We start from the raw sequence: 144,179 nt of genomic DNA on the forward strand, positions 1-144,179 counted from the left end.
TTGATAAAGCATGATCGGTGCTCTTTCATCTTGATGTCGAAGTTTCTTCCCATTTTGCCTACAAGGACGCCATTTCAATCACGACACACAAGTTGATATACTCCACTCCGCTTCATGTCACTGATTTTATCTTTGGTGCTGCACGAAAAGCTGCCTAAGGTTCTCAAGCTGTAGAACGCTGGCCTTATCTCAGTCTTCGGGAATAATTTTGACAGTTTGGATTATGTTTCCCCGAGATAGGGGATTCTGCACCACTTCACTCTGTCTTCTTTCGATTTGGACTTGTACATTTCATTTACGGCGAGGCGTTTCACTTTTTTCCGGTACATTCTCTCCATCAGTTTTCCGAGTACCCTTTGGAATTGGAAATTATTTTGATTGCGTTCAACTCCTACTTCACGTTTGTGCTCGAAATTGGGATCATGAATAGTTTCTGAAGCATGGAGGGAATAGCAGACGTTTTGTGGGAGAAATGATGCCTTGACGTTGCCGGAATTATGAGGTCGGTGTGACACTCCTTCCTATAGATTGAGAAATCCAGTTTCCCGTTACACCTTTTAATCACTAAATCTAAGTATTTCAAAGTTCCTTTTATCTCTGTTTCACAAGTGAATTTGATATTCTGGTCTATTTTATTTATAAATATAACAAAAGTGTCTAATTGCCTTCTTGAGCCAGTCCACACACAGAATTCATCATCTATGTACCGGTACCAACAGAATACGTTCGTCACAAGTGGATTCTTAGTAGAGAAGACGATCCATTCAAAATTGTCCATGTACATATGCGCTAATAGAGGTGACAAGGGAGAACCCATGGCTAACCCTTGGGATTGTTCGTACACTTTTCCATAGAGCTGAAAAATGTTTTGATTTACGCATACTTTTGGTAACTGGCATTATTTGAAAATCACAGGCACTGATTTTTCACAAGCGCAATCTCGGTTAGCTCAAGAGCCTTCTTTTTAGGTACATTGGTGAAGAGGTTCACAACGTCGAAGGACACTAATGTGCACTTTTGGGGTGAGATTTTACGTGAGAGGGCGTTAGTGAGTTTTAATTCATGAGGTGACTAATTTAGGTTCTCATAAAACCTTAAACTGTAGTTTCTTGATTAAAGATTTCGCGGCTCATGGTGATCAAAGACGCCGCAGTGCCCAGCTACAGTAAAAAAACACAATAATCTTAAAGCAAAGGCCACACAAGGGTGAAGGTCGGTCGACAATGAGTTTTTATGTTTGGTGTCTCTTCGGGTGCACAGCCTTCACAATGCAGTCGAACAAAGGTCATTTCTGTGCGAGAGAAGAAAGGTACCAGGAAGGTATCATGCACTCTATTTTCGAAGGAGTGCACTTCAGCATCCTCATACTTTCTACAAATAAGTTGGCTCAAATTCAGTGTTATCTCATTGATTGCTACTTCCCCATTACTTTAAGGCTACTAATACTTTCAAGATATCTTGTGGGATATTGCGCACACTTACAGTTAAAGGGTTTATGAGTACCTAAATTATTTACCACCACTGTTCTTTAAACATTGATACAGGGGAAGAAAGTGACTGTGACATTCATGGGCTAGTTTCTTCGGTTTGTCCATTGACTTTAAGGCAGAACTGTTAGATTATGACTTCCTAGATGGACCAATATGATGTCAAGGCTCGTTTTCGTTGGAATGTGTTCACCGAATAAACAAAAATTTAGTCATTACTTGGGACTCTCACCCCAAACTTTTGCGTTATAATCATGAAATATAGTTTGATAATTGTAAAATAAACGGAATATTGACGCAAACTGGAATAAAAGACCGTTTTTTGTTCTTTAAAAATCCCGAATGTAATTTCCGAACTACCCACTTTAGAGAATTGACGCTTGTGAATTTAAGTTCTCTCAAAGTGTATATTAATTATTTGAGTTCTCGCATGGGTTCCAAAGTTTTTATATATGATCTCTAAATTCCAAGGTGGTGCCAATGGCAAGATGGACGCCTCGCGCTCATGTTATTCACGGAATCATTCAAGCAAAATAGAATATGATCTAAATTTCGTTGAATGATCATTCGGGTTTCCCTCTTGACTGATGGAGGATAGGCAATATTGTGATTCGTTCACCGAATAAACAGAGATTTTACCACTCATTGGGACTCTCACCCCTTTTTACTTTTTATGAAATTGCATTGATAACTGAATCATATGGCCCCCGGCTCACTCTAGATCCACTCCGCCACCATGTAAGAGGAAGGAGGGAGTATCATTGGGGCTTCGTTGTGTCCGCGAGCCGAGAAACGCGCGGCGCGCCTGACGGCGGGGGGGCGGACACCTTAGAGTATAGAGTAGATCGCAAAAATCGATATTTTTCAAATCCATCTGGCCCAATGAAAAAAAGTTGTGGGACCGATCAAAAATAAGGCCTGAAAAATTTGAGACCTGTACGTGAACCCCTGACCCTTGCTCAAATGCAATTTAGGGGGGGAGGGTCAAAATTCGAAAAATATAATATTTTATGGTCATTCCCTATAGATTTTGCCGAGTTACTGCCCTTCCATGACAAATATTTCGTGCATTTTGACGTATCTGCCACCGTTTAGCCACAAAATGCCTAATTTGAGTCCGCGTCCGCGAAGAAAACATTCCAACGCCCACGCAGCGTCGCGGATACCAGAGCCGCAGGCCCCTCCACGCTCGCTTCTCCCCCTCCCTCGCCTCTAACACAGCAAAATTCATCCCGCGCATGGTGCTAGGAGGTCGTTTATCTTTGATAATATAAATCAGAAGATGGCAGAAGGTAAAGAACGATGCGTAGTGAGACGACTTGTCCCTTATTTGGTGCCTCGTCGGCGTTAAACAAAACGATGCTATCAACTTTTAGAGAAGTGATGAAATAATTTTAGACCTGCGCACGCAGGAAAGGAGACTACGGTCTATGAAGACGCCTCTCGAGTGGCTATGAAGGTGTGCGAACTATGGTGACGCGCTTCTCTTCCATTATGAATGTGACTAAATGGATTTAGCGGTACCACAGGAAGTACTAAAACTTACGAAAAATCGTAATAGGCCAAAAGTAGGGTTTTATTGAAGTATAAGACTCAAACATTTTAAAGGAACATTTTAAATTATGGGATATTTTTGGGGGTAAGTGCATGGAGGAGCATAAGGTTCCCCCAATGAGAAGTATTTTGAGAGACAATCTGACGAAAAGAAAGATGATGGCTGCTGGATTGAACCCTAAAGAAACTCGACAACTGAGGAAAAAAGGGAATCTTAGGAGAGCGTTGAGTTATCATCGTCAATTCTTGCACAGGAAAATAGTATCAAAAATTTTCTTCATCAATTTATCCGAAGAAAATTGTAATGGCGAGAAATTATCCAATTTGTATCTCTACTTTCCTCATGAAATAAACACTAAGGACTATAACCTCAAATTGTAACTTCTTCGGGGAAAATGCGTCTGCCAACTGTGATAGAGGTATATGCAAGAACCAAGCAACAGCAATGATCGTTCCCGCAACTTTAGCTGACGCAAAAGTCATAACTTCGTAAGATATGTCAAAGCTAGTGTACCAGAATTACTTACGTAGACAGAAAAAGATGCTAATTACTGTGAATAAGAAAAGAGAGGTGTCATCAAAGGGCCTCATTTTATTGGAATGAAAGACTCTTGCCTGATGAAAAAAGGGAAGAGGACTTATCAATACAAGTTTATAGGGGAATGTGTGGTGTTAGTTGAAGAAACAGGGTCCCACTTTTGGAGGTTTGCCTCCCCCGTCGGAGGATTAGCAAAAGTTATAAAATCTGCGATTATCGATTCCTTTCCGAGTGAAAATTAGATACACAGAATTTATAAGGATTTGATTATGATAGTACCAAGCGAATACCGCCCAAAAATGAGGCATCATCCCTTTGCTATAAGCATAATTCCAACATCCCTTGCAGTGTGGGTAAACTCTTCTCGGGATTCCCACCGGGTTAATTTTTCCATACTGGCCAACATTTCAAGCTCCGACTGGGGGCTCATCCTAAGGGATAAATTTTGTTGAACCCCGAAAAGAGTTTACCCACATCATTCGCCGGGAAAGCATCAAATCGTATTTCATCCCTTACAGTGGTCTATTTGCTAATTGCACTATGTTGACTTGGATTTGCGACACAAACGTTGGGAGGGTAATCTAGGGACCGAATATGCGTTTCTGCAAGGATACGTTTGGCGACCAATCCGAGATTTTTTTTAATTGCTGGATTTTAATATCGACGTAAAGTACTACCCACTGACTATATATTAGAGAGAGACTCCGGTTCCTTCGGCTATATCTGAGCTTAGCGCTGTGGAATTTAAAAATCTATTGATGAAAGTTCAAATTTAAATTTAAATATTCCTTTTATTATACGTACGGACGAGAGATTCGCGAAAGAATTTACCAAAACTTTGTTGACAGCAGCAAACTAACATAAGAAATATATACTGGAAAGCAGGTAATTGAATAATTCCTTCGTGATTGTTCCTCACTGGACGATGCTGTTACATCAAATATTAGTAAGACTAACGAAGAAAGACGCACTTGGTGTGAATTTTGCTGCATCTGGGGCGTTCGAGAGGGGAGCGGGGAGGGTACGCCGGCGGCCATCACCCTTATTCATCCATTTAGTCACAGCTATCGGACAATACCGGAATAGAAGTGCATAACCCAAGTTCTCAAACCTTCATAGCCACTCGAGAGGCGTCTTCATAGACCGAAGTCTCCTTTCCTGCGTGCGCAGGTCTAAAATTATTTCATCACTTCTCTAAAAGTTGGTAGCATCGTTTTGTTTAACGCCGACGAGGCACCAAATAAGGGACAAGTCGTCTCACTACGCATCGTTCTTTACCTTCTGCCATCTTCTGATTTATATTATCAAAGATAAACGACCTCCTAGCACCATGCGCGGGATGAATTTTGCTGAGTTAGAGGCGAGGGAGGGGGAGAAGCGAGCGTGGAGGGGCCTGCGGCTCTGGTATCCGCGACGCTGCGTGGGCGTTGGAATGTTTTCTTCGCGGACGCGGACTCAAATTAGGCATTTTGTGGCTAAACGGTGGCAGATACGTCAAAATGCACGAAATATTTGTCATGGAAGGGCAGTAACTCGGCAAAATCTATAGGGAATGACCATAAAATATTATATTTTTCGAATTTTGACCCTCCCCCCCTAAATTGCATTTGAGCAAGGGTCAGGGGTTCACGTACAGGTCTCAAATTTTTCAGGCCTTATTTTTGATCGGTCCCACAACTTTTTTTCATTGGGCCAGATGGATTTGAAAAATATCGATTTTTATCGATAAAATATCGAAAATATCGAATTGCGATCCGACCTTAGAGGCAGCGAGCGCTTCGGCATGAAGAGTCGAGATACGACTGAGCGGTCGAAATTTTTGCCACAGGTCTCTTAAATATCAAGTTTACCCAAGCAAATGTTTTACCCGGGTCGAAAAACTATATTCAAAATAACTGCATTAAGCCCCTATAGGCGCCTTTAGTACATGCATATTTTATTTTTGTTTTATTTTATTCTCAAACCACCGAATACAGCTCATATTGGCCATTTTCCATCGGGGTATTCAACAAATTTAACAAGTAAACATACATGAACAACCATGCCCTGGACAGAGTAAACAAACCCAGGCGGGATTCGAACCCGCGACCTCTTATTTGGTAGGCGAGGACGTTACCCTGCCGCCACCGAGGCCGGCAAATGTATATGTATAGAGAGTGAAGTTCAGGTATTTATTTACTGTTGAATGGAATACATATGTAAAGATAATGGTCTTGATTACCAGAACAAAGTCAACAAATTGTAAGTATCCAACTGACAAGTAAATATGTCTGATTTACTCGAGTGTTTTCTTTTCTGTTGGCTGTGTTGCGGTCGAATGAGCCATCTTGAGTTTAATATTAATGTTTTAAGTATAAGGTGTCACTTTATGGATCCAATTTACGCGGAAATTCAACTCGTACGTTTCATATTTAACGCTAATGACACCAAGTTTTCACACCTTGATAACGATACAGCATTATCCATGGAATTGATTGATTTTTTAAATAAGTTTTTGGCATGGGATGCATGCAGTGAACTTTGTAGACCTTCATTGCACTGATTTTTATTAGTGTTCTATGCATTAAAACCAACCAGTGTGGGTTTGGAGTTGTCATTGACATTCATTAAGTCAACCATTCTTCTTAGGATCAGGTCTGGTGGAAAGCAGGTTGCTGTGCGAAGCGTGGATGCGCTCGGAGCCAGAGTCAGACATCAAAATGAAGAGCAGGAAAGGAGAAACACGTTCTAGCTGATTCTTGCAATCATAAAAACTTACTTCCATTGCGTTAAACCCACAAATTATATCGTGGCAAGGCAACATATTACGACAATATATCGTCTAATATTGGGATTCAATATGCAGAAATTTATCGAAGATTGAGTTTAGTTTTCAACACTGGACATGCATTGCATTTTCTCCATTTTCGTCTTACATGATGGTGTATTAATCTAAATCAATGCGATGGTTACAATTGTGCCGCATGTACTATAATTATATTACCAACATTTCAACACACTAAAATTGTGCCAATATGCCCGCGAGATGTCGGCCAGCTCCTGGTCGTCCACTGCATGTCAGTCCCAGATGAATTGCTAGGTGAGACGAAGACGAGTGGCCGTCGACATGAGGATGTAGTCCATTTCTTTGACTCCGTAGGGGCACTTGGCATATTTTCGGAGGCAGGAATCTTCTTGGGCATGCGCTTGGCGGCCATATTCGACGGCTCCTTGAAATGCCTCTTCTCCTCTCGTTTTTGGCGCACCTTGTCCGTTCCTTCAGAAAAAGAGAAGAAAGTCGATTTATGTAAACTTACATTACATGGTGTAATGTGTCGTATACAATGTTGTCAAATGCTGCTCAAGCAATTCATGCTTGTAATAGAAATAATACCATCATGTTTTCTCGTCGGCATTTTTACTTCGGATTGAAAATTAATGGATATCATTGTAATGTATTAGAAAATACTGGGATGTTATAAGATCGCCATTCCACTCAGCAAAGTGGGTACAATGGGAAAATATTTTCTTCAAAATATTTGACGAGGGCTGCACTAAATTTACCAAACGGTCTAAAATGATATTGGAAACGTTTCAACGCATGATACTAATATATCAGGTAGGTCGTTCCCGAGGACGAAAATGAGACCGTTCTACGCATGACGTCACGTGGAGAGCAGTTAGTGGCGGAGCATTTGAAAGTAACTCAAGATTACGAAGACTACTTTCGCTCCGCATTCGAGATTTGCTTGGCAAACCTTTCTCTCTCGCGAGCAAAGTTAACTTGAGAGATTCTTGAAAAGCCATTTACACGGGGCAAGTAATCGCATTTTCTGACGTGTGTACGAAGTCGCAGTCAAAATTGTGTTGTTTAAAGCGGTGAATTTTCAAGGCCTGGTTACACGGTACATTAACACGTACAAGTTAATGTACGTTTGCGTGAATGATTTTGGTGGACCGGAACGGAACATGCACGAATGAATGAACCAAATTAGAACAGGTTCTACTTTCTGTGCATGCGTTCGCACAAGCTGGGTGGTTACACGGTACATTTTCGTGTCCATTCACGCGTTCATACATTTAGACATTAACCCGAACGAGTTAATGTATCGTGTAACCAGGCCTTTAAAACTAATGCGAGAATGCTTAGTGCATTCAAGCAATTGCATGCCATGGTGAGAAATTACAGTTCCAACCTGAGCAATAGGGTAGTTTCCTTCATCAAAGAAAACGAAAGGCATTGATTGCGATTCGTTACCCACCATTAGTGTATTCATAATACACAAATTATTTGGTTTTTGAAATACCGGTTTAGACGAATGGCAAGGGTCAAATTTTATCCTCATTTGAAAAAGGCCAGATTGGCGCCCATGCGATTCCACTCCACGTGACGTCACAGGGACCTAGTTTCTACACGAGAGGATAGGAGTTATACATCGTCTGAGGTTACCAATGCATGCATGAGGCACAGAGCTCAGGGAAACATGTCTTAATAATCACCTACTAAAACTGGCTAAGGTCGGAAAGTTTTCTTCGTTTGATAAGGTATTAACAAACCTTTTTTAAGCCAAGCGCTACCATTCAGCAAGGTACTCAGCTACCCGCTGGCAGCCTGCGACGTATCAGCGCTAAGCCTCGCCTCAAGGTCACCTCACCGGGCGGGAGGGGGAACCAGAAATACGACGTATGGAGATATTTCCCGGCATTCATACTTGAGCGTCGCGTTTTCGCGCGCTTGAAATTTTTCACTTTTCATTTAATCGTGAAAAATAGATATTGTCATTTAAAAATCTAAAAGCGCGAAATACGTACTCCAGGAGTAATAATCTTTCGATTAAGGCAATAAAAAAATAATAGGAAACCACCCTATTACGTCCCCCGTTCAATACGACCTTAAGTCATGACGTTTCGCATAAATACTATAAACCCTATGGCGGTTTGGGTGAAATGAAGCTGGAAAGAACAAAAGATATACCAACTCGTACGGAATCGACTCAGAGAAACTTCCTATTTCGAGACATGGGCGTACCCAGCGAGCCCCCTCCCCCCCGTAAAAGCAAAAATCGCAAATTTCTTTGAGGAAAATAATATTTTTTCAAGCAAATAATTTGAAAAACCAATAAGGAGCTGTTACAGTTTCCGCAAATGTTGATTTCATTCACCTGTTTCATGCTTAAATCTTACCTAAAACTTGAGCAACCATGGCTTTTATCATATAGTAAGTATATATAGAGAGCTCACCACACGTACAAAAATCGTATACGTTTTTGGTGTAGTTCTAGAGCGATTAACCAGATGTCACTAGAAGAATTTTGGTAATTTTTTTAATTTGCTCGTTCCACAAGTCTAAAAATATATTCTGAAGCAGAAAGGGTTGCTACATTAAGTGGAGACATTAATTATTCGATTTTGTTTATAACAATTGTTATAAAAAATATTTTCTCGAATTTCGGCTAGTTACTTGATTTTTCCGAGTTTATATTCCTAATCCATTTTCCGGCAGACTGTTCTTAGTATAAAGTTGAAACTTGCAGGAAATGTTCATATCACATTTGTTTCCATACTAGTAAACTTTAATTTGTTCATAACTCGGTTTCAACGTTGTTATGTGTGTTTACATATCTTTCGGACGAAAAATTTGGAATTTTGCAGGGTAAAAATCAATCGCCTGCTAACTTTCGTATCTTACGATATAGGTCCATATATGCTGCGTATGAAATTTGGACAAAACTATAAATTTATTTTTGGTGAAAGAATTGTAACTTTATCTCAATTACAAAGGGAGTTATGCATTTTTAATGACCGCACCTCGTCTGGCTTTCCTTACTGGCCTGGGTCTACGCAGAAAGCTCCCGCCTCCTAAGGAGTTCGTTTTGCCATCAGATAGGTTGGCGAGGCGAGGGTTTTGTTTTGACGAGGAAGAGATTTTCTGTGAGGGAAGATCTTTTCGCTTCAAGAGACAATATAAATCTTATTGATGGTCATCGCATCGTTGAACGATCAACATATCGAATGAAATACATTTCGCGTAGTGTGCTTCAGAACTTCAGATAGGAATACCTCACTTTGGTGAAGTGTAAATGCTATTTACAGCACCAAATGCCGGAATATTACAATAAAAAGGGAATGCGAGATTGGATCTCTACACTGAACAACAATGCACTGTTTGCCTTTCGCTAACGGTCATAGCCTCTTCACCACAGTTGGTAACTAAAGCTTAAAAGTATTTGGTAATGAATTCTTAAGCGCGCAGCTTCAAACGAACACAAAGAGGTATGGATCAGCAGTAGCATTTTTGGGAATAGGGGTGGTCGGTGACCTTGATTTGTTTGCTCGATAGCGGGATGAGTAATGGCCCATTCTGTTACCACGTCGAAAATGGAAAGGTTTCTTTCGGCTGTACCAGTTTTCTACTTCAGGTCTTACGCATGGGGCCGGGGATCATCTAATGCATGTTTTTGTCTTTCCTTGAGACCTTATTCCGATCATAGTTGTGATAATCGTCGTCTCGTCAATAACAAGACGCATTGTCGTTTGAGGAAAGTTTTGTTTTAAGCGTTAGCATTTAGTTGAGGTTCTTAAAAGTAAAACAAATAGCGGCTGCAATCGGGCCCGGGTTCACTCATTGCTTAAATTCTTGCCTCATTATATGAATGAATCCCTTCTCTCAGGGGCCGAAAAACTAAATATCCAAAGATACATTTTACGCGGTGAGCAATTTATATAGCAATATCGAATGGAGTATTTTTGGCATACCTATTCTAATTGTAAGTTGCTGCGGCACTAGAAAAATAAGGCGATTCAAAACTATCCGCCCTCCCCTTTTTCGGAATTAAACCTCCTATTATGCAGTTTTGCGTATCGAAACTGCAAGCAAAATTTGCTTCGTGGGCCTCATGGGGAATCCTAATTCGCAGGCTAAAATATGTTATCGCGTTAGAATCTTGAGTTATCCATTCATTAATAAAAACATTTGATTCTATGTATATTAGATATTGATTGCTTTTCGTACACATTTTAACAGTCCAAAACCTATTTTTTGTCTTTGATACCAAGTTATTCATTTAAATACAGATTTTCAACACTAATACAGGATTTGTTATAATCATGCAACATAAAGTAGGTTCGAAGATTTTTGCGGCGTTGATCAGATTATCTCTGCATTCTCTTCGGGTTTCCACCGCGTCCGTTGGCTTTTGTCGAAACTGTTCTCGCCAAAAGGCAACGGACGCGGTGGAAACCCGAAGAGAAGGCAGAGATCATGCAACATAAAGTTTTAAGTCAAAACTTCGAACTGCAACCGACCTGTTGACGAGCCTTTCCGGAGGTACTTCCTCTGAGTGGCTGAAATGTCATCTATCAATGATTTTCCCGAGGTGTAACCCTCATTTTCCTCCATTCTTGGGGACTTATGTCCCGACGAGTAAAAACTAGTGATGTGTTTATAGAAGGTTAAAAAACTTCCATCTGATGTAAAAACATTTCGACGGAGTTGACGTACAAGTAGCTCTCCGGCGCGAGAATGTAGAAAAATAAAATTGTGCAATTTATATAATTATATTACCTTTGCTAATCCAAGTACATCTCACCGTATGAAAGTTAATCACAACCAAGTTGATTTTGATCAATCAATTAGAAGGTAAACGAAGAAGATTTTATTATTTCCAAAGCAGAAAAAAGGAACAGTGTGCTAATCCGTAATAAGGTCTCATGCATCGCCAAATGTGATGAAGTGTTGGAGGACACCTCATTCGTGATTCTCCCCCGTGATCCAACGGATAGATTCCAAAAAAGTGTTAAAAAAGCTTTATCTTCCTGCTGTAATTTTATAAATTAGCCCCTAAATTAAATATCATCTTTAGGCAATTGCCTGGTTTTTCACCAAAATATAATATTAATAGCCCCATCATTTTGCCACAGAAACTTCAACACCTCAGACGTCACCATCCAACTCCAAGCTAGTTTCATTTGACCTAAAAAGTCTATTTACTTCTGTACCTGTACAAACAACTTTGTTACTTATTGAGAGACCACAATATTAAAATCAGTGTGTCTTGTGAACTTCATTGTCTAATGGAACAGAGTGCCAGCCAAAATTATTTTTTGTACAATAAGAATATTTATCACCAAACAGACGGCCTTGCGATGTGGTATTCCCTTTCACCTGTAATAGCCGAAATATTTACGGACAATTCAAAACGCCAATTATTTGATTCGGGCATTCTATCTCATCTAACATCTTCTGGTACCGCTAAGTATGTTGACTACATCATTTGCCGCTGGACCGGAATTGTCAGACAATTAGATAATTTTCTGAATCTTTTAAATCCTCGACATCCTAATATTACCTTCGTAGCAGAAATAGAATCCAAAAAGCACATTAACTTTCTCGATCTCTCCATATCCATAGTTGATTACAAACATGAATTTGGTTTATACAGAAACCCTTGTTATGGTGATACAATCATTCCGAGTTACTGATGCCATCCGACCTCCCAAAAGTTATCCTCCTTCCATTCTATGTTACATAGATTGGTCAATATATCTTTAAATGCAGTCAACTTCAATTGTGAACTTTCCACAATGAAATCAACTGCAATTTCAAATGGCTACAGCTTTAATACTTAAACTAAAATCCTTCATAGAAAGTTGAAAACGCGAGCTATTTCACAGCTTTGCTCCCTTCCCCCATCACAGAGAATTCTAAAACTTGGTGCCGGTCATTTTTTGTGGGAGACCTTTCCAACAGGCTTGCAAACAAATTCCCCAAAAATAAATTCAATGTTTCATTTTACAACCCTTGCACTCTCGGTGAAGTTCTGCGTCGTAACAAAGACAAAATAGAACCCATCCATCAATCCGGCATTTACAAAGTTAATTGTGAATCATGCCACTTGAGTTTCATTGGTCGAACAGGCAGAAGTTTTATTATGAGAATGAAAGAACATAGAAGGTGCAGAAAACTGGGATGAAACGTCACTTATCGCCAAACATTTGGTACAGACTTTTCATTCTTGTCATTTTCAACCAGAATTTTCTCCACCCCTTCAGTAACGGCACAAGGCTTGATGTTTTAGAGCAGTTTGAAATAGTACAAATTTATACAAATATTCTTATTAGATATTAGATGTTCCCGTGGACATACCCCGTTAAGACGGTCAAAAAAACATTTTGGTACCCTTCAGTTTCTCCTTTTCTGTCGATTTGAACGCATACCCATTACTAATTGAGAAGTCCTACTTTGGCCACAGTTTTTGTGTTTAACAGTGATCTCACAAAGAAGTTATAGTGCTGTGATAACTAAAAAAATGTGATTCAGTAATTTATTAGTTCCTGACAACCACATAAATAAGGATTATTGAGCAGGTATACAATGTTTCATTTATTTCCGTTTCTAGTTTCCGTTTTTTTAAATTGGTCTGAGACGAGGCACGCACCATTTTTCATATTTTCCCTTCAATTTTATATTTAAAAAATGTAGAAAGAGGACTGTTGAATAGCTTTTTACAAACCTGTGTAATTATTGTTGACTGTCAAAAATTTCATGGACATTTACGCGGCGAGAACTGCACGGAAAAATGCTGGAGAAAAAAGAGAAAACCATAGTTGCTCGAAAAAGGAATTTGAATGCATATCTAGGGGGTTGTTTCAGATTACACGGAGATGAAAGACAAAACTTGAGCTTATTAATTTTTTGAACATGAAATTTTTTTATTCCGACGAGAGAAGATGGCGAGCTAGTTCACGATCAATCTCTTTTTTTAGAGGAATGGCAACTGGTTGGACAAAATAGTTGATTTCCCTGATGTATTTCGCAACCTTCCAAGCACCTCGGGTTCGTATTTTCTTAGTATTTTAATGGTGACATGGGGTCCCCTGGGATATTGTTCTAGTAGTCTCATTTTTTAACAGGGTACATCCGATATACAAAGGGGTAGGCCAGGTAAACAATTCACTGACGTTACTACGCGCTCCAAAATTAGGAAAACGAAGCTGCTTGAAGTCAAGTAATTTGCAGGAGTTGAAGAAAAGTTAATATTTCAATTCTCAACAATTTTGAGATCTCTGTCTTGCGGATTTTTGATTGATCCGGTAAAATTTAAGAAGTTCTGCTTAGATACAGCGTAAAATTTTGTGAGACATTATGGATGGTTTTACATGCCACCCACGGAGAACAAAGTGCATAAATGGTGCAGATTTAATCGAGTCGGCTCTTCTTCCTATTGAAGAACTATCGGAGGAGGCCCAGGAATCTCGCAATAAAGATATTAGAAAATACCGCGAGCATAACGCGAGAAAAATATCTCGAATTCATACGAATGAGGATATTTTCCGGTGACTGATCCTGACATCGAACCCTTTTATTAACACATTAGGAACTGACTGAACAAATTTCGGAGCCTTAAAGATCTTTCGCAGGAGGTTCGTGATCTCTTGGTCTTGCTAGAGTCTCAAAATTCTGCGAGCGAATGTGAAGAAAGGGATGGGTGGGATTGGGAAGAATCTGATGATGAATAATTATAATACATAATCAGTAAAGTTATAAATCATTAACCATGCTTAAATGAGAATAGAAGAGTCACTTAAATACTATTTTGACATTTATTTAAAAATTACTTTTAGTCCATACAGAAGAACCTCACGAAATCTGGAAATCGCACCTCTTTAACGTAAGTCAATGAACCCAACAACCCTCTTTTTAGCCTTTTTTGTTTATTGACTAATTTCAAAGATCATAACTCATACTTCATAACTAATTATCATTTATTTTCATGTTTTATCATGATTTGCGTTCGTCTATGCAGTCAGCGTTACAATTAGCCATATAATAAGTTAAAGTTCCACGTATCGCCTAAAATAATATTTTTTCGCAAAAATAACTGCAGAAATGAAAGCATGCCAAAAAAACGTGTAGAGAGCAATTTTCAAAGACATCCAAAGAAAATCTGATTTTGGTCAAACATTTTCGCGATCCGGGCGCTCTCTCAGGCCGATGTAAACATCGTCGTCTTCCCTTCCTTCGATGCTTGGGGGACTGACAGAATTTGGAAGACTGGGAGCGGGAAGGAAAGGGGATAGGCGAGGTGACCTTGAAGAAAAAGACCCTCTCGCCTCTGGCTAGCTACTATCGTGCCATCTTCCTGCTTTTTGAGAATTAAAACTGTCGATACGATTTCTTCCTATGCCGTGAGCCCTCTAGAATATACTTACTCTATGCTTTTATGCATCTGCAGGGGGACGTACCCCCATACCTCCCTGAATCCACCTATGATCGAAGCAGCATCTTCCTTATCAAACCCACCTAAGTATTTGCTATATTCATTCACTGTTTGGGGCACTTACCTTAATTTTCACAATCCTGTACTCTGCTCATCTGAAATATCTCATTATCATGATATATGGGGAGGAAATAATGTTTTAAATTTCTATACTTAAGTCACTTGGGAAAGTCAGCCTATTTAGACACCTTACACCTGATATAATAATTAGAGGTAATAATATAGGTTACACTCAGGCAGTGGCGTAACTATGGGGGGGGGGATGAGGGGATATATCCCCCCACAAAACCTCAGAGAAATTAAAAAATTATTTGAGAATCTTGTCTGGATTTGATATATTATAACTGCATCTGCTAAAAGTTAAAATTTAAGTGCCAAAATGATGTAAAATGCATTTTCAGGCATGTAATTTTTCAAAAAGTTTCCTGAAATCACCGTTTCCTTGGGGGTATCCCCCAGTAACCCCCCCCCCCTAAAGCTCCCTCATCCCTATTGAGCATATTACACTCAAAAAAAGGATTGGATGTGGCATCCAATTTTTATTGGGTAAGTGAAAGTTGGATGCCATATCCACTGCAAAAGACACGGCAGCCAACGCGATTGGGTGTACTATCCAACTAAATTGGCCGCTCGCAACTTGGTTGTAGCGTCCACGTGTTGGTCCCCACACCAATCTTGAAGAGATCGCTCATCCAACAGTTGGATCCCACAGCCAACTCGGTGGTGAATATTGCTTCTACGCCAGAGCCATCTAGCGATAAAATCCCATACAGTTCTTAAGTGCACATGTTTAGCGTGCTTTGAGGTGAGTAAATGATTTTTCTGTTTGCTCTAGCATTTGTGAAAATATAGCCATCCATAGGCATAATACTTTTTTTTATTTTCTTAAAACACTTGAAGACGAGAAGATATGGATAACCAAACTAGGGCTTTTCTTGATACTTTGGACCTGATCAGTCTCGTGGGAAAATTTACTGGTAAGCTTGCTAATTGTACTTCCGTTACTATGCGCAACTCTTATTATATTTCGCCGTTAAAGGTTTTATCTTGTTATTTGATGTTATCCTAAGGTTGGATATTGTGTTTTTAATCCATGTTTTCTCGAAAATAATTCCGGTCAATTTTCAATGGCTGCCATGTAAATGATGGTTTTGTTACTAAATTAATTAATACATTTTAGCTTGCATTTAGTACATGTGTAGCATAATATCACTACTACTAAATGGAATTGGAATTCTCAATAAATCCATTAACGAAAAATTTCAAACAGTTTTCCACAAATTAAATATCCACTAAATGTGTGTCAACTCGAGGATCATCACCGGAAGCCAGACTCATGAAAGATGTGACATCATGTGACTCAAAAAAGGCTATAATGAGATAAAAATTTGTGGAAAAGTACTTCATAGTTATCATTTATGGATTTCATTATCAATGATAATTTCATGCAAACTATAGCCTGATATCACTATGCAAGGTGAAATGCAGACACTTGTACACTAATTATTCAAGGCCTGTACCCTAAATGCATACAATATCATGCGTATGAAATGCAATTCTGAACTGTGTATCACGAAATTTAGAATTCAAGTCGATATAGACCTTTTCTGCCCATATTCGAAGCTGTGTAACATATCACAGAATTTTATCTATAATTTTTCTCCTGATATTATTACTCTTGATGTTTACACGTGCAAAAAATAGATGCTGATTTATGTAATGCACTAATGGCTTATGCTAAGAGTAGGAAGTTGCTGTCTTTTCATGTCTAACCTAGCCAACTAACTGTAAAAGAGGAACCAATAAACGAAACACGTATTTAATGGCGTAGAGATTTTAAGTATGGTCAATAAGACAATTTAGCAAGAGTATTACCTTTCTTTGATCATCAATCATTCATTCAACAGCATTCTTTCTTTGATCTAAGAAATAATTAAAACTGGAATCTTAAATAAGCTCTTATTCCAGCATGAGTATTTTCAATGGCATAGTTATTTCTTTTTGCAGATGAATACATTGACTATACAAACCTAATGATGTTGACGAGAGAGGACGTTGAATGTCAAGTGCCTCCCATTAGGCCTTCAGAAAAAGTAAATGAAAGGTGATAAAATACTTCATGTTCGGAAGCACGAAGGTAGTATCATTTTAAAAGGATATAGACTATCATTTATTATTTGAATTGACCTTAATGTATATATGAATTTTGTGACTATTGAAAATCTTTTTCGTGAAGATCATTTCGATACCTCCACTGCAGAAACGCTCACCAATCGCCCACCGAATCAAATCCGCTCATCTAGTAGCCCAACGATACGAATCCGCTCAGCTGGCAGTGTCCGGAGCATAAACGCTCACCTCCGAAGCTCTCCACCAAATCCGCTGAGCTGCGTGGCCTGTTTTGAAACCCGCTCAATTGCCAATTGCCTACACAGTGTATCACTCTCAAACGCTCTCAACACGGCCACTTTGCTCTCCACACTACGTCACACAATCGAAACTCACGAGTATCGATATGTGACGAGATGCGCAACGACCTACCTGATATATTAGTACCATGGTTTCAACGCAGCACGGTGTTGTAGATCCGTGCCTCTTGAGGAAGGTACGGTTAATATATGAATCATTGCATCATGAAGGTTGCTTCATATGCCAACCTTCCAAATTTACACCGACCCGGCCCAATCAATTAAGCGGGTCTCGTGAGTGTCTAAATATTATTAAAAACGATAGAATATTCGGGTAATACGAAAAAGGACTTGATGCAGCAGTTTACCTGACTGAAATATTTTCCATATTATTGGTGCATTGATATTTCGGTAAAAACTAATTATGATATCCGCTGAAAGCAAAAAGATAATTTCCTCCATTCAAAATTTCATTACGACAGCAGTGTTTAATGAGGTAAATATGCGTTAAAGTGGATAAAAATTGTTACAGCCATGCTATGAAACTGAAAAAAGTAGTCCGGAGAAGTTCGAATTACCGACTTCGGATTGCTGCCGTTGTAAGTCTTCTCCTTAACCATTAGTCCATTTCACTCGTTGACTCCGAAGGATTCATTACGAGCTTTCTCAGGCAAGAGAATGAACCAGTATTCTAGTGTCATTAAATCAAACTGAATTTTAACACCCAGTGGCATTATTTGCTTTGATATTGGGGCGGATATTTTATATGCATGCTAAGTTCGCTATCGCTGATCGAAGAGCTTCAGCGTTAATTGTAAGATTATCTTATCGGCACGAGAGGATCGAGCACTGATCCGCAAACTTAAGAGAGAAAATAAATTGGCGTTCTGGAAGTAGATTTATTATCTAGCATGAGCTGCATAAATTATTTGGTATTAAACATTGCAGATATCCCGCATATCCCTTTAATGATGTTGTTATAAAAATATTGCGGGAAGTGGGAATGTTGTTCAAATTTCCCTCCCACTGGTACAATAGAAAATACCGAAACTCGATTTCCAAACTGCGGCGAAAGTGGCGCCGCTCCATTTGTTGCAATACTTTTTAATCCGACTGTACAATTCTTTCGCGCCGTTGAAATCTTGAAACTATTATTCGCGATTCCAGTGCAGAAGGCGTCAACTACTATCGCACAATGTAAGCAGAGCGATGGGGATATTGAGATAAGGGCCGAGGTACGATTTTCGAGTAATTCATACCACCGGCTGCGTTGCGCCTTATCGTAATCCCTGACGCTTGTTGGTTCCTTGAACTTCCCTCTTTAATAAATCTTTCGCTTGTCTCGAATTTTTGTGATTCCTCACAAAATTGTACATTTTATGTAGGTAACTCTTAACTGTAACGTAACTGAATTTTCTTTTCTGGCAGCTCAGCCTCTCGCGTATTCAAACTTCACCATTTCACAGCAGTCATTTCCATTATCTATTGCGTCTCGGGAATTGACTTAAATGACCTCTTAATAAGTCTCGAGCATAAAGTTTAATTTCCTTCATGCCTTCGTCTTTCGTCGTAAACTTTCCTTTCAATCCTATACTTCATTCCAGAGAGACATGAGCAGTAAGGCAACTCTTTCGGCAAATTGGGCGCGTTTTTAAGTGAAAATTCTTCCTCAAGAAATACTGTTCAGGGAGAATGTGTCCTCAAAGCTAGGCTCACAGTTCCTATCGGCGCTAAGGTGAAGAGAGAGGATGGCCATCCAAAACACATTCTTTGTAAAAATAAAAATACACAACCTCAGTAACTTTTCACTGGAAAATTATTTATTGGTAGGACGCGTTTCGTTGCTGAGGCGTCATTCTCAAGTACACTGTTTATTATTTAGACAATCCAATAAATACCCAAATTCTAGCGGAGGGGGGGGGAGGACTGTGCTTAGTCACGCAACCCAACCATTCCCAAACAAGCCCTCTCCGCCACCCCGAATTCCTACCCCCCCCCACATAACCCTTCTCCCTCCCCCCCTGCATAACCCTTCTCCCTCCCCCCCTGCATAACCCTTCTCCCTCCCCCCCTGCATAACCCTTCTCCCTCCCCCCCTGCATAACCCTTCTCCCTAAGATTCCCTAGTTTTCAGCACTTCATCAATGTCCCCATCCGGTATACGAAACATACAGATATGACAAAAACATATTAAAAAATCAACTTTAGAATAAAAAAATTAAAACGTTTGTGCATGTGGATCACATTTTTAAGGTTAATTGGTTGAAAAAATACAGCATTTCTAACTAATGCAAACGTTACTCCATTTTCAAACTCAGTTCTGCAGAATTAGGGTCACAGGGAAAAACCAAGTGATATTACTAGTGGACCCTCCTTTCGGGCATTCATAATTATATTCTCTAGAACTCCTCAGAGTGTGTATGATATTTGAAGTAGAAATCATTTCTAAGTTAAAATATTTTCTATTGATCACTCTCCCCACTGCGTGAGCAAAATAATAAACCACTACCTTTGATGATAATAATGTATCATTATCATAACCATACGTCATGTACCATTTGGTAAACTATCCTTTTTATATGAAAAACTGTAATTAGTACTATATGCTTTTTATATAAACGGCCTTAAGCCCGTCCGATATTCCGTCCGCCGCTCGTCCGTCGGCCACCTGAGCAGCCAACGCCATTGTCGGGTGGTCGTGGGTGGGGTGGGGAGGCTCTCATTGACGGTGGGATGGGTGTGGTCAGCTGTTCCGCGCTGAATGCGACATCTATGTTGCACACGCGGAGGTACCCTTTTTTATGTCGGTGCTTTCACTTCGTTTCTCGGCGTTGGCGGCGGCCATTAGTATCTCCCTTCTGTCTTCCGTCTGCGCATTACAATTTTTTACGATATGCCCCTCTTTGTGCCAGCGAAAACATCTGATATCATCTTGATTAAAATAGATCCTGTGTCTGTCAGTTTCATAGTCGAGTAGTAGGGACTCGGGCACGATCAGACCTTCACTTTTAATTATGTAAAGTTGTTTGCGCCAGGACTCTGCATGATGGAAGAATTCACGTTTTATGCCCGTATTCATGGTTGTTATAGGACTGACTATCCTGCCAATTTGTGGCAAAATTTCGATAGCATGAGGCAAGAGGAGGTGTGGAGGAACGTTAAAGATCACCAGTCTATCCGCCTGTTGAACCAGTCTCTCTGCTAAGATGAAACTATCCATGACTTTTATTCCCCCTTCCGTGACAAAAATTCACTGAGCATATTCATTTTTAGGTCCATGAATATTCTTATCTCCCGAGAGCTTAGTGGCGTGAGTAGTGTTTTTTCCGCCTACTTCATCCGCCATCACTTTTACATATTCAGCTACACACTCCTTCGGTAGCGCTTTGAATTTTGCTCCCGTCTTTTATTGAGCCCCGTCTCGAGTGAAATTATTTTCTTCGTTCTGCATTGAAATACCCTAAACGCGGACAAACTAAATACTCATCTAAAACTGATTCACAAATGGACACAAACATGGAAAATTAACATTAACGCCTCAAAAAGTACACACATTCATTTTTCAAGGAGACAAAAATTCCACCCACAAATATATGCACACATTAACAAATTACGAATACCAAGAGCCAACTCGCATAAATTTCTCGGAGTAAATTTAGACAAAAAATTAACTTTCCTACCACACTTGCAATATTGCTTACAAAGAGCCACTATTGCAAGACAGGCAATATATTCCCTAGGTTCCGATTCGTCGCCGTTACCACATAAATCAAGGGCCAGATTATATGTCTCAATTGTCCGCCCTTCCCTTCTCTATAGTTGTGAAATTTTTGCACGAAATAAAACCATCAGAAGCAAACTAGAATTTTTTCAAAATAAATCGCTTTGCCTCCTACTGAACCTTTCAAAATTGACCAATATGAAAGACGTTCGCTATGCTCTAAGAATACCATCGATCAACGATTTCATTAATTATTTAGTTAAAAATTTTAAATCCAGGCTCGGGAGACTAATAATACACTGCTTACAGACATTTGGAACTACAATCCAAACGTTCCCACCACATATACACTGCCTTTGCAAATTACTCTTCTATGAGTCTATCCTACGTCTTTCCTTCTTCTAGATTAGCTATGTTTATTATTACTTTGAAATAAATTGTAACAATCAATGTGTTTTTGGAGGAAAAAAAAGATAAAATGTTTAAAAAAAAGAGAGAAAATTAAAACAATTGAAAAGATCCACAAAAAATATATAATAATTACAAAACGATTAAAAAAGTAAAAATAAGTAATTATAAATTACCAAAAAAATCTCCAAAAATAATAAAATAAAATGTATACTTTACAAGTCCTATTTCATTTGTGTATAATCAACTGTTTAGTATGTAAGCTTCTGTTAACGCTAACCCACACTACCCCAAACAACATAAACATATGCGCAAAAATCTCATTGCATTGTAAAGTGGCTGGTTGTGGTAAACGTGGTTTACCGGTACAGCGTAGAACGCGCCTTCGGCGCGACAGATAATGTGCAAGTTACTTGAGCCCTGTGGTCTAACTTGAGCCCAAAAACTAAAAAATGAAGTTTGGTTCTCTGCGTACTCTCAACATCAGTATAGCGATGTAGTTCAGAGCTTTGCTGGTAGGAATAGGGAGTAGGTAGACGAGACATCGTTTCTAAGAGATTTTGGAAGTCACCACTGAGAACAGTACTTGTTATACAACTTGCCAACGTGCTTGTTATTTATTTCACCAGGTAAACTTTTGTCTGTATAGACATCAAGAACAGACTAAAACTGGAAATAAGTGCGTATATTTCATACTAGGTTTATTATCAAAGCGAATCGAGGCCTTTTCATGTCCAAAATAACTCATTAACTGTACAGTATATTGTTAAGTACAACTAGTACACGTTATTTTAAAACTAGTAAACATTATTTAAAAACTAGTACACATTATCTCAAAGCTACTACCAATTTTCTTGCTGTTAAGAGTATAAAGAGTTTGGGCAACAGTTCCCTACAAAAATACTGTCATAGTTTAAATTTTTAAGGACTGGGTCACGACTTACCTGCTGATAATTCTTAAGAAACAAGAAGGGAAGAAGGTGGCAATTGGAGACATTTTTACATCATATCTCAGGATCAATGTTATTCAATTCTGTTATGCACCTTCGTTTATATTCCTGCCACTTCCTTCCTCATTCAACCACTGCATGTGGTGCTACGCTGAAATTTCGCGAACTTTGATTGTAGCTCAAGTTTCCAGCTAGTTTAGCTGTCTTCTGAGAAGTTCTGAACTTTTGATGGTTTTTAGCGTTTTATTTTCGCGGTGTGATCATGGCATAGCGTCGTAGGCTAGATTAAGTGGGGTGGGAATGTGGGAGGGGATAAGGGCTGTCTTGGGGACTTTGTGCTTGGCGTATGGTGGTTGGGTATAATCCCAAAGAGTTGTTTGGAGTTCATTTTGCGTAGCAGCGAAGGATTTTTCGAACTGGGGAAGGTATATTTCAAAACGGAAAGGGGAGGAGTTAGTTTCCGGTCTTTCCTAATGTTTTTGTTCGACATGAACCAAGGTGCTCCGACAATTCTTCTTACGATTACGTTTTCTGCTGACTGGATGCGTTTGAGGCGCGTCGCAGCTGCGTGGAGCCAGGCGAGGGAAGCATGTGACAGAAGAGGCTTGATGCAGCTGTTATACAGGAGCACTTTGGATTTGAGACTTTGTGGCGAAGTAGATTTCAATAGAGGTCGTAGTGCTGCATGAATTCATTTTTTTATTGAGGAGTTGATGTGTTCGTGCGAGGTTAGCCGCTTGCCTATGTGCACGCCAAGGAATTTTGTTGATTGTTGCTGGGGAATTCTCTGGTTTCCGAAGCACTCGATTTGTTGTGTTTTCGGCCACTCGAAATGAAGTGGAAGGCGTCATTGACCGACGAAAACAATAATAAGATGCAGGTAAAAAGGATCGGTGCTTCCGAAGGATCAGTTTCCAACGCCGGTGCGAACTTTGTCAGTAGAAATTGGTCCAAACATACAAAGCAGCCTATAGTCAGGCTTAGTGGAAGCTAAAGTAGTGCCTTTAGACAAAATTCATATTACAAGCCATTTGCCAAATCATGGCTTCAGCCTATAAAACAGTGATGAGGAGCATATATCTCTTCTCTCAAAGCGAAATCATCATTATCACCGGAGTTCGTAACGAAAGATGACCTAGAAATAGGCAATTTTGTTCTGGAAAAATGGAACGAGGAAGAATATCCTAGAATCATCCTTGCTATAGAAGCATGAGGTATTAGAGTCCACTGCATTGTGTCCGTGATCTAAGATTGGAGGTGGCCCAAAAACAAGGATGTCTTGTACAATTTTGATGATGTGGTTATAAAAATTGAACGCCCAAAATCCATAAAAGAAGTTTATTTTCTTTTACTAGACACTAAGCATTGCTATACGCAAATCTACTTATTTGGGTACAATATTTTTACAGTTTTGCCAAATTAATGTTTTTTAAGTTCATATTTGAAATTGATATTTTTAATATTATGTTTGAATGATCATTTTTGGATAAAGTTTACGCTTTGAAGGTTAAGGGGTGATAAGAAATTATTTATTTCAACAATCGTTGCCCTATTTGAACCCAAACTGCCTTCAAATGGTAGTTCCTAACGGCGCACAGTGGTCTGGGGAGCGCTTTTTTCCGGACAAAAGTCGACTGTCCCATTTGTAGATGTATATGATGGTGTTACACAACTTAAATATATCTGATAATGCATGCATAATGACTTTCTCAAAAAATAAATACGCATTCGCTATTTTTTCTGAATAATTATACTACAACGACGTGTGATGCTATGGTGGTCTGAAAAACACTTACGCATTTATAAGTCGCCAAATCCAGTTTTACACGAATGAATGAATGTTTTCTCACTTAGAGATAATTACATGACCATTAGGCTTTGGGGGGAGATATCTTTAATGAAAGTATTTCGTAGAATAATTAAGTAATGAATCAATAATTAAGGGAAGCAAATGGATATGAGGAAGTGAAACAATTACTCCTCATCCGTAGTTTCTTCACTGTCTTTGTACACGGGTGCCGAGTCTACGTTTGGGGATGAAAGAAGTCGTAGCACCAAAAGGATAGCACAGGTTTTTTTACAGAAAGAATTTCTTCTTAGGGAGGATAAAGACTTGCTGCCATTAGAGATCTGGCCCCTTTCCTGATGGACATAGTATACTGATGTTTAGTCAACTTTGCCTCAATCATTAAGCCTAATGCCTCGTCTGCATTGTAGGGAAGAACTATCTTGGTGTCAGATCTATGGATTTTACAAGCTTGCCTTATATTTCTGGCTCTACTGGGGCTTATATGAATTGCCTCATCTACCATATGAGCTGCATCGCTTTGTTTGTTAGAGTAGAGAGTAGGGCAGAGTGTAGATATATTAGTGGGTTGAAAAATAAAGGGGTAAGTTCAAAACTTTTCACAGACAAAAATTTTTCCAGTAATGAGAATAGAGTAGTAGAAAGAAAAATCAGCGTTAAATAATCAGCATTACCGATTTACAATACTACAGGTATTACTTTTAAGCACGAGAAGCGTCAGTCGAGCAATACTTTCAAACTTTATATTTCACGACCCCTTATTATATATATATATTTTTTTATATCACGAGATGTGGGTCAAATTTGACCCACATAACGTGATATAAAAAATATATATAAATACTTTCAAAGGCAGTCAAGGCTCAAGTCATTTTAATAGTGAGACAATAACACATGCATTTCCATTTATCAGCGGCATAGAGCCTGTGAATAGTCTATTCGACAAAAGCAAATCAGAATTATTCCCGAATCGCAATAATACTAATTCCTAAGTTTTAATCGTGGCTGTGGTTAATTGCCGTAGTTTAAGAAATAAGATTCCCGAATTCCACCATTTAATTCATAGTACGAAGTGTAACGTCATTTTTGGAACAGAAAGTTGGCTAACAGATGATGACATATTCGGTATTTGACATCAAGGTGCAATCATTAAGCCTTTTTTGAGCACTGCGTAGATCCTATGTTAATTTTAGTTTATTCCTTAGCTGCATTTATTTTCTATCTTAAACTTATAACGTTGATTAAATGAAGTGGAAAATAAATAAAAAATTTTTTTAGTCTACAAAGCTAAAGCTAAGTTATAAACAGCAGACTCCCGATTATCCGGCAGCGGTTGCAGATTATCAGTTGGAAACTGATGCTTTTGGGTTATCCTGTAACTGCTCTACTAGTGTTTTTCTTTTAAAATTCGTGAACGCATTCCTGAACGCTTCTTTCGTGGCGGCTTTAGTCATCCTATATTTTTTAATTATTAGCTCGCGTTCATTAGCGGATAAATCCGAGCTGACTTTTTTCATTTTAGCATGACACGCTCTCTGTCGCCTCAATGATTTTCTCACTTCCGCATCGTACCATCTCGGTTCGCTGCCTTCTTTTACTGTTTTACTAGGGATGTAGCTATTTATTCCCGAGGTTACGAGTGAAAGAAAGGCTTTCCAAGTATTCTCTACATTTAACTTTAATACTGATTCTTGAAACTCGGGGAAAGCATTTTTCAGATGACTCTGAAACCCATCAAAATCAGCTCTTTTAAAAATGTAAACTTTACGCTCTTTTTTAAAGTTTACAGCAGTATTTGGAGAAAACTTTGCAGTTACGACACTATGGTCACTTATTCCTTCGACAGTGCCAACGTTTATTACCTGATGTGGTATATTTGTCGCTAATAAATCAAGAATACTTTCTCCTCTGTTTGGTGCGGATGCTATTTGAAACAATGAATTAGATGTAAAAGTGTGTAATAAAGCCTCGCAGATCACTTTATCCCTCCCACCAGGAATGAAGCTATAAGTCTCCCAATCTATAGAAGGTACGTTGAAATCTCCACCCACAATCAAGTTTCTTTCAGGATACTTGGATGCTACGCTGTTTATTTGATTTTGAAAATCCAACATTGACGTTATATCTGTGTTAGGTGGTCTGTAATACGAACATAATAAAATAGTTTTGAATTTTGGACATTTAATTAAACACCACACAGATTCAACGCTGGTCTCAGTTACGGTTATCGCTTGGCTGACGATTGAATTCTTTACAGCTATAAAAACTCCGCCCCCAACTCGATTAATTCTATCTTTCCGATAAACAGTGAACGATTTTGGGAAGATCTCACTGTCTGAATTATCATCTGTTAGCCAACTTTCTGTTCCAAAAATGACGTTACACTTCGTACTATGAATTAAATGGTGGAATTCGGGAATCTTATTTCTTAAACTACGGCAATTAACCACAGCCACGATTAAAACTTAGGAATTAGTATTATTGCGATTCGGGTATAATTCTGATTTGCTTTTGTCGAATAGACTATTCACAGGTTCTATACCGCTGATAAATGGAAATGCATGTGTTATTGTCTCACTATCAAAATGACTTGAGCCTTGACTGCCTTTGAACGTATTGCTCGACTGACGCTTCTCGTGCTTAAATGTAATACCTGAAACGCTGATTTTTCTTTCTACTTCTCTATTCTCATTTCTGGAAGAATCTTTGTCTGTGAAAAGTTTTGAACTTACCCCTTCATTTTTCAACCCACTAATATATCTACACTCTGCCCTACTCTCTACTGTAAAAAAGACCTACAGTGGTCAAATATGCTACTCGCTACACGACTAGCCGACTCGGCCGTGTAATGGACTTCCGAACGGTTCAGAGGGATCCGACACGATCGGATTGCCGGCCTAAGGTCCAGGTGGTGGTGGCGGATAGAGGTGGCTCGCAGGGTATTATGTAGATGTAGATGTTTGTTTGGCCGAGGACTTGCGTTTGTCGCATAAACCAGCTCTTCAGTTGTTTTTGTGTCGAGCAATTCCGTGGTTCTCCTCCGCTCTGATCGCTCGCACAACGTTTCAGAATTCTTACACGGACGACTGAATGGACTACACACCTAAATAAAATCAATCTTTTGATAGGTAATACTCTCATTTACGTAAATGCTATAATATATCCCATCGATAACATTGAACTTACCCGAGGAAGAGGGTTGAGAAGTTTCCGAGCTCGTTATCTGGGGCTCCATTTTTTCCCGCCAAAAAATTCAATATCTGAATTAAGCCAAACATTTTTGTTCTGCAAAAACACGTTTATTGTTCTACGGCTCTATCCCCATCTCAGTGTCGCCCGAGTAATGAAAGAAAACAGCCAGTTCTGTATTCTTAGCTTCCTGTCATCTTTCACGTCCGACCTTCCTTGTGACCTTAGAATAAGACACAAAAATGATATGATACGCAAGCTATGGGTTAATGAATCCACTTAGTACGTTGCACCTCGGCATTAAATCACTTCCACCTACCTTAAAATGTACTCATATAGATGCTTGTAACGAACGCTGTCCTTCTCGTCCCACTTCTCTAGTAAATTGAAAAAATATTCCTTCACGAGTGCCATATCCGAAGACTGGTTCACAGAAAATAAGTATTCAATTTTCACTGAACAATTAGAGGAATCTTAACAATAGCTGGAGTTGTCGCGCACTGGGAGAAGCCTAATGGCAGCCGAATTGTTAGCTTAAGCCGTGTCAAATAGGCTATATTGTTGCTGATATGGTCACTGAATCATGTAGTGTTTAGCCATGGATAAAATTGTTGCTGATAATGCTAATAAATGAACCAATTGCGTTTGATAGAGAGACTCAAAACGGAGGATTTTATCAGCGAAAGCGACTTGCCGAGAGATAGCGCGCCATGGCGTTAGGATAGCCAGGCGTCTCTGTAACACATTTCGGCTTATAAATTAAAAAAAGGCAACTAAAGGTAGATAATTCTTTCTAAATTGCTTCAAGGATAGTATTTTATTTGCATCCTATTACATGAGAACACAGTGGTAGAGCGTGGTTTTTTCATATCTCTAACTGAATAATTAAAAAAAATTTTTGCATATGATATTATAGCGCGCTATCCTGACACCCCGGACAGTTTCATAACATTAATAATTAGGTTTATGGATCATAAAAAAGGCGAGTTTGCTGAAATAAACTCAAAAGAAAACAAAAAAATGGCAATTGGTTATGGTATTTATAAAGTTAAAAAGCCGTCAAAAATTTGAGAAATTACACTAAAAACAACTTTCGCTAAAAACCACTCCTGTAATTCGAAAAATGGGCTGTAAAGGAAGATATAAAGATCTATTTACAATGGAAGTTTTAGCTTCACATTTTTAGCATTTTTGGATAGTTTGAACGCAATCGAAACATCGACTTTTGTCCGCCCAAAAGGGCATCTCAGACCACTGTGCGGCGGCGGAAACGGCGGTTTCTCATGGCAATTCTTGCATAAATGTCATGGGCTTATGTGAGAAGATTATCCCCAATGCCTTCTAAATACGTAGGCATATTGTCTCGGCGCCAGGGCCAAAATACCTGCGGCCACCTATGACTCATACGTTTTCAGTGACATAGTAGGGCGGCTATGTCCATTTGGCAACGCTGTGTTCGATCCTCCTCTCTCTCTCTCGGTACTACCCCTCTCCTAACAGCGAAGCCATCCGAGAGTATCAGGGCTCTCACGAAAGCTCACCGGCAGACATAAAGTGAAAAGCATTGCTATTCAACAGGATAGGAGAACATTTTCCGCAAGCATTTGCGACACCTATACTTATTGTTGTTGTTAAATATAATATTTCTAACTATAAAATGTGTAATTCAGCCATAACTTTCAAATTTACGCAATATTACCTTTCCTTATGATAACTAAAAATCTCTTCCTAATGATTTATACTTTTGGTCGAAGTCATATCAGAAAAACAAATGAAGGTGACATTCGTGTCCTCTCATGTGAACTGTGCCGTTGTTGTTTCGGAGTTCTGTGGTGAAATCGAAGAATTGCCAGCCTTTATCGCATCGTAATTGAACTTCAAATTTTGGAGTATCGTAAGAAATGCGTGACTCTTGCGCAGGGACTGCCCTTCCAAGGTTTGTAATTTTTCCTCGTACAGTAGCCAGGTAAGTCACATTCATTTTTATTGCATCTGCTGTCATGTGTTGTGGAATAATTTTCTCAAGTTTGTCATTGTTGGATATCTAAATTTGGATAACTTCATCCAACTCTATAGAAGAACAGTAACATGTCAGTTTATTTCCTCTCAAACGATAATGACATATATTTCCCGTGGAGTAAGTATAGGACTGTTAAGAATGATTAATCCAAATGAAGTTCATCTGCTTGAAGCTATTATTATTAAATTCCAAGTATTGCGAAAAAGGAATGCATGATTTTTACTTAGGTAACTTACATCCTTCGCTCGTCACATTAATTTTATGCTTCTATGGTCTCGCACCAAATATCCATAATCAGTGGTTTGAAGTTAACATGTATTAAGGCCGTTTTACACGGTACACGGAATTGCGCAATCTGACGTACGTGCGAAGGCGCAATCAAAATTGCGTCGTGTAAAGCGGTGAATTGCAAGGACACATGCGAGAATGCGTGGATGCGAGACGGCAAAATAGTCCCTGTTCTAAGTTCGCTCATGCATTGGCGCATTCCGCGCCATTTGGAAATAAATGCAGCTTTAACCTGCGCAATTCCGTGCCCCGTGTAAAACGGCCTTAGAACTACTATTTTCGGTATGAAATTGTTATGTGCTTGCTGATATGGATAAAGTCCCATGAGAAGGTTTTACTGAAAAGTAATTAAAGTACTATATCGAAGATGATATATTAATGTTGGCGAAGGAATTTGTAACAGTGAGTTAAAATAAGTAGAACTTAAAAATAGAAGTGAGTTCTCCAAGAAAAGGTTCCTCCCATATGCACTATTTAAATCACTGTATAAGTGATTGCTCAAGTGTATGGCAAAAGTTTACTGATTTGGTGGCGAAGTTGTATCATTTGATAATTTTGCAAGAAGAGGAAGGAGGTTAAAAGATTGAAGAAGGTAGTGAGAAGGAATTATAAGCAGAGCCTTCGGGAGGCTCACGGAACGGAGGCGGATTTTTCAGCAGCTGCTTTTGCCCTCGTTGTGAATGAGGCTCAGAAGCAGCCCAAAGGGAGGAGGAGGTGGTCGTTGGGCTCAAAAGTGTGTTGCCTTGTCACTGCTGAAGAAGGGACCCAAGCCATACAGGCACCTATGGAGCCTATATCCATTGCCCTCCAAAAATACCCTTCTTCCTCTTTTAAATTATATCTCTTTCAACAACGGTGTGAATGCTGAGGTGTCCAATCAACTAAGGGAAATTGTCATAAATTTCAAGGATGAGGACAATGTTTGCTCCTTCATTTTTGATGAAATGTCCCTTAAATCCTGAAAACGATCTGATTTATGGATTTGTGATAGAGGTTCTCAGGGTCGTTCTGTAGTCACCAATGCAAACTTACGGTAATTGGTAGAAAACCTGTTTTTAGTAATACCTTTATTTTTAACTTATTTATCCAAATTGTGTTGTTAGTAAAGTTAGCTTTGTGCATCTTTGTGTCGGTGTCATGTGAATATTTCTTTAACTTTAACCTGGTATTGAAATACTCTTTGCCACAGTATTAGAGAATTTTCTTCTAAGAAATTACTGAGTTCTATTTCTAGTTCCTTTAAATGTTTTGAATTATCGCATTATCCATGCTGTCATTTTTGTCTTATCGAACGGATTTTTGTGAATATCGTCTAAAAATTATGTTTGACAATGCAATATTCAGTTATGGCCAATTCAGTTACAGCTAATTTTGTTTGAAAGTCATTAAGTCCTACCATTTCTCATAACTTTCTTGTGTTTTTCATAGGGAGGTGTAATTTTCCTTTAATTTCTGAAAATTTTCAAATGATACTCTCTACTTGTGTTTCTTTCTATTCTTTCTTTATCCAGGAGTCCATGAATCATTCTTCAGAACTTCATCATGAAAAAAATATGTAGCACAGAACTATGCGGCTAAGTTTTGTTATTCTCATAAATAATGTACTAGCTGACAATAACTATTAGATAATAAATATTATTTTTGTCTTTTTATGTTTGATTTTAATTTATGCTCAACAATCTAAGATAACCAGTAACCTACTGCCCGGAGGCCTTGGTGGCTCTTTCCTCCAAATAAAAATGCTATTAAACTCCCCTTTCGCTCCTGAGAAACAGTTATTTTGTGCGTACGAGTTGGCGGTCATTTTGAGCTGAAGCAAATAGACTTGAAATAATGGAGTGGAAAGGGAGGTCGTGTTTTAGTGATTTGAATTTGGCGGCAAATGCTGAGCTCCGACGCCAGTGCCATCTGAGCTTATAGTAGGCGAAACTCTTCCCTATCAATGACGTTTTGCGTGGAGTTGGAAGTATATGGTGAATAGACTATGTGAGTCCCATCACTTCGCGGAGTAAAGGCGATCGTGTTTTCGGAGCGCGGAAGTGGAGGCGGGGGTGTTTGACGTCCCCACCCCCTCTTGCCCACCGCGATCGAGCTTCGTGCTCTGTAACCGCTCCTCCCGGCCGACTCCCGCACGCGGGAGTGGGGTGGCACATCGCCACGTGGCCAAGTTGAAGTGACGGTTGACTGACCGTGATGTTCGTCAAGTTTATGATTATGTGAAGCGCATGAGTGCTTGTTGATCACGGGAGTGGAAACAATGGATAATTCGGCCCACGACTTCTGGTCGGTGTGGAAGTGACAATCGCAGTAAGCACGCCCGACTGCTTGCGTTACACGGTCGCGCGAATGATGTATATTTTCTTAATTTTTCGAGGTGAAATATAGCCTGCGCACGCATTTCATGCGGACGGTGAGCCTGTCGGTGTTGGCTGTGGTGATTTCTGTGGTGGATTCTGCGGTGAACTCGGTGCAATCTTAACTGTACCTTCTTCTGACGAGCGAAAGAAATACGTGAAGTCCATTGAAGAAATTGAAGGCGATGTTGAAGATGCTGTCCGTGATTGCAATGGCATTGAGTAAGCGGCGGTAAGTTGATTTTCTCTTTTATCATCATTATTGTCGCGCCGAAGGCGCGTAATCAGCTGTTCCGGTAAATTCAATTACCCTAACGAGCCAGAGGACATTACAATATTAATGCGCAGGTGTTTATGTTGTCGGTGTAGTGTGGTGTTTGTGTTAGCAGAAACTTAAATACTAACATAGATATATTGTTTTATTAAATCATAGATTATAATTCACACAATTGAGAGAAGTAGCAGTAAATTGATTTTTTTCTTTCTTTTTTATAATTATTTATACTTTTTTTTGATTGATTTTATTTTTATTTTTAGTTATTATTTTGATTTGATATTTATGTATTTTTATATGTATTTTTTTAAAAGTTGATTTTCTCCTCCTTTCCTTTAATAAGGGCCCCCACCTGCTCCTAGATACCGGTGGCCAAGTTGTAACCGGGAATCAATTCCGCTGGTGCTGGTGAAAAGTGCTTCGCTGTAGAAAAACAACCTTCACGTCACGAAATTCACTCACAATCAGTCACGCCCTTAGGGATTCACAGTATGCGTGTGCCCTCACGCGAACAGCGATAGGTCGCACAAAAGTAAGCTTTTGCGACTTATCGCTGCGATTAAATGATTATTGTTTTACTCCAAGGTAGGGAGTACCTTAAGTCTCCTAAGCCTCAAAAGTATTAGCCATTACAATATGGTAAATAACGGACACTTTTCATTAACAATCCCGATATATTGTCCGATGAAAACTCTATTATGTACACCACAGTAAACAATGCTGCCCACATGCTCAGGAAAAATGTTTCATTTCCATTTTGAGAGTGGTAGGCCTTTTCATTGGCCAGCCTGTTGAGAAGTCTTTTCTTAGGGGCCTCTGTATATTGTCCGCCATTTATTTTGTTTTTGTAATAGCATGGATTGTTGATTTGACAAGGGAAAACAAATGGTAAGCTTGTTGCTGAAACGAGGCACGAAGAGGAATTACACCATACAGATATAATAGTAGCATGATGTTCGTACCCGTCAGTAGTTCAGCACCGGAAAATTTTCCAATCTTTCCTATCTTTGTGGCACAAAAAGGCCAAGTGCCATGCCGATACACCAAGGGCACGTGTCATTAGGAGTGGGACCCACACGGGATGGGAAAACTCCATCCGCCCCAGGACACAACCGCCAAGCAATGTCAACTCCCAAAGTTGGCCGCTCCCTCAAAGCTAGCCACAAAATTTTGTCGTCAGTCTTTACTTGAGCGGCCAAAGGTGACTACATTGTATGTGAAGGCATTCCTTATATACAATGGCTTTTGGAAGCAAAATTGAAGAAATTTTCGCATGAATTCAATTTTCTATTACTCTTTTTGCACATTTTAAAAACACATTACTAGAAAGAGGTAGGTAGAGAGTACTTAAATTATGTAGTTCATATCAGTGTTAACTCTTAAGGAACAATTAAGTCATGGGTTTCCTACCCATAAGGGAAGACCACGCGCCTTTTTCAATGATGTGTTTTTTATGCCCTTCGGAATGGTGAACACATCTCTGAACTGGCAGTGGTTCCGTTGAATGGGCCTTTTTTGGGCTGTAATTAATTAATTTTCATGCGGTATTTTTAACAGGCCATATATAATTTCAAAACATCACCACTCCCTACAGACGGGTCAGGTGTTGCAGTGGTACCGCGATCGACTCTCACCCGGGGAACCGGGATATCGTCACGAGCAAGGGGACTCCACCATTGTAATATTCGTGGTCATGGCATAATATTTTCTGGTCTTCATTTTGATATTATGGCGTCAAGTTTTTCATTAATTTAATTGCCTTGAGCATAGGCATGAGATGAGTTTTTTATCGTCCTAATGGCGTTTAGGTATTTTAGCGGTGTCGTTTCAAGATATGAAAGCTACACGTGTTACTTTCCTCAAAAACATAACAAAAGATTAATGGGGAGCCATAGCAGCGGCCTTTTCTCGAAGAAATGAAATTTGTAGGTGGTCCTTGTAATTACGCTGGATGGGCTATGGAAGATTAAGGGAAGCGGTGAGCACAAGACACATTTGACATAAGTACTTAATTGTTGATTTTAACCCTCTAGAGGGCGCGCTGGCGTATAAATTACGCCAATCTTCGAAAACCAAGTATTTCAAGATTGTACGTGCAATCTGGGCCGGAATGGCCTCGTGTATTCTTACAATGTACTTTGACTGTCTATGTTGCGAGTTTTCAAAGCTTGAAGTATTGTAGCTAATTTATTTTTAGATCGGCAAGAGGAACCCGACACCCTTAGCGTGTGCCTCGTGCTTTGCTTTCCTTGAAATCGCTCGTGTATTATTACATGCCATTTTGACTATCAATAGCGTGAGTTATTAAAGCACAAAATATTTTAGCAAATTTATTTTAGACCGACAAGAGGAACCCGACACCCTTGGCGTATTACGCCGCGCGACCGGCCGTGTACCACCTGTGTACCTTTATATCTGTGCCACTTATGCATGCACAGGCTTGATCTAATTTCTAAAAATAAAGATAAATTTTAACAAAAATCGAGTTTTATCACATAAGTGAATATCTTGGACAAAGAACGCCACGCGCCCGGTAGTGTAAAAATATTAGGCAAGCCTGCTTGAGGGTTAAATAATCAACTTTCATTTTATCCGATTTGTAAATTGAAATAATATTGCGGAATGGTTCTTTTAGCATATAGGTACAGATAGGTTACCATACAGTTTTGTAAGTAAACTCCCTTTGGAGTTATGCGAATTACAAGTGTTCGAGAGATCCTTATGGAATTTTATATTCGTTTTGTGTTCTTATTTATTAAACCTGAACGTGTATCGCTGCTCGCCGCTAGCCTTAATGGCATGTGCTCTTGCAAGAAGTGGTTTTCATTTTTTTATGTGGAAGTTGATCAGTATAAGCAATACATGTAATTAACATTTTAGCGCACACCAACCCTTGATAGTGTAGTCGTCATGTCTCCGCGGTCGAAATGACACCGCTAAAATACCTAAACGCCATTAGGACGATAAAAAATTCATCTCATGCCTATGCTCAAGGCAATTAAATTAATGAAAAACTTGACGCCATAATATCAAAATGAAGACCAGAAAATATTATGCCATGACCACGAATATTACAATGGTGGAGTCCCCTTGCTCGTGACGATATCCCGGTTCTCCGGGTGAGAGTCGATCGCGGTACCACTGCAACACTTGACCCGTCTGTAGGGAGTGGTGATGTTTTGAAACTATATATGGCCTGTTAAAAATACCGCATGAAAATTAATTAATTACAGCCCAACTAAGGCCCATTCAACGGAACCACTGCCAGTTCAGAGATGTGTTCACCATTCCGAAGGGCATAAAAAACACATCATTGAAAAAGGCGGAGCAAGGTAACAATCGTTTTCAAAAGTATGTAGACCCTTAGGAGTCCCACTTGAGTGGTTTATCTCTTTATAATACGTCGCTCCGTGGCCGAGTAGGTCTATACCATACGCGGTAATTTCGGTTAAGTTCTGGGAGGGTTCGAATCCAAAGTAAAACTTTTATTTACATTTCAAGAGAGACTAAACGACTAAATTTATTAATATGATGGCTTTATCTACCTTAACACATATCTAAACCGATTCATTCACGGAGAAGAAATAATGGGGGAGAGGGTGAGAGTAGTTGTATCTTCGAGTCTTTTCGGCTAATTACTATCAAGTATACGTTGAGTGTAATTCCTACATTCCACAGAAATTTAAATTCTCAAAAATTATAAGATGCACTCTTATTTTAAATCAATTTGATGACCCTAGAGTAAAAAAAAATAATTGTAATTTGATCGATAATCATTTTTTTAAATTTATTTTTCTTGGTCACAAAACATGTGGGAAATAACGTGATTAAAAGCGCCAACTCTTTCCTTTCAGTGGGTGAGCGAAACACAATTAGTGTAAGGACCAAGTGGAAATAAATTGGTTTATTTCATTTAACCTTTGGCAACTTAAGAAAAACACCAAAGTCGGCTCGCCTCGCCGGAATTTCTGTTTTGATTTTGGCCACTAATCCAAGCCTACTGGCTGTCTCCAGTGAGTTTCAACACCCCACCTTTAATATATCATAGAAAACTCTGCGGTGAGCGCGATTAATAAGTTTGAAGATATGGGTGATATCAATTGCTTTCATAAGTGTAAAAATATAAATAGTATTTCATCATCATTTTAATATATCAGCATCTACATACTACCCTACAAGCCGCATCAATAGGTGTTTGGCGGGGGGTGTTAGGACGCCTACCGCTTACCCAAAAAAAAAGAAATACTCTTACGAAATTACGCCTAGCATTTATTAAGGTTCTTTATGGTGCGAGTGGAAAAATAATTCCCATACCTATCCGTTCGGCATGATATCTCTTTATTTATCGTTTCGGACCTGGAAACGTAGTGAGGCCCTTATATGATGTTCTCCGCGTCGCTCATAATGACATCCATTCTCCATTGCTCAAGTAATCTAAGCAAGCCTAGCGCGTAGCCTCCGAGTCTCTTGTGGCTCCCAACCAAATTTGTTTAACATCTGTGTAACGCTTTCTGTCCGCCCGTAGCAGTATTTGAGTGCGAAATAACGCCTATCTTTTACTTTCTCATCCGACAATTTTCTCACATTGCGCTTGAGTAATTCTAACTTCTTCAGACCTTTATCTTTACTTAATGTCACTTTTATGTTGAAACTATCCAAAGCACATGCATGGGGATAGTTATACGACCTTCGCAAGAAATGTAGCGCCATTGGTATTTATGTATATACTAATGAACAAATCATGTCTAGTCCGGTAATAATGATTATAAATGATCTTTTGAGTACGTTTTACAGTTTTCTCTGTTTCTTAGGGACCCTAACATCGTTGTTGGACCACCGAGTTTTTTTTTATCAATTTCGGTTTTTACGGATTATATTAGTTGACGTAGAATTTCAAAGAAGCATTTATATGATACGTCGGTGATTTTATTATCTGCTTTAGCTACGAAGTCCGTGTACGATTTATCAAACTTCTTGCCAAATTTTCACTCCAATTACAAAATACAGCTGATGTTATTATAATGAGGAGGCTCAACATCATACCAAAAGGCTTAATCAGCATTGATTTCTTTTATTTACCTCGAAAAAAAGAAATAAACCCGGATTCATATTTCTGCGTATGATCGCATATATTAATAATTCCTTCGCCCATTACTGTTTCTTTTTTAAGTTAAAATTATTTGTTAAAATTTATTGGCTAAAAATTATTGACTAAAGACATTGGCTCATTAATGTTTTACTTTAAAATTACGCGTCAAGTAAATACACGACGAGGCGGCCCGCGCCCAAATGTCCCATTTTACACTTTACCATCCTTGTAATGCTCTAAAAATTTTGGGCCTGCGCGGTAATATCATAGGGTAAACTACCCAGTTATTGGCACTTTAAGGACCTTGACGAAGAAAGTTAACTCTTGTGACCGTTTTACTTTTTTTTTTTTTTTTAATTTTACGTTTAAATGATTTCACGCTCAAAACAAATTATTTTTGGACCGAAAAAGTAAAACTTTACATATTTATTATGTATTTATATTAATATTTGTTTTGTCTCTTCAAAATATCTATACATCACTTCGGGAAGTACTATCCTCTGGAAACTCATAGCATTCATGACAAACAAATAGATTAAAGACAGTATCATCTGGAAGATGCATTTGGTGTGTTTTTGGGACTCAATTTAGGTGATACAACTTCTTGCAACTGCTGCATTCAATTCCTACCTTCTTTTGCCCCACAGTGGAGTTACACATACCAATGGTAAATTCCTTCCACTGACAGGTGTGAGTACGACTTTTCTTCCAATGCCAGCTAAAGATGAGATTCAATGGTGAAAGACTTTAGACATTGTTTTTGTGATAATTAATAGTTGGTGAACGGGGGAAATGAGCTCTACGGCCTCTACAATAGAGGATTCAAAAGGGGGTTCTCAAATGGCCGTAAAATTTGACACCACTCGTCAGAGGAATAAGCAAAAAAAAACACTTCACCAGAATGCCCTCCTGTTGCAGTTTACGGGAATTGCTTCCACGCGACTACCACAGACACAAGCACACACCCCCGAATTGACACCTTCGCAAGGCGACAGCCTCGACCTCGCTAAGGTAACCTGGGACCTTCGCAGAGCTGGATGGACTCTTTTACTCCTTTTAAATCGCCTATTGTTTTTGTGGTAAAGCTGTACTAAAAATACTTTGGGATGGTAGCTATTCCTGCTCATTTCCTAATATCAATGGTTTAGCTGCCTTTAACATTCTCTTTGGATCTCTTTTGAATGGTCATTTAATTGCCTTTTCTTTAAGTCTTTTTTGTTGCTTGCTTCTGCAGTTTTTTCTCCTCCCTTTCCTCCTTTCTTAGTTCCTTTTCTGTTTGAGTTTCTTATTTTATTCTTTTTTTCTTGTCATGGCATTATTTCCATTTTTCTGGGGTCAATTTACGTCTTGTACAAATGGTACCCTTTCGGTACTTCTTTTTTCCTTTCTTTTTCGTGTTTCATGCCAAAAAAGAATGATATTCATTGGGGTTACACTATATGGTCCTTCATCGTGGCATGGACCCTCTGTTAGGTCTGACCTGTGTATGTGTGGCGCAGCAGGGATATCAGATAATGCTGCCTCGGTCTCCACAGAAATCTATCGGTAGTCGTATCTTCTGTGTTATGCTGGTTTTGTACAAGTACAATTATTTCTCATCCGTTCCTTCTTCCTCATTCTCCACCAATTTGCATTGTAATTTGATAGCACTCCCAAAATCTGTATAGAACTCTGAATTCCTCTCCTTTTCCCAAATTTTGTTGAATATTTTAAAAATTTTCACTTTGCTCTTCCCCAACCATCAAAGAAAAATCATCTTATGGAAGTGGATTCATCTGACAAACTGAGATATTCACACTGACTTTGGATGAACGCTTTCCTAGGCACTTAGAATAATCTATTGCGTTGGAATTCCATGTATATAGACCTAATGCCGTGAAACCATTCTTAACTATTCTAGACAAGTCAATGTTGTTCAATATGGCTGAAAGAATGGGAACAAAATCCTCTATTTTATCGGCGTTAGGGTTTTTGGTCTTTTCGAGTACGGCATCCTTCCACTTAGTCTTTATTGGCCTAAAGGCAGCCACATCAGCGGGTTGCAATATTTTTGTGAAATTTTGGTACAGAGCAATTAGAATAATTTGAAATTCTTTGCATAGCGAACTTCGGTGGCATAGCAGATGGGTTTTTGTTGCCATCTACAAACAACACTACTGGTAATGGGATTTTATTTTCCAAAAGATAAAGATGAAAAACATTCCCAATAAATTTAAAAAACTTTTCTGACCTCATCCACCCATTGTCACTGCGCCCTATCCCCCATTTTTTAGGAACCTTTTGGACTATTTTATTAGTGATCCTCTGTAGAAGGTAGATGATCATCGGAGGACACGTATTTCTCGAGGATGAAAATGTTCTTATGACGGTCAGCGTTGCCTTCACGTGACGGTGGGGGTAACTTCATATACATTTTTTGATCCAGAGGGGCAAGTACTAAGTTCTTTTCAGGGCATGACATGAAATTAGTTTAGTCGCCAATTAACACGCTATTCAGATCAGAGAGGATATCAAACTTGTTTTGTTCTTTAAGAATATCCTCCACAGGTTTAAACCAGCCTCTGATATATATAGGATATCGCTCACGCATGCACTTGCATCAGTTACTCCTTCAAATGAACGGTAAGAAATTTCAGGGTATCTGCGTAAAAAGCCATGGTACCACTTATTTTCGGGAGTATTGCCCTTAAAAGGATTTCCGCGATTATTTTGCTCGAATTCTTTGACATTATCACTTATCAATTATTTTGCTTGGAATTCTTTGAAATTATTAATTCGACTATATCCAATTATTGGCACCCATTTTTCTAGTTATTGGCACCCATTGCCAAATGCTGGTTGCACTCATTTCTTTGAGCCAAAAAGGAGACAAAGGAATAAATCGGTTGAATTAGTAACTAAAGCGTATTCAAAGGAGATCGGCATCGATATTACTCGCACATGATTCGGTAAATGTGGATGGCTATCATTGAAAAAGATACACCATGAAAATTTAATTCATCTAGCTTCAACGGTTACTCAGAAAATCCAATTCTACTAAAAAATGGCGGCAATTAATTCTTACGTGTTTTATATTATTTCAGAATTAAATTCAGAATTAACCAAGAAGGTTACGAAAAAAACAGATTCAGGCGTTAGAGTACGAAGTATCCTCTATTTTTTTCAAAAGGTTCCAAATATCCATTTGCCCAAGTCTCAAGTTCAAATTCCGAAATAAAAAAATCGACCAACTTGACAACGTAAAGTCAAAAACCGTCAATTCCTCAGAATTGGTTCGACGTTCAGAAATTCTGAGATAGCCAAAATGTGATACCAAAAATTATGTGTTTCGCGTTCAAAGGAATTTGTCCTACGACAGTTCCAAGAAAGATTTCGTGCTTTTCCGGCGAATGGACTTAGTGAAGAGTTCTTGGGATCGCCACCGGGTCAGGAACTCCATATCTGCCAACGTTTCGATGACCGAGTCGGACATCGAAACGTCGGCGGATATGGAGTTCCTGACCCGGTGGCGATCCCGAGAACTCTTCACTAAGACAGTTTCAAGTTGGTGGAAAAAATCCAAAGTTAGTCCAAATCCAAAGAATACGAGATTGATTCTTGCGCGAGGCGCCGCCGCTAACGTAGTCTGTGGGAAGTAGAGCAGGGTTGTGGTGGGAGTGAGTGTTATTCCAATTGTAAGAGAGGAAACTCTCAGGTTATAAGAGAGGATATTATGGAGCGTCTCACCCCTTCTCAATAGCTGACCCTTCAGTGCGACACCCGCTTTGATGCTCCCCCTTTCTGGAGACAGGCTGTTAATATTTAGTCATCTATTAGGCGATAAACATTACTGTATTGCAATTAGTGCTATATCTCAGTAAATAATAAAGATTAAAAACATTCACAGTATGCATAAAAGAATATGTTAAAACATGACGCCATTCTGACCATATTTAAAGAAGGCAAATAAGTTAGAAGCTTGTCGCTTTCAGTACCTCTACGCTTAGAATCATTCCTAAGTTGGAACTCGAAAGTGAGACTAGAAGATATGTGTGTGAAGCCATCCACGTATTCACAAATTTTTATGGATATAAATTTGATATCTGCTAACGAAATCATTATTTAATTATTGGGAAATCGGTATGCACGGTAGTTATCTTTCCTAATTTTTAACACGGTTACCATGGGAATCGGAAACACAACAAAAAGTATACAGTTTAGTTATTGCTGCCAACTATCTCAACAAAAGCAAATATAATACCTAACTTTACATACAAGAAGTAAGCCTGGAACAATCGTAGAGAGGCAATTCTCATTATATTTGGATTTTTGGCTTTTTTTCTGGTGCAACATAATATTTGCTTTATATTTAGCGCACAGTAATTGGCTATTCGGAGAATGAACAACCATTGCAATATCGTGAAAAGTCTTTGTGCTACAAATAAATAAATATGAGCCAACTCAAAGGAATTGAGAAATGACGGCCATTTTTAGTTTTCTTCCAGTTTGATCGAATTAATTTAGCTGAAATAATTTAGATTTCCTTATTTGTATTAGTCTTACATGTACGTGTAATGTTAAAAGAAATTGGGAACATCAAATTTTCTTCGAAGAAATCAGAAAGTAGGGGTAAATAGTATTATATCCATTGAAGTTTTCATCGGACGGCTTTTTCACAACGATCCATCCTCATTCCAGATAAGAGGCAAACATGCTTCAAAATGTGCGATTAATAGATTCCTAGTTATTCCATTCCTAATTAGCAGTACTCCTAATTAATGGTATTCTAAATTTATCCAAGTATTTATATTATTTTGATAATTATCTTGAGCTGATGAATATATTGCTTCAATGGATCAACCAGCCGTATCCAATGGGAAGTCAGAGTAGGAATTATAAGCTTGCTGGAGCTGTGGTTGTCGAGTGGCAAAAATGTAGTTATGAGAAGTACCGCTCGACAGCAGCGCCCATGACACTGGGCCGTTCGTTCACTGGAGACCCAAGTATCATTTCATTGAATAAAAAAGAGTTAGACATCGGCACATCGATACACAGGAAAAGCGTTTTCAGCATTGGAAAAAAATCTTTTTGTTCATTCAACTTGAAAAGAAGGCGAAAAAAGTAGTTTCATTCACTACGTACATCGCTATATTGCAAAATGATGACGCGTCATGAGATATGCACAGCATTTGGTACGTCGCGCAAGTGAGAAAGTCATTGAGGCGACAGAGAGCGTGCCATGCTAAAATGACTAGTCAAGTATGATTTATCCGCTAATGAACGCGAGTTAATAATGAAAAATATAAGTTTTTTTAAAGCCGCTCAGAAGAAAGCGTTCAGGAATGCATTCGGAAATCTTAAAGAGAAACACATGTAGAGCAGTCACGGGATAGTCGAGAAGTAGTGGATGGTAGCCTTCATGAATATTTGGCATATTTTGCCCTAGCATGAATGTGGTATTCTACTATGTTAGTATAAGTAACGTTTTTGGACCTTGTGGTGTACAATGTACATGTGGGAACTCTATTGCATGCTGTAGGTTGATCACTCCCTGCCAAACACCCTAGAGGTGGCTCGCAAGGTATTATTGGAGTGGCTTAGATAATAGTAATATGTATAGTAGCATACGATATAGTTATTAGCCAATCGCAGTATCTCTTTACATCTTACACTGTAGAACCTCCCTATTTTTTGAGTTTGCCAATTCTGAAGAAAACTTAAGCAGAGAAAATATTCCGAAAATGCATTCATGTTTAGAGACCTGCATGATTAGGAGATGGGGCATGGATTCGGTCCCTGAAAAAATTCGTCTCTAATGGAAGCCATTAACGCCCGAAGTCTTTAACTAACAATAAGTCTTAAGAACTGCTATTAGAGGAGCTCTGTTGTGGAGTGGAGTTATAATCTCTGGTATTCACGACCCAACTCAACGGCGCGCCCGGCTATTACCATGACCGCTGGAATCGAACTTTCTTAGCACGAGCTCGCGGTCACCTAAGCAGTGTTATTTTTAAACAAATATTGCTTTTAATTTTCAATACTTTTCACTTACATAAGAATACCTATATCTTTTTAAGTATTGTAGAATTTGAAAAAGATTTCTAGCGTTGATAATAACTAAGTTAGCAAACATAAGGTACAAGGACTTTAACGCAGAAGTCCATAAATAGTAACGCTAAAATTTCATTTCAGAATTGCTTATGCACATAAAAATACGAAGAATTCATTTCAAAATAAAAGAAATAGGAGTGTGCAGTAAGTTTTTTTTAAACACAATTGACAATGTAACTACTTTACTTGGTGTATATGTATAGTGGCTTGCGCAGTGGTCCGGAAAGCCAAAGGTCCGTGGTTCGATTCCCGGTCCAGGGGAATTTTTTCTCGTGGCAATTCTTGTATACTTTACTTGGGACTTTCCTTCTTCCGCGTCCGTTCGTTTGCGTTGAATAATCACTCCATGACAGCTATACGTTAGGTGTCCTGCGTATGAAAATGCTAATGCCGACGTACGGCGCGAAAATATTATTACTTATGTATTCATGTTGAAAACTCGAAGTGATGTCGTTAATAGGTGTGAAAATATTGTGAAATTTGTCATTACTCACGCGGTAGCAACCGATATTTTTCCTTTGTTCATTTGTTTTTCAGAGGGCAGGACCCTCGCGGGCTTGACGAAGTGGAGCAGGAATACAGGCAGTGCTTCCTTGTAGAGGTGGGTTAAACTATTCATTTTAATGAACCGTCCATTTTGAACCTAATGTTTTCATAAATCCTAAAACGAACCTAATATTTTCAACACCCGTTTGAAATATTAGGTCGTTCGAACCGTTCAGTAGTCATCCCGTTTTCGAGGCAATGGAGCCGAACATGCATGGTCGGAACCTGGTCACGACATCAAATTTGAAGAAAAGAAACTTTTAGTTAAGGAGTGCCGATACTTCCCAAGACAAATCAGGGAAGCAATAGAAATTTAAAAAACACCATTGAATGTCAATAGAGAAGATGGATACTTCCTTCACAGCGCGTGGAAAAGAGTAATCCAAGAGAGAGCCAATCAGATAGAAGCGCCCAGTCAAACAGCCAATCACAGTGCAGCTCCCATCCAGCCTGCGGTATATAAGCGAGGCAGAAACCGACAGCCGACACCTTCTGGGGTTAGAGGGGACAATTGTGCATAAATCTACTCAGGCATGTGACTATGCCGACGATATAGTTCTAATGGCACGGAATATGGATTCTCTGAAAGAAATATTCAAAATCTTAGAACAGAAGAGTAAGAATATAGGGCTCGGAATCAATGAGAGAAAAACGAAATACATGAGAATGTCGACCACGGAAGACAGAAGATGGACCCAAAACGTTACATTTGGGCAGTACAACTTTGAAAATGTAAAATATTTCAGCTACCTCGGTACTAATTTAAACTGTAAGAACTCAATGACGGAAGAGATCAACAAGAGGATAATGGCTGGAAATAGGGATTACTTTGCTAATATTAAGCTCCTGAAGTCAACTCTTCTATCTAAGGAGATGAATTTCAAGATCTATAAGACACTTATCAGACCGGTCGTGACATATGGAGCAGAAACGTGGAGCATCTCCGCTGGAAACGAGCAAGCTCTGCGGATATTTGAACGGAAGGTTTTGCGAAAGATATATGGTCCCGTGACAGATGGGGTAACTTGAAGGATAAGAACAAACAAGGAATTAGAAAATATTATCCGAGGCGAAGACATAGTGAGGTTTGTGAAGACCCAACGGCTAGCTTGGTTGATCCATTGATTGGTTGATCCAACGGCTGGTTGATCCATTGAAGCAATATATTCATCAGCTCAAGATAATTATCAAAATAATATAAATACTTGGATAAATGTAGAATACCATTAATTAGGAGTACTACTAATTAGGAATGGAATAACTAGGAATCAATTAATCGCACATTTTGAAGCATGTTTGCCTCTTATCTGGAATGAGGATGGATCGTTGTGAAAAAGCCGTCCGATGAAAACTTCAATGGATATAATACTATTTACCCCTACTTTCTGATTTCTTCGAAGAAAATTTGATGTTCCCAATTTCTTTTAACATTACACGTACATGTAAGACTAATACAAATAAGGAAATCTAAATTATTTCAGCTAAATTAATTCGATCAAACTGGAAGAAAACTAAAAATGGCCGTCATTTCTCAATTCCTTTGAGTTGGCTCATATTTATTTATTTGTAGCACAAAGACTTTTCACGATATTGCAATGGTTGTTCATTCTCCGAATAGCCAATTACTGTGCGCTAAATATAAAGCAAATATTATGTTGCACCAGAAAAAAAGCCAAAAATCCAAATATAATGAGAATTGCCTCTCTACGATTGTTCCAGGCTTACTTCTTGTATGTAAAGTTAGGTATTATATTTGCTTTTGTTGAGATAGTTGGCAGCAATAACTAAACTGTATACTTTTTTTTGTGTTTCCGATTCCCATGGTAACCGTGTTAAAAATTAGGAAAGATAACTACCGTGCATACCGATTTCCCAATAATTAAATAATGATTTCGTTAGCAGATATCAAATTTATATCCATAAAAATTTGTGAATACGTGGATGGCTTCACACACATATCTTCTAGTCTCACTTTCGAGTTCCAACTTAGGAATGATTCTAAGCGTAGAGGTACTGAAAGCGACAAGCTTCTAACTTATTTGCCTTCTTTAAATATGGTCAATGGCTGATCAAAGAAACTAAACTTATATTCGAGTATTAATCTGCATGGGAAATGAAATTGTCGAAAAAGTTTAATGAGAACTTGTGGTGTTGGCGAATGTCCAAGGAATGTCGTCGGTCGGATTTAGAAAACAAGACTCAGTTATTTACATAATAACTGCCGGATTTGTGCGTGCGATTTGGCGTTCCTTGCTCTACCTTTGTAAGTAAAGAAATAATTAGGCTACTTTGAATTTTAAACCCTCTTTTTTCGGTGGATGGTAAGTCGTTAGCACTATTTGGTTTTAATTTACCGCATAATTTTACTTATTTTCAATATGGCCGCCGTGCGCATTTTTCATTACAGAGAAACCTATGGTACAGCCACCTAATGTCCCCTCTGTATATATATCTACTCTGTGGTACTATCCTTCCCGAGCAACGCCGGGTGGCGCGCTAGTTTCACATGAAATGACTTCATTCCTTCAAGTTATCAGAAATAATATAATCATAAATAATGGCACGACGTTTGTTTCATGGTGAACTGAAAATTCTTTGGTAGAAAAATGTGGCGTACCTTTCAAATCATCAAGCATGTATTTAAAGATAAATATCATGAATATATTTTTTGGAAAAATGCCGAAAACTTAAATGTAGCACTTCCTAGTCACAGACACTGATGTTTCCTCTGGATCAAAGACCATTCTATTTTATTTGAAAATCCCTTTAAATACTTTCGTCCGAAAGGATTGAACAAAGTTCTCTTTCGTGTTATTTAGTTATTGCTCCTTCATTTCTACAAATTGGGTGCTGGGAAAAAAATGTTAATAATAATGGCTGCTAAAATGGCTCGACACTTAAGCCTTCCTCCGTTTCTCATGATGGCATATTGCTGTGGTCGATGCGTAGCTTGATTTTGACGATTTGTAGCCACATCGTCAACATTTTTTTAAGGAATTTGGATTTGTTTTAAACTTCCTTAAATTGTGCAAAACTTGTAAAACAATTAATTATTAATGTATTTCAATATGTGACGTTTAGATCGGGCAACTGCATATATTTTCTATCTCCTTGCCGGAGATGTGACCTCAAAGGCGAAGACGCTGTTGAAAAATGTATTTTTTTAAACATTGCTATATCTTGTGAATCAGCGATATCCTTCCGGGGACACACGTGTCACAGCAAAAAATATCTGCCATATGTTATAGCTCCGTTTGAGGAGGCCTCCTCGGGATAATTACAATTGTAAATTGCGCCTTAATGTTTTATATCGTCAAGGAACCCCCTAGACGATATCGAAAAAATTGCTGCGCTTAGGGGTGGGGTCAAATTGCTTTTTCGCCGTCTTAAGGCCGCTTTACATGGTGAATGATCATTCAAAAGATCTTTCGAACGATCATTCGAATGAAATTCATTCGCCAGTACCGCTATACACGGTGAATGATTTCGGCGAATTATCTGCGCAGAAATGATGCGCACTGGTGCGACTATCGATAGTGTATCTCGATTCTAACGATATTTCCGACCGCTTCTGACCACATGATTTGTTTTGGGAGTCGCAGACGACGGAATGCTTCTGTTGAAGTTTATTCGGGATTGCCACCGGATAAGGTTCTCCATCTCTTCCGACGTTTCGATGGCCGAGTCGTCCATCGTCATCAGGGCTTGCCTTTGCGTTGGGTGATCCCAGTTATATTGTGGCATTTTTTAGTGTCCCCCCCCCCCCAAAATTTCTGGTACCCCCCCCCCCCCAGAAATTCCTCGAACTTCCTCGAACTTCCTCCGAACTTATCCGCAGAACTTCTCCCGCCAAGAACTTTTCGCGCTAAGGTTTTTTCGCGCAAAGGATTTTTTGCGCAAAGGGTCCCTGTAGCAAAGTGCCCTGTCTCGCAAAATCCTGTCTCTGGAAAATCCTGTCTCTGGAAACAGTCTCTGAAACAGCCTCCGAAGCAGCCTCCGAACCAGCCTCCGAACCAGCCTACCTGCAATGCAAGACTTATATAGGACTACTGCGGAGAAATACTTCTCCTTGGCAAGCAAGGGGAAATCGGTGCTAAGGCCTTAGTATTGCACTTGGAGTGAGAAGTTTTACCATTGTCCTATCACAAACTCTCTCTCCCTCCAACACCTCACCCCAGTATCTCCTTCCCCTCCATGTGTTCCAATGAACGATTCCTCTGAGGTCTCCAACCCAGATGTTGAGGGGAAAATTCTGGGTGCTGGCTTTGTCTCAAAACCAGGGAATGGTGTTTTGCGGAGCGGCCGTTTCTGCAGGGGCAGTGACGCATCAGTGGGCGGTTGTTGAATTCGCCTGGCTACCCCTCCACTCCCTGGAAGAAGCCCTCCCCTCAAATGCTGTCTCGCCTTGCTTAGGCGAGCCCCTTTTCTTCCTGACCTGCATGGGAGTCACATGTCTTGTGAGCCATGGCATATTTAGAGCAATTTTCTGCTGGTAATGTTTCCTTGGGATCATGAATTTACTATCATTGTTTTCTGTAATACTTCTGATTTTTTTTGAATACTCTACTTTGAATAGATATCGTACGGTAATAACTCGTAAATTATTTTTTGGCTGCCTTTTTCTTGTGAGCTGTTTTTCTTGTTTGTGGAGTCTTTTCCCTGATCCAGCATGTGACCGACGGTTGGAGTATTTCCCCTGTCTGGACTTACGTGAAAAATCAACCAGATTTTACGACGTAACGTTACATATTGGTAGCAGAGCTGAGGTTCGATTTCCTGTCCTTTCGTCGAGGTCTCCGAGTACTGGACAATGGTGACAATTCTCCACTATTTCTCCACTTTTTGCAGTTTCTGGTTGTTTCTCCTCTTAAAAGTGAGTTATTTTATGTTCCATTAAGTGCTTTTTGGTTCGTGTGGGATTACGTGACTAGTGTTGCCGACTTTTCCTCGTGGTCCTATGCCATTTGACATTAATGTTCGTAATGCTCGTAATGTTCTTGATAATTTGGATAGCAGCTAGTTATTCTCGCACCCCTCTTTTCTTATTGGATTCTTCCAGTAATGAGAGATAGTTTTATTTCTCGCTTTTTCTCTCTCTTTTTCTCGTTGTCGTCACTTCACTTTTCAAAATGCCTGGAGGTACTGAAAACCCGTACGAGAAAACTTATTTAACCACGGGCGAGGATCGTAAGGCCAGGGGTACGGCTAATGTGTCCGTAGGAAGTGAAGTTTCTAATAATGAACGGGAATCTTCTTTAGAAGTGGTTCCACCTCGCCCAACGCACGAGGAAAGTAGTGATGTTCTCGTCTCTCACGAAATGTCTGCTTCTCAGACATTGCCAGTTTCTGAAGGGTTAGTAATTGTCAAACAATTACTCAGTGATTTTCCGCCATTTGAAGTGTCAAACAGTGAGAATTGGTTTAATTTCATGTTAAAAGTTAATGAAATCGTTTCTTTGTCTTTGGTTCCTCTGTCAACGTTATTGTACCTTGTAGTATCTAAACTTCCTGCCAGCTCTCGTCATTTTTGGTTGTCTATGTTAAACTTGAATCTCGCATGGTCTGAAATCACTGAAAAAGTTTGGGCTAGAATTGTTAGTGACAGAGAGTTTGATCGCTTGATCACTACGAAAGTTAAGAGATTTCAGTTCCCTCGCGAAACTCCCCACGATTTCGTGTGTTCTGTGCGTAATGCCACTCAGGTGCTGGGTTTGCAGTATTCCGAGTCTTCTATTGTGCGACTCATTATTCAAGGGTTAAATCCTTTAACAAAATCTGCAATTATGTTCTCAAATCAGCCTAACACATTTGTAGAATTGGACTCTGTTATCACGCAGGCTTCTAAACATTTAATGGACTGTGCTGAATATTCCAACACTTTCCATCGTATCTCTAGGAATCCGTCTTCTGTTGCCTCTTCCAGTGCGCCTAGGGAAGTTTCTTTTCCTATTAATTGTTCTTACTGTCATAAACCTGGCCACAAAGTGAACGAGTGTCGCAAAAGACGACGATTTACTCAGCCTGCCGTGAGTTTGATGAGCGTCCGTGACAAGTGTTCGACTCGATTGCCAATATTATCTATTAATCTTCATTCTATGCCATGCCAGGCTTTAATTGACACTGGGTGTTCAGTTTCACTGTGTGATGAAGATTTCTTTGCTTCTCTGAAATGTTGCCGGAGAAAGGTTATTCGTAAGAATGTTGACGTCGATTTAATCACTGTGTCGGGGCAGCCTTTTCATATTAATTCCTCTGTCTCACTCAAGGTTCAAATAGGCAAGTTTTCTTGGAACCACGTGTTTTATCTAGCTAATATCCCGTTTCCCGTGTTACTGGGTGTGGATTTCATTTGTAATTCAAAGATGATTATTCGTCCGGCGAACGTCAGTTTTGAAATTGCCCCGAATTCTCTTTTTTCTTTTACGGACAATTGCGAAGCGTTTAAATCGGCGCCAGTTAGTAACTCGTCCGAATCTCATGTTCTGTCGTCCACTGAAATCACGTTGTGTGATAAGTTGAAGGGCTTATTGTCAAAATTTCCTGATGTGATTTCTCAAGAATTGGGGGTCACATCTGTTATGACATACGAAATTGAACTGCTAGATTCAACTCCGATTCGATCCCATCCTTATTCGTTGTCACCTCCAAAGGCTAATTTAATGAAGAAGCACATCCAATCTTTACTTGATAAGAAAGTGATTGAGGTTTCCAATTCAAACTGGTGTTCGCCAGCTTTTCTAGTGCCTAAAAAGGATGGATCTGAAAGATTAGTGGTTGATTACCGTAAGTTGAACAAAGTTGTTAAATCAGACGGTTATCCAACACCTTCTGTTGAACATGCATTCCAATATCTTGCTGATGCAAAATATTTCACTGTTCTTGATCTCAATTCTGCCTTTCATCAAATACCATTATCTGAGAATTCTAAGAAATTAACTGCTTTTGTGACGCCGTTCGGAGTGTACCAATATAATAGATTGCCATTTGGTTTTGTAAATTCTCCTCAAATATTCACTCGTCTCATTAATGAAGTATTGGGCGATTTGAAATATTCATGTGTCTACCCATATATTGATGACTTGTGTATCTATTCCAAGTCTGCTGAAGACCATGTATCTCATGTTAATGCTGTCCTCAACAAACTACGCAGTGCCGGTTTGACGGTGTGCGAGGACAAGGTTAAGCTTGGTGTGGAATCACTCACTTTTCTGGGCCATCTCATCACAAATGGAACCTTGCAAGTTGATCCTGAGAGAGTGAGACCAATTGAACAATTCCCAGTTCCCAGAAATGTGAAGGAAGTGGCCAGATTCATTGGACTTTGTGGGTTTTACTGCAAATTTATTCCAAGGTATTCTGAAATTTCTATGCCACTGAATCGCTTAAAACGTAAAAATGTTCCTTTTCAATGGACAGCTGTTGAAAATGAGGCTTTCTGTCAGTTGAAGAAAGCTCTCACCAATCCACCAGTATTATCTTTCCCTCGATTTGACGAGGAATTTCATTTATTTGTCGATGCCAGTAATTTGGCGGTTGGTGCCGTTCTGAATCACAAAGTAAATGGTGATTTTGTCCCTGTGGCTTTCGCTAGTAAGGCACTCTTGGAACATGAACGTAAATTTTCTTCTTATGAATTGGAGTGTCACGCAATTCATTTTGGAATTCAAAAATTCAGTGTTTACTTACAAGTAAAACCATTTCACTTGTACACTGATAATGGTGCCTTGACATGGCTTTTCTCTCATCCTAAGCAGTTGGGCAAATTAGGCCGGATGGTTCTTAAATTATCCTCTTATAAATTCACTGTGCATCATGTTCGAGGATCAGCTAATTCTGTCGCAGATTGTCTTTCTCGCATTGAGCCATCCTCATCTACAAATAGTCATTTAGATGTGGAATCAATCACTCATAAGGAGTCAGCTGTTCCTTATTCTTGTGTGTTACATAAATTGCCTTTGTCATTCGTTGACATTCGAAAACACCAAGAAACTGATCTCGTTCTAAAGGATATTTTCAATCAGATTAATAATAATTCCTTGAACGACAAAAACTATTTTCTGAAGGGACAGCTATTATGTTATGGGAATTCTAAAATTAAGCGAGGAAGAGCTGTTCTGCCTACGGTCTTGAGGCCTATGATTTTTCAATATTTTCACTGCTCTAGTATGTCTGCTCACTTGGGCATGGCTAAAACTTATGATAAGATTAGCAGACACTTTTGGTGGAAGGATATGAAAAGAGAGGTTTATGACATGGTCAGAAAATGCCATCTGTGTCAAACTTGTAAACCCAGAAATGCTCCACCTCCTGGCATGCTATCATCGAAAAATCCTTCTGAGGTTTGGGAAAGACTTTATATTGACTTTGTGGGTCCTTTACCTTTGACTAAAGGTGGACACCAATATATACTTTCTCTTATTGATGGTTTTTCTAAATTCTGTTTTCTTGAGCCAGTTCGTAAGGCTACTGCTGGTTCAGTTGTTTCAATACTCACTCAAAGAGTATTCCCGAAATTCGGTTTTCCTAAATATTTGGTGTCTGATAATGCACAAGTTTTCAAATCTCATGCCGTTAAGGAGATGTGTTTGCAACTGGGGGTTAAGCAAATTTTTGTTTCTCCATACTATCCCTGTTCTAATCAGGTAGAGAGATTGCATAGAAATCTAAAATCTGCACTTGCTATTTTGTGCAATAATGCTCACCATATGTGGGACTCTATGCTTGCTGACTTAAATTTTGCCCTGAACACTGCCTCACATGAGAGCAGTGGATTTTCTCCTGCCAAAATAATTTTCGGCAGAGAACTTAAGCATCCTTTAATTAATCAGTGGGACATTCCAAAATCTTTATTCGAGAATGATCTCAGCGATAATGACAGACAAGCCTGCCTGAATCATGTTATTGCTAATTTAAAAAAGGCCAGAAACAGGTATAAAGAATCCTATAATAAATCTCACTCCCAAATCACTTTCTGTGTGGGAGATCTTGTTCTCTGCAAAAACCATCCTGTCAGTTCTAAAGGTGAACAGAAAATGGCAAAACTGGAACCTCTGTGGAAAGGACCTTTCGTCCTTAAAAAGTATCTCTCTCCTGTAACAGTTATTCTGGAAGTTTCTCCTGGGAAAGAGAAAATTTGTCATGTTTCTCATTTAAAGGCATATCATGGTGGCATTGCTAATTCCAGTAATTAAAAGGAGAGAAATATCATTGATTTTTTTTTTATTCTTTTTTTAATGAATGCTAATGTTTGCTCTCTCAAATACTATTTGATGCTTGATTTCGGTGTTGTATTTCTATTGATTCCTATTAATATTGTTTTGATTAATGAATAATAAGTCTATTTCTATGCTTGTAATTGAAATTGTTCTGAAATATTGTATTGTACTTGCTTATTCTCATCTGCTTAATTCACTCATGTAATTTAGTGTTGGTCTACTGTGATTGTGAGATGGGGTAAGGTGGAGGAATTATGGGTGCTTGGAGGGAGAGGACGGGAGATTAACTTGGGGGGAAATCCCCGAGATGGCTCGTTTCCAGATAAGCTGTGGAGGTGGCCCCAGTTATTAAGATTCAATTGTGTTTTGTGTCACCTTTTCTCCACCAAGACTTTATGGACATTCTCACAATTCTGGACAGTGATAAGTGTCGTGATTTTGCAGTGTTCAATATTCTATCGATGGCTGAGTGATTGAATTGATCAGCTGATTTTAAGACTGCCTACTGTGTTTTAGTGTGGCTTTTGGCGTTGAGTTGCGACCTTCATCGCCCGACAAGTATGAACTTTCATCTTGTCGCAACCAGCATGTAGCTCTCATTTCTATTGTTAATTGAAGAGTGAAATTTAGAGTGATTTCTTTTGTTGATGCAATATGCAGTTCTCATTTTGTTAGCATCGCCTATGATTCTTTTTTGACTTGTTTAATTAATACTGAGAGATATATATACACATCTTGATTAAATTTAGTCAGTACTTGTTCAATAGCTGACATGAATACCATATGCCTTATAAATTGTTAATAATTATTGGAAAATCGAGGAATTTAGTGCAATCTATTGTCATTTACGTAATCTTGTTGAATTTTGGAGGATTCTTTATTGATAATTAATTATGGACTGATAATATTTACAAACATGGAGGGTTTAAATGGGAGAAATACTAATGCCAATGTATATTAATTAAGTGAGACACATATTATGCTGAATATTTTTGCTGGTATTTTGATAACTAATAATTATTTAGTGAATAACCGTATTTTTGAATAAACTTGTACTTAATGATTATATAATATGGGGTATATATTTTGTTGGTCGACCCTAACTTTCTCTTGGGTTGCAATATGAATTTTGGGTAGAAGTTAAAACCCATTTTTGTGAATCGTTGTTTTTTGATAAGGTGGTTGAACCCAACTAATGGGACAACCCAGGGTTCCCATGAACCCAACTGCTTCACCAACCCAATCTTGCCCATTTACTAAGTGGTTGGTTATTGTATTGCTTTACTTGGTTTTTAAAAAAAAAAAACCCACAAAATATCTCTGATGAGAGAAGGAACATTTGAGTTTGGTAAAGATATCCTGGTGTTATACCAATAAAAATCTTCCCAGTTCCTTCTAGTTGCTGATGGTAATTATTTGTAATTTTGATTCACTGTTCACCGAAACAAGCATCACTTTATGACATATTGATTATTAATTTTATTTTCTTGCTATGTAATACTAAATAATTTACTCTATATCTATCAGCAATATTTCTTGTCTCACTCTTGTAATTATGTCATGTTACTCACTTAAGAATTCTGTTGAATTCCAAACATCACTCCTGAGGTTATTATTTACAGAGTGATAAAAATGTATGTTCTTGTCAAAACTATTTTTGAGTGATATTTCTTGAATACTATTGTCTCAATCAATAAACTTTTTATATTCAGTTCAATTCTAACCACTGAATAATGGTTTTTGTGAAATTCATGGGGGTTAAACAGTGGGGGTTCATCCAGTGAAAACCAGTGGACCTGTGATGCCTCGATAAGTTTTCTAGGCATTAATCAGTTCTTGGTGGACGTGTCTTGGTCCCCAAGTTCAAGCAATTTTTGTGGTCATTTTCCTACAGAGGATGTGGCATTTTTTAGTGTCCCCCCCCCCCCCCAAAATTTCTGGTACCCCCCCCCCCCCAGAAATTCCTCGAACTTCCTCGAACTTCCTCCGAACTTATCCGCAGAACTTCTCCCGCCAAGAACTTTTCGCGCTAAGGTTTTTTCGCGCAAAGGATTTTTTGCGCAAAGGGTCCCTGTAGCAAAGTGCCCTGTCTCGCAAAATCCTGTCTCTGGAAAATCCTGTCTCTGGAAACAGTCTCTGAAACAGCCTCCGAAGCAGCCTCCGAACCAGCCTCCGAACCAGCCTACCTGCAATGCAAGACTTATATAGGACTACTGCGGAGAAATACTTCTCCTTGGCAAGCAAGGGGAAATCGGTGCTAAGGCCTTAGTATTGCACTTGGAGTGAGAAGTTTTACCATTGTCCTATCACAAACTCTCTCTCCCTCCAACACCTCACCCCAGTATCTCCTTCCCCTCCATGTGTTCCAATGAACGATTCCTCTGAGGTCTCCAACCCAGATGTTGAGGGGAAAATTCTGGGTGCTGGCTTTGTCTCAAAACCAGGGAATGGTGTTTTGCGGAGCGGCCGTTTCTGCAGGGGCAGTGACGCATCAGTGGGCGGTTGTTGAATTCGCCTGGCTACCCCTCCACTCCCTGGAAGAAGCCCTCCCCTCAAATGCTGTCTCGCCTTGCTTAGGCGAGCCCCTTTTCTTCCTGACCTGCATGGGAGTCACATGTCTTGTGAGCCATGGCATATTTAGAGCAATTTTCTGCTGGTAATGTTTCCTTGGGATCATGAATTTACTATCATTGTTTTCTGTAATACTTCTGATTTTTTTTGAATACTCTACTTTGAATAGATATCGTACGGTAATAACTCGTAAATTATTTTTTGGCTGCCTTTTTCTTGTGAGCTGTTTTTCTTGTTTGTGGAGTCTTTTCCCTGATCCAGCATGTGACCGACGGTTGGAGTATTTCCCCTGTCTGGACTTACGTGAAAAATCAACCAGATTTTACGACGTAACGTTACAATATAGTATGGGCTCCAGGTCAGGTGACTCGTGATTGGTCCGCCTTTTCCCGCCTTTTTTCCCGGGCTTCGCTGACGTATTTTAGCACCGGTTTCCAGGAATTGCTTTGGGCGTAACCAGCATCACGGTTCATGGTGCTAGTCGTCGTCCGAATTAAAATAGCTTCCTTGGTCAGCCTTTCCCAGAATCTGTCCACACGGCACAGGACCTTCGTGTTCTCCCAGTGAATGGCATGGTCGCGTGATATACTGTGCTCAGCCACGGCGGATTTTTCGGGTTGGCCGAGCCTGAAATGCCGCTGGTGGTGACGGAATGCTTCGTTTACATGTGCGCTTCAATATACTTTTGTATTGCTTTTACTCTCCGCGGGGCATGATGTACTAAGTAATGAGAGGAATTAGAACGGTACGTATTGATTGCGGAAAACCACTTTAATAAATCGTGCGTTTTGTGATCCCGTAACGAAGTACGTAATAAGTTGTTTTCGCTGCGGAGCAAGGATGATATGCTTCAAGATAGTTCGCTCTAGAACATGATCATAAGGAAACTTACTCTTCAAATAGCTACCCGGGGTCTTTTCCTTTCCGATTCAGTAAATTATAAAGTACGTGAAAAAACAATTAGGGGCGAAACTGCACGTTGTTTCTCGCACAGAAAAATCCTTCTCTATGGAGACGAGTCCCGTATTGTCGCCGCAGCGCTCCAGCTCCAATAAAAAAACACAATAAGCTTAAAGCAAAAGCTCCACTAGAGTGAAGGCCGGTCGACAAGGGGTTTTTATGTTTGGGGTCCGTTCGGTTACACAGCCTTCACAATGCAGTCGAGCAAAGGTCATTTCTGTACGAGAGAAGAAAGAAAAAAGGAAAGGAACCTGCTCTATTTTCGAAGGAGTGCGCTTCAGCATCCTCATACTTCCTACAATGAAGTTGGCTCTGTGTTATCTCATTGCTCGCTATAGAGCGTTCCACATTTAGCTGACAGTACGTGCCTTATGGATAACAGTGTTGCCAGCTTCCGCTCCGCCGGAAGGCATCCTAACAGCGTATGCAACCACTCATGATAGAGCACCAAAATGGTTTAGTTCAAAAAGGAATTGGGATCGCACGAAAGACGGCGAAAATTAAGGAATTTTTTAGCGTAAATTACAATACCTTTGTTGCAATATAAAAGTAAAAGTCTTTTGTTATTTTATGTATGCACTTATTCAATGCACAAGCTGAATAATGAATAATCTGTAATGTAAAAAATAACAATAAATTGAAGGATAATAAAAATTATCGCCACTCCTGAATGAGACAAAATTTCTATTCCTTCCATATTATGCATTATTTTTTTGGCTCTGGCTAGTATTACATGAGAGGCGATGTTGTATTAGACATCATCAATCTTTAATTTTTCAAAAATTTCCCGTACTTGGTTTATTGTAAATTAAAGATCTCTTTTCAAGCTGACATCTTCGAAGCTGATTCCCTTAATGTTATCTTTCCTCCTCCTTGTAGTAGGCAAGGATTGCAATTTCCTCGAGTAATAAGAGGCATTATCTACCACTATCTGAAATCTTCGAAGCTGATTCCCTTAATGTTCTCTTTCCTCCTCCTTGTAGTAGGCAAGGATTGCAATTTCCTCGAGTAATAAGAGGCATTTTCTACCACTATAATTGATCCTTCGGTTAAGTTTGAAAGAAGTGAGTGCTCAAACCATCTCTCGTAACACTCGCCACCCACTTCTTCATGCTCATCCATTGAGTTCTTTTTGTACAGAAACACATGCAATGCTCCTTTTATGAACCCATTTTCCGTTCCTGCGTGTATAATTTCAAATCGGGAAGTGGGGGCCAAGCGGATATTCTAATTATTTGTTGCGCAAACTAATGTTCACTATTTGTCCAACATTAATCCAACTTTCGCTTGTGAATACACTCGTCCTGTGTTCGCGACCTTTTTCAGCTGTCTTAAATAATGAATTGTGCCACCAACGAATAATATCATCCCTTTCGATAAGGATGATTCTTTTCCCCCTGCGTTCGTACACGAAGCCTATGTCCAAAAGAAGACGATATAGTGTTGTCCTTTTGTAATCTGGGAGAATACTATCCATATTTACCGAGTTTAAGACGGATTTTAAAGTCGGAGGTATATTTTTCACGAAGGATTCATGTACCTTCCTTCTAATTCTCGATCTCACAAAATCGTCGAAAATCACTGCTCTCGAATTTTTGTAATGCTGTCTAATTTCTTTAGTTTTTGAATGAGTTACCAATGGACCACGGGAGCTTTCCTTTCTACCTCTGTAAATAGTGGACTCCTAGCACCCAGTAGCCTTCGAAGCTTCTCGGCAAGCCTCACTAATGCTGACAGATTTCCTTAAATAGGTACGAGAAGACTTTGAGCACCAACTGTTTTTCGCGGCACATTAGCTTCTCACCTTTTCTCCTCTTCTTTGTATTGGACATATTAATTGGGCATGTTACAGCTCAGACACACTTCACAATTCTCAAATTCAGCAGACCACACAACACTTGGTCACTCCAAAAAAATGCAATGACAAACTGAACGCCTTCGTAAATTCTTCCCACGGCCCCTTCGGCTAGGGTCGATTCTGGTGCAAGTTTTATGGTACCCTATGAAAGGAATACAGAAAAAAACCCAAGCCCCCTTTTGTAAAAGGCGTGCACTGGATGGGGTAGTGTTTTGCACAGATTATGAGATATTCTCTTTCTTGGTTTCAGCGATGGGACCGAAACACCCAAGGCGAAAGCGTCTTATTTACAAGCCGCTTGCTTACTTTCGTGTATCAATGTATTCAGATAAAAACACTGCTGTTACGATGTATGAGTATTCTCTGTTTAGGATATCAAACGAATAGATAAATACATTTCATAGTATTCATTGACAAAAAACTCCTTTTCCGCCCGAAAATTTTCCCTCAGCGCGCAAGAAAATGCAAGAAGCCCGGCCCAGCGGCGCCATAATATTTTTTCTTGAGATAAAAACGTTGCAACTCGCTTCAGAATTGATGTAAGTTAATTATTTTTTCACCAAAAATAACTTTGTAGTGTTCTTCACATTTGATACGTAGGATATAGAGACCTACGACGTAAGAAACGTAAGTTAGTAAGCGACTACTTTTTACCTTGCAAAATTTTCTTCTCCTGAAGGGTGTTGCGTCGGCATAACAACATTTTAACTCAACATTTGTACAATTAGTGAAGATCGTCAAAGAGAAAATAGTGTGAAGAATTTTGTGCAGAAGATTCAATTCAATATAGACAACGGTCAGGCAGAAATTGTGAGAAGAAGATGAAGTAAAAAAAATACACGTTTCTAACGGAAATTTAAGGAAATTTTTTTTATAGCTTTTGTTATAATTTTTATCGAAAAACTATTTGCACCAGTGAATGCCGCATATCTTTCTACATTAGAATGCAATTTTTAATCAGTGCATAACGCAACATTAATTTTCGTGCTGTTATTGACAACATCGCGCTCCCGGCCTTAAGGAGATTAACATGGGAAACGATTCTCCATAAGAGCCCATACTTTCAACTAAATGTGGAACGCTCTATACTTCCCCATTACCGTAAAGCTACGAATGCTCTCAGGATATCTTGTGGGATATTGCGCGCAGTTACAGTTAAAGCCTTTATGAGTACCTAAATTATTCACCATAGAGAAATCACTGTACTTTAAATATCGATGCAGGGGAAGAAAGTGGACTGTGACATTCATGGGCTAGTTAAGGGGTTTGCTTCTTGACTCATAGGCAACCCTGCGATAATGTGACTTCCTAAGTGGGCCAATATGATATCACGGCTCATTTTGGCTGGAATGTGTTCACCGAATAAACAGAGATTTTGTCATTAATTGGGAGTCTCACCCCAAAGTGTAGCGTACAAATCTTTAATATAGTTTGATAATTGTAAATCAAACAAAATATAGACACAATCGAGGAGAAAAAAGACGATTTTGATCTTTAAAATATTCGGAATGTTTTTTCCGAATTACCCTATTTAGAGGTATGATGTTTGTGAATTTAATTTCTTTCAAAGTAAATATTAATGATTTTAGCTATCGCATGAGTTACTATGCATCCAAAGTTTATATATATGATCTTAAAATTCCGAGGTTGTGCTAATGGCAAGATGGACGCCATGCGCTCATATCATTCACGGAATCATTCAAGTAAATTAGGACTTTCGAAATTTCTTTCGGGTGAGTTCCTTGAATGATTAGAGATAGGCAATCTCATAGGTGAAGGTAACGCAGCGGCTCGTGTTGGCTGATATATGTTCACCGAATAAACACCCAGTAAACACGTATGACTCACATATGAGGTCATTAAGAAGTCTAACAAATTTGCAGGACTCCTACAAGAGAGTCCCAAATGACCTCATAATGATGTCTCCGTGAGGCCATATGCACTCCTATAAGAATTCTTTTCGAGGCCTCACACGACTCTGAAAGAGCTCATACAAGAGGTCTTATAGGACTCCTATAAGAGATCCAATATGATATAGGCAAAGAGCTTCTATGGATATAGGCGCAAATGTGGCGCCTCCAAGTGTCTGATTATGGAACTACCTGGAGAACTAGACAAATGACCCACTTCGTAATACTTCCGATAGATGGCTTTGAAATAGCCGAAAAAAACGCCGGGGCCCCAACCAGCCCATTTATTAAGATTTCAAAATACTTTACGCATCCTAATTTAAGAAAACACTCTCCGATGACATAAGTATCCTATGTATCCAATTAAAATAAAACAAATTAATACATTAAATGAGAACCATAGGTGGACATAAGGCTGAAAAAACAAAATAGAATAGACAACTTCATGATAGTTATAAATTCACTAGCTGACCCGGCGAACTTCGTACCGCCTAACATTCAATGAACTTATAGTTTAATTGCACCATTTATAAATAAAGAGCGGCTGTATCGTTTTAATCATAATTGATTTATTATAAATTAAATGAGAAAATATTGATGAAAAAAAAATTATAAGCATTCAGTTGTTGGCTATTTCTGTTGTTAACCGTAAAAAAATGTTTTTAGGTCTAAGTCCGTAGCGTAAACTTGGCTCGTTTACGGGGCAGGTTAACGCAACGCTAGACCGACACTTGACTGATGCTCAGAATAGTGTAAGAAAAGCCCCTATGAAGCAGCATTCCTATCAAATGACTTTAGGCGCGCCAGTTATAGCATCTCTGTTTGGAAAAAAATGCACTGCGTAAACGTGCTGCATGCGTAAACGCACCACGGTGTGCCCTACACATTCGGGTTTAATGTCTTGCGTCAAGCGCCTTCTGATAAACAACAGTTTTTGTTTTGTTATCAGGCGCAAGATAAAGCGAATGAAGCTAAAAAAAATAGCGAAGCGAAGCAGGGACGCAGCGAGGGGTTTTTTTGGGGGTTAAACCCCCCCCCCCAAAACTCAGAGAATATTTTTATAAAACATTTAGTTATTAATATTAGCGGGACGGATGAGTAACAAAATATTTAACTGTTCACACAGCCGCAAAACCTACCATTTTGAACCTTTTATCCTAAAAAATGTCTGGGGAGGGCCCCCACACCTCTCGCTTACCTTGGCGAGTTTTCTATACCGTACAGACCCGGCAGTATTAGCTGCGCCTATCCTTAATTCCTAGCTGCGCCCTTGAAGCGAAGGAAGAAATACAGCGGATGGTTTACCGACTTGTAAACATATCACATATTATATACCATGAGAAAATCATGGGTTTTCACTGACACATGAGAACAAACATCACAAAAACTGAAAGACTTACCATGCGATTTGTTAATCGTTATCACGAATGCAACACGAATTGGAAATTGAATACGTTTAAGCTCAAAAGGGCATTTAAGTTGAGATCATGGAATCTTCGGATTGAGAACTTCCTCATCTATGAATTTTACTTTGAGTATAGTGGCATGAATCACTTTCATTATCAGTTTTTTAAATAATCAAACACGTTCCGTTGGATAGTTTTGGTTGGTTTAGGTTTCGAAAGATCATGAACACAGAGCCTACCTTTAGCTGTAAATCGTGCCGTGGTAAGCCAGGTGCTTCCAAGGACTTTAAATATTCAGATAGATAGTTGGTGACTTCGTGTTCGTTTATTACAAAGTTAAAAGATTTGAATTCATGCAGAGTACACGGACATTACTATTAATCAACAATTGCTTGGAGATTTGTTTACACACACGGTAGTTATGTGTTTGTTGGCAACTCAATTCGAGCTGAGATTACCTCTAATTCAATTATTTTAAAACTATTTTGATATTACTTTAATATTCTTAATATTTTTGAATATTTAAATTTTTTTAAATATTGTTAAAAAGATAAGTCAATACATTAGTAAAAACGAAAAAAATCTTATTTTTTTGAACGTCCTATCAATCAACTCCTACAAACATATCTCTGAGATAAAGTTGTATTTTTTGTGTGAAATTTTCCTATTTTTTAATGTCCTATATGTTATCCGGGGCTGAGAAAAATCCAAAGAGCCTAATTTCACTAAAATCGGTGCAGCCGTTCTAGAGTTATGAGTGTTCTAACCAACACGATTTTCGACTTTCTTTTATATATATACACGTTTGAAATAAACTCACACGAGCATTATAAATAATGTAAAGGAACTTCTTCTTGCCCTGGTATATATACATATATATACCAGGGCAATCTATATATATATATATACATATATATATATATATATATATATATATATATATATATAGATTCTTCATAATATTAAGTCAATAAACAAACATCACGAGTTTTTGAATTCTTCCTCTCTGCAAACTTTACACGGTCACCGCTTGATGCAGCTACTGCCTCCCAATCTCTCCAAGGTGACACTACTTGCTGATGTTGGGTTCCATTTCATATCAGAGGCTGAAAAATAACAGTGAACTTAAGTTTGTTGAGAGTTCTAATTGATAACATGATAACATCAAATAAACCAGATAATGACTATGTATCTCATTAGCAGTCCCTTAATACTCCCAGGGCCGGTTTTAACACCGAAGATGACCGTTTTAACTTGGTTAATTTTAGGAGTAATAGAGTTAGTTAACTACTTTTGATTAACTTTCACACCTAATGACATTACTTTTGCATTAGAATGCACTTCAAAGTTAACTTAGATACACTGTGAACGTTATTTTCATGCTTTATCGTTCCATTAGTTACATTACGAAGTGAAATCAAGCAAATAACAAATCGGTTATCACTTTTGTTTGTTTACGTGATGATTATGAGAAGTTTGTAAACCTCAATGATCTTAGGGAAAACCGACTTATGTACCCAAGATAATAATAACACTGCTTGAACACATACTAGATATAATCGAGATAGTGTATTTTAGCGGAGATATTTAAAAATGTGATTACACCAAATTTATAAGGATACAATGAATGAATGAATGAAATGAAACATGAATAACAACAAAGGCACGTTACAAAACTTGTACCACCTAAATATTTTACATGAATATTTACCGATACTCAATGATAATCATGAATTTAAGCAGCTTGGACTATAGTATAAGTAATGGATCTTCTCATGAGCAAGTGAAAAAAGAATGGTACACATTAAATCATTGAAACTTACCTTCCATGTCTCCGTGCACGTAGCACATCATGATGTCCACAAGGTTCGTGCCGATCTCAGATCTGATGGAATCCTGATTCACGTTCGCAGACACAAGGAAAAAAAAGGGAGCAAGAACTAGGCTATGGAGTACACACTCTATTAATCATAAAATAGGCGTCTGAGCTCAAGGCAGTAGAATAACACGACAACACAATGGCGGACCTAGCGGAAAGTGGAAGTATCCGATTATTTAATAGAATCGGAGGGAGAAGTTTACAAACTCATCTCTTAATTTAAAGAGTTAATTGAAGGATGAAAAAATATTATATACGCAGAAATATATAATTACGATTGAAATTATAATTCATTAACATATACATGACGTGATTTTTCAGGCCTCATGTGTGTGAGATCTTGAATACCTCATGAAGTGTGATGTCTTCAAGACTTCGTGAAGTATGCGGTCTTTAAGACATCATTCACGTGACCTCATGGTATATGAGGTCTTTAAGACCTAATTCTTGTGACCTCATGAAATGTGAGGTTTTTAAGACCTCATTCTTGTGACCTCATGAAGTGTGAGGTCTTTAAGACCTTTTCATGCCTCTTAATGTGGAGTCTTAGAGGAGTCCTACGTATGAGTTCGTATAAGACATCATTACGAATACTGTGTTGACTGGGCAGATATTGTGTGATTAATTGGGACTCTCACCCGAAACTTTAGCGCTCAAACCATGAAATATAATTTAGTAATTGTAAATTAAACAAAATGTAGACGCAATCGAGGAGAAAAACTACGTTTTTAATCTTTAAATATCCCGAATGTTATTTCCGAATTACCCACTTTAGACAGTTGATGTTTGTGAATTTATGTTCTCTCAAAGTGCATATTAATTATTTGAGCTATTTCATGGGTTACAATGCTTCCAAAGTTTTTATATATAATATTAAAATTCCGAGGTGGATGCTAATGGCAAGATGGACGCCGTGCGTTCATATCATTCACGGAAATAATTCAAGCAAATTAGAACAGGCCTGAAATTTCAATCGAATGATCATTCGAATACAGGAAATTTCCGTTATACACAGTGAATGATCTTTCAAAAGATCTTTCGAATGATCATTCACCGTGTAAAGCGGCCTTTAGCCAGGATTCGCTAATGGTCCTCCAACTCCTAGATCCTTTCTCTCTGTTAGAAATTCGAGCTTTCTTAATTTTACCATGAGAATCTAGCGATTATTTAAATTCCTTCATTTCTGGAAACCAACGAGATATCATAAATCGCATCGTAATCGCATCAATACTTGAGTGCATAAGAAATATATGTATCAAAAGTATATACCTACCAAGAGTACCCACTACTCTCGTCTGTTTGTTGTATGCTATTTGCCTATGCGTATACATGATGCGCTGTCTGCGATGCATATTGGGGATATTCACTTTTTTAACTGACCAGTAGATGGCGTTGAGGAGGGCCTCTTCGCCCTCGTTCAGCTCTCGCCCCTGGCCCAGCCGTCGACCCACAATGCAAGACACGCGGCGCGCGCACTCGTCCAAGTCGACGAGCAGGGCGCGGCTCAAAGTCTCTCCGTGCTCGTCGGTTGGGACCTCGTCGCTTGACCTCCTCCACAGGGACTTCTTCGGCTTTTTGTTTCCCTTCTGGTAGCCCTGCTGCAGCAGGTAGGCCAGTGCCAGGATGACGATCAGCTTGATGCCGTGGCTATGAGCTCGCAGCGCTGGAATGGCCAGCAGGACAATTAGGAACCTCTCGGCACCACCCATGGCGCGGCTAAAATTGTACAAGAACAAATACTATTGGTGAAAGTGGACAAATTGTGCCAGTAGTACGTCATTTTGTGATCGGTGTGCTCAAATAATGCCTCATCTAAGATATTGCGGGAGAACTCGTGCGGCTCCGTTGGGAAGCAATTGAAAATCATAGCGCGGACGGATCATGCGTGTCTCACACCCGAGAATCGTGTTTTCTTTCAGCGAACGATATTTCGCATTTCGGTGCTGAATATTTCCGACCCATTATTCGATCCGAATGTGTTCTTACCGACTTTAATGAACTTCTTTCACGCTCTGTATATGTCTGCATATAATTTTTCGATATCATTTACTACATCGAGAGACTTCATAGGAGTGTTGTCGGTATCACATACAGAAATGGCCAATATTGAAAATTCATTAATTTGAATTACGTATTTCCGATACTTCTTTAATTTTTATTTTATTATCGAAATAGATTTAATGAGTAACTTTTAATTTCAAAATACACAGTATCAAGTAGTTTACGTTTCTCAGCCACGACCACCCAGTGGCTTCCTTGGCATTTGTTGACTCACTACATATACAATGGATTTTGCAGCCAAATTAAATTTACTGTCCCCATATTGCCTACAATAACATGTATTGAATAATAGACGATAATAACTGACGATATGGTGAACACCGATTGTGAAAGAAGGGAAACGAAGGCGGAGTGTGAGGTATCATAGTCAAATTCGTCCGTGGATACAAAAAAGAAGAAATACTTCAAAAGGGGGGAATGAAAAGGACCTTCTGCACACGGCACCTGGGCTACGAGACCGATAATGCGGTGTACTTACATAAACGAGAGCCTGAGTCCAGGTCGGAGGAGACTCTTCGCTGCTGCGCGTTTTGCGAAGAAAGAAAAGGGATACAAATATTTACGGCTGAAACATGGGACAATACTCATGAGAAAGAAGAGGAATTATCTAGTAGTTACTCTGAAATCCTCTGATGACCTGGAGAAACTGTAAGCATTCTCTGAGTGAGTTACGAAAGCCTTCAACCTATATTTACGTTCAAAATGCAGAGTACTGTTGATGATCGTGGGATTAATGGTGGCAGGTCTTACACCAAAACACATGTAAGAAGTCTGAGAGCACATTTTGATAAATTTGTATTTCAACCAGTAAATCTCGATATAAAACCTGCTGTAATAGTTTTGACCTAAATTTGGGTTAATGACACTGAAGTATCTAAATAACTGACTATCGGAGTTTAGGTGTGTGTAATAACAACTATAGGCCTGGAGGTATTGCATATGTGGCAGATAATTATGAGTGTTTTTCTATTTATTTGGGTAAATTAAAAGCTGCTGATATGTACAAGAATTGCCATGAGAAAAAATTCCCCTGGACCGGGATTCGAACCACGGACCTTTGGCTTCCCGGGTCAATGCGCAGACCACTACGCTACCCAGGTTCTTTATTTCCCCTGGCAATTATACCGAGGGCCATGGCACTAGGTGTTAGGCCCTCGCGGTCCATCGAGAATGGCAACGCGAGGGAGAGCCGTGGTTCGATTCCCGGTCCAGGGGAATTTTTTCTAATGGCAATTCTTGTATATTTCACCGCCGTTCACGCGGCAGGGTTTGAAATATTACACATATCGCTTTGCGCGGCTTTAGCGCAGGTTTGAGGCTCTCAACCGGTTGTGGCTTCTTGGAAGTCCTTTTTCCCTCGCGTAGCCATCCTTGATGGACCGCGAGGGCCTAACACCTAGTGCCATGACCCTCGGTATAATTGACATGGGAATTAAAGAACCTGGGTGGCGTAGTGGTCTGCGCATTGGCCCGGAAAGCCAATCCGTGGTTCGATTCCCGGTCCAGGGGATTTTTTTCTAATGGCAATTCTTGTACATTTCACCGCCGTTCACGCGGCAGGGTTTGAAATATTACGCTTCTGATATGGTTAAAATAACAGCATGGACTAAAACTTGTTCTTCGATATGCATTGTTGGAGTAAATATACTTAATTTTAACCCTGTTAAACATTTTTTTAGAGAATTGGTGAATCTACCTCTTTAGAGAGGAATTAAATTGTAATAGGCGATATAAATTTATGCATATTACAATCCAACGATATTTCCTTTGAATATCAAACCATTATGGCTAGTCATGGACCAGCTTATTTGGCTTCAAATAGAATTACCAAAACATGTATGGATCACATTTTTTGTAGAAGTAGAGATAACTTTAAATATATGAGGGAAGAGCGGACGATTGGGGTTTAGCTGACCATCTCGCTGTAACATGTAATTTGATTATTAGTGTACCATTAATATATGTGAACGAGTTTATCGAAGCCATCCCCGGATAAACTAACTATTTAAATGACATTTTGCAAAGATGCGACTGGAATAATGTTTATTCACACAAAATGTTACTGTAGCCTATGAAATATTTATAAATAAATTGAAATGCTGAATTGAACCAGCTGAATATGTTTCAGGCAGAAGCAGATTGGGAGGGATAAAAAAGCCATGGATGGACGATTAGAATATGATATAATGAAACACAAAGAAAAATATTATAGTGGCCATTTTGGTTGTAATGCTAATAACACAGCTGCTCAATGGCGCATTTTAGATTCACTCACGGGAGGAACGCAGGAAAATGAGAATAATGTGAAAATTAGATCAAGTAATGGTCGCTGAGTGCCAGGATATTGTTAACGAATTTAGCTCTCATTTTCGTATTGCTATTAAAACATTGACTCAGAACACTTATTTACAAAGTAATACGGATAAATAAAAAGAAACGTTTCCAACCTTCAATTTAATTGACTCATTGTTTTTTGTTCCAACTGATGCGAAAGAGATAAGCAACATCATTGAGGAACTTAAGTCTAAAAAATCTGAAAGTGTTGATAATATTTCTGCACACGTTATTAAAGCAGTTAATGGAAATATTTCGGAGGCCCTTGCTCACAGTTTTAATTTAAGCATGTGTACAGGAATATTTCGTAAAAAGTTAAAAACTACGATAGTGGTACCAATTTTTAAAAAAGGTAATAAATCTATTATATATTCTATTTGTATCTGTATTTTCTAAAATAATGGAAAAAGTTATTGAAGTTCGACTTCTTAAATTTCTAAATCAGAATAGTTTTTTCAACAATAACCAATTCGGGTTTATGAGTGGTATAAGTACAGAAGATCCCTTATTAAAATTCTGTTCAGAGTTGAACGATGGAATGGAAAAGAATTGTAGAGTTGCCGCCTTGTTTGTGGACATTATCAAAGCCTTCAAATCCGTTAATCATATGATACTAATGAAGCGATTATGGGAAGCGGGATACGTGGAACCGCATATGGTTCGTTACAAAGTTATCTTTGCGATCGAGATCAATGTGTGCGTCTCAAAAATTGCTAAAGTGAAAAGATCCGACTCTCCTGTGGTGTGCCACCGGGTTCTGTGTTGGGCCCCATACTGTTTTTAATACATGTAAACAATTTATGTTGTGGCAGATTTAAATGTCAATTAACGTTGTTTGCAGATGACACTGCACTAAGTTATTCTGTCAAAAGCGTTGGTGATCTATATGAACACATGCAAAGTGATCTTTTATTTATTTATTTATTTATTTATTTATCACATCCCCCGTAAACAGCACATAACGGCCTTTTACAACGAAGGTTTCCAATATGAACAATGTACAACACAAACATCCATGCCCTGGATAGGGATCACCTACCCAGGCGGGATTCGAACCCACGACCTACGGTTTGGCAGGCGAGGACTTTACCCCACCGCCACCGAGGCCGGCTTTTGACGCTCTATATGTAGTTTTCGGTAAAGCATGTGTTGTTAAGTGAAAAAATCGAAACATATCATGTTTGGTATGAGTAAATCTATCTCAAACAAAAGTAAAGTATACTATCAATGTGCCAATTGTATAAAAGATAATTTTACTTCCTGTGAAAAATGTATTTTGATTGAACAGGTTAGTAACATAAAATATTTAGGCGTATACTTTGACCAAAATTGTAAATGGAAGTCTCACATAAATAAATTAAAATCAGAAATGCCAGGAAATTATACTTCCTCAGATGCATATATGCCCTGAATCAGTGTTAAGAATGGTATATTATGTTAATTGTTAATTGAAGATAGCAATATGGAATGCTGGGGTGGAGCATATTTTACTGACATTAAACCATTGATAGTGGCGCAAAAAAGGGTTATCAGGGTTATAACGCGATCGTATAGGAAAATCTACTCATTCCCTCTTTTCAGAAAATGAGATATCCTCCCATTAAAGCATGTATTCATTTAAAAAAGTCCTTAGAGTTTTCTTTGACCGTAGCGGTGAAAAAGCCAGACGACAAACTTATTACATCAGATCTTGGAGAGATTTTAATATAACCAGGCCGACGACTGAAATTTATAGAGAGTCATATCAATACTTGGGGCTAAAATTATATAGTTTGTGGCCAAAAAATGTGACAAAGAAGGAGAAAATATGGGGTTTTACATTCACAGTTAAAAAATGGCTTATGCAGTATGAGGAAGTAGAGTTTCTGCTAAAAACAGTGGTGTAAAACGTTTTCAATTAAAGGTATATTGTGTGTATGTAATTCTTATGCGTTATGTAAAAAAGTTAGTAATCCATGTGTAAATTACTGGAAATTCACAATCAAATGCAATTAGTAAGAAAAAAATCACTGAATTAACGAAATGCATGTATTTCTCATGTATGTTAGCACCAGTCATGTTCTAAGCAGTGTATGATGGTAGCCCCAAAACTATTCCACATATGGGTATCTATATATTCCAAAATTATTTCAGGGTTTTTCGATGTAATGTATTTGAATATGAGTGGAATAAAATTATATTATTATATAACATTAAATAAAGTAAGTTAGAGCTGTACAGCCTGGGTGGAAAAAGATAATATCGTAAAGGGCATAGCCGAATAAGAAGGTGAAAAGTCCCCCCTCCTGGATTTGTCCCGTACTTAGGGTTTACGATTTGGGATCAAATAGGACAAACCTCACCACATTTCCAGACCGCTAGATGCCCACCAGGACCGGCTAGATTGAAAATACGATTTTCACTCTTTTTTAAATATCTCGGTCAAGAATGTATATTTTGTAATGCGGTTTGCGGCATTTGAAACATTATTTAATGGAGCAGATTTCCAATTTTTTTCAAGAACTTTGAGCGAGACAAGAAGATATGGCGTCGATTTGAAAATTTCTAATGCACGTTTTCATAAAATATGTTTGAGAGGGCCAAAAAGAAAAAACGTTTTCTGGAAGTGCTTTTTAATACCTTTCGGCTGGCGTATTGAAAATATAACTTTTAGGTGGTGGAGCATCGCGAAAAATGCGATTGAAAATATGCGATTTTGGCCATTTGGCTCTATTCTCTGGCCCTCCTTAATACTCCTTTTTATTTATTATAGTATTCTACCGATTAAGGTGCCCACCACAGGGGCAGAATAGTATGGATACTCGTGCCGAAAATGGCTTCAGGGCCTCCGAAAACTGCCGGAATGTAAGAATATAAATTAAGAAAATGAGCTCGATTTGAGTTTTCCCCGCGTTGTATTTACGCACAAGTGTTGTTTCATTTGTGGATATACCGCTACAAATTGTCTCAATCCTGTTCCCGTAGAAGCTAAATTACAGGTGAGAGGAGGTTGATCATTCCTTTCAAAAATGTGGCCTGTAAGGTTATCTACATGATAAGCGGTTTTTACCTGTGAAATTCCCACTTTCCGTATCTACTGCATAAGTTTTTCCTTGCATGTTTCTAAAATTCGTCTGTGGAAAAAGTCGCATATTTATCGAACCGCAGTTTTACGGCGAAACTTAGTGACTTCCATTTTCTAGAGAACTGATTGCCCGCGAACTTTTACTGATTTGTCATGGGTCCAATTAACAGAGTTACGTAGTGAGTTAACGTCGACGAGAAATTCGGATATTAGGTCAGTCGTTCAATGGCTGATAGTTTTTCTTTTCGAGCTCCAAACCGGAAACATAAACAGTTCTAGTTCCTCTTTGTAAACTTATCCCTATTTTTACCCTTGATGGGTTGTGGTTAATATGCCCGGACCTTTTTTGGCCAATCAAAATGATGCCGATTCTTTAAAATAAATCTTGCAATCGGCATATCCAATGAAAAATTTCATGAAAAGGGTGACATTTTGATTCTGGATGGAGGATTTCGGGATGTTGTGTTATATTTAGGAGATTATTTAGAGTTCATCGTGCTGATGCCGACGTTGAAAGGCAAGCGAACTCAATTAACGACTAAAGAATTGAATAAATAGTGAGTCGCAGCTAAATTAAAGATAAAATCGCAAGACCGGCCGTGATTTTAACTAGAATTGTTTTGACGGAAAACTTAATAATATGCATCAATGAATATTCAGAGGATGACGAGTAACCTTTCAAGACCGATTTTCATTGACATCCTGGAGTCAATATAATATTGGATAGTGAAAATTCACCGAAATTCATCTGTTCGGCTAATTACTGCTCACCAGATTTTTTTATTTGTATGCCAATTGGGAAAAAGTTGAAACCCATAATTTTTTTTTCATTTCAGCAAACAGCTAAATATCATTAACTTATCATGAAATCCCAATGGCTTAGCATAGGTGAGGTAATTTCAATGAATTTATATCTGATAAGGACATAGAGGAAGTTCAATAAATTCTCATGGAGCGTTTATTACGGCAAAATCAAACCAATTCTAGCGTTTGAAAGTGACGGTGGGGGGTTGGAGGCCGGGAAATTCATTTTCGCTTACTCGGGCGATTTCAAGGGCCGAGAAGCCATGTTCGTTACGAGTATCCATACTATTCTGTCCCTGTGGTGGGCACCTTAATCGGTAGAATACTATAATAAATAAAAAGGAGTATTAAGGAGGGCCAGATCATAGAGCCAAATGGCCAAAATCGCATATTTTTAATCGCATTTTTCGCGATGTTCCACCACCTAAAAGTTATATTTTCAATACGCCAGCCGAAAGGTATTAAAAAGCACCTCCAGAAAACGTTTTTTCTTTTTGGCCCTCTCAAACATATTTTATGATAACGTGCATTAGAAATTTTCAAATCGACTCCATATCTTCTTGTCTCGCTCAAAGTTCTTGAAAAAAATTGGAAATCTGCTCCATTAAATAATGTTTCAAATGCCGCAAACCGCATTACAAAATATGCATTCTTGACCGAAATATTTAAAAAAGAGTGAAAATCGTATTTTCGATCTAGCCGGCCCTGGTGGGCATCAATGCGGTCTGGAAATGTGGGTAGGTTTGTCCTATTTGATCCCAAATCGCATACCCTAAGTACGGGACAAATCCAGGAGGAGGGACTTTTCACCCTCTTACCCGCTATGGCCTTTTCTGCCTGGTGGAGTAGGTGCCGACCGTAAATTTTATGTCACGCCGTAGGCTGATATCGCAAAAAGTTGTCAAAATTATTAAATAACTCTTTCTAAGAAAAATAGCTGGCAGTTAATTTATGGGATGCTAATTTTGGCCTTTGCCAATGTTCATTTGCCGCTCTCTGGTTACAGGTGACAGAACTTTTTGAGGACCTGTGATTTCAGCTTTCCTGAGAAATCTTACAGATTAAGTGGATGCGAGCACAATTGGAATGATTTTGGAGACATCAATGGCTCTTTTTTTAAATATGATACATCTTTTTTTTCTTAGTTTTCGAGATTTTAAACAGACTTCGGGTACGATTGCGTTATAAAGTGACAGACGTAAATTTCACGCGAATTTTCACATAAAATGCAATAAAAATTGCGTTTTATCTCTCTCTCTCTCTCACACACACATGGATTTCCAAAGTTACGTCGATGGTATCTTGGCGCCGCAAAGGTTCTACGGTATATTTTGGCAATATCTTTGAAATGTGGCATTTCTTGATATGCTTTCAGTCGCCCGATTATATTGACATCTTAAGCTTGCCATGATTTGCGATTTTAGCCATACAAATTTATTTAGCGATCCTATATATGTGCATTTGAAAATAAGTTTTATAATGTGGAATACATTGTTATTGAAAATATTTTTATATATGTAATACAAAATTATAAATTTTATTATGGGAAAAAACAAGCTTCTTTTCATATTTTTCCGATACAATTCACATATTTTAACCCGACGTTAACTGCTTCTTTGCTCGGGAAAATATCATCAAAATGAATAACGAGATCTACGAGAAATTTTCAAGTTTCTATGCACTTCAAACCGTGGTCGTGCTCGCTAGCTTCATTAGTCGAATACTGTTGGCAACACTGAGTCTTTGGGAGCAAAGAACGTCGACCACTTGTCCTTCCAGCATTCCACTTGCACGTCCATCGCATGAAAATGTGTGCTCACGAGGAAAGCAAAGCCTAAAACTTCATTTGCGTTTGATGCATGATGTATGTGGGTTTACAGGAAATGAGCGGAGCCCAACCTGAAGCGCTGGTCCTTTCTAATGACCCTCACTATCTTTAGCACCTAAACTTGGTATTTTCACTGAAATGGCAGCTTGAAAAATGTATAAATCTGATTTTGTAATAAGGCGCAGAAACGTAGTTCACGCTCAATAAATTAATAGGTTATTATTCAGGCACTGCATGGTACGTTCAATGCAAGAATAAAAATATCAGTAAATTTTAAAATCTGACATTGAAAGTTTTGAGTTGCTCAGTCCGAGACAGACTGTATTTTGAGGAATAATTTTGAAATGCAATTACATTTTTATATTTTAAATATAATGTTATAGGGTTACTTGCACCTTGTAATTAAAATACAATTGAAATGTATTTTGAGCATTTTTGGTCGCTAACTCGAATGCTCAATACTTTATCTTTTATCAAGTGCAGTGACAGCAGTAATGCTCTGGGCGCTTTCTGATTGGCTGTGCGTTAGCACGCTCGCACGAAACGCATTTCGTTTCTTTATGTTGTCAACCAATGGCTGTCGACTACTCGTTTCAATATTTTTAGTTTCCGGATGGATGTGAGTCTTGGCAATTCCGTTGGTGGATATTTTTGGGAGAAGGGATGTAGAATGATGGAAGGAAAGCGGTCTTTGGGAGTTCGTGCTTAGTTTTGTCAGGGAGGTTGTAATCCCAGAGATGAGCGATTAGTTCATTATTCGTCAGAGGCAAATTTGTGAAGAGAGCTCTTTAGACAGTGCAGCAATGGAGTGACTTTCAGATCCTTGCGTAGGTTTCGGTTGCTGACGAACCACGGAGCGCCGACTATTTTACGAATGATGACATTCTCGGTGGTTTGCAGTCGTTTTAATGAGATGCAGCAGCGTGGAGCCGACCTGGAGATGCAAAGCGGAGTAACGGTTTGATGATGCTGGAGTAGAGCAACAATTTAGTTTTCAGCGAGAGTGGTGACGAAGGTTTTATTAGTGGTAGTCGACCGATTTTGACTCCTTTTGCTTGATCTATATGGGTTTTAATGCGATGAGCCCAGGTAAACTTCTTTTCCATGTGGACGCCAAGGTATTTGACTATTTGTTGCTTGGGAAGTTTTGTTTTCCTTTGAAACAGTGAAGGGCCCTCACCAGCTCTGGGATGTCTGGAGAAATCGACGCGTGTGCATTCGGCGGCTGCATTGAGGGAGAGTTTCCACAGTTGCGCCCAATCCTCGTGGTCATCAAGGTGGTCTTGAAGTCTGTCGGCCGCAAATCCCGGGTTCGAACCCTGGGATAAGATCGTGGTGTCATCCGCGTACAGGTCTAATTGAGTGTAAGGAGAGGTTGGGGCATCGTCTACAAAGAGATCTAGTAAGGCTGGTGAAAGGATGGCGCCATGGGACACGTCATGACAAAATGAATTAAAGGAGTCTTAATTAGCTTTGAACGTAGGTTTTCGCAGCGAGAGGCATCGTTGCTAACGGCTTCCGGGTGCAGCTGCGTGTTGCGCTTTGTCGTGCAAGCTTTCGCGACCGTTACGGGGTGCATCATCAGGCGATGAATGAAAATACGGAAAGGTTTTTAATTAGATGGACGAGTATATTAATTGGAAACCTTTCCGTATTTTCATTCATCGCCTGATGATGCACCCCGTAACGGTCGCGAAAGCTCGCACGACAAAGCGCAACACGCAGCTGCACCCGGAAGCCGTTAGCAACGGAGTCTTCATTAATTGACTCCTTTAATTCATTTATTTTTATGTGGCCTTGTAACACTGAATAAGTTGTAAATAAAGCACATTAATGATAGAATAATTGCATAAAACCTTGGTTTAATTATTCTGAGTCTTTATGTATTATACTTTTCATAAGCGCTGTGGACGTTTTAGGGCCCCCCTAACCTCGGGGCCCTCGGCGATCGCCGACCAGCCGACCTGGCCAGACCGCACTTATTTGGGTGACCTCACGCTGTCTTCCGATGAACCTTCGTGACTCTACGAGGGTTGGGTTCCAGCCATAGCGATGCCACACTTTACGACGCGGGTGACGATGGAAGCGAGTGACGGTAGCCCGTGAATGAATTTAGTAAATACTTAGCGATGTGTCCACTATTTAGCTGATAATATAATTTTTAGAATAGAATTCAAATGTGCTGTGACATAGCAAGGTTCTTAGCCTTACTTAACTACGGCTGGACTAAAAACTTCCCATGGAATTTGCCGATAATCGTGTATCGTTAGTCATTTGTTTTCAATGCTGTGCAGAAACGAATTCCATTTTCGTTGCACAGTTTAAATAAAAAATAACGAAACGTGTTATTTTTTCATATTAACAGGTTTTTAGAAAAAACGCATAATCCATCCAAATGAGCCTCAGTCGAAGGGGTCGATGAAACAGTGCTTGCCGTCGGTCGAACCAATTGTCCGGGGTATAATGCAAGAAAGGTATTTGCGCAACCAGTGGTTATGTCACTGGGGTATATTTATAGTTTTGTGTCATCAGGCGCATATCAACGGCATACTTGGATTCCAACGAGTGTGGTTTAATGTCACTGGGAGCATTTATTGTATTGCGTGACCTCTCCTCATGATATCAGTAGCGTTTCAAAGGGAGAGGGATCAGGTTGGAGTGAATAAAAAACGGTTGAGATGTGATTGGCTATTAACAGTCACCAAAGTCGGATTCCTCGCGATAGGCCTGAAAGGAATTCGAATAAAAAGGTGGAGTCGTGTCATTTTTTGTTCTGTGGTAGGTTCCACAATTCTATACGCCGGGAAAGCCTATCATCGTTCTTCATTTTTTGTTCTCTTTGAAATGGAATTCCTCGCATTTGCTAAATATATTTCCCATGCATCAAAAGGTGTTGGAACGGCAGATCAGTGGCACTTTCTCATTTCATCCCTAGTGATGCTAAGCTAACACAGTTGTAGGGCTGCCTCCGTATGCCTGGCTGCTAACTTTCTTCCAGTCTCATTGATTTAGATTTGGCCATAGTTGTAGGGCATGTGGAGGACGCCAGGGGCCATTCGAGGTCTTTTACCTTTACTACGTGCTCTCTCAGTATACTAATTGATTCATGCATCGTTTCCTCCATGCATCTCTCGACGACATTGAAGATATTGGTGGAGACTAAATGGATATGTTTGGCAAAACGGCCCTGGCTAAAGGTTTAGGCTTTTCATTCTCTGCCGGCTGGCTAGCGTTGAAATTTCTTTGTATGGCCAATGAGATGCGCCGATAGCTGTACTCGTTTTTCCGGAATGGGTTATCCAAATACCTCAAATCATCGGAAAGACTCAAATTTTCTTTATTTACAATATCATAGACTATGGTAAAGAATATGAATATAATTATTGTATCCCCGTTTAAAATATCGAACAAGAAATCTCGCCACGTTCTCTAAACTCATCACTTATTGCGCCACTTTTTTGTGCCCATTGTATTGCAGGTTTGCAACATTTCCGGAAAAACTTCACTTTAAAATAAAAATCCACTGTTATTTCACGAGCGGCCCGTAAAATTATGCTGTGGTCTGATGGTCTTTCATTTCTCTGCCCTAAGTTTTCTGCGTATTTTTTCCAGTCGAACATTTCTTTTGCAAAATCTTTAACATTAGTTTTAAAACTTCCCCTCTTCTTCTCGCATTACCGTTACAATATGTCCTTCAGAAAACATTTCTCTAATCTCAATTTTATGTTCATGAATCTTGATTTTCTCAAAAGAGTAGGTATCTTTATTTTAGTTTCTCTTCTCTACTCTTAGTGTACACATGCCTCATTTTCGTCGATGCTAAGTTACGCTCAGGAGCGCAATCTGCTCCTCCTCAACTTTGGTATTAGCACCTACCAGCCACGGAAGTGTATCGCATCGAAGGATGCCGGCCCCTTCGTCTTCAAGCAATGCATTGAACGCACCTTTCTTTGTCTTCGCCCTGTACTTTCCTCCAAACTGACAGAAGATAACGGTCACGGCATAATGTAATGCATATTCCACGCGAAGTGCGTCGCTGTGCAATGTTTTGTTTCCTCCGCCGGCTTTGCAATCCGATACAAGTTTGCTTTAGCCTCTCTCAGCGCATTTTCAGAAAAGCGCAGCGATCATTGCAAAGCGATCCATTTCTTCTGCATATTTTCTTTTATTTTTGTATTTGCATTCGCGAGCATTAGCATGGGAAATCCATGAATATTAGCGGTTATGTGATCAAGAATAAAAATTACGATGTACAACCCTATTTATAGCTAATTTCCCTAAAGTGAAATTCAGATCGCTCTGCAGTGAGCGCCGCCAGTGGTGACTTTCGTGACTCCGTAGTGCTGTGGGTGAGAGTGGTTGGGTGATCATTTCTTTATTTGGGGCCGAAGATTTTTAATAAATTACCATGTTTGATAAAAGAGTTAAAGAGTATAAATAAGTTTTGTAAAAAGGCCAAAGATTGGTTGTTGTCCCATGGTGATATGGATGATCTTTTTGATGTTTGTGAATAATATAAATATTTGTAAGGGTGTCGCTCGCCGTCTCGTGCCAGCTCGGTTCCGCTCTCGGTGTAATGGAAGAATCGCAGAGTCACGTTCGAGTGATGGGTCCAGTATCTGAAACTCATAACACGTTGCAACCTCTTGCGTGGGATCCATCCTCGTGCATGACTCTGACACCCTACTCCGATTAACAACTTGCTCTCGCGTGGGAATTGGTCTCCGCGTATTCCTCCAACACTTTATGCCGTAACACGTTGCAGTATCTTGGCGTGGGAAGGCGAATGATGTGCATGATCTTGCGGCCTTTTCCAGCCAATAGGAGGACGCCGAGAGGGTCACGGGACGGACGCGACACGGAAGGAAGCCTCTTGGAGGGAATAGACACGGGGAGTCTTACGCGGTATCTCGAAGGGGGAGTTTGTAACTGTGCTCTGAATTAAACGTGTGGAACCAGACTTGTCATCTCATTCTGCCTTCTACGAACCTGGCCCTTCCCATAAGCTTAGTGCTTACATTGGTGTTGAGAAGTGGGATCTCCCGAAGGGCAGTAGTACCAGACGTGAAAAGGTGAGTGACAATGTCGAATCGTGTTAGTCTATCGGGTCGAGAAATGGAGCTCCAACAGGCCGTGGATGAGCTTTGTGCGCAGCTACGGGCCCTCAAAGAAGAAAACGCCAGTTATAGAGCCCGTACAACTGATGTGGCTGGGACAGGGGAAAACTCGAGGAAGTCCTACTCGATGTTATCGGCAATAGACAGTTTTTCGGGAGCCACGGGTGAAAACATTGAAGCGTTCCTCTCGCAAGTAGAACAGGTGGGAAGGCTGGGAGGGTGGGATGATGAAGACAGGCTAAGCGCGGTCACACTTCGCGCGCGCGGTGGGGCCGCGGATCTCCTGAGGGCGAAGGCAAGAGCGGGGGATGCCTTGACCTACCCCGAAGCAAAGAAGGTGCTGTTGGAGAGGTACCAGGGGGTGAAGAATAGGAGATTCTACAGGGAGATGTTGGCGAACATACAAATGGGCCCGGCGGAGCAGATAGAGGAGTTCGCGGATCGTATCCGCGAAATAAATAGTCATACATGGAGGGAAGAGGAAGATTCCGCCGCAGCGGCAGCTCGTCGTGCGGAGGCTGATGAGAGAGCTTTAGACGCCTTCCTAAATGGCCTTCCTGGTAGGGTGGGGGAGCACACGCGCCTCTCTATGCCAGAGACTTTCGACGCTGCTATATCCGCAGCCGTGCGCGTGCGGGAAGCTGAGCGGAGGATCCGACCGGTGAAGGAGGGGCGAGAGGAGAGGAGCGTTTTCGCGGTCCGTGATGGAGCTTGTCACGCGTGTGGCCGCCTTGGGCATTTTGCAAGGGACTGTAAACAGCGGGGCAGAATGCAGTGTTTTAATTGCGGGAAGGAAGGACACTGGGCTAAAAGCTGTCGGGCGCGAGGGCGAAGTAGTTTCAGCCAGCGTTCTGAGATGCCGTTAAACGGCTCCGGGGCCGAGCAAGTCGCCCGCAACGGCCCCAATTAAGAATCGTACTCCCATGTGTGCACCGCGAGGGGAATGTGAAAGATTTGGCGGTGACTGTGACGTGTGGAGGCATGCGGCGACGAATGTTGGTTGATACAGGGGCGCAAGTGAGCCTTTTAACTAAAAAGTGCTGTGGGGACCGAACACCGAAGAGGTCTCAGTTCAGGATAAAAGGACTGAATGGAGGGCTTATTTGGAACTTCGGAGAAGTGGTAGTACCGCTAGTTGTAGGTAATAAAGTGTATAACCTAAAGGCTCAGGTTGTAGATAATTTGGGGGGCCATGAGGGAATTTTAGGAATAGACTTCCTCCGCGAAATTGGAGCGATAATTGACGTGAGTAGAGGTGAACTGACAATTGACGGACGCGTAATTTGTCTAACCGAAAGTGGAAGTAAAGAGCACGCGGAGACCCCACCGCGGCCGAGGGAGGTTGGCGAAGCGACCACTTCCGCGATGACGGACGGCGAACCGCAGGGAGCGTGCCCGGCCGTTATGGAGATAAGGACGGAGGGCGTGGCTGACCGAGCGTGGATAAGCGGAGCCGCGGACATCACGGAGGAGAGACCGAGGGACGCAACGACGAGGTCCACGGCGAAGGAGCTGGGAGATGCGGGGAGGAAATGGCGCCGCCCACGGGTGAATATGCCGGTACGCCTTGTGTCGGCAGAGATGATCCCAGCTCGGAGCGTCCGTCTCGTGACTCTTCCCCTTGGTAGCGGCTGGAGAGAGGGCCATGAGTGCATGGTGGAGTCAGCGCTGGAATTGGACGATTGCTGGGTGGCCAGGTGTGTTTGTAAGGTGGATGAGGAAGGGGGTGCTAAGATCCAAGTAAGTAACTTTGGAAAGATAGATGTAACTTTGAGTAAGGGTACAGTAATCGCAATAGTGAGTGAATTGGGGGATGATGTGAATAATGGGTGGGACAAAAGTGGAGTGCGAGGGACCGGGATTGACAGAGACGCGCATATTTCCGTGTGCAAGGCTGGTGAGGATGATTTTAAGGACGAGATCGCAAGGAAGTTGTCTCATCTAGACGCGGAGGAACAATCGGTATTGCAGCCTTTAATCGGAAGATATAGTCAATTGTTCTCGCCATCGGGCACACCCCCAGCCACACATTTGGTAGAACACCACATTCCCACTGGTGATGCTCGGCCCATTTACAGAAGACCCTACCGAACCCCTCATCATTTGAAGCCATTGATAGACAATTTTGTGAAGGAACAATTGGAGGGGGGAATAATAGTGCCAAGTCATAGCCCCTGGGCCTCGCCCGTTGTGATTGTTCCGAAAAAATCTGAGGACGGAGAGCCGAAGTACCGGTTTTGCATAGATTTTCGCGCGTTAAATGCGATAACAAAACCCGACGTATACCCCTTACCCAACATTACTGAAACACTAGACTATTTGGGGGGATGCAGATATTTCACTACACTTGATTTAACTGCGGGTTACCACCAAATCCCGATGGCTTCCGACTCGCGTGAGAAAACCGCCTTCATCGTGCATAATGGGCTGTATGAATACCTCCGAATGCCCTTCGGTCTTAGAAACGCCCCTAGCGTTTTCCAACGGTTTATGGATGGAGTTTTTAGGGGGATGGCTCCCACGGAATGCCTGGTGTATCTCGATGATGTCATCGTCTTTAGCGGCTCCATAAAGGAACACGCTTCGCGCTTAGAAAGAGTATTCGAGAGGCTAGAAAAGGCAGGGTTGTCCCTAAAACTATCTAAATGTCACTTTGCCTTATCACAAGTGAACTATTTGGGACACATAATTAGTGCAGAAGGTATTCTCCCGGACCCTAGCAAGATTTCAGCGGTAAAGGAATTCCCTACTCCGAAAAATGTGAAGGAGATACAATCCTTTTTGGGCCTCACGAATTATTACCGTCGGTTCATCGAAAACTATGCAGTTATAGCCCGACCCCTTACGTCGCTATTGAAAAAGGGTAGCGCATTCGTTTGGACTCCCGAGTGCGATCAAGCAGTGGAAGATTTAAAAACAGCTCTTACGAGTAGTCCCGTATTGGTATACCCAGATTTTTCCTTGCCATTTACTATATCAACAGACGCTAGTAATTTTGCAGTAGGTGCCATCCTGTCCCAAGTGATCAACGGCGAGGAACACCCGGTAGCATTTGCCTCACGGCAGCTTAAGAAACCGGAGCTGAATTATACCACAACAGAGAAGGAATTGGTCGGAATTACCTGGGCTGTCAATCAGTTTAGACATTATGTGCTGGGACGAAAATTTACTATTGTGACGGACCACGCAGCACTAACGTGGCTATTCAATTTAAAGGATCCTAATAGTCGATTGATGAGGTGGACATTAAAACTGGGTGAATATGATTACCAGGTGGTGCACAGATCGGGTAAAACCCATGCAAATGCTGACGCGCTGAGTAGAAAAGTTGGCCTCGTATCGGCCGAGGAAATAATTAATTTTGGAGAAGAACAGAAACGAGACCCAGAATGCATAAAGTGGGCTAATGAAAATGATTTTGTTGTGATTGACGGCATTATTTGTAAAAGACACAAAGGGGGAAATAAGATAGTGGTGCCACGAAACTGCAGGGAGGGAGTGTTACGCCAGTGTCATGATCACATTCTTTCGGGCCATCTTGGAGTACACGCAACTACGAGTAGAGTCAGAAGGGACTATTGGTGGCCCACGATTCTGGGGGATATCAAGGAGTATGTAAAGAGTTGTATAGCTTGTAGTCAGCGAAGCCCCTACGGCAAGTGCAAACCCCCTTTGCAGGCGCTACCCGCGGCGAATAAACCCTTTGAGTTTATTGCCATTGATATTGTGGGCCCCCTTCCAAGGACAAATGATGGGAATCGTTATATTTTGTCTATCCTAGACCATTTTACGAGATACTTGGTAATGGTGCCGTTGCCCGACCAATCGGCTGAAACCGTATCCGTTGCACTGGTAAAACAATGGATTTTAAAATTTGGGGTGCCGGAATTATTGCTTACGGATCAGGGGACTAACTTTATGTCTGATCTGTTCCGACAGATTTGTAGGCTACTGAATGTAAAACAGCTAAGGACATCCCCGTTCCACCCAGAGTGCAATGGCCGAGTTGAGAGAGTGCATCGGACAATCGCAAAGATCCTTAGCCATTACGTGAACGTACGAAACGATGACTGGGGGAAGCATCTCGAGTTTGCCGTTTGCTCGTATAACACCTCAAACCACAGGACCACGGGGTTCACCCCGCATGAGTTGGTGTTTGGACAACAGATGGCATCACCTTTCAATTGTTTAGGGGCAAGTAGCCCAGGGAAGGAACACCCTAGTGTGACAGGTCTACGAGAGAGGTTGAAGGGAATGTGGAAACAATGCGCCCGAAATGATCGCTTAGCGGTAAAGAAAAGGAGGGAAACAGTGAACGGAAGGGGTAAGGTGAGGGAGTATAAGGAAGGCGACTACGTGTTCTTAAGTGATCCTTGTTTGAAAGTGGGGCAAGTAAAAAAGTTTCATAGACCGTGGAAGGGCCCGTATCGCGTGTTGAAGGTAACTTCGAAGTGCAATATACTGTTGGAACTTCCATTTCGAACCCTTATTGTACACACAAGTCGTGTTAAGCCTTATGGCCCTATTCCCCCTCCTAATACAGGGAATATTGCTGATAGACCCCGTGGACGGCCACGAAAATTTCTTCCAGGTGACATTTCTTCGCGAGAGCCGACATCAGCTGTAAACACCCCCCTTCACTGGGAGGACGAGTGGGTGGAGAACCGAGGGGATCAGCTGGTGACGCAAGGCGCTGGAGGAGGAGAAGGCGGCGCGGAGAGAGGGGAAGTCGTGGCCATAGAGGGAGAAGAGGTGCCCGCCCCCCCCTATGGTCCTCAATCCCCTCCGCCCCCTGCCCCTCATCAAGACGACACCGCTCCCCCATTGGAGGCGGAAGGAGTCGTCCCCACTGACCCCCCACCCCTTCCCCGTCGTTATCTTCACAGATTACGACCCAGAAGAGGACGTCGCGAATCACCGCCCTACGTGATCCCCCCTCCCGCACCCTCTCACCGCTATTATCTACGCCCGCGGGAGGCGCTGACAAGATGGGAGGAGGAAGAAGAGGATATGGTGGACCCCTAAACATTTTGGGTTGGCTGGTGTGTTTATTGTGTTGTGGTTTGGACCCTATTAGGGGCCAAGAGGTGATGCCGTTGAATAGTGGAATATTGTTTGAAAGACAGCGGGATGTAGTGTTAACTGAACATTCATGGATGGTAGTTATAAATTTTGATCTGGGTTCCATGAAAGAGGAATATAAAAGGATTAGAATCATTTTCGATGAAGTAAGAGGTAGGATGGGAGAGGAAGTTAGGCAAAGCTATGGTCGGGGATATATTTTAGCGTTAGAAAGGATGAATAGGGAATACCAACATGTCAAGGAGGAGATGGAGACATTGGTGGACTTGGTCGAGAAGCGAAGAAATAGGCGGGGTTGGATAAATTTTGGAGGCCAAGTCCTGAAAACAGATTTCGGTACACTAGATGAACAGGATCTCCATAGAATTGAGGAGAAAATCTCTAAATTAGAGGTAGACGGTGAGGGAATTCGGGGAGAGCTACAAAACCAAATTATAATCTTGGCAGGGTTAGAGGAGAGGGTGACAAACAACACTCGATTTTTACGAAATTTAGTGTCGGAATTGATTAGCGAAGCGAACAATAGTCGAAAGTTAATTCAAGGATTAGCGGAGACCAACCGAGAGTTGAGGCAAATGATAGGTACTGAGGAGGCATTGAGGCAAATTGGTCACGTTCTGGTTAATGTGAGGATTGACCTCGTGGGGTTAAGGATGTCGCTGGAAAACAGCGTGTATAACGGCCTTAGTAGTGCTTTAGTTCCTCCTGGAAAATTTTTAGAAATAATAAAAAGAATTCGTGATAACATTAACCCCCCACTCCATATGTTAGCTCCTTGTGACCACGAATCACTATATTTGTATTATAAAATGGCGAAGGCATCGGCCGTAGTGGTCAAGGACCGGTTGCGGTTGGTTGTGGAGATCCCTTTGGGAAGTAAGGATAGTATGTTTGAACGCTATAAACTTAAACCTTTCCCAGTTTGGCATCACAAACTGATGGTTTTCGGAAAATGGAGGGTTAGAGACACATTGTTAGTGAACGGGGATCGGTCATATTATACTATTCTAAATGAAGACGAGATGTTTGATTGTCAGAAGGGCCCCATTTATACGTGTCCGGCAAAGTTTGTATTGCGAACCGGGTCTTGGAGGAGTTGTGAGTACGACTTGTTCATAGGGATGGGAGCAGAGGGGTGTGAAAGGGAAGGGATTAATTTTACTGAGCCATATTTCGACCGAGTGAATCAAGGGTGGATTTACTCTATGCCAAGCCCATCCTATGTCACAGTTGCGTGTCGAGACTCGGCCACGGCGAGTAGGCCAGACTCTCGCCGACTCGAGGGAAGTGGCATAATTACAAATGTCAGCCACTGTGACATAGTGGGAAGCAATTTTAAGTTATTGGCAAGTGGTTACCAACGGAGTGAGATGAAGGGTAAATTGTTGGAAATAATATTTCCGGATGTGAGGATAGACGAGGAAAGGGGGGGCATAAATCTTGGAAATGATTCGAATCTGGAGGATCTGCGAAACGAACTGGGGCGGGAATTAATGACACACAGGCGCCCAGTGGATTTCACCAAATGGTTGGGGAGACTGAGGACCGTTAGCACCTCCACAAAAAATGGAAATTGGGGAATTATTGGGGGATTGGGGAGCGCCGTTGGGATAATAGTGCTCTTATTGTTGTTATATTGGAAGCGGTGGTGGGTCGGTAGTGAATGCATCGGTGGAGCGGCCGAAAGGAAGAGGCGGAGGAGATTAGTCGATGCGAAGAATGTGCGCGTCACGCTATCGAGCTTGGAAGCTCCCGGAGAGGGGGTGGGTGCAGGGCCAGTAGAGCAAGTGGGAAGTTAGCCTGGGGTCTGTTTTTATTCTATCTATTTCTATCATATATGGGCTCTGCAGGAAGAGTAACTGTTACCATAGTGCTTAGTGAAAAAATGAACTGAAATGTGTATTTTTGTTAGTTGGAATTTTCAATAGGAACATGAACTTTTTAATTCTTATATCATTAGTAGTCAATTTTAGAGGGTGTTTGCTGCATAAACTTTATAAATTGCGTAACTATGTATTTTATGGACAGTACATTTTGTGGGTAGTATTTTAATAGTCATATGTATCTAAATTTTGTGGGCTGAATTCATTTGGATGAATCGCTGAATATAAAAAATAATTCCTTATTATTCAGCGATTCACTTTTGGGGGGAAGTGATGTAAGGGTGTCGCTCGCCGTCTCGTGCCAGCTCGGTTCCGCTCTCGGTGTAATGGAAGAATCGCAGAGTCACGTTCGAGTGATGGGTCCAGTATCTGAAACTCATAACACGTTGCAACCTCTTGCGTGGGATCCATCCTCGTGCATGACTCTGACACCCTACTCCGATTAACAACTTGCTCTCGCGTGGGAATTGGTCTCCGCGTATTCCTCCAACACTTTATGCCGTAACACGTTGCAGTATCTTGGCGTGGGAAGGCGAATGATGTGCATGATCTTGCGGCCTTTTCCAGCCAATAGGAGGACGCCGAGAGGGTCACGGGACGGACGCGACACGGAAGGAAGCCTCTTGGAGGGAATAGACACGTCTTACGTGTCTATTCCCTCCAAGGGAATTCCCTCCTTGGAGGGAATAGACACAGAGTCTTACGCGGTATCTCGAAGGGGGAGTTTGTAACTGTGCTCTGAATTAAACGTGTGGAACCAGACTTGTCATCTCATTCTGCCTTCTACGAACCTGGCCCTTCCCATAAGCTTAGTGCTTACATATTATTATATATTATTTTTATATTTTTGTGAAAGGAGGAAAAAAAGAAATTAATTTTGTTCTGTCCACATATTATACTTAATTCTTGCTTATTGTAAGTTATTGTATCACATATATGTTTCATAGTGATAATGTTTCAAAAAAATTATATGAAGAAAATATGGCGAATCCCATGGTAATCCACTGTTTTGACGTCAGACTTTAGCAGTCCATTTGCTCCTAATGGCATGCCATCTTTTGGCTGCGGCGCTACATCAAGGGCCAATGGATAGGGATGGACACCTAAGGAAATAAAACTCCAATAGCCGTCAGGGCCACATCGGTGACTCGGTTCTCTGGAGCATCTGCTAAGAAAGCAGAAATGAGCGTGCGTTTTGAACATAAGAAATAATTTCTAATGAAGTGTTATATCAATCAGTAAAAAGTACAATCATGTATATAATTTTTTTCTATACATCGTAATACAAAATTAACAATTTTAAAAATTTCCTTTAAGAACTTACATTTTGAATGTACCGCGCATAATTTGTTCTGTGTTTCTGGGGTGCGTTCCGAATCACGCATCATGTGCATCGATGCGCATCAGGCCGTTCCGAATCAAGCATTGATGCGGCCCTGCATCGAGCATATTTCGAGGTTTCGGAAGCATCAACTCGCATCGGCTCGCATCAGAAATTCTTGATGCAGTTGATGCGAAGGCGAAAATGGGCGCAACCTTTAAAATTGTGACTGTGTGTTTGGTGTTTGCATAGGGTGTTTACACGACTCTATTGTGCTTCTACGATCAGAGGAAAGAGTTGAAGAGTTATAGTTATTAGTTTTTGAAATAAAAAGTCCATATAAAATGGAAAATGGGGGAATCTATATCCGATGCGTTGAAGTGTGCGTGTATGTAACTTGTTTACAACCATTATTAATTTCATTGGTGGTAAAAATGCAAAATACGATCTATAATTTCACACATTGAAATGCAGGCGTGGTAGTTTTAACGGTAATTTTGATTCTGTACAGTAACTTGTGGAAATTGTTGACACTTTAACGTTATATTGTGAAAAAATAATTTGAAAAGCTACATCAGGGAGTGTTTATAGCACAGAGACTGTGGTTTATAGTATAATAGTATCTTCAAAATAACTATATAAGACTTTGTTCGTCGTAATATTAGAATTGCTTACGCTTTGCATTACCTCACTGGTCTATCATTTGAAGGCATATATGTTGCAAATTATTGCTATTTTGCCAAATGTTTATTAGCTATATAATATGCGAAACTATACATCCATTGCAAGTGAATTTGCTCGGTAGGTACTTAAATTATTTTCCCTTGCTAAAGAGATTAGTTCACGTTATGGTACCACAAGTAAAGGGACATTCAGGGTAGTGATGCCGTGATAAATAACATCATCAATTAATTTATTTATGCAAGGATCATGGTTGTGTGCTTGATTTACAGTGATGTGTGCTTGAAGAACCCCATCGAGTTGATTGAGTATTCAGTGCAATTATTTTTTTCATAGCTTGTGATTTGGTAAGCCCGGATAAATACATATTGCAGTACTGCAGTTATTTTATAAATTGGCTCCAAATACTCTTTAATCGACGCATTGATGACGCGGCCAACTTATTTTCAGTGTCCTCCTAAATGCTATCCAACTAAAGGCACACTTCTATCAATGTTATCAAAAGTAATGGGTTTCCGAAATGGTTCTCAGTTCAACTTGAGTATTTGTCGAAGCTGCATCATCAAACATTGAAAAGGAAACAAAAACATTGAAAATCGGAAATCACCATAACTATAGTGATTACCGGTTTTCAATATTTACGTTCAATTTTCAGTCATAATTACACCATATAAAATTTTGTGAGATCAGAAGGAAATGCTAAATTCTATTTGATGAATGCCACTCTACTTAAATGGACAATGCCCAACTATCCAATCCACAAAATGTACTTAATTTTATTGTGATTTAGGCTTTTTTATGGACTAGGAACAGTAAAATATGTACCTATGTTGAAAAATGAGACATTGACCTACACTCCAAGAACTATTTTCACATGTTGTAGCTATTTATTTCTTAACTTTGCAACTAAGTTACAAGCACAACAACCTCCCTTCAACTAGTTGCTTCCATCAGCTACAAAATTCTATTCATTAATGCAGTTCAAATGCTTACCGTTGTTAAGCCCATTTGGAAGCTCATTTGCTACCGTATTTTGTTGACATGTAATTAGCAATTATTTTTTCCTTTTTCAACAGAGTTTTTTACAAAATGATGTCTAACCTCTGTTCTTTGACCTTCCATCTCCACAATTTGCATTTTTTACTGCAGACTGGTCATCATTGCATACATGCACCACATCAGTAACAAGTTTTTTAATGCAGTTCTTTCCAACGATTTCTTTTATAATTCTGGAGAGTTCAATACCATTTTTTGCTCCAGCTGCCTAACTTACATACTCGCCTTCTATTGTATACATAGCCACTGCACAGCACTGCTTTTTGTTTTCCCAAGCTACTGCTCCATTAACTAACTTGTCATGTATCCAGCACAGGATACTCAATCTATTTTGTCAATGGCAAAGTCAGCATTTGTGTATCCCTCCAGAAACGTTCCTGACTAAGAATAAGAAATAAGATAATTTATAGTTCCCATCATATATCTTAATATACTCTTTGCATATTCCCAGTATTGCACTGTAAAATCATCAATAAACCTTCTTAACTTTGACACTGCAAAGACGAGATCTGGCCTTGTACAAATCATTGCATACATAAGGCAACCAATCAAAACTAGAAATGGAACATGAGGAAAAGTTTTTAGGCCACTGCAGGAGCTACATTCAAACCTGCTTCTATGAGACAAAGGTTGATTGCAGGTCAAGTTAGTAGATGAAAAGGAGATTATGATCTGGTAATTTTCGAGCCACTCCAGTTTTTAAAGAAAACCTCTCTTCTGCTTCTCCTCCTTTGCTTCCAAACACTGACTCATTTTCTTGAATACTCTCAAAACTAGTGTTTACATTAGTTGGAACTTTGTCATTACCCTCACAACTTGATTCAGGGATGGAGTCTTCATTACTTGATATTCTGATATTCCCCTCACTTCTTGGGTACCTTTGTGAGTTCAGCACTGCCATTCTCTCCACTGTCAGGTTGAGGCTAGTAACTAATTATCCCTTATCCCCGTAAGAGCCTAGGTAGAATAAAAGAGTTACCAAGAGTTATTTGGACAGGTTTGAGCTCCCTAAACATATATACAAAGAATACTACATCACATGCCTCGATGAATCTTCCCGCTATATCAGGGTCAGCCAAAAAATACCACTCCTCACCATTACCAATACTTTTTGGATTTGGCATCCAGCATCTTTCATTGCTCTTTAGCCACATAAGCATAGAAAATACATCCAAATACTTTTAGATATCTTCGATTAAATTTTCGTTCAGGCCATCTCTCCTCAGGTAATGCATTCCCTCCTGCTTTGGATGGTACTGTTTCGAGATATACAGCTGCTCAACAAGCATCAACCCAATAATATTTTAGTAAATTGGTGCCAGAGAGTTTGTACCTAGCTTTCTATTTGCTCAGCTAATCATTTCTGCTTGAAGATTATAAGATTTTGTAGTTTAATCTTTTATCGCTCGTGCCCTTAACCTCCCCTGTTATGCCTGTCCCATATATTCACTCCCATAATCTGTATGCAAGCATTTCATATTGTTCCCTGTCTCATTCTCCATGCTTGCCTTAAAAATTGTATAGCATTGTAGGACTAAATGAGACTCCTTACTTTTAATAAAGAAAACAAAAACATTTCTTGTACAGATGAAGGTGAGCATATATTTTACATAAATAGTATACATATATTTTCACCTATAATACCATCAGACCACACAATCCTGAGAGGATCAGACTTAATTTATTACATACAGCTTCCATTCTAGCACTTATCTCGAATCATTTCTTTGCTAACTTGCCATCAACATATGCTATACAAGGCTGAAATTTATTATTAGGGGGACAATCCACACCACTGACAACCACATTATAACCTGCACGTTACTCTGTCACAATTCTGCTACTCTTGTGCCACAGACTTAGTAAACAGTCCTCTACTACTTTGACAGTCAATCCTACGTAACAAGTTGCATTACTTTTACTTTCTGAATAGTTTCAAATCTTGACAACATATGCCATTTTCTTCAAAACTAGTGGCTAGATCACTCCTTTTACCTCCAAAGATCTGGCATCAAATAAGCTGTACCCAGATTCATTAAACAAGACAGCTGTGTCTTTGTAACTAGCTTGCTTACAGACAGTACATTGGTTCATAAATTTCTAACATTTTGATCTGGAGTATAGCACTTTACAGTGTGGGAACATGGGCACCTAGGGAGGAGAATGGGAGAGACTGGAGGTGTTCGAGATGTGGGTAAGGAGAAAGTGAAGTGGACTGAGAGAAGAAAGAAGGTCAAAGTGCGAGAAATGTTGAGTGAGGAGAGGCAGCTACTGGATAGAATAGACAAAGGAGACAGGAGGTATGGATTAGGCGAGTGCTGAGCTGGGAGTGGATGTTGAAAACACTATTAGAGGATAGAATGTTGGGTAAACAAAGGAGAGAATAGGATTTTTAGATAGCATGAAAAGGGTGAAGTTGTGAATTCAGGTGGGAAGTCCATGAGGGCGACTATAGGAACGCTCCATGCAAACCTACCTTAATACCAAGCGGTAGAATACTTAAATAAAAACGTCTTGGAGTTTATTTTTGAGCATTATATATGCAGTATGAAAAAGCTTTTGTGAAAATTTTATCGAAATTTTATGTACTTGTTCCCGATTTTTATGAAAAAGAATTTTTTTTCAAGTCTTATATCTTATCGGAAAGCCATAAATTGATGTCTAGCAGCTAAATCTACGTACTATTGATCGTAAAAATCGTCTCTTTAAAACAATTTGACCCGTAAAAGTTTACGGTAAAACTCACTGATGGCTGAGGTATACTATACACTACGCTTCCTTATTGACCGTTTTTCGAGTTAGCTGCACAAATTCCGGTCAATTCGCTCAGTCTATCACTATTTTAAGTAAATATGAGTTGCAAGTTACGGCTTGTAACTTTCGAACGACCGCAATGATTATAATTATGTGTTAATATACGCATCAATAAACGTTTTTCGTCAAAATAAGTACTATGCATATTAAATTTCGGCATATCAATCATTGTGTTATCGCTTAACCCGAACTGTTGAGCGTGTTCACGGAGCCTTCCGAAAACTCACCCGAGACCGATGACAATTCCTGTATACATAAGATGCCAGCTATTGACATTAGTACGCTCGGAATAGAAAATATTTTGAAATCGCTTAGTCCAAATAAATCACCTGGTCCAGACGAAATCCCTTCTCGCGTATATAAAGAACTAGCCTCAGAAATTGCCCATTACTTGCAGTTAATATTCAGTAAATCCATCAAGCAACACAAAGTACCTAATGACTGGAAAATCGCTAATGTAACGCCAATATTTAAAAGTAGAGACAAGGAACAGCCATCTAATTACAGGCCGATATCGTTAACGTCCATCTCTTGCAAAGTCCTTGAACACATCGTAGTCAGCTCGGTAATGAAACACCTAGACGCGCAAAACTTATTAATGGGAACTCAACATGGATTCAGGAAAAGCAGATCTTGCGAAACTCAGTTAGCGCTTTCGCCCACGATATTTTAGTCTCCGGGGAAGACAACATTCCAGTCGACGCGATTTTCCTTGATTTCAAAAAGGCATTTGATAAAGTACCCCACGGAAAGTTAATAATAAAACTGAAATCTTATGGTCTAGACGAAGATGTCATTTCCTGGATTAGAGAATTTTTGAGCGACCGCGTCCAAAGAGTAGTATTAGACGGTGCAGTCTCCAATGAGGTTAGAGTCACTTCTGGCGTTCCTCAGGGTAGTGTCATTGGCCCACTCCTATTCCTTCTTTATATAAACGACATTGGCGAAGTAGTGCAGAGTAAGTTACGATAAATGGACTCATTTCACGAGTGCTGATGTTGCTTCTCTTACTATTGATATTGATCCAAAAACGAAATTGACCTTAGTTGCCGTTTATAGACTGCTTGCCCAGCGTGTCACAATATTTTTAGAAGAGCTGAAGATCTTATTAGATAGGTCGACGGAAAAGAATTTATTAATCATCGGTGACATGAACTTATGTATTTTACAGCAGGCAGGATTGGCATATGATTATTTAATTTTAATGGCTAGTCATGGGATGGAACAAATGATAAATACTCCAACTAGAATAACTTCTGCTAGTGAATCTTGTATTGATCATATTTTTGCTCGATCAAGAGATAATTTCCCTATGCACTGCGACGCGTTTGATCTGGGACTTACTGACCATCACTTAACAATTTGTTCCATGGAAATAAACCTTAAACTTTTTTCGAGTAAACACGAAACAATCTCATCTAAAATCGACTTTAACACTCTCAATAGTCTACTGCAAGACACAGATTGGTCGGCCGTATACCGTCAAAACGATGCTTCATTAGCTTACGAGATATTTCTTCATCAACTCACTTTTCATATTAATACTTCCACTGTAAAATTTAAACTAAAAAAGAATCATAAGGAAATCAAACCGTGGATAACTAATGATCTTTGTGCACGTATTTCGAAAAGAAATTTCTTATATAAAAAAATGAAGAAACAACAGTATAATGATAAATTGGTCCATTACTACAAATCCTATAAAAAGAGATTAGATGCTGATATTCGCAAAAGGAAAGAAAATTATTTCTTGCGATCTTTTGAAGCCAATCGTAACAATATAGCCAAGCAATGGAGAGTCGTGGATGATATTATAGGTGCAAAATCGTTGAGAAATAATGTTGAAAATATCAAATCCTTGGAAAAGGTGAACTAATAACGGATTCGCAAGGTATTGCTAATGAGTTTAGCAAATTTTTCAATCAGATCATAGAGCAAAATACGGCCCGTATCAATGCAGTAAATTATACTCTTCCTCCTGATTATAATAGTTGGTTTCCTAAAAACTGCTCTCAGCACTCTATCTTCTTTGCTCCGACTTCTATTGAAGAGGTGCAGAATATAATCAAAAATTTAAATTCCAATAAGTCTAAGGGGTTAGATAACATTTCCACCAATACTGTTAAGGCTATTAACGAAAACGTGGCACCCATCTTAACTTATATTGTTAATTTAAGCCTGCAGCAGGGCGTGTTTCCTGAGAAACTAAAATGCGCACTTATTGTACCAATTTTTAAAAATGGAGATCGAAAGGATATTAAGCAGTATCGTCCTATTTCTCTTCTTCCGGTTTTTTCTAAAATTCTGGAAAAAATAATTAAATCTAGATTATTAAGTTTTTTACAAAAAAATAATTATTTCAGTGAAGCGCAATTCGGTTTTCTGAAAAGCAAATCTACTGAGGACGCCCTATTGGAATTCTGCTCTGATCTATATGAGAGCTTAAACAGAAATAATAAGACTGGTGGTTTATTCATTGATATAACAAAAGCCTTTGACTCTGTTAATCACGAGATATTGCTATCAAGACTGTCGGAGGCTGGAATTAGAGGCGTTGCAAACGATTGGTTCAGGAGTTACCTGTTGGGAAGGTCACAAAGGGTAATAATTAACGATTGTACTAGTGAGGAGGTGTCCCTCACATGTGGTGTCCCTCAAGGTTCCGTCTTGGGACCAATTTTGTTTTTAATATATGTCAATAATTTTTGCAACGGGGCATTTCATGGAAAACTTACTTCTTTTGCCGATGATACGGCATTATGTTATTCGTCATTTAATGTTTCCGATGTTATATTACAAATGCAAAATGATTTGAATAGAATTAATTATTGGTTCTTGTGTAATAATTTTGTTCTGAGTGTAAAGTCAAAGTTTATGTTGTTTGGCTTGAAAAGTACACTGGTGCCATCGGATGACGTTTTCTATAGATGTTCTCATTGCTTGACTTCAAAAGGTAGAGCTGGTAGAGCTTGTAACAATTGCATAAAAATTGATCATGTAAATCATATAAAGTACCTCGGTTTAATATTAGATAACCATTGTAACTGGAAAATGCACATTAACAAATTGAAATCTGAGCTGATTATTTCCTTGAGAAAATTTTATCTTCTCACGTATAAATGCCCAGTTTCCATTTTGAGGACGGTGTATTTTGCTCTGGTAAATTCAAGAATTCAATATGGAATATCTTGTTGGGGAGGCACTTATCACTCTAATGTTAAACCAATTAAAATTATTCAAAATAAAATCCTAAGGGTGATCTTAAGAACCTCCAGGAATGAATCATCCTTCCCACTGTATGTAAGGTTAAAAATCCTCCCAGTTAGACATTTGTTTGTATATAAAACATTAAGAATTTTTTACAATCGTGGTGGACATAAAAATAAACCTTGTCCCTGCACAAAAACTTTAAGATTCCACGAAATTACTTATATTCCTACACCAAAACTTGAAACTTATAAAAATTTCTTTAATTATTTAGCACCAAAATTGTATGTGAATCTTTGGCAAAAATTACAAGGTTGTAATAGCAAATATGAATTTGTAAAAAAACTGAGAGACTGGTTGTTTAGAAATAAAAATATTGAATTTTTATTTCAGACAATTAAATAATCTGTTCGTTTAGTTGCTTAAACCTATTTTGTTACCAAATTTATTATAAATTTATTTCATGTTAATTTTCTTATTACTTTATTCTAATTGTATTTTGTATGCTTTAAAGATTGTTTATGCACACATGGACAAATGTGTCTATGAAAGACTCATAGAAGAGCCTCTTTTGTTTTGTTTAAAGGTTACAAGAATGTACTGCCGAGCATTGCCATATTTTATGTAATGGCAACCCCTATTCAAGACATGTCTTAAGGGGTGTCTATTTCACTGGTTATGTATGTACATGTAGTAATATATTGGGGCAGTGGAATAAATATCTTTATTCTTTATTTGCAGACGACGCTGTAGTTTACAGAGAAATCCGTTCCAGCAAAGATATAGATGAACTAACGAATGACCTTGCTGCTATCCAAGCTTGGTGCGATGCTTGGCAGTTAGAATTAAATTTGGAAAAATGCGTCGTAATGAATTTCTGGAAGAAGAATAACTCCCTACAGCGTAACTATATCATTCAGGGCACGCAGTTAAAGGCAGTTGAATCCGTGAAATATCTAGGGGTTAGACTCACTAATGATCTATCGTGGAATAAACATATTCGAGAAATAACCGGTCAAGCTAATCGTAAAATGGGTTTTGTTAAAAGAATATTGGGAAAGTGCGACGACAAAGTGAGAGAAATTAGCTACTTTTCCCTCGTTAGGCCACATCTGGAATACGCTGCCAGTGTTTGGGACCCTCATGAAAAAGGCTTAATAACAGAGTTAGAACTCGTGCAAAGAAGAGCTGCCAGGTATGTGAAAGGTCGTTGCGATAGTCTTGTTAGTGTAACTGACCTCTTAGATAAACTCGGATGGGAATCTCTGTCGGACCGTAGATTGAAAAATAGACTAAACCTTTTAGATAAATTCAAGAGCAGTGTCTTTTCTGACGAAGTTAACCATATCTTGCGGACGCCAACGTACTACGGAAGATCAGATCATATAAATAAAATAAGAGAGATAGATTGCAGAACAGACAGATTCCGAATGTCATTTTTTCCACGATCAATTAGAGATTATAACGGCAGCAATAGAACTCGTAAATAGATTGCATGACTTGTAGTGTAGCCTACTAACCTATGTAAAACGTAATGCATGTTTCTGAAATTCTATTCTATATTCTATTTCTAACAGCATATAGTAGTTTAGTTTGTTATTATGCGGGACGTTTTTTGGGCGGTGTGGTGTGCATGTGGGAGTCCAAATGCATGCTGCATGCTGGTGATTGATCACCCCCTGCCAAACACCCTAGAGGTGGCTCGCAGGGTATTATGTAGATGTATGTAGATGTAGATGTACTGATTAAACTATCTTCCAGCACTGGTGCCTGCGGGTATTTTGAACGGCGGAATGCTTCCCGCTCATATCGCATCAAGCCGTTCCGAATCACGCATCAGCATAAGCGCATCAATGCCTTAATGCAATTTCGGAACGGCTGCATCAAGGTCATGCGTTGATGCGCATGATGCGTGATTCGGAACGCACCTCTGGATTCAAAACCACAGAATGCGCGCATGCGCTACATAAAAGTTCGCGAGACAGCTGTCTATATGTATATGCATACACCGGAGATTAAAAAAATTTCTCCACGTGTTTTACTTTTTTATGTTTCTACAATATATAATTATAAACACTTCACATTTATAAATTAATTTTATGGCACAATATTCGTATAAGCTACTCAAATTGAACGCATTAAAATAAATTGAGTTATATTGTACTAACCTTCACTATTCATCTTCTCTCCTGCACGAGCATGAACTAGTGACGGTGATGCGAGTCTAATGGTTTGTACCCCTCACCAAGTACTGTGTAATTAGAGAGTATACTGTGTATATACAGAATATACATAATTATACAAATTCGTAGTAGCGGTGACGGTGCAGTGACGCGAGTCCAATGTCTTTTACGCATCTACAAAAGTGCTCAACGCGACATAAGAAGTTTTCACTTCAAAATAAACAAATGACTAGCGACGTACCAATCACTACACGCATCTACATCGACGAGGTACGGTGCCACCGGGCAGGGCGTGTGGCACGGGGTGATTCCCCGCTAGGCACATAGCGTACATCTTAGCCTTAATCAGACACGCGTCCGTTCGCCGGAGACGGGCCAGGCACTCAGGACAGCGACACGTGGTCAGACTAGAAACAAGGAAGAAGCTAAGAGCACGAATATGCTACCATGCAAATACATTTACCAATTAGTAGTAGAAAAAACGAAGAGTTATCGTAGAAAGAGATTCATGCTTATGACAAAAAATTTCGAGAGATAGTATGTACGAATATAATAAGATACTGACTTCTAATGCAGAGCCTATTTTACGTAGGCCGAGTCAAGCTATCCCCGAGCTAAACTATCGCCGGTATTATGTACCTTTTTGCTTGCGGAAGAAGCGGCATCTTAAAACTATTGGTTCTGAAGTCTATTTCCCTAATCTTAACTAGGTATTCGTTTCTACCGCAATGATTAGTGTATCTCAAATCTTGAGCATCAGGCTAAACATTTTCTACCTGAAACTTCCGCAGAAGATTTTCCCTTGCATTGGTTTCACCTTTCCAAATTGAATTCTATATAATTCAGTTACACTACGTATTTTGTAACGATATATAACAAATCTTACTGCTCGCTTCTGTATTCTATCTATATCCAAAACCATTCCTTTTTCATACGGGTCTGATACACCTGCGACATACTCCAAATGGAGTCTCGCGAGAGAATAATAACATCGTTGTTTTACTTTTTCATCGCATTTTCCAAGAATTCTTTTAATAAGTCCGAATTTTAGATTTTCTTGCCTGCATATTTCTCGACTGTGCTTTTGCCAGGTCCTGGATAAGTCTTTCGTGAATATTTTACCGACTTTAGGTTTAATAACTTTGTTCTTTGCACGAAAGAGGAAATGAAATGGAGGATAGACACACTCACGCAGACGGAAGGATTGATAAATATCTATGAGCACAAATAGAAGCAGGAGGTGAGACAAAGAGATGGAAATAGAAACGCATTGATGAGGAGTGGTACTCACGCAGGTGGCGTCTGCTCTCTAGGGATGTGTGCAGGTGCAGTGGGAAGTGAGGACTGGCTGGCTTGCTCTCTCTCTCTCTGTGGTGTCAGTGGGGAAGGGAGGCCTGCGATCCAGTGACCCCGCACGAGACGATCTCCCGCCAAGTCCCAGTGGGATGCAAACCGGAATCAGCGGCCTCTCCCTCCCGCCAAACCACTCCTCGCACAACTCAACCGTGTGCAATTTTCCCTGGCCGACTTATTGCAATTTGAAAATTACTCTTTTGCTACCTGAGCGACCCGTTTTTTTACACGCACAGCGGGGGCGGAGGTGACGACATATCAATTTTCGCATTGAAAACATCAGAGGTCACGCAGCTCAGTTTTGCCATTAAATACCTCTGCGATGCACTAGTAACCATCGCATTTAATGGAAGACTTCTCCAAGATTCTCTTTATTAGTAAATAATGTCGGAATTTATGGAAGGTAAGGTGAAAGAGGAGCAACCTGGGGATCAAGACGAAACGTATGAATGTAAAGAATGTAATTTCAATGCCCAGAATCCAAGTGATGGACAAACCGTTTGTGAATTCCAGGCTGTAAGAGCAACGCCTTTTTCAAATCAGGAGATGGATATAAGGAATTGATAAGGGAGATATTATTCGGCTCATTTTTATGCTGGCTTTGCTACACCTGCGAAGTTACCCAAATTTACTCTCTTGCTATCATTTACGTTTTTGGGAGGCCGATCTAGGGAGTACCTCACCGTGCAAATATATCATTGTTTCATTTGGTCATCTTGATGCTGTTTGGCCACCGCCGTTTATTTACTGCTGCATTTAGCAATCCAGTATTAAAACAGGAAAAGGAAATGTGCAGGAGAGGAAGTTACCAGGAGAACCCTCCCGTGACACATGGGCGCATGATGAGTAGTACTTGCTATGCAGCTCTGTCACTAACCTATGACACCATGCGATGTGATTTCACCGAGACCCGATGTCTCTTCCGCGATGCGAAGTGAAGGGAGGCAACCGGAAGGGGCCCTCCCTTACAATATCCATCAAACGTTTCTTTTTCTGAGGGGAGGGGGTGGAGGGGAAGTCTCTAGTAAGTGGTGCGGCCCGTACCTCAGCGACGCCGCGGTTCGGGGTAGCGCCCTGGGGGTGGATTGCATTACGACGGACGATATCTCGTAAACGCCTAGAGATAGGTCAAAACAAACAGGATATCGGTCCTAAAGGGCTTCACTTTTACGTTTTACATAGAAGTAGCACTTTTTTGCTAAAAAAAAACTCAATTGGGGGTCCTCAGTTCTTAGGGCCCTTGGGGCACGGGTTGCCATTATTTTAAAGTAACCAAATTTAACATGTGAATATAAACATCATTTGGATTTTTGAGACTAGGAAAACAAAACTTTTCTCAATTCTGAAAAATAAGGTCCGGCCTACTGCTCATAGAGAAGAGAATGGAAAAGAAAAAGCCAACGTTCGTTGCGTTCGTGGACTTAGAGAAGGCATTTGACGACGTGGATTGGAGCAAAATGCTTGGAATCCTAAAGGAAATTGGGGTTCTTTACAATGACAGAAGAATCATTCGCAGTTTATACAAAAACCAAATAGCGGTGATAAAATCAGGGCCCAGCTGTGAAGAAGCAAGAATTAGGAAAGGAGAGCGACAAGGCTGTGCATTGTCACCCGTAACTTTCAACGTTTACATTGAGAAAGCCATTAATGACATCAAAGAAAAGGCATTGGGAGTGAATATCCATGGAGAAAAAATTAGCATGCTAAGATTTGCCGATGACATTGCTGTTATAGCAGAAACAAGGATTTGAAAAATATTCTGGTTAATATGGGTAGGGTAATGAGTAGATATCAACTGAAAATAAACACGAAGAAAACCAAGATATTAGTATGCAGCAGAAGAGAAGAAGTCAAGACTAACATTAAAATAGGGAGGCAAAAACTGATAGAGGTAGATGAATTCAGTTATTTGGGAAGCAAGATAACTAGGGACGGGAGAAGTAAGAAAGAAATTATCAGCAGAATAGCTCAGGCGAAGAGAGCATTCCACCAAAAGAGAGACCTGTTTACAGCGAGAAAGTTAAATATGGAATTAAATAAACAATTTATAAGAACCTACATATGGAGTGTGCTCCTATACGGAAGTGAGGCATGGACAATGACCGCAGCGGAGAAAGCAAGGATAGAGGCCTTGGAAATGTGGTGCTACAGAAGAATGTTGAAGATCAAATGGATCGACCGAGTTAGTAACGAGGAAGTCCTAAAAAGAGTAGGAGAGAAGAGAAGCCTCATGAAAACCTTAACAAGAAGACGGAACAACCTTATAGGCCACATCTTGAGACATGATGGCCTGATGAAGACAATCGTCGAAGGACAAGTGGAAGGCAAGATCGGAAAAGGAAGACCTCGAACAAAATATATGGAACAAGTAAAGAGAGATGTGACGGAGAAGGAATACGTAGGTGTGAAAAGATTAGCTGATAGAGAATTGATTAGAGAATTGAGTGGAGAGCTGCGTCATACCAATCCTAGGATTGTTGACAAGTGATGATGACATCTTCCTTACGATAAAAATGTAAGTGGCACCCGTAAATGGAGTTTTTCATAAAAACATTTAAGCATTTAGATTTTTTCGCGCGAGGCGTCCTACGCTTGACCGTATTATTAATAATACTCGCTTTGCTTGCTGGGGAGGCTCTGCCCCCCTATACTCCCCCGAAAAAGGCGTGCGGCCTGTTATGGTCACTGTGGGAGGTCTTACACTTTTTGTTTGTCATTTGTTACTTAAGGATCGTTTACTTTTAAGTTGGCTAGATATAAGATTGGCTTGTTGATTAGATATAAGCAATATTTCCACTTTCACGTAAAACTAGCGCATGGTATGTTGGCTACAATATGAAAATAAATATTAATCAAGAGAAACGTTTTTCTGAGGGGCTAAGAAATGTACAATAAATTTCTACGAGTCTGACAGTCTCTCTAAATTATTTAATTCAGATACAAAAAACGTCGAGACTATGTTCCACTGTAACACCGAATTCATACGTAATATCATAACATAACGACTTTACGTAATAAAATGAAAAACACGTTTATCAATTAATTTTCACATAACTCAACCAAGTGATTGATATAAAAATAAGGTGTGACTGCAGTTTCCCTTCGTAAGCTTAGGAGAGGATGGTACCCACAATAGAATTACGTAGGAAGTAAATATCAATATCTAGTGCTAATGCGCTAGATGGAGATCCTTAGCATGAATTGGGGATTACTTATTATTGGGGGTTGGGAATTACTATTATGACGAATTTTATCTAAATATTATTTATCATGATCGCAAATGATACCCATTCAGAAATACCTCTATTTAAAGTTTAATGAATCGGGATACACAAATATCTCCTAACAACTTTAATATCAAACGCAATGCGTAACAAATCTGTTAAGTATAAGATTACAGCCTTTGGTGAACAAGACATTGTCAATGTCAAGATTTCGATAATGTTTACAGTTGAATAACTTACTCACTCAACGAAATGTGATTTTCGCTAGACAAATAATTGAATAAGAAATACCTTTAATTGCACTTATTCTCCAATGTTGTATTATTCACTGCCTCTGATGCACCAGCTCACGGATAACATTGCATATTAAAAAGTGCATTAACAGAAAAAAGAACGTCTACAAAAATAGAAAGTTATCTCCATCACATACAATGAAAATAAAATCATTTTTACCTACCTGTATTTTATGGAAGTCTTGTTTAAAAGTCTTTCTACATCGTGCATCGTGCATCACCAACAATGCACGAACTACAGTCAACAGCACGAATCTGATGAAATATATATTCTTATAGTCTTTTAGTACAGCCCTATTGGAAAAAATCAACCGATACAATTGAAAATTCCAATTGAAATCAATTGAAAATGCCAATTTTCAATTGAATTTCCTTGTTCTCAGTTGAATATCCAAAAATACAATTGAATTTTCAAATTTACAATTGGAAATACCAATGTTCAATTGAATAATAGGAAATTCAATCGAATTCGAAGAAAAGGTACAATTGAATTTTCAAATATTCAATTGAATTCTCAAATTTTCAATGGAATTCCCAAATATTCTATTGAAATCTCAAATACTCAATTGGATTCTCCTATTTTCAATGGAAATAAAAAATACCGTTATACCGTTATTCATATGTTTACGTGCTCATGGTTGACTGGGTTGTGGTCATTTGTGGTTAATTTTTTCTTGTGGAGTAAAGACTATTTAGTATCTTTGTTATTTAACCTGTGCTTGATCCCCACAGCGTTGTTTTAGGTCATTCGTGTGTTTCTTCGGTGATATAGTGGAAGTCTTGATGTGATTGTTGTGCTGTAGTGTGTTCATTTAGTAATGTATCGTTTGCCTTCAGTTTTTTGACTGGTTATACTAACGTTTGTGTTTAAAATGTAAGCATATTTATATAACTTAATTATGCGTACGTGCGTAACGTCGCCGACAAAAAACTACTAGCATTGTCGGAATAGTGTGTATCACGCAGGTTTGTTTGTGTGAAGTGAAATTCCCGTGTTCTTGTATAAACTTGAGTGACATGTTTCTGTTGTGAAAAACAAGTTATGTTGGCTCAATGCGAAACCAGAATTATTATTTTAAAGAAGCCTTTCTTAGATAAAGACGTGTGAGAGTTGGTGAAGTTGTTATCGGTAATCGCGGAAAAACGTTTGCTTTTCGACAACTATTCAACGTACTGTTTGAACTGGTAAAAGATGTGGCTCTCGTGGTATAGTTGTTGTTCTGATAATCATGGCAAAACTATACAGCTTTTCGATAACTATTCATGATTGTGAGAAGTGATGTAACGAGTGGAAAAGCCCAATTAAAGTTTTCATGACACTGCTTCTAAAAATATTTCAACTTTAATTTTTGTTCACATAGTTTATTTATTCGGGATTCGTGAAATTTAGATTTTAAGTATATCCTACCTAATAATAAGTTTACCATATTGGATGTATTTATGTATTTGTAATTTTTTCAATTGAAATGTTCAATTGAAAAGTGACAAATTTCAATTGAATTTTTCAATGGAAAATTTTCCAATTGAATTTTTTTTTCAATTGAAAAATCCCTTCATCTGCCTACGACTCGTGACGTCACGATGGAGCGCTCAGGCCTTGTCTCTCGGTGGTCGTGGTTCGGTAGGCAACCAAACATCATCTGTAGTCAAGCAATCACCTTCAGAAGCTTACCAGGTTTTGTAACCTATTACGAATTTTTAACAGAGTCAAACAGTTAATTGAATATCTCATTAGACTAACCAGGAGCTCTTAACCTCTGTGTCACGAAACGCTATTAACTGTATCAAAACATTAGCTATCATTTCATCTAATGTGCAAAATAAATCACTTACTAACGTTTCAAGAGGGAGATTGAAAATACATATTTCACTCTCTCACTGGAAATGCTGAGGATAGTACCGTATACGTCTGAATATGGTCCCCCCTTTTTTTCCAAAAATGCCCGTGATAAAAGTTGAGGGAGAGGACTATATTCAAACCCTTTTTTTTATTTTTTCCCGGAACTCAAGGCTCAAAATTAGGGGGGGGACTATATTCAGAGGAATATGGTAATTATTTGCTCATAATTTACATACGGTTTCATATTGAAATGGGAATTTACTAGAAATTATGTAATGAACCCAATAAAGAGAATATAGAGATCAATTTCATTGAAAAAGTCATTAGAAACTGGCATGGTTAACTTTAGATGATTCATTTCATAGCAAAAGTTAGAAAAAATCAATCATTAATGAAAATTATTTGGTTATTAACAGAAAAAGAAATTCTGGTACTTTTATGCATTTATGTAATCACAAATCTATTTATTTTCTAATGTATGCCCAAAGTGGAACAGCTAAAGTAATATTTTCAAACAAAATTTTGAAACAAGCTACACTAATAAACAGCTTTAGAATACTTCCACAAAGATATCGAATTTAACATTAAAAAGGAAATTTAATATTGTTATTCAACATAACTTAAAACTTAAAACAACAATTGACATAATATGGGAAAATTAATTCCACACTAATAGTACTAATAAGTGAGAACTGCACTATTGATTAGGATAGAGAGGAGAATAGCTTTTTCATAGCTTTTGTTATAACTTTTATCAAAAAACTATTGGTACCAGTGAATGCAGCGTCTCATTCTACATTAGAATGCATTTTTTAACTAATGCAGAGCGCAATCTTAATTTTCATGCTGTAATTGACGGATTGGAACCGCGCTCTTGGCCTTATGGAGAATAACATGGGAAACGAATCTCCATAAGAACCTCTACTGTCAACTGAATGTGGAGCGCTCTATACGACGAGAGTCAAATAGCCCGCGCGATTGGAGCTGTGAGCCTTAGAGCCATCTGGGCCACAGCTCCAGAACTACGTCAAAAACGCATACGCTCTGATAACATGGGCTTGGTCCTCCTCTCCTCGATTAGGATGATCAATATGATGGCCTTTCCTCTAGGCATCCCTAAATTTGGCATGTCTAAATCAATCCTTTATGTAATTTTCTAGTTCCTTAGATGAAACAATTAGGTGAGAATGTCGGACTCCATCTTTAAAAGAAGAGGTATTCCCTATGACAATGATATCAACAATATGTAGTCCAATTAATCATCATAGGTAATTTATAAAATTTTTGAAGGAACAATTTATTGAAAAATAAGGAGGAGATATGTTAGACAATAACTTATGTAGTGGGGATGAAGAGCTTAAGAAATAAGTCTTACTAAGGAAGGGATAGATATTTGTTAGGGGTGTTTTCACAAAGAAATATCCTTTTGATTTAGAATTGCCCCAGTATCTACCCTCTCATCTAATGATGAAAAACATGTAATAAAAACCCTAACAAAAAATTATTGTTTTCAGACCAAGCTCAGAAAATACTCTTCTTTTTGTAGCCTATCCAGCTATAGTTGGCTGCCAACTTGTCTTTCATGACATACCGGGGAGTTCATATACTCATTTCCTTAAGGCCTGGTTACACGGTACATTAGAATGTACAAGATTCTGTACATTTTTCTGAATGGTTTTCTGAACAGATTCTTGTACATTCTCATGGACAAGATCCACGAGTAGGTGGTTACACGGTACATTTTTTCGGACATTTTTTCGTACATTTTAAATGCGCAACAAATTATTTCAACTTCAAATATAAACCAATGGGGAACATGCAAACTTTTTTAAAAGTACTAGAACAATAAGATGCTTAAGTCAAATGTACTTGCCGAAAATTTCGCGGATGAATAATGTTTTATAGCTGAGATATGAGTCATTAAAAATAATCTTCATCGAAGGTTTGAAAACACGTGACGGAGCGTGCGCACGTTACATAACTGCACGGTATCCACTGATGACAGGCCTAGGAAGAGGATAGAAAAAATGTCTATGTGGGGCCTCAAACGCATATTTGGCGAATATAATTGCTGTTTTAACGTCAACCTTCGGATTGTGAATATTTTGGGTTGCCAAGGCGTTGTTGAAATAAATAAATAACGATTAAACCACGGAGAAAAATAAGGAATGCAAGGGGCGGCTGTCGAAAGGAGCCCCTAACAAGGAATATTCACGAAGTATCTTTCGCCGATATCGTTCAAATTTTGTTGGATAGTAGTGTTCCATAATAAAAGCACATTTTAAAATTTTCTCGTGCCCTTAAGCCTTGTGATATAAAAAACAGGACATAATAAAGGCAGTTGAATTTTAGTCTTGAAAGCGAGTGTGTCGGGATTTCCCTCCATCCTTATCCTGTGAATCGGTGCACGCTACAGGAATACAATAGAAATATGAGGCTTTTGGCAAGGTAAATTCAATATTTATTACTGCGATGCCCATAGCGTTCGCTGCATGTCAACGCAACACCTAAAATTTCGACTCGTTTTGCAGTCGGTCTTGATTCAAAAACAGGAACTCGAGTAAATACAGCGTAAATAGTACTTGAAACTTATTTCTTTACCTATCACAGGCTTTTTTATGACCTTTTAACGATCATTTGGATCTCATTCTTGGACAATTCTCGCGGTTCATACATTAATGGCCTTTCCATCTGATCCTTCCTTTTACCCATCCCCTTTTCTTGTGTTCCATTCTTTCGCTACCCATATCCAATCAGTGAGATATCCAAGTCAAGCAAGATCATATCAAATCCAAATAACTATCGGGGCCGTGCGTAAACAAAGAAGTCGCCTATACAAGCCAGATGAAATGAATGTGTCGTTTTCGTAGTCTGCCACCAGGTGACTCTGAGTTCAAATTGTATGATTGCCTGAACGAAATTAGAGCAGGCGTTCAGAAATTCATACATTCTTGCATTTTGCGTGGTGACACGGTGCATTTTCGCGTTCATTCTGAGATTCAGACATTCTCACATTTTCTTGTACATTCTCATGTACCGTGTAACCAGGCCTTTAGAAGTGTTGCCTCCAACGATGGCCAACTCGGAAATCTGCCATGAAATTAATAAAGTATACTATACAAATTACCATGATTTTTCGACAAATTCCCAATGGTTATTAATTTTCAAGAAAAAACCCCTTCGTACACGTTTAATTGAGATTGAGACTGATACTTTAATGCCATAACGAACTGCTAACAAAGTGGATTCTTCTGCGAGAACCCTGATATTTCAACTTAATCGGTCTCAATGGATTGTATTTTTACTATGGCCGAGAAAGCAAAGATCATGCTAAGTAGTAATTACACTGTGAGCATAGTAATTAGTAATCATAAATGCTTATTGGAATGAAATTAGCGGTTCATTAATCGTATTAGTACATACGATTAATGAACCGCATATCTACCATAGATAGTTCGGTGATTTACTAACGAAAAGAAAAATGTTCCATTTACTTACATTTAAATGATCAGCTCAGCAGAGATGTGTTGATGCTAACAAAGGTATCTTCTTATATCTCTTCGTGCCCCTAAGATACACTTTATCCGGTAATTGAGCATACAGAAACTTAATCCGGCGATGATTTCAAAGTGCCTGAAATAGTAATCTTCCAATCCCTTTTGGTTAGTCTTCAGTGCGAAACATGGATTATATTCCTCTTCCATTGCGTACTTCAACGTAAATTTGCTTGTAAAATAAGATTCTACAGAGCAGCTAAATTCGCGAAGTCACAAAATGCAGTAACTACGAATGTAAACAAAATTTCAGAACAATAGTGATGCCTGTTGGGTCACATGGTATACAAGATGGCCGCCGGTCGTTATGGCGCAAGTTTCAAAATACGATATTATATTATATATATTATCAAATTAAAAAAATAATTACGTAATATAATGGGCAAAATATGTAACTTAGGTATTTTAAACGCTAAATATATATTTCCCATTGTTACTATAGGTTGTAAAAATACTTGCTTGTCCCTGTTTTTACATTCTGTTGCCCACGGTCTTAGAATATGAGAAGGTCTGGAAACTCTCCGTCCAGGCATGGTCATTTAATGAAGCCGTTTCCCGTTGAGGCCGGTAGTGGCGCCACCTATCCTGAAGGGCAAGTTCCCTACGTATCTGTATACGATACTTCAGTAATTATGAACTAATTTATGGCAAAAATGAAGATAAACACATCGACAGTGGTTACTAAGTAACAATTTCATATTCACTTAACATCTTATAGCGAAAAATGCCTTGAAAACGTTCTCGAACGTGAGTATTAATCAAATGGAAGTCGTTGGATTTCAGCTTCGTCTGCTTCCACACCTTTGTATTACAATCAGTTGCAGCCATAACGAAAGATTTTCAGCAGTTAAAACCTTATTTTGTGAGGAAAGGTATTTTTAAGGAAATAATTATTTATAACTATCTTGTGGTAAACGTCAATATAAGTTGTCATAGGAGTAACGTACGCACCATTGCCTCTGAGTCCATCGGCATGTTTCCGCGGCCTTATAATATAGATATTATTCCTCGCTTTCAAACACTATTTACAAATATAAAATCAGAAACGCAAACGGCTTTTTACCAAGGCCGAAGTGAAATACTTCTTATGAAGTGACATATACGAGGGTTGTACCAAAAGTAAGGTTCCCAATGATCCACAATGTTGAGCAAAGGTGCTACGCTAAATCCCACAACATTGCCGTGCGCAGTGGTTCCCCTACTCTCGAGTCCGCCAGCTGGCGATTCACTGTGTCGCTCATTACTGGCTTAACAACCGTCGACAATGAAAGTGATGATCCCCGTTCCCACCAAGTGTGAGGATCGAGCAATAATCCGATTTTTCCTTGCAAGGAAGTTACCGCCATTGGAGATTCATCAGCAACTGACTGGACTTTATGGTGAAGAGTGCATGTCCTTTCAGCTCGTCCGTAAATGCTGCAGGGCTTTTGCCGAGGGTCGCACGGAAGTTCACGATGAAGAACGGAGTGGAAGATCGCCGGTTTTGGATTGTCCAGAAGATCAACAGTGAGCTGCTCAAAGATCGGAGGGTCACTGTCCGTGAACTTGTTGAACGCATTCCTTGAGCTTCCACGGCACAATTGAAAGAACTTTAACAGAAAATTTAGGTTATTGCAAGATGTGTGCTTGCTGGGTCCCCCGTATGCTGACTGACGGACACATACAGCAAAGCCTCGAGTGTGCTCACAAATTTCTTCAACAATTTAAGGGGTGGGGAGGAGTTTTTGGTCTCTATCGTCACCGGAGATAGAGCGTGGGTATTTCATTATGTCCCCGAAACAAAACTCTTAGGTGGCAAACGCTTCAAGAGCGACGATGAAGTCCGAGCAGAGGTCGTACCCTTCCTCAACGGGTTGGCGGGAGACTTCTTCAACTTAGGGATAAAAAAGCTGGACCACTGTCTTTCAAAATGTGTCGAAAAAAATGGAGACTACGTTGAAAAATAGGCAAAATTATAAGCTTTTCAACGATGTGAAAATTAATATAAATAAACATAGTTTTGTATTTGTAAAAAATATGGGAACCTTACTTTTGGTACAACCTCGTATGTTAATGTTTTTACTCTCCTGAGTCTCGATCGAGTGATAAAATAAGGCAGTACACAGCAAACCTAAAAAACAAAGTTCTGAGGGTTTTGCGGGTTTAGAATACGCATATTTTAGCGTTGAACAGGGTGAATAATTTCCGGGAGTAGTATTATTACCGTATAAGTCTATTATATAACGATGCTTGTCTGCTCACCAAAGGAATAATTTGACATTTAAGGAAGTAACATACCATCTGAAAGATAAGAACGAAAGAGATTTTGCAAATAATTTCCGAATACACTTCCACGAAAACAGTACAATGGATATAACCCGAGATATTTGCGGATGTCTGATCAATTGTAGGTACTGGCATATCTGAAATATTATCCCTCCCAAAAATAAGATAAGTATATACGACAGAAACCACAGGCTATTATAAGCAGTAAATGTACTTTTCATGAGAGTTGCACCATCGATATCAGCTGCATTAAAAGAAATCATTGAAAGAGGTATTAAGATGGAAAACGATTCACAATTTTCCGACGTATATAATGTACACACACAACAAATCTACATTTCCAGAATGATTACACAATTCTATTGAAACTGAAAATATTTATACAATCAATGCAAAATAATCTCATTAAAAATAAATTTTAAGCACACACAATTTAACATTTATATTAAAATAGATTCAATTTAGTAAGAGAGAATGATGAGAGCCGTCGTACATCTTGCATTTTCTCAGTGTTACTTCAATTCCTCCACTTTGAATGACATTGACCACTGGAACAACAGAACCTGTAATTTAAAATATGTATAAATTTTGGAGGTTTGGCACACCAAAAAAAGGAATCGTACAGCTATTTCATCGCTTCTCAGGATCCTTGGGGACTCTAAAAAGCGAAATCCCCGAAGTTCTGTGTCCATAACCAGTGGTGCAACGCGGTACCATACACGTCCACGGAATTTTCCTTTTTTATGTAAATCTATACTATATATATCCACATAATATTAATGTAGAACAATGAGGAAATAATGCAGAAAACTGACATACGAAAATAAATTAAAACTAAATCTTCATTAATTACAAAAATCACCATTTCCACTCACCTGTAGCACGCACTCAACGATAAGGAAATGGACTTACCCGCTTATGCTTGCCCTCCAGAATACGTGGCGCCGCCCCGGCAAACGTGCGGCAGGTTGAGGAAACGACTTCAATAAAAGACCATGGGTTTCCAGTGCGCGGGATAGGGAGTGTCATTGGGATGCTGTTGCCTAAATTATTTTGTTCAAATTACTATTTGCATTGCAACCATGGTTAGTATCATCAGTGGCACAGCGAGGGGGGGTTTTGGGGGATAAACCCCCCTACCCTTAGAGCTTGGAGAAATTTTTACGTTTAATCCATTTCACTTAATTTGATTAATATTACCTCTAGAATATAGTGTAAGGGATCAATAAAATATCCCTCAGAAAGCCGTAAAACTCACCATTTTGAGCCATTTATTTGAAAATTATTCTAGGGGAGGGCCCTCGAAGGGCCCTGGCGGGTATTCCACACCCTCAGACCCCCCAGTGTTAGTTCCGCCTAAAACCCCCCCTAGCCTTGATTCCTGGCTGCACCCCTGGTGCACATTGCATTCAGTAATTATGTTCACCTATTATGCTTGAATGGAATTAAAGAAATGTCTACATTCCCATTAATATCCAAAAATCAATAGTAAATTTACATCACTGCAATATCCACGCAATATTACTTTTAGATGTAATGCTTAATGGATATTGGTAACCATCTATGGATATTGTATGGATATCCATTGCTACTAGGGTACTTGATTTGAGAATCCCTCCAAGTCGGATTTCTAATATACCTCTGCATCTGAATGGGCTTTTTGATGCCTTTTTTTTAAAAAAGCTCTTGGTGTTAATTGAAAATCTGCAGCTTTTACAAAAATGTTGTTCATTCCGAGAATTTAATATGGATCGAGTAACAGATTTCCCTGATTATCATTAAAATCCTAAGAAATTTATATATTATATAATTTTTTGTCGTAATGCCAACCTGTTCTTTGATACATATAGTCAAAATAACTATATTTCTCCAGTGATCAAAAGAGCAATAACTTAATTCTACATCTATTTAAGAACTCAGTAGAGTTTCGGTAGGCTACTGAACAGTGTGAAGTAGAAACCAATAGAGCCACAGTAGATTTCAGTAGGGTACAGTAGAGTTCAGTTGAATTCGGTTGATTTTCAGTACTGAACACAATATAAATTTTCAGCTGGGATTAGAAGAAATTATATCTTTTCCATGATATTTTCGTACCAAAATGTCAACCCACTCCCGTCAACTATGTTTCCCGCATCACTTTACCGTGTTTTTAGTTGTTATTGCATTCCTAAACAATATGGTGGACTGCATCATTCTCAGCAATATTAATTGTATTAATTTAGCAAAACTTATGGGTGCAATGATTTTTGAGCAGCCTTTTTCAATTTCAGCCCACAGTGCTGGCTGGCTTGGATTCAAGTGTTAAGTGTTGATAAACAAGTATTAAGGCTGAATCACACGATCATTTCTTCTTTCCCATTAGATTTAAGCTCCGCAGCGATAGACCAAATAGGTGTTTGCTCATTGATCCATCATTTTCTGAATCATTTGGACATTCCCATTGGCACTCTCTCCATTGCATTGCTCTTCGGTTTCCCTCCGTATTTACAATGGTCATTCCACCAAAAGCCATACAAGGCATTAAAACCTCTCTCTCTCTCTTAGTGGCGTGTAATTTAACAAAAAGATAGCGTCATTACGCTAAAACCAGCATCTTGCTCTTTATCAAATTATATTTTCACTGTGAAAGCGTGATTATTCTAGCCTGGGATATCTACGATAGAGATGCAGTAACTTAACGTAGACATTCCTGCCATGAGGCACGGTGATTTCGCAGAAAAAATAATTCGAAAAAATTAATGTGCTGATTATAGTGCAATGATATTTGATTCGTCTCGGAAATGTAAAAAGGATGACAACAGTTTTCCTCTCAAAGCGCCATATCGCGCACTTGCCGAGAAAACTAAAGATCATGCCAACAAGAATGCGCAGTAATATTTTGAAACATAATACACTTAAATGAAAATCTTTGGGCCATCTTATATTAAAGTTACGTTTGTGTCAAACTATTCGCACTGTCATTACTTTAACGCAAAAAAAAACTGATCTGAAAATTATATTATATTTTAGTTCAACAGGAAACAAAATTATCCAAATCATGATATGCATAATGTCGAAATGCAATGAACAGTCTTGGAGTTATTTTAATGTTAGTCTACTGCAGTTTGGCGCGGACATAACACATTCAAGAAATCCACTGGGCAAAAATGGATCACATTTGGATAGATATAAAATCTGGCTGATAGGAATTATAATAACCTACTCTCCTTGGTGTTAATGAAGGAAATAAAATAAGTTCGGCGGATGATGCCGTTTTGAGGAAAGGATTCCACTACATGCAAATGGAAAGGGAAGAAAAGCCTTTCTTCTCTCATTTTATTCAAAACAATTAAAAGTAAGTGTTTGCTGTTTTTTTTATCGTAATGAAAGCTGATTTCTTGCTCATGAATAGTAATGTGGCCGTGTTTCATTGCTAAAAGAGCAAATAGGGAGGTTATTAACACCTACACTGATATGGATAAATAAACAGGCCTGCACAAGGAAGTAATTGGCTGCTGCCAAAGACTGAGAAGGAGATAGGCACAAAAGAAGAAAATCTGCTGTATTAAAGTTTAGTTGTAGCAATAGAACTTTATTAATAACTATATTTACTCTGTAAGTGATTTTTCATTCCTACTCTTTTCAGAAAAAAATTATAAATATTTGTGCAAGTAGCTGCCGTATGATTTCACAACTGTAGGCTTTATATTTCCAGGTGATGACTGCCATTCGATCCACTTTTTTCTAATATTTTGCAGTATAATGTTTGCCATTGCGAGGAATAACATTGAAAAGAACTGAATTTTATAGATGATCATCATATGTATAAATTTCGGTTAGTAACCCTAATTATATCTTATTTCTCTTTGAAACTCAGGTCCATTTGTCCGTCAGCGAAACTTTTGTAAGCCCACTTAAACTCGCATCGGGGGGTGACAACACATTTAGAGGCCTTAGGGCAGGCGCGCGGACCACGACAGATCTCTGTCGCCCACCTTCCGACCAGAGCACGACCACACCCACGATAACAAAACACATTCACCGTCCACTTGCTCGATCGAATCGTTCCGAACGGAGGCTTGGTATACATGTGGACGTACATCTAAATTCAAGATGGCTGAAAGCGAAATATTATTGAAAAATGTAAACAAAGGCGAGTTTTAAGGCTCGAGGCGCAGAGAAAAGTACAAATCAATTGGAAACCGTTATTATATTAATATTTGATGTACAATTAGGCCCTGGGAGTGATTTTGGTTTCAGATGGTTTGGGTTAACATTTTTGGTGAAGATCTTCACGTCGGTATTTATTGGGTTATTGGCCTTTTACATTATTTCGTGACTAGAATATGTCTCAAAATTATTACGTGGTTTGGTTTTGATGTCATCTAGCTATGGGCAATCATGTTTGACGATTGTATCAGTGTAAATATTCGATGTGAACTTGGGGTAACATTTCTGATGAACATTTTGCTTACGAGGCATTTATCTTTATTTTCATCGTTGTGGAGTAAAAATTCAATAGTGAATAATAAATAGGTAAACATATCGTGTTATTATACAACTAGAACGCTTTTTTGATGCAAATTAAATCAATGGGAGTTATTTTGGTTTCAGAAAGTTTGTGTTAACATTTTCGGTGTACATCTTCATGTCGGTATTTATTGGCCTTTTACATTACATTGTGACTAGAATCTGTCTCAGAATCATACAGTGGTTTGCTTTTCTATTAGCTAACTATGTGTAAACATGATTTAGGAATATATCAGTGTAAATATTTGATGAGAAATTGGGGTAACATTTCTGATGAACATTTTGCTTACGAGGCATTTATCTCTATTTTCATCATTGTGGGGTAAAAATTCAATAGTGAATAATAAAGAGGTAAACATTTCTTGTTTTATTTCAACTAGAACGCTGATTTGATGTAAATTAAAGCAATGGGAGTTATTTTGGTTTCAGAAAGTTTGTGTTAACATTTTCGGTGCACATCTTCATGTCGGTATTAATTGGCCTTTTACATCATTTAATGACTATAGAATATGTCTCAAAATGATAAAGTGGTTTGGTTTTGATGTCATTTAACTATTGGCAATCATGTTTGAGTAATGTATCAGTGTAAATATTCGATGTGAATTTGGGGTAACATTTCTGATGAACTATTTGCTTACGCGGCATTTATCTCTATTTTCATCATTGTGGGGTAAAAATTCAATAGTGAATAATAAATAGGTGAACATATCGTGTTATTATACAACTAGAACGCATATTTAATGCAAATTAAAGCAATGGGAGTTATTTTGGTTTCAGAAAGTTTGGGTTAACATTTTTGGTGTACATCCTCATGTCGGTATTTATTGGCATTTTACATCATTTAATGACTAGAATGTGTCTCGTAATGATAAAGTGGCTTGGTTTTGATGTCATCTTACTATGGGAAATCATGTTTGAGGAATGCATCAGTGTAAATATTCGATGTGAACGTGGGGTAAGATTTCTGATGAACAATTTTCTTATGCGGCATTCATCCTTATTTTCATCGTTGTGGAGTAAAAATTCAATAGTGAATAATAAATAGGTAAACATGTCGTGTTATTATACAACTAGAACGCTTTTTTGATGCAAATTAAAGCAATGGGAGTTGTTTTAGTTTCAGAAAGTTTAGCTTAACATTTTTGGTGTACATATTCATGTCGGTATTTATTGGCATTTTACATCATTTAATGACTAGAATGTGTCTCGTAATGATAAAGTGGCTTGGTTTTGATGTCATTTAACTATTGGCAATCATCTTTGAGTAATGTATCAGTGTAAATATTCGATGTGAACTTGGGGTAACATTTCTGATGAACAATTTGCTTATGAGGCATTTATCTTTATTTTCATCATTATGGGGTAAAAATCCAATAGTGAATATAAAATAGGTAAACATTTTTTGTTATATTAACATAAGGGGACTGCCATCAATCATTCGGGCCAGGTGATGGACTTATGTTTTTGCTGACAAAGAAATTTTTAGTTAAAAAGAAAAATAGCTGTTTTTCTTTTGGCATTGAATTGAGGCAAGAATACTTTCGCAGAAAAATCTTCATTTCAAAAAATTATTTTCAGACACACTTTCCAAAAATACATAGACTATTTTCAGAAAAAAATCTGTATGTACCTTAAATATTAAGTACATGAAAGTAACACTCAACAGCTATCCATTTTGGTATTGTTGATAAGACTGCTTTTGATATCACCTACTTCCTTTAGTCTGGTTCCTACCCTTGTTAATTATTGGTGTGAATTTACATGACAATGAGAAAAACTTATCATTTGCCAATATTGTGCAGATTTCACGGAACACACAAGCCCTTCCACCGCGACAAGGTAGTAGTCCTTGGAAAGAGACATGCAAACTGCTTATCTACATATTTACAGTATAGGTGTAACTATCAAGTAAAAAATAATGTATCTGAAGATAAATTAATTCCTTGCACATTCTCTTAACATTCTGAGCCTTCAAGACTTAGGAAAATAGAGAGATATGTACATGTGTTATTTATGAAGGATATTAAGAGCCAGTTGTTATTGAATGATTATAGACATGCTGCATATGATTAGAAATGGCTATGCAACTCGGCTTGACGTATTCATTTCTTAGCATGCTGTTTACAAAGCGACTGGACAAAAATTTGCTCTCTTAGCAAGCTGTAATGTACATGACGTCAAATGTCAGTGCAAAAAATATTGCACAGTTTTATAGAAAGCACCTTAGCACTTCCATATAGATAAAGCTAAATAAAAGTCATGACCTTGTGGAAGACTTAAGGTGTTATGTATGGCAATGACTAGAATAATCAAATAAAAATTTGCTATCTTGGCATACCTTCCAATACAAAAAATAAAATATGACTAGCACATAAAATGATACAAATGCTATACTTCTGAACTAGGAAGTATGCTCCATCAAATTTGAAAAGATAGTAGGAAGAAGTAAGTAGAAGATGCATGTGATGCAAGTCATCTCAAGATCTGAAAAAATGTCATGCAAAATATTTAAGGCACACAGGAAAATGAAATAGGAAAGAAGAATGAAAAGGTGCAGCTATTGAAGACACTCATTGCTTTAACCTCTGGCAATTGGGTAGCCTGCAAGCATGGTTTTCAGTGGCTTCTCCCAGTGATTGTGTTGAACATTAACTTCCTGTAGGCAACGGGATCGAAAGGGTGATCGCCTGGTTGTCCTTTCAGATCTTGCTCAGCTAACCTTGATATGTAAACCCCACAGTTAAGGCCATCAATTTGCAACAGATGCTTTGGGTGAAATGTCTTCCAGTCTGCAATCTCACCACTACATTTATGACCAAGGAATATAACCCACCGAGCAATACTGTATTTATACAGAGGCTTAATGCTATCACTGGAAGGGTCATAAAAATCAATTTCTTTTTCATTAAGCCTAACTACTAGGAGAAGCCAATGTGAATTCAATGGATTAAATGGAATAATTAGCTTAGTTACATCTGGAAGGTGATTTTCTGAAAAACGGATAATACCTTCTCATCATATTGCTAACTACAAACTGCCGGATCTATAATTCTAGCAGTAGATATAGATGAGCTTACAATTGTTAGAAAAACTGCGATTACAGTATCACACAGCCAGCCTCTTTGAAAATCTGGTGATACACACTAGGCTAATTGCTCAACTTCTAAATGACTTATAAAACAATCAAGTGATTTAGATGCATAGAATTGACTGTATATTGGCCACTCCTGCAAACAGTTTTCAGAAGATTACTGTTCGAAGAAATTCGATCTGTGCAAGAGCAACACTCATTATTCATTAATGAATCTTTAATGGACTCTAGTTGTTCTCGGCTAGGCCTCTGGAAGTAGTGCTTGGTGGGTTTGCGATCCTTTGAGGTTTGGTGCAACCTGTACTGAGTTGCTAGTTTAGAGTTAGGGGGTACTCTTGCATGCTGCAGTTTAGGAGGTTCTGTGGTATGCTCAATTGCATCTCATTTCTCGAGCAGTAATTTTAAAGTGTTAAGAACATGGAGAAGGAGAGGCTCTGACTTTTTTTGATTGATGAATGATTTTATTTGCTTCAAACTCTTTTCTATGGAATGGAGTAACTGTTCTTTAGATTAATCATTATTGGAAAATGATGATGAGCAAAGGTCCAATTTCGCTGTACTTTCAACTTCAAAGGCAGGGGCACATGAAGTATGATGATTTCGAACTTGAAAAGAGTGAACTTTATGAATGTGCTTCCATATTGAATGTTTGTCACTGTATGATCAAATATACATGTGTGAACAAAGACCCGCACAAGATAACCTACAGCATTTTACGAAGCACAACTCTGGAAGGCTACAATCACCATTGGCCAACTTGACAAAGTACAAAAACGAAGGATCAGACTGGGCTCTGACATTCCAACACTAGCCTTTAGTCACTACCATTACATTTTCATCAAGGATTTTGATGCCTTTGTAATGGTGTAAACAATTTACGCTTGCAAATCCAAGAGGTGGCTATTCAATAATCCTATTGTACTTTTGAGACAGGTACGCTGTTTTTTTGCATTCTGAAAATAATTGTTACAAGATCATCAATCTCCTGTTAACTTTCCAGTTATGGTAATGGGTTTTCAGAGTGTTGTGAAATGTTTCCACAAACATATTGGTATTAGTGCTGGCATGAGGAAAATGTCTAAAGCACATAGCCCATTTATTACACTTACTTGATAACTATAACTTCAACTTACTCAATTGATCATAGGAAGTCATCAATATGAGCTTTTTTTTACCATTTTACTGAATTTTCTATACATAGAAAAATAAGTTTTTCTATAAATTCCTTGTATGGAATACAACTATGGTTGGAGAACTGTGGTATATAAGAGTAGACTCTCGTTAATATGAACAACGTTATTACGAAGTTCTCGCTTTTACGAAGCAAATCGTTGGTCCCGACGAAAAGGCCTATCCAAGCTATAGGAAAAGAGACGTTATTACAAAACTTTCGTTTTTACGAAATTACGAACCTCAGTCCCGGTCCTGGTAGTTACAAAATGAACTTTATTACGAAGTACCACGCATAAGCTATGGCATTTAGATGGATATTCACTACGCTAAGTTTTAATAATCTCGCCACGTTTAAGTTGTTCTCATGTACTGTGACCGAGAGCGTCATTTATGGTTATTTCTTCACCATTCGCGCAGCGTCATATAACGAACTTCATTCCTTGGGAATCATGGTGACAGACTCACAGCTCGTAAATTTGATGTACAGTTAGTTCTCTTCCTTCGCACATTCGATTTACGAACTTGCGGACATGAAAGCATTAAAAAATTTCGAATTTGGTGCCTTTTGATTTAGCCGTTGCTAACCCGTGCGGCGTAGAGGAAATCGTACTCTGGGAATAATCTGAACAGTATCATTCATTCCGGTGTGAAGTTAGGAACTGTTCAGCGATTCGCCCGTTGTTCCTTGCCGCGGAGAGCGATTTTTTCGGCTCCGGTTGCGTTGCACGCCCAGCTAGATCAATTCGTCACAATCGTGAGTTAGCGCACGATTGTTGTGAAGTGTTGCATTCTGCATCATAACCGTACTCCTCGATGCCTTGCATACAGTACGACCGGTCCGATGACGGCACAATAGGAGGTGCGGATAACCCTTCGCCAGCACGGTTTGCAGGCAATCGCTGTCCCCCAAACGCACCTCACACATGCCTAGTCATGCAACGTTGTCAAATGCATACAGAGCAGCGAAATAAGCCTGATCCACTAAAACATGCCCTTTCTTCAAATCCCCAAAACAAGTGATTCTTCCACTGGGTCCTTCACGCTCGTCGTCCTTTCCGTCTCCATTCTTCACGGAGGCCCTTATAGGCGTCTCACTTTCTCACCTGGCAACACTGCCCAGACGTAGACTATTCTGCATGTCATCGGACAACTCTCGGCGGCCGGACCGTAGGTTTATCAACTTAGGAACAAGGTCTTGGAACGCATCTAGTTCGTAAATCGGACTTACTGTACTCGGGAGGATATCAACCCTCGATTACGTCATGCCGCATGCCTTAAACTGAAACGATTTTTCCTGTTTATATATATTTCCAGGTAATTTAATCGCATTTATCACGTACGGTTTTTTCGACGATTCCTAAGAGAAACGTTCATACGAACTTCGTTATTACATACCTCCGGGCTATCGGTCCGATGAACTTCGCAATAACGAGAGTCTACTGTAACTCAATTTTTCCTGCTTCTAGGAAATTATATTGGTAGGTATCTGTTCTTGTTTATTTAGATCAGTACAACACGAAGAAGAAGTTAGGTGTTTGGTTTTCATGTTCACGTGGAAAGGTACATGATAGAGTAAATGTATTTCAGATGTATTTCAGGGCTTCAGTTCTTCCTCCTGTGCATATAACATTAGCAGAGCTCTATGGTATTCTTTCCATTTAGGTCAGACTTGGACCATTACTAATATCTGGAAACATTGCCAAAGAACAATTCTACTTTAACATGCTATAAACAGTAAACCACCTCTTTCATAATAAATTAATCCATATTTAAATCTTTGCGACCCATTGTATTTAAATGAGTACCACTTGCTAGTTTAGTCAGTACATGAGAATTATTAGCCCATGTATAAAAAGAAAATGACTTCATATACAGTACACTCCCGATTATCCAGGCTAATGATGGGGAGAGACGGCACGAATAATCGGAAAACACGGATAACCTAAACTTTTACTTAAATGTCTGGTAATGTTCATAATTTACGTAAAAAACAATATAATATTATTTATGCAGGTATTCTGTTAGTTAAGAGTGCTTCCCGGACTCAATGAGAGCTTTCTTCGCCAGTTCTCGATCTTTTTAGCGGCGATAAGATTGTTGTGCTTGTATTAATTATGCTCTATATAAGGCCTGGTTTCGAAAACCATACATCCGTGGCTGTGTGATCACGGATGCAGTAAAGTGGTTTGAACGAATGCTTCAAAACCGCTACTCGACGACGGATATTACTTTCAGGCACCGCGCCATTTATGTTAGTTGCGTCTCGCACAAGTTGCCCAGATTGCAACTGCTGCGGGACGTGTATCCCAAGGTCGGTAAAGGAGTATCCGTGATCACGGAGCGCGGCCGTGCATTGCGAGGTTTGGAAAATAGGAACACGGTGATCCCGTCAATGCAGCTAGCGCGCGATCGATTCCGTTTTACGTAGGGGATTGTAACGGAAATAATAAGCATGGTGTATCCTCGCATTAATGCAGTAATTCCGATGATTTTGCGTCCGATTGTATTTTTTTTTAACATATAGCAGAAAAAAATGAGCAAGAGTGACAATCATGCACGGATAATCCGCAACCCAAATAAACCGTAGCCGGATAATCGGGAGTGTGCTGAACTAACAGTACAAATAAAGGTTTGCCCAGAAAAAGACTGGAACTCTTAAAAGCACGTGGAAACACAGTATAATTCTATCAATGATGTCAGTGTATGAGGAAAATATTTGCCATTAAGCCTGTGGTATTTATCACACTGTTGTATGGCTTTCAAAACTGATTTTATTAGTTTGAATTATTATTTCAGTTATATTAACTGGTCCAACAATGAGATTTCATGAAACCAAAATCGCTATATGATGCTATGAATAGTTTTTATGCAGTACTTAATATGCTGTTTGCATTTTCACTCCCGTAAATTTCTTTAGTAAGAGTAATTATCCTAAATGATTCATCCCTGCTCTCAAAATTTGGATCACTCAAAATAAAATTTACCATTAAACCTTTAAAAAATGGTGATCGAACTGAGTACATGACATTCAATCACCTCATCAAGAGATAGTAATAGGTGATCATTAGACCATTAGGTAATTCTTTTGGCCTCATGTTACCAGGGGTGTAGCTAGGACAGGCGCAGCAAGGAGGAGTTTTGGGGATAAACCCCTCCCCCAGATTTCAGAGAAATTTTTCAATTTAATCCATTTTACTTAATTGCATTAATATTACTTATAGAATAGTGTAAGGATTAATAAAATATCCATCCGAAAGTGGTAAAACTCGCCATTTATCTGAAAAATTTTCTAGGGGAGGGCCCCCGCCTACCTCCCTCTTATCCTAGTGGGTATTCCATACCCTCAGATCCCTCAGTGTTAGTTGCGCCTATAACATCCCCTTGCCTAATTCCTGACTGGGCACCTGAGCTAGAATGGTGTTCGGGGTACAGTGGTGGAACCCTCTGGGGAAAATGTGAACATTTTTATCTCTAAAATTGACATGTTATGTATTTTGCTTCACAAAAATAATAGTCAATATTAGTTTTGCTTCCTAGTATTGGTGGCATTGAATTAATTTGTTTTATAGGTTAATATTTTTCTGCTAAAACTAATGCTTTTGGGGGAGGGGGGGCAAGAGACCTTCCTGGCTATGCCTCTGCATGTAACTCATGAGAAAATTAATATTATTCCTTCAAGAATGCAGTTGAATTTGTGTCCCCACTTCTTAACAAAACATTTAAAATAGCTCTCCATATTATCTTTAACAAGTCTCTAGATACTGGCATAATTCCTAGCTCCTCCAAAAAAGCAATTGTGATACCTGTGTGTAAAAACGTTAACACTGTTAAAAAAAATGAAAAAGTGGCAAGTCACTGCGCAATCAGACTTATGTACAAAGGCACAGTCAAACTTGTGTCCTATAAAGCAGTGAATTCCTTGGACGCATTCGATAATGCATGGACACGAGATGACAAAATAGCCTCCTTCTAATCCCAAGCTCACATTCTCACAATTTTATGCCATATTGAAAATTAATGCAGTTCTAGCCTGCGCAATTACGTGCCCCATGTAAAGCAGCCTTTAGTGATTGTAGACCATCATTACTCAGTCAGTTTTTGCCAAAGTGTTTGAAAACCTGATTACTGATTAAGGGCAAGGATTTAGGTGCAGTATTTCAACTACTAGGTACAAACCTTTTTGCTTTTTCAGCTCTTTGTAGCTACAGATCTTACTGATCATTTTCAGGTAGAGTGTATTGTGATTTTTCCAAATGCATTCAATAAAGTTTATCATTTTTCTATCAGCAGCAAAACTGACAACCAATGGAATATCTGGTCCCATGCTATAAGTCAAAGAGAGGACTAGCAAATAAAATCCAGAATGCAGAACCATCACAATTTTATGCAATATCTGCTTTTCCACAGGGCTCCCACCTGGGACCACTTCCTTTATTACTGTTTGTGAATGATAATTATCATGGATTTTCCATAGAGTCCATTAATGGAGAATGGTCTTTAAATCTGAGAAAGCACTCCATCTCCGCTGTTGACTTTAAAATCTTGTATTCCATTGATTCACATAGTGCAGTGTCAGCGGTAATACTACATGATGTCATTGACCTTCAGCAACGGTTAGCTTCTCTTTCTGCTTTGTAGTACAATAATAATTTATTGCAGATAAGCATCATTAAATGTAGTGTACTTACCTTTTGTAAATGGAAACCCTTTTTTTTTAAATATACTAATTACCTGTACAAACTAACATTAGAGACAGATATTGATTCAACCGTAAGCAAATAAATATTCGAGTCCCTTGGTTTCACATGAAAGCATTGTAAGGATTACAACAAAAATTCTCAGTTACCCTTTTCTGAATGTCAACATAGACAGATATGCAACTGAATACTTTACATTGGTATGAGGTCCTTGATATCTCAAATGTGTAGCCAATTTGAAAAGGTACTGAAGAATTTTTAAAACAGTTGCATTAGTATATATGATTAACAGAAAGAAAAAATTATTTACTGGTTCAGATTTATTATCATAAATATACAGGTTAACAATTTTTATTCAAGATCTAAAAGCTTATTTTACATATATTAGTTGTATTTGTTATTTTTTGTCAAAGTTTTGGAGAGCAAGAGATTAAAACATTAACTTTGCTTCAAAAGTGTTCCACTGATGATATAACAAGAAATGTATACCTATGTATTAATAAGAATTGAAAATTATCTTACAATGATGAAAATAAAGATAAATGCCTCATGAGCAAAATGTTCATCAGGGATGTTACCCCAAGTTTACATGAAATATTTAAACTGATATATTCCTCAAACATGTTTACACATAGTCAAATAATATAAAAACCATACCACTTTATGATTTTGAGACATGTTTTGATCTAGTCACGACATAATGTAAAAAGTCAATAAATATCGACATGAAGATGTTCACCAAAAATGTTAACCCAAACGTTCTGAAACCAAAATACCTCCCAGTGCTTAGGTTTGCATCAAACAAGCGTTCTACTTGTGATAAAACAAGAAATGCTTACCTGCTTATCATTCAAAATTAAATTTTTTCCCTACAATGTTGAAAATCTAGATGAATGCCTTGTAAGGTTGGTTCAACAGAAATGCTACCCCAAGTTCACATAAAATATTTACACTGACAAGTACATGTTTACACATAGTTAGGTAATATAAAAAACAAACCACTTTATCATTACGAGACACATTCTATTAACGAAATAATGTAAAGGGTCAAAAATACCGGCATGAAGATGTTCATCAATAATGTTAACCTAACCTTTCTGAAACCAAAATAACTCCCATTGCTTTAATTTGTATCAAAAAAGCGTTCTAGTTGTATAATAACACGATATGTTTACCTATTTATTATTCACTATTGAATTTTTACTCCACAACGATGAAAATAGAGATAAATGCCGCATAAGAAAATTGTTCATCAGAAATGTTACCCCAAGTTCACATCGAATATTTACACTGATGCATTCCTCAAACATGATTTCCCATAGTAAGATGACATCAAAACCAAGCCACTTTATCATTACGAGACACATTCTAGTCATTAAATGATGTAAAATGCCAATAAATACCGACATGAGGATGTACACCAAAAATGTTAACCCAAACTTTCTGAAACCAAAATAACTCCCATTGCTTTAATTTGCATTAAATATGCGTTCTAGTTGTATAATAACACGATATGTTCACCTATTTATTATTCACTATTGAATTTTTACCCCACAATGATGAAAATAGAGATAAATGCCGCGTAAGCAAATAGTTCATCAGAAATGTTACCCCAAATTCACATCGAATATTTACACTGATACATTACTCAAAGATGATTGCCAATAGTTAAATGACATCAAAACCAAGCCACTTTATCATTACGAGACACATTCTAGTCATTAAATGATGTAAAATGCCAATAAATACCGACATGAATATGTACACCAAAAATGTTAAGCTAAACTTTCTGAAACTAAAACAACTCCCATTGCTTTAATTTGCATCAAAAAAGCGTTCTAGTTGTATAATAACACGACATGTTTACCTATTTATTATTCACTATTGAATTTTTACTCCACAACGATGAAAATAAGGATGAATGCCGCATAAGAAAATTGTTCATCAGAAATCTTACCCCACGTTCACATCGAATATTTACACTGATGCATTCCTCAAACATGATTTCCCATAGTAAGATGACATCAAAACCAAGCCACTTTATCATTACGAGACACATTCTAGTCATTAAATGATGTAAAATGCCAATAAATACCGACATGAGGATGTACACCAAAAATGTTAACCCAAACTTTCTGAAACCAAAATAACTCCCATTGCTTTAATTTGCATTAAGTATGCCTTCTAGTTGTATAATAACACGATATGTTCACCTATTTATTATTCACTATCGAATTTTTACTCCACAACGATGAAAATAAGGATAAATGCCGCATAAGAAAATTGTTCATCAGAAATGTTACCCCAAGTTCACATCGAATATTTACACTGATACATTACTCAAACATGATTGCCAATAGTAAGATGACATCAAAACCAAGCCACTTTATCATTACGAGACACATTCTAGTCATTAAATGATGTAAAATGCCAATAAATACCGACATGAAGATGTACACCAAAAATGTTAACCTAAACTTTCTGAAACTAAAATAACTCCCATTGCTTTAATTTGCATTAAATATGCGTTCTAGTTGTATAATAACACGATATGTTCACCTATTTATTATTCACTATTGAATTTTTACTCCACAACGATGAAAATAAGGATAAATGCCGCATAAGAAAATTGTTCATCAGAAATGTTACCCCAAGTTCACATCGAATATTTACACTGATACATTACTCAAACATGATTGCCAATAGTAAGATGACATCAAAACCAAGCCACTTTATCATTACGAGACACATTCTAGTCATTAAATGATGTAAAATGCCAATAAATACCGACATGAGGATGTACACCAAAAATGTTAACCCAAGTTCACATCGAATATTTACACTGATATATTCCTCAAACATGATTGCCCATAGATAGATGACATCAAAACAAAACCACTTAATGATTTAGAGACACATTCTATTCACGAAATAATGTAAAAGGTGATTGATACCGGCATGAAGATGTTCATCAAAAATGTTAACCGAAACGTTCTGAAACTAAAGTCACTCTCGGGGCCTAATTGTGAATCAAACAATAATATAATAACGGTTTCCAATTGATGTGTACTTTTCTCTGGAGCTGTATAATTTGCCTTCTTTATAGTTTTCATTAACAGGAGCACGTATTTCGAATCCGATTTCAGGTTCGGATTAGTACCACTGTGGCGCGGTGGCGCTGTGTTCTCCAAAAGAAAGGGATATTTCCGCTTGTAGTTACTCATTTGTTTTTTTGATTCCAAATATCAGCATAGGGGCGCTGTCTCCGATGTACGTGAAAAATGTATACCATACCTCCGATCACAGATATATACAATATTGATATATATACATATATATATATATATATTGTGACGGAACAGGCCCGTTTCCCTGCCAGCCCGTCGACCCGTCTCAGCCCTCACGCTCCCGAGTGTTACCCCCTCCTTTTCTTCCCCGACAGCTCGCCACTCCGAAATCTGGTTTCGGTAGAATGTGATTTTGGGAAAAATATTGCAGAAAAATACGATCTTAGATCGTTTATTAGGGCGCCACCCAAAACCGCGGCCCACGAACTAGCTTTGCCGGTAGAAGCAAGGACGTTCCAAACTCCCAGGATTAAATAATTGTTAATACGGGTGGACAATATGACAATGCGGACACTGGTTGTTTGACTCACGCACGGACAAGGGTTTGAGGATCCGACGAATGAACACTGACCTTTTACATTATGCACAAAAATCACCATTTATTATTGAGACTTTGGCGAAAACAACGAAAAACCATCAACGCACTGATGAAAAATCACCCTTGAACAATACTAAGCCTAATCTACAAACTAATGATGGATGAATGAACACAAGCAAAAAGATGAAATACCCTTGATGACACAAAGAAATAAGAATTGAAAAGCCATTACATGTTCCTCGTCTGCCTCCTGGAAAGACGGGAAATTATGATACATTAAATTGCCCTTATTTACGGGCGTAAGACGTGCAATCAATAGTCCTTTTCTGTTCAATTAACTATTTAAAAACTCGGTGCAGTTATTGACTTTTTGCAGTCTCGCATGAACTCTTGCGAAAGTGACTTGATTGGTCTTTACATGAATCACCGGTATTTGGATGAAGTAGACGGACTTTAGAGTGGTAATCTTTACCCTCTTGGTACTGCTTGAAGCACTTGGGAATGTGATAATACGGGAATAATTACTGGAGATTGATACTTATGGGCATGGCAGTCTGTGGTTCCCGACGACTCCGTCGCCAGCGATTCGGGGAGCTTTTTGGCTGCTCCGGATGAAAACGGCCCACAAGCGCAGCGACGGCCTCACTTTTGGCACAGATGTCGCCTTCTCAAACGCCTGGGCCAGCACCTTTATCCGTGCTCCGGAATCAGAAACTGCTCCACTTCCCCCGGTCGCTCTCCGTCACACACCTCTGCAATCACAGCCGTTGCCTTTCTTGGGTCTCCTTCCCTCTCACAGCTGAGCATTGACTGCCAGCTCCCAATTATGTGCTCTCTCTCTCTGCTGGTACCTCGAGACAGGCTTGTCTCCCTCTCGACCAACAGACCAGTACCGTGTCCGTTCACCAACTGACTTCATCCCCACTTCTCCTCCTACCACGTAACCTCGCTATTCCCGATTTTTCCGTTACGGAAAGCTGACACACGTCACTCACTTTGAATTTTAGCCAATCACGTCACTGCACAAGTGGCGTGATCGCCTTACATCCTATGGGTACAATTGAATGGGAACTAAAACCATGGTATTTTACCGTCTTATACTACATGAAGGTCAGAGTCACTTCGCCCGATCCACGTAATCTTCCACGGGGAAGATCGTAGCCGCGTGAGGCGCGCTGACATGGGACGAAAAGAAAAATATCGTGACCACCCGTCACAATATACATACATATATTGTATATATCTGTGCCTCCGATCTCTAAAATTCTGCTCAATCGGTGTGGTCGTGTCGGAGTGAAGTCGGAGTCAGTGCGCAGCGCGCCATTACAATGCGTGTAATTTCTGGCCGCAACGACCGCTGAGTCGGAGACGACCAAATTCAAAAATTTTGGTCGGACGACTCGGGTCCGACCAACAGGTCGCACTTGGCCTAGCGCGCGTCGCTCCATCTGTTGCAATGCGGTCGTGTGCCGCAGGTCGTGGTCGCGCTTGTGCGGGCCTTCCCTTGGACTTGAGACTGATCCCCTTGATTGTAACATTCGAGCCGTTTTCATTCCGACGTCGGCTGCCGAGGGGAAACAAGGGAGGAATGGGACAGTTCAAATTTCCCTCTCTTGATTTAAGCTGTTTAGCTCTTGCTTTTCTCACATGTATGAGAAGCAGCAGCTACATTTCCTCCGAAAATGACTCCTGGCTCACATCACTGATTGTGAGTTAAGAAGAGGATATTGGTTTTCACAACAATTTTGGAAACTTTCGTGAGATGCTTTAGATTTCTACCATTTTAATTATGTCTTTCTCTCGCTGGAAGCACTGATGAAAATGCATGCCCTTTTCGTTTATAACTGGTAATTTAAATTACATTTGGTTGTTTTTAAAACCTAATAATACATGTAAAATACAAAATGGCCCTTACGGGAGGTCTGGAATGTCATATAGGTATGTGGGAGGAATGTGACATTGTCCCACTCCTTCCAAGCACAATTTTTTAAAAGTTTTATTTTATAAGGCATTTTAATTTTAAGTATTAGGTAATTATGCCTAATAAGTAACACTGGACGGCATGAAAATCGGCCCTGACACCATTCCTGCTAATTCTAAGATAAAATGACCTCCTAAATCCGAATATGAACTCCATTTTTCCCCATCACCCACCATTTCCGGGGGAGCTTCCCTCCAATTTTTATCACTTTTTCGGTCATTTGGAGGAATTCAAAGGATGAATTTAGCATTTAAATATTTACTAGGGGTTTTGAGGGGTGCAAAGTAAAAAAAATTAATATTTATGGTAAGGAGGTAGATTTGGGGGGAATTAGCCTCCGTTAATTGTATAAAAACGCATTGAGAATGATCAATTTTGTCATTTATTCGCAAATTTTTGGGTATTTTCTAGATTTTCCAGGTTCCATTTCACACCATCTTCCCCCGAATGATGAAAATATGTCGGTATGTAAGTGACCTCAGCGACCAGAAGAAAGCCTTCCTGCTATACATAAAGGGGACGACTGACATGATAGGAAATATCCTAAGAAAATTCCACATAAAGACAATCTTCTCTCCTCAAGTGTAGGCAAAACGTCGCTTAAAAACCGTCAAGGATAGATCTCCACTGCAACCTACTCGCAAACCTGAATATGCGTGTGATTAATACCCTCGCGGAAATTTGTTCCTCAGATCAAATCTGCTAGGTGAGTGAGTGAATTTATTTTCTTTCAAATCCACAACAAGTGGAAGGGGTGTACCGAATCCCTTGCCAGACCTGCGGGAAGAATTGCATCGGCGAAACAGGAAGATAACATAAACACGCCCAGAGGAGCACGAGAGAGCGATTCGACGGGGGCAGTCAGCGAAGTCCGCGGTAGCCGAACACGCCGCGCTTGGCCACACAATCGACCTCAAGAAAGCCAAAATCCTTGCCAAAGTAAAAGGTTTTAAACAGAGACTCACTAATCAGGGAAGCCATTGAAATCTCTAAAGAGGGGAAGAACAATTTCAAAAGGGACACCGGCATTAAAATAAGCCGTACTTGGCAACCCGTAGTGAGAATAAACAAACAATAACCCACTCCTCCAACCTCCCGCTCCCCTCCTCCCACCACCTGACGCAGATACCTATGTAAAATAATATTAATTACCAACTCTTCAGAATCCCTTGAGAAAGCGGCCAGCATCGGTGGGGAAACGTTGGGGCCATCCAAGAATTGACGCGGCGACATAGCCCAAAAGTTTTTATTTATATATAACTAAAGGGCACAGCCGAATAAGAGGGTGAAAAGTCCCCCCTCCGGGATTTTTCCCTTACTTGGGGTATGCGATTTGGGATCAAATAGGACAAACCTCCCCACAGTTCCCGCCCGCTAGAGGCCCACTAGGGTCGGCCGAAAATACGATTTTAATTATATTAAAATCGTATTTTCGTAAAATTAGGTACACATTAACATGAAATACAGAACACATTAAAGCATTTCTAAAATGAATACTAAGCTTACCGATAATGATTTTTCTTGGCGCCCAAATGCACGAAAATTATCCTCCATTACGCTCATTCTATGCATGTCACGTGACGCAATACCACGTTACCATGGTGACGCTCGAGGTGTGTTTGGACTCAATTGGTGGCGTCAATTTCGCTCAATCAATCCTTAGTATAACCTTTTCGTCGTTCATCTGCACTGCCATTCTGCATTCGGATGCACATTAGGCGAGAAACAAGTTATCGCGATGTTAAGTAAAAACTTTTGGGCTATGTCGCCGCGTCCATTTTTGGGTGGCCCCAACGTTTCCCGACTGATTCTGGTCGCTTTTTAAAGGAAATCTGATGAATTAGGAAGTGTTATTCGTATAATATTTATATTCGTGTATTCGTATTCGTGTAAGGATTTACGGACCGTGGATAAGGACCGTGAAGGAATTACGGTTCATCTGGACTTTAGCATGATGATAGGATGACAGAGAAAATATTTCGGAATTCCCTTCAGGTCGCCGCAAGGCTGAGTCCAACGAAAATGTGAGGAAACCATTTTTGATGCATTATGAAAATAGTATTCGTACTTTTTGAACTCGGTACACCTTGATGTTTTTCATGATTACCTTCTGTATCCGGATTCATCCGTTTCGGTGACCAAGAACTTGTGGCTATTTTCCAATTATAGTGCGTGAATTTTAAGTTATCCCGTCATTAAGAGTTTCGTCAAGCTACAAGTTTTCCCTATATCTGAAAATCCCCTCTTACTACTGTCGTGGATATTGGACGACAAGATAAATTGTTGAAGGAACTTAAGTTTGATTTTTATTATTTGCTAAACAATTCAATTAGGTATGGCTATTATCCTATTAAGGCTACCCTACGTCTCTTCTAAAATTCTATTGGAAAAACAGTCTTTCAGATAGTTGTAATTCTTCTGAAAAATATGCATATTAGTAGCAATTTTGTAATAGCCAAAACCAGCTAAAGAGGAAAGGTTTCAATATAAAACGGTCGAGTGAAATTTGCCATAGGACCAGAACCGACAGCAATTATTAGATCTCCTTTAGAGGCATTTCTTTTCTTAGGATTATATTGAATGCCAAGTATTTTTATTCTCGTGAAAAAGATACACCAGTTTATTTTTACTCCATCCGATGGTACCACACTCTGTGCTGACAAATAATCAATTTTAATTGTTGAGATAATATAATATCGTATTTAACGAGAAAAATTCTTGTGTTGGATGTGCCGCTCAATGTTTTTAGATGCAATAGATTATTTTGAATTTTTAACCCTCGAAAACTCCGTTAACAGACTTTTGAAAATATTTTGCATACGTGATATACTGGAACACTTAAAAATACATTCATCATACCCCGAGATATACATAAGATGAATTTTCAAGAAGCTACTGCGGTACTTCGTGTCACGAAAAGGCAAATTGCGGACCTGTTATTCAAGCTGAGTACTATTTTAGCGTTACAGAGGGAAAGAAATACCAAGATCTTCAGGGAAGAATGGGTGAAATCGAAAATTGTGGCATATGAAATATCCCCGGCAACCACCTACTACAAGAAAGTGCGGCCAATGGAATGTCAACTAAGCAGGTTTATAAATTACGAATTAGACCGACAGATAAGTATTAATCATTAAAATGGATACAGATTTTTACTGTAACTTTGCTTGAAATAAGTATTTACACAAATATGCGATTATGTTAGCAAAGAGGAAATATATTATTGCAATATTAATTTGGAACAATGTAGTATTGACATTATCTGGTCAATAATTTTGTGAACTTGGGAATCTTTTGCCAGCTAAATTTTCCAATGAGGTTTGAATGTTTTTTGTCGCAGGAAAGGTCGAGAATATGATTAGGAGTTGTTTAGTTTGAACGAAATATAATAATGTTATTCTGGTGACGTTTTTTCTCCAACTTTGTGATTTAGTATAACCATTTTCATCAAAATTCAGTTTCGACCATGCATGAATTTGTGGCAATATAAAGTTGAGTGAAAATTTGGACACTCGGTCATTGACTCAGTGCTTCAACCCAGAGGCTGGTTTGGCAAGGTGAGGTAAAGCTCACCCTAGACAAAGCCACATGAGTACAAAATTCACATATGGGTACACGGTAGCGGGCCCGTGCCGTCCTTTGACCACTGCCACCTCGCACTCCGAGGGTTATTCTATCGCGGTTGCCCAAAGGACTTTGATAAGTTTAAAAATTTTTAATTATGTGAACAAATGAAAAATGTACCGGTTCAATTCACAATTCTACCGACAAATCATACAAAATTAATTCCCTTATAATGTTTAAGTAGCACCTAATATTAATAAAATATCTTCAGGCATTAAAAATTTCCCCCTGCTAATCGCGAATAGAAAATTACCATATTTTTCGAAATTTTTATAAAAAGCATATATTTGACACCATAATTTTGTCAACTGATTGAAAGTAGAATAAGCTGATTATTTTCAAAAATATGGTTTAAATGTGTAACATGTGTCAAGTTGCAGGTTAAGAAAATGTATAATTACCGATATTCAAAATATCGAACTTCGCTGTAAAAAATATCTCTCGGTATTTGACGTGGTGAAACTTGGCCATTATCGTGTGTGGGGATGATGATGTGTCGTTTTTTCACTTGGATATCAATATTCCACCACTTTTTCTTAGCTTTATGTTATTAATTGAATAATATAGTGGATACCGCATGTCCTCTCGTCCTCAAGTCTTTGTATTCAAAATTACATGAGTGTGGAAAATAGATTTAGAATTCATTACTATTAAAGTGCGAAATTGCCACTTCATTGATTTATCATGTGATTTTTTCTGGCTGCAAATTTTTTTGCCATATCGATCCTACATTTCTACGAGTAAATATTAAGAGGAGATCAAGAGGAGATTTACTAATAGCCTAAGGATAAGTAAAAGTGGATGATATAATTTAATCTAAATTCTTCCAGATGTAACGCCTGTGGAAGAATCACAAACATCATAGTCAAGTCGATGAAGGCTGTCAGAAAAATCTCATTTGTTACCTATTTGTGCGCTTAGGAAAATCAAAATTCACCAGTGAAAGCAGACACTTAAGACGGAATAACGCCTTTGGGGCATTTGATTGATGATATATTTCGATGTTCTGCGCTCGTTCATTTTGCCGCGAAAATTGCTGAAAAGGTATCAGGATTTCATAATGTGAGGAATGAACAGAACATTTCGTTTTGCGTTGATATATTAGGAATGAAATGCGCATACTTCAAGAAACATATTTAATAATATCACCGTTTTTGAAATTACAAACCGTAATCGTGATTGCATGGAATCAATCATATTTTCTAATAATCTGGGACGTCTCCCAATAGAAATCTCCCTAAGCATCCATCTCCAAAAGAAAAATTGAACATAGTGAAATTTTTCTGACTGTCAGCCGACCACTTGCATTCCCACACAACATAGAGATTTATACCACTTAACATTGACAAGAAAAAATAGATGCATTCATCTTTAGAATTAAACAACAAAAAAATGGACTTATAGTGGAAATTTAAAAAAAATAAGATATTGGTCACCACCGATAGGAGAACAGGATGAAATGTTGAAACAACAGGACAAGAATACAACACCACAATGAACCCAGCACCCAATATAACGCTATTAAGCAAATCACAATCCCACAGTACATGATTATGGTAACCCCTTCAAAGTCAGCACAAGTCATTTTGGAAGAGATTTAAACAATATGCGTGCTTCGTAGTAAACCCAATAACTCCCCTTGAATCAATATAAACACTGTAATTCAATTCAATAATTTCATATAATCAACTGGGAAAAGATGATACCATTACCAACTCAAAATTCCGTAACATACTAAATCACTGTTCGTTTCATGAAAGGACATAATGCAATCACCAATTTTAAAGATGTTTCTCAACTAGTACTCCATTATCCAAATGGAAAACACTCTGTCCCGTCGCACTTACATAGATGCTACATACGTAGACTTCCATACACTCAAGAACACTCATCGCCCCTCGGGCAAACACTCGGCCAACATGATGGCCTCATCACTCACTTTTTAACATGGCCGTGGCCTCAAATTATATGGGCAAACGGCTAGCGTCGTACTTTCACAATTACTCTCGCTGATTTGCTCATCATATGCACCGGGACACACTTCGGGGGAATTTGCACTGAGGGATGGGAGGGCTTCAGGGGGCATGGTGGTCAAATGAGTCTCCGCTGCCGTCTGCGTTATCTTCGCGCGGTCCGCGCTATCTTCAAAAGGGAGTGGGGACATGGTGGGAGGCAAGGTCGTAACGGGCAAGGTCGCCGCCGACGTGTCAACAATCTCCACGGGGTCTTCCTTGTCTTTATCAGCAACTCGCCGCCTACTTCGCAACGGGTATGGCAAACGCTTAGGTAACGGCTGCTCTGCTCGGAGTGGGCGTGGTCGGTCGGCTTTCCATTCGTCTCCGCGCTCGTCCTCCGAATGATCGGAAACCGCCGACCAAGATGCCTCGCTCTCCAAATAGGAAACGGCATCAATTTTCGAAGAAGGGACAGGGGGAAACTGTCACTATTTCTTTCTTCCTCGTTGTTGCATTTGGAGTGGAAGGAGGGGAGGTGCAAACGATTCTGGAGACGTTGATGCTTCCTCAACTCCTTTCCCACTCGCCATTAGTAATCTCGGACGCCCACGCCTTTTCTCGCCCCTGATTGCGTCTGCGAATTCATGTTCCTTATTTCTCACATCCATATGTGCTTCAACGCGGTCTTTATGCACCACGATAGTCCTAAAACGTAGCTGCAAACACAGATATATACAATAGATTGGCAGTGCCTATGTTTTCCTCACGGTGGCGCTGAAGCCGGCCGGCAGAAGAATTTTGCGCAACTAGCCATCTTGCTTTCACCGACCGTTGCTCATGTGCCATTAACATACGTGTATTTGAGAGGCTACTTTTCCTGCTTTTGGAGCTTTTTAAAAGAAGAATGGTGAACCACTGCGTTATGTGGGGGTGCACATATAAGTATACTACGAGGGGAAATTTTCCTGGGGGCGAAAATGTGTCTCTACACGCGTAAATAATAGATATAAGGAAAGCATGGTTTGCGTTCAGTAATGTCTCCGCTTCCATCTCACAGAGCATGAAAATATTTTCCAAAGCCTTTTTTTTGTACGTATCGCCACGAAATTTATATCACGTGAAGTGCAGGTTATGCTCTACCTTTTTAAATTTATTGTTGGCAAAATTCACATAGTTGTAGAAATAGCATCATGAAACTGTGACACGTTATTTTTGCTGAAATGCAAATTGCTCTCCAAAACAAATTTTAAAGGTGTGTGACGGAAGCGGATATTTACCGGAGTTTCTGAAAGCGATATCATTTCAAATGCAGTAGCTTCATATCTCTAGGATCGGTAATTAACCCCTCAAGCGCGGCGGGCATTTATTTAAATACCATCCCAGCGGCCGGATGGGATTAAGAAGACTTCACCTTATTGGCATACTATCATTCAATAATTTATATCGTTCATAATATACGATCATTATCATTAAAATTTTTTGTAAACTTGCATAATGTAGTGCGCTACTATAAAATAATTTTTCAAGCGTTTGAATAAATATAGGCGTTGAGTTTTTCGACCGAAGTCGTCAATGTGCTGGTTTAAAACGGAATTTCATCGAATCATTTTAAAAATTTCTGAAGGCCTAAAGTCGTTATGAATATTTTATTGGAGAGGGAAAGCATTTCTTCAAAAGATAGAGTAATTTGTTTTAATCTAAAATACAATATCTGGCGGAGAAAAAAAATTATATACAGTAGGTCAGGAAGCGTACTGGGTACGCATGACGGCGTTGAGGGGTTAATAACATGTGCATTCTCTGTCTCGGTGTCTGTGTTTTGATGACGGAATCATCATGATGTTTTCAGTTGTGTTTTCTGTGTTTACCAAGAAAAGACTTTCTCCAGTTTCCATTATGTCATATACTTTCCGCTGTAGCATTATTACATTGTATCGGAATTTTATTTCCGTTGTAGTATTATTATTTATTTAGATATGTAGAGCGTGTATTATGCACCTTTAACTCTATCTGGAAACTTAACGAATTTCTTTCAAAAGCATAAGTTTTGACTTTGTTAATATCTATTGAGTGAAATTCCGAGAAACCGATCGCTTAAATAATGGTTTGCATGTGCTCGCGGTGAAATGACGCGGTCACATTCATTATAATTCAACCTTTCCATGTAGCACTTATCAGGTATTTGATCATTTTGTGGCTTCTATATAGAACATGGTGTCTGTTATAATCACTTATCCCGGTAAGATAGAAATTCTAATTAAAAACGTACCCCCTCATGATGTAAGATTTATATTATAGTCTGCTTCCCCTTCGAATATTATAACAACATGAAACTGATTATTGATGATCATGGATCAAATCGTTGAGTTTTTTAAGCCAATAACTTCTTTTCAAGTTCGCTATTGGGTGATCGTGAGGGGAAATCCAAAACACTGCCTATATAAAATAATGTAAATTATATTTCTGGTGCTTAAGATTAGGAATTCAATCGCATTGACTCTTTACGACCTCAGAAAAGCATTTTACAGCACCAAGCCTTGCTCAGAAAGTTAGATCATAATGGGTTTAAATAGGTTGAATCAAATTTAATTACGTAATATTTTTGGCCCGATTACTTATGGCAGTGAAAGGTTAGGTAGCATTGCTTCTACGTTTTTCGTCTAATTGACAACTCTAACTGAGCAACAACTCTTTGACAACAAAAATACAGTAAGTGGAAGCATTAAACCTTTGGAATTTTCGAATTATTTTGTTTGAATAGTGTGACAATGTCGCTGGTAAATCTAAGGGTGAACAATACCATGTATTCACGATTGTAGGCTACCTTCCTACACTAGCAGACGACGTAGTTAACCATTTTCCCCATCTGCTACGCCCCTTCTACATTTGGGACACAATATTTTTTTTCGAGATAACTCATGCATATGGATTCCAATTCCATAATATTGAGCAGGAACCGAATTAGTATTAATCTTAGCTCAGCTTATATTACCAATTTCATAACTTCGTCACGGTTATGTTCCGCTCAAAGATTGGTTAATTTACCACGTAAGTGCCAAATCGGTCCCTTTCTTTTTAATTGGATACATCTTAAACGAAAATGACAACGTTTTCTATAGTTCATAGCCTTAATCAATGCGCCATTATCTTTCACAATGTAATTTTCCTCCAGTTCCCTACTTACGCAAACGCATAGGTCGGTGAAAGCAACATGGCCGCCAGCAGAAAGGCATGGCTTCACCCCCCCCCCACTCCCATTGCCAATCTATTGTATATATCTGTGGCTGCAAACGTAGATTCGAGTCATTGAGCACCTCAAGGATTTTATAAGGCCCCGAAAACAGTTTGTGGAACTTGCGGATTCTGCCGGGCTTTATACAGGGGTCGTTTAGGTAAACGTATTGGCCCGGCTGGTAGTTCACATCCCTGCTCCTCTTGTTGTATTGCCTTGCCTGTGATTCAAGGGCCCTCTTACTGTTCCCCAAACATTCTTTCCAAATCTGCTTGAGTTGATCACTTAGTTCGTCCACATATGAATCTCTCGTACCAGTCTCTACGGTGTCTAAGCAATGGAAGGGCGTCTTCATTTCGCGACCGAAAATCGCCTTGAACGGAGTCACTCGCGTGCTACTATGATAGGATGAATTATATCCGGCCACCGAAAATGCTAACCACACATCCCAGCTATTGTCTCTTCCATTAACATAGTGGCTTAGCATTTGCGAGCAGTGGCGGCTCGTGAGTCAAATGCTAGGGGGGGCGCACTCCACCGGGGGTCATAATTTTTTGATATTTCGTGTATTCTATTAAGTTTTTACGGCAATCTAGGAATTAAATTTTGTGATGCCATATGTTCCGTTTTTTTCAACAACAATACCTAGTTTTCGTAATGAAGCTTGATTAATAAATACTAAATGCAGTAGACTCTCGGTCACACGGTTCGGCTTAGTCCGGACTCTCGATTATTCTGATCAATTATCTTGAAGAATAAAAATATATTTGCTGCGATATTTTGCATATTCAAACGAAAATACGTAACTTTAGGTTTTAGCGCCTACATTCTTCGTGCGGATATGCCCGCAATACACTTCCGTTGTTCGTTTTGCAATCATAATGCGTTATTTGTCAAATCTATACAACATTTGCAATGATTTAGGTAGCAATGACACTTGTAATACCTGAGGAGGGAGGGGAGTGTCACTGACTTCCACTAGGCAACAAACACTACTAGAATGCGCGCGCTTTGCTATTGCAGATGTAAATTTTGATGGCGGTGTTCGCGTTACTTATTGAATACAGTATGATTTAAAATCAATAATTAAACATTTCTCACACATTTTTAACAAAATCTGAAATACTCACATGCCTTTAGTTATATTGCAGAAGTCCATCCTTCTTTCCTTTAGTCCAGCAAAGTGATAAATTACACGTTCGTTGAAATCAGCGCCGGTCAAAAATTTCTCTCCGATTGAACACATGGCAAGGGCACTAGTCTATAAATAAACAAGGGACGACACAAAATAGTCCGACGAAAAATACGACCAAAAAGAACAAAGTCCCTGGACACAGAATTGGGACAATTTTTCCCTATCTTTCTCTGAAACAAACGAGCACTGATGATTAATTCAAAATTGTCTTCTTGAATGTACCCACAGCACTAAGAAACTTCTTAATCGGCAATTACGCACAGTTAACTCCTCCAAAATGATGTTTGAGCTCATTTCACTCCTTTCTTTCCGAGAGTCTTGCCGTTACTATAAGGACGACTCAAGGGAGATAGAAGTCGTGGTCCACTAATGCTGATTCAGCCGAGGGACGAATTTAAGGTCAGCAAAGGCATTTAAGCAAACAAAGGAGACGTCACGGACCATCTCCTTGAGTCTAAGATTCATATGTGGTAAACACACGAGACGCCAACGGGTCGCATTTGGAATAATCATGTCTTCGAAATCATTGCCATGATATAATAATATATAAATTCTAGATCGTAAAAGAAGACGACTCTGAGCCACAGATAGGAGCTGTAAGGATCTCCGCACTGATATGAACTCTTCGAAGCCACTTAAATCAGACCCAAGTGGACATTTTCCGTCAGACAGCTACCGCTCTGCCGCTGAGGAATTAGGTGAACATAACCTAATAGAACAAGGTCGGCTAGAAAAATGATGAACCTACACACAAAAGGTGCATTGTACGCGGAACTTCTTGACATTCATTGAATGACTCCATTCAAAGTCAAGTTTTACGGGTTAATCATGTTTAATCCTTCACCCTATCACGCACGCACCTATTTCTTAAATTATAAATCAGTGGGGAATGTTAACTGATTTTTCCTAATACTGCAGGTATTTTGGTAAATTTATCTGAAAAATAGGCACCGTATTTCTAATCATCGGGAAGATATTAATACATCGTTAAGGCCTAAATATTATAATATTAGTTTCCCCAAGGTTCTTGAAATTCGTAATCATAACAGAACTGCGGCAAATACTCGAGAATAGCTTTCCTTCGTCAATACGGCCTTTAACTGGTTGGATTTTATGTGTTCCGGAATTCAAACACCAAAAAAGGCAAGCATAATGGAATAATTTATTTACTGTAGCAATACCTACCAGTAATTTAAAATTAAAATCGTATAACTACACCCAGAACAGTGACCATTATGATTCCGTAGGTCCCTATTCTGTGGCAGCACCAAGTAGATGCCAGATTATACGCCCGCCGGCCTGCGCAGCGATGTCAACTCACTCGTCGCTCTCCGCAATCTCGGACGACGTCCCAAGACTTCCGTAAGACACAATGTTAGACGCGTCATAGTACCAGCTGCCCCCACCACTACCACTCTCCATATAACTGCATGGGGATGGATTGGGACGTTCTGGCCAGCGCCCCACGGCTACAAATACGAACTTCTAGCGCTATTTCTTTTCGTGTTTTTCCAACACTTTCGATGTATGGGACTGAAAAAACACTTTGATTAATCAGATGTATAATTATAAATTAATGGATATTTATTTTTTTTACTTTTTCAAATATTTGGGAGGGGCGGCGTCCGAGAGTCCTTATGGGCAAACCGCCACTGTTTGCGAGATGGTTCGATGCACTCTCTCACACCTTCCATTACAGCTGGGGTGAAAGGGTGATGTACGTAATTTAGATATCCCTAGAAATTTACACAAATTCTGGAATAAAGCCGACTCAAAGTTGGGGCCCTGATCCGACAGCATATAATCAGGAATACCGAATTTCAAAATCCACCGCCTAAGTAGAGCGTCGGCCACTACTTCCGCTGTCTGTGATGGAATGGCCACCATCTCTAAATACCGTGAAAAATGATCGAGAATGGTAAGTATAAACCGGTTGCCGTTCGAGGTGCGCGGCAGGGGCCCAACAATATCTATGCTGATGAAGGAAAATGGGGAGGTACTTACTGGAAGTTTCTTCAAGGGTGCCCTCGTCTTGCCGTAAGGGCTGCGTTGATTACAAGGAACACAGCTAGCAATCATCTCTCTCACATCTTTATCAAGGGAGGGCCACCAGTACATCTGTCGTATTCGTCTAATAGTCGGCTTTACTCCTAGGTGTCCTGACAGAGCGTGGTCGTGATGTTGGCGGAACACAGTTTCCCGTCGGCTCACAGGAACCACCACCTTTAATCCCTCACTTGTCGATCGGAACAGCAGTCCATTTTTCTCCTCAAAACTCTCGCACGACTTCCACTCCTGGCATACCATATCCTCGGCTTGGTACTTCTTCCAATCTTCGTCATCCATTACCTCCACCACTCGTATCTTTCGGCTTAACCCGTCGGCGTTAAGGTGGAGTTTTCCTGGCTTGAGAATAACGGAATAGTTATATTCGCCGAGCTTTAACGTCCATCGCATCAATCTGCTAGAGGGGTCCTTCATACTGAAAAGCAATTCAATGCTGCGTGATCTGTCATAATTTTAAAAATGTTCCCAAATAAGTAAGGCCTCCAATGCTGAACACTCCAAATTATCGCCAGCAATTCTTTTTCCGCCGTGGAATAATTGATTTCCGCGACATTTAGTTGCCGAGATGCATAGGCTATTGGATGCTCCTCTCCCGCGACCTCTTGTGATAAGACGGCCCCAGGGGCAAAATTACTTGCGTCCGATGAGAGGATAAAGGGTTTGTTAAAATCAGGGTATACAAGTACAGGGCTACAAGTCCGTGCATCCTTTAAAACCCCCATTGCGTGTTGACAATCCGGTCCCCAGATAAACGCTGTCCCCTTCTTCAAAAGCCTTGTAAGGGGCCTGGCCAGCTCGGCGCGCCGAGGCGTATCGATCGACAAAGCGCCGGTAATAGTTGGCTAGCCCGAGAAAAGATTGCAACTCTTTCACATTCGTCGGGGTTGGGAAGTTTTTTACAGCATCAATCTTTCCCGGGTCAGGCCACACACCCTCTTTCGAAATTATATGGCCGATGTAAGAGACAGAAAGAGCAAACTCAACTTCCATTCCCACCCTTTTTACGCCCCCAACCCATCACCTACACTCTCTCTCATATTCCTTCCCAAGTTTCTTTCTCTGCGAAGAGTCGGGTCGCTTTACTCCCTCGTATCCTGTGGCGGTTCCATCCTCCCGTGGGAAACTGCAGAGCTTGGTGAAAGAATAAGACGATGGCTGAGGATGGAGAAGGAGGTGGAGGGGAGGTCAGCGGAGAGGGCCGTTGGGAGGCGGTCGTCGGGTAGCCGGACGTGTGGCGGCGAAGAATGTACACGAGTCGAATAAAATCATCTCTCCGTAGTCTATGAGTTTCCTTCCAAAAATCCCTGCCAATTGATCGGCGACACTCCTTAGAGCATCGGGCGTCTTACACCGAGGTAATTTACCTGTTCTAAGGCAAAGTGGCATTTTTCAAATTTTAATGAAAGTTTTGATTCCCTCAATTTTTCGAAAACTCGTCTCAATCTCTCGGTGTGTTCTGTAATTCCGCTACTGAATACAATAACATAATCTAAAAAATAAATAAACACTGTAAGGGTTTTAATCCGCGGAGCACTCCGTCCATCATTCGCTGAAAGGTAGCTGGGGCATTTCGCAATCCAAATGGCATTCTAGTGTATTCGTAGTGCCCACTCTCGACTACGAAACCAGTTTTAGGCTGTAATTCAGGGTGCATTGGTATTTGATGATACCCCTGTCATGTCTAAGGCCGTGAAATATTTAAACCCCCCCCCCAAATAATCAAGAGTATCGACGATATTTGGAATCGGATAGACATCGGGTGTGGTGATGGAGTTCAATTGCCGAAAATCCACACAAAATCTAAAATCCGGCTTCCCATCTGTGGATTTCTTTGGCACGATAACGACTGGTGATGCCCATGGGCTTTCACTAGGTGTAATTATCCCAGCCTCAAGTTGCTCTTGCCAAATTTCTCTACCAATGGCTTCTGATGGTACGGAGTGCGGTATGGGCGACGATGTATGGGCTTTGCCTCATTAGTAGGTATGTGGAGGTACGCGATATCTGTCGCAGGTAGATTTTCCATAGGACTAAAAAGGTCACAAAATTCCTCCAGGACAGGCCTCAACACATTCACCTCATCAGGCCATAGGTGACTCAGCTTATGAGCAAAATTTAATTTATTGGTGACATTTTCTGTCGTCCCTATTTGGCCAAATCTTGCCACATCACTTTCGCCCGCCAACCCTGTAACTAGCTCGTCTACCGTAGCCAATAACGTCCCCTTTGCAAAATTTACTTCCTCTGTCCCAAAATTCGCCACTTGAAGGATAACAGAGTTATCTTCACCTACGCTATACCCAAACTACAAGCCACGGCACACCCCTCAACATCCGGAAGTATGGGCTCCACAATCACTTCGCGACCCTGAATGGGGGTTTCACTTACAATTGTTGTTCTAATTATTTTTTCGCTACACGGCGGCACAGATATGGCATTTACTAACCTCAACTCTACATTTTAAATAGTTTTTTCGTGTCTCTTAGGACTACCCTCCTTCTTATTAGGACTGATCTCCTCCTTCAGGTCCTGTTTCTTCTCTACTATTTCCCCTGTTAATGGCCAACTATTTTTGCCGACACAAAGTTTACCCCCACTCACATCAATTGATGCCCCATATTTCTTAAGAAAATCCAAACCTAAAATCCCGTCGAATTCTGCAACTCGCTCAACCACTTGCATATTTACATCACACTTCACTGCCCCCACACAAGAGGTCACTTCTTTCTCCCCGTAATTCCACATTCTTCCCCCAGCAATACCCAAAATTCTGACCGTAGGTGCTCTGATTTTGTCTGTTCCACATACAGCGCGCCTGATTAGGGAAATCTGAGCCCCCGTGTCTATTAGCATTTCACATTTTCTTCCTAAAATGTTAACTACTGCCACCAAATCGCATGAATCCCCCCTACTGCCCACACGAGGTAGGATTACACTTACCAGGGGCCGGATTCGGCGGCTCTTCCGGCCCCAGCGCCGTTTAAATCTCCCGCCTGTTGGACCCCGCTGTGGCTCCTACAATCACGGGCCAGATGATCTCCCCTTCCACAGATAAATCAGCGCCTTCCTCTGCTGCACTGCTTGGAAAGTGACCGGACTGCCCGTAGTTGAAGCAGACGCGCTGGCTAGGGGCATGGAATACTCGGTGGGCGGTTTTTCCATCCCTTGGTCCCTCCGCCGGCCTCCTGTCAGTCTCCTGGATCCGGATGGCGTTACCGATGGCAGCATCGAAGGTCTCAGGGGCA

General features: G+C 39.3%; 2 protein-coding genes across 2 annotated transcripts; both read right to left on the bottom strand.

The window, feature by feature from the left end:
- Nucleotides 1-5,736: 5,736 nt before the first annotated feature.
- On the bottom strand, nt 5,737-98,644 carry LOC124154748. The gene is made up of 3 exons (XM_046528653.1): nt 98,507-98,644; nt 65,161-65,496; nt 5,737-6,835 (listed from the first exon to the last, which is right to left on the bottom strand). The coding sequence occupies exons 2-3, from the start codon at nt 65,487-65,489 to the stop codon at nt 6,655-6,657; spliced, it is 510 nt and encodes a 169-aa protein (XP_046384609.1). The 5' UTR covers nt 65,490-65,496; nt 98,507-98,644; the 3' UTR covers nt 5,737-6,654.
- A 34,657-nt stretch (nt 98,645-133,301) lies between these two features.
- Nucleotides 133,302-141,213, bottom strand: LOC124153298. The gene is made up of 3 exons (XM_046526395.1): nt 140,872-141,213; nt 134,490-134,874; nt 133,302-133,324 (listed from the first exon to the last, which is right to left on the bottom strand). Exons 1-3 carry the CDS (start codon nt 141,211-141,213, stop codon nt 133,302-133,304), a joined length of 750 nt encoding a protein of 249 aa, XP_046382351.1.
- Nucleotides 141,214-144,179: the final 2,966 nt, after the last annotated feature.

This window comes from Ischnura elegans, chromosome 2 (genome assembly GCF_921293095.1).
Source record: "Ischnura elegans chromosome 2, ioIscEleg1.1, whole genome shotgun sequence".
Taxonomy (NCBI): Eukaryota; Metazoa; Arthropoda; class Insecta; order Odonata; family Coenagrionidae; genus Ischnura; species Ischnura elegans.

Bases quoted from the DNA above. Each gene is read 5' to 3' on its own strand.
- LOC124154748 (XM_046528653.1), bottom strand. From the start codon at position 65,489: ATGGGTGGTGCCGAGAGGTTCCTAATTGTCCTGCTGGCCATTCCAGCG. The intron at 6,836-65,160 runs GTCAGTTAAAAA...CTTTTTCTGAAG, and splicing joins CTCCTCAACGCCATCTACTG to GAACGGACAAGGTGCGCCAA.
- LOC124153298 (XM_046526395.1), bottom strand. From the start codon at position 141,213: ATGGATGACGAAGATTGGAAGAAGTACCAAGCCGAGGATATGGTATGC. The intron at 134,875-140,871 runs GTAAGTACCTCC...TCCTATTTGGAG, and splicing joins CACCCTTGAAGAAACTTCCA to AGCGAGGCATCTTGGTCGGC. The intron at 133,325-134,489 runs GTAATTGTGAAA...ATTCTTCCACAG, and splicing joins TGATGAGCAAATCAGCGAGA to GCGTTACATCTGGAAGAATT.